The sequence below is a fragment of the Melopsittacus undulatus genome, chromosome 7, assembly GCF_012275295.1.
Source record: "Melopsittacus undulatus isolate bMelUnd1 chromosome 7, bMelUnd1.mat.Z, whole genome shotgun sequence".
NCBI classification, from domain to species: domain Eukaryota; kingdom Metazoa; phylum Chordata; class Aves; order Psittaciformes; family Psittaculidae; genus Melopsittacus; species Melopsittacus undulatus.
The window spans coordinates 28,622,883-28,766,549 of NC_047533.1; the positions used below are offsets into that span (position 1 = coordinate 28,622,883).

At 41.4% G+C, this 143,667-nt stretch overlaps 1 protein-coding gene across 1 annotated transcript; it reads left to right on the forward strand.

Moving 5' to 3' along the window:
* Nucleotides 1–64,411: 64,411 nt before the first annotated feature.
* Nucleotides 64,412–119,723, forward strand: KIT (KIT proto-oncogene, receptor tyrosine kinase). The gene is made up of 21 exons (XM_005149080.3): nucleotides 64,412–64,541; nucleotides 82,900–83,139; nucleotides 86,398–86,676; nucleotides 89,938–90,074; nucleotides 92,648–92,807; nucleotides 95,600–95,789; nucleotides 96,466–96,581; nucleotides 101,944–102,058; nucleotides 103,268–103,455; nucleotides 104,543–104,649; nucleotides 104,742–104,868; nucleotides 105,132–105,236; nucleotides 105,323–105,433; nucleotides 107,097–107,247; nucleotides 109,022–109,110; nucleotides 109,393–109,520; nucleotides 112,691–112,813; nucleotides 115,288–115,399; nucleotides 115,497–115,596; nucleotides 116,236–116,341; nucleotides 117,463–119,723. The coding sequence occupies exons 1-21, from the start codon at nucleotides 64,472–64,474 to the stop codon at nucleotides 117,586–117,588; spliced, it is 2,880 nt and encodes a 959-aa protein (XP_005149137.2). The 5' UTR covers nucleotides 64,412–64,471; the 3' UTR covers nucleotides 117,589–119,723.
* The last annotated feature ends 23,944 nt before the right edge of the window (nucleotides 119,724–143,667 follow it).

Here is a 143,667-nt window from a genome sequence, read left to right on the forward strand (position 1 = left end):
CTCCTGTTTGAGATGTTAATTTATAGAATGAAATGATTTGGAATAAACCCCAAATATTGTAATTATGTGACTTTTTTTTTTCTTGAGGTACATAAGCAACTCTTCTGTCCTTAGCTGAGAAAGTGTGTGCTGTCTTCTACCCCTGAATCTTTTAGCTCTAGCTAAAAGGTTTTTCACACTAGTCCACATAAAAGAAAAGCTTTACATCAGTCTGAAGTAAGGTATAAACAACCTCAGGAAGTTTGGAATATGTTATTGAAACTGTTCTCTAGTATCCTTGTTACAGGGTGTTTTGGCATCACATCCTTTAGTGTAAGCTTATTATGCAAGTCTCTTGTTGGCTAGCTTCTGATCTGTCCCATGATCTCTCATCAGAAAATCACATCCTTTTGTAAGTGGGGTATGAAAAGACAGACAGTGTGCTGCTGTTCATTTAATGATTAATTTGTCTTGCTCTCCTCCTCTTCTAACCCTCCTCTGCTTCTGGTTTTCAACCTGCCTCTATCTCAGCTATTTTTCCTGGTTTTCTCCATCCCACGCCTTGGGTATACCCGTGCTCAAATATGTGTAGGCTGGTTTTGGGCAGCTCCCTGAACATAGTGTCAAGCATGTGCTGGCCCTCAGGCCCTCCTGCAGTTGGGGGGGGAGCCCATGGCACCCATTGGGAGCACTGCACACAAAAGCTATAATGAAAAATACCAACATTACCATAGAGGAACCACTTTGCTCCCCTGTTACAGGGCACAAACTGAGCTTCCTGAGCACATGGCCCTGTCGACATGCTGTCCCATTGCAGGCATGCTGCTGTGTTCAGGTTTTGCAGTGAATTGACATAGCAGTGCCTAAACTTCAGCAGAAAACATGGGGTGTTTAAACACCAAAAGGGGAATGGGACACACAGATACTTGTGCTTCCAGCTTCTAGTCCTCACATTTGACATATTAAACTAAAAGATGTCACAGGCAGACCCTCTATGGAAAGGATTCTGTAGATCAACTAAAACGTCAGTCTTGGATAATATTTTGAGGTTCTGTAGCTGTGGATGCAACAAGTACTGTGTTATTGCTAAGGAGGTATAAGTATATGCAGTTACAGGAAAATATGAAACTATGGAAACATGAATATGAAGCATTTACAGTTTTGTATGAGCAGTGGTACTTATTTTCTTTGACAGTGTATCTTGAAACGAGTAGGTCAGTGTGTTCCTAGGATGATATTATGTTTCATTTGCTCTTGAGGGAAGTTTTCAAAAGTCTTCAGACTTGTCACCGGGCTGTAGTAATCTGTCTCTTTAAAAGACCTTTCCCCTTGTCCTTTTATCAGTTGTGCTGAGCAGACTAAAGATTGTAAATCACCCTGAAAGTTAAGTAACAGGGCTGAAAACATCTGGGTGATGGGGATGGCAGAGCACTGCCACTGCCAAAGCAAATCAGCTTGGACTTGTGGTGAGGTTATCTGAAGTGCCCAGAAGCCTCAGAATCAGTATGAGTTCAGCCTCCCTCAGGGCTTCCTGCACTGCCTATCGGTACATCAGGCAGCGCTGGTGGTTGTGCCATGGGTGCTAGGGCATGTGTGGGGCGCCGGGGGTGGCCGCAGGAGTAAGAGGAAGTCAGGGGCCAAACAAAACTTCAGAAATCTTCTTGTGGTTTCTAAGGCATTACTAAAATTTGACAGGCTTGTGCAGGTGTAACAGGAACAAATACCTTGGTGGTAATGAGAATGAGTGGTAATGAGGAATCCCTGCAAGTGTTTGCAGACACTTATTCCAAAATTGCTTTGGAGGTGGAACCAATCCCAAATATTTCTTTGATCTTTACCCAGAGGTATGTTTAACACACCATTTTGGAAGGGTTGTTAAGTGGATGAAAGATGCTGTATCAGGGTCTTTATTAACAAAGCTGTGAAGTGAGCGATGAAAAGCAGGAGCAGAGAAGCCTGAATTCTGCAGCGGGGTGGATGGTATGGCTGGGGAGGAGCATGGGTGGCTGTGGTGGCCAGGAGGGAGATCAGCAGCATGCATCTCTGTAGGAAGCAGAGAAAGCCTACTTGAGGAATGTGCTGGCAGAGGGAGAGATGGCACAGCACTCAGATATCTAGTCTGTCCTCCTGGCAAGTTGAAGCCCGTTGGTAAAAGCTGCTATGGTTATGTGCTATAGCCTTGAGTCATCTATCGTCCCTCAGAAATTAAGCATGTGTTAATGATATTAATAAGTACTTTCCTTTATGTAAACCAGATCTTCTTTCTGCTTTCTCTCTCTGAAAAAGGCAGTGCTGGATCTACTTATTTGCTTATCTGAATTGCGTTTGCTGCTTTTGCTACCACTACTATAAATTTCCTAGGAAACTACCCTGCAAAGCCTCAGTAGGAATTCAAACCCTTTTGGCTGATGGCACCATAAATAACAGATTTCTTCAAGGCCAGTCACATCAGAGGTGTTGTTCAAGGCTTTTGAAATAGCTAGCCTAGTGCTGAGTCAAACATATTTTTCTTGACTTGGTTTGTATTAAAGGTCTGAGCTACAAACCTTACTTAGGTAAAATTCCTGTTTATTTTAACCAGGCACTTGATTCCTGCTGTGTCCTGGTTTTGCTTCCTTTGGTGGAAATCAGCTTGCATAACGTCCTGACCTGCACATATAGTGTGACACTAACCTTCTTTAACCAAGTTATCCTCACTCACCCAGCACCTGAAGCCCCAACAAATATCACAACAGATATGGAAATAGCAGTGAGGGAAGGCTCAGGAAAACCACATGGCCACAGCCAGCTCCTGAACATTGGGCACAACTGGGTAAGGGCATTTTGAGGATCTGCCCATTTTCCTGGGACAGCAGCATGGCTTCTAAGCATACAGAGGTGGCCATAGTTTCATGTAGTGATAAACTTTTCCTTGGGAATATGTAAGATTGTCCTAACTGAAGAGAGTGCTTTACAGGTTCCTTATTATCCTGTTTGGTGCCAGGGGGTTCAGAGCATAATTACTGCCATATGGTACCAGTAGGTTTCCACAGGTAATTAGCTCCATGATCTCTGCTGCTTGTCAAAAGCAGTCAGATTTTTGCATCCCACCCTATTCCCCCAATGGAGTTTGCAACTACAGTACCATTGCCCAGCTAACACATTTTCCAAGGCCTTTTCCAAGGCCCCAAAATTTTCTCACTGGACCAGAAGTAGACTTATTAACTTTAAATGTTATTTCAGAGAGCAGGAGGGTGAAGTGAGGCAGCAGTAAGTGAGGCAGAAAATGAAGGTAGCCCGTTCGTGCAGCACAGATGCTCCCAGAAGGTCCTGCAGTCATTGGAGCTGCCCTGGGCATGGGGCTGGGCTATGAGGCTGCGTTGAAAGAATGGAGGATCTGGCTTGACTCTCAGATTGGTGTTTACAGGGCAGGCAGAGGAAAAGTGGATGTTTTACTTGAAGTGTTATGGAAATTGCTGAGAAATAATGCCTCTAGAAGGCAGTTCTCAGGGTCTATTTCTGTTCAAGAGGGACAAAAAGGAACACAACAGCACCAAAATTTCTACAGATATATTTCTTTTTGTTTTATCACTCAAAGGTTCATGAACTGAAAGAGAAGTCTGAGCAATTTGACTCGGTTTCCAAGTGGAATTACTAGGTTTAACTTTCCTTATGCTAAAACTTACTATTTTTTTTAAGATAAGCTGGGATTTTTTCCTTCTATACAACCATAGTTAAACCTGATACTCAATTGCTTGGCTGAAGGACTGATAGGATTAAAATCTAAAAATATAAAAGATAGAAACCAGATTGTGTTATCTAAAATATACATCCTCTCCTGTTGTGCTGGTAACTTAAGTTCACACAGTGTAAACAGAGAACTAACAAGCTCTGGTACTGTCATTTGGGCTAGGGTTTTTTTTTTTCTAACATAAACTATCTCCAAGCAGCTCACAGAGCTCTCTTCGAGTGATTTCAACGCGTCTCCAGTCCATGAGTGTTTGATTGATATAGTACAGTACTCCTGTTCATATAAATATTTGAAGTTGGAAAAACCTTCTGGTTTTAATTTTGTTAAAAAAAGCCAGTTGAAGCTAACTTCCCCTAGCAGAACAGTTCTTTCACACACACAGACATACCTGTGTACAACCCTGCTTCTTGAATGTGGACCCCACCATGAAAAATAGGTTTCGGGTCTTCATCCTTCTTGTTTCTCACACACCAGTGGGAAGATAACAGGGACTCGATCCAAAGACAGCTGATTTTTCAGAGCCCCCACCGACTTTGGAGGACACTGGATAAACAGAGTTGTAGGACCACTCACTTTCTAGGTTTCATGTGATTCTAGAGAATTCAGTCCTTCTCTTCACCCCTCCAACAATCTGCAGTTCCAAGGCAGCAGTTACAGAGGTAACTGCCATCACACTGAAAGGATTGGAGACCTCGTGTGGTCTACCAGCCTGTATGTTCCATTCATGTGGAAGCTTTTTTACTGTGTTTCCTGCTTTCTGAAAACATTCTACTACATTTTTATCTTGTTCTTATGAGAAAAATGTTGTTTCCAATCAAAAAGGTCCCTCATAAATGAAAATCTGAGAGATAGGAAACAGGGACACTGCAGATTCTTGTCATTCTGAGGCATGGGCAAAAACAGTGAGTAAGGAAACTGAGAAGAGAATTGCCAGCAAAGTAAGAACTGCAACTGACAGTAAAAAAGATGTCCAAGATGCTTGGCTCAACGAATTCGGATCTGGAAACCATGTATAAGAAGCTGCAAATAAAGGAAACAAGATCCAAGTGTCAGAAAAATCAAGAGGCTGATTCCATAATCAGCGAAGGCAGAAGATGCAACAAAGTTGAAGGCATGAGGCAAAACCAAACTCCTGTGTTCTAGGATATGTTTGTTCTCAGGGTTTTATTTTTTCTGTCAGCCTCCCAGATTCTCTAATAGGGCTTCTCCTTGCCTACACTCCAGCACTGAAAATGCCACCTTTCTATTTACCAGCAGCACCTCTCACAATGCTGATGAGCTCAGATATCACAGACAGGGAGGAGATGTCTGAGGTGCTCCAGTCCCAGCCTTTTAAGCACCTTCAGTTCAAGACTAACAAATCCCAGCACCAGCAGAAGTCAGAAGTGATTTTCCAGATGCAGTTCATGTGCCAGCAGTAACTGGATGTCTGCAGGAGCTGGTGACAAGTGTGACTCACTGGCCATGACACTGCTCCCAGCACAGCAGGGAAAGGCTTGGAGGTGCCACCTACACCTAATGCATGGCATCTGGCTTCTGTTGAGTGTGTCAGGAGTCACAGCCTGGCTCCCAGCAAGGAGGCAGCTTCCAGGGCCTTGCCACTGTACCAGACTAGCTCTACCATGGGTTGATGGGTCTTTGTCCATAGCTTTTCCATGGAATTAGAGGTTGCCTTCCAGTGGCAGTATTTTCTTCTATTTTTATTTCAGGCAGGATTGCTCAGTTTATTTTTTGCACTGAGTATCTACCCAGCTGAGAGATGGTAGCCTCCCAGCACAGCTAGAATGGTGAGAGCCATCTCCAATGTTTCATTGTCAGAGTGGCCTTTTGTCCTTCATCCTACATAGAATCTTAGAAAATAGATGGATTGAGTTGGAAGGGACCTTCCAACATCATCTAGTCTAACTAGAGACACCTTCCACTAGACCAGGTATCTCAAAGCCTCATCCAACCAGATCATGAACACTTCCAGTAATGAGGCATCCAGAGCCTCTCTGGGCAGCCTGTTCCAGTGCCTCACCACCCTCATCGTAATAATGTTCTTTCTTGCGTCCAATCTAAAATCACCCTCTTCTAGTTTAAAACTGTTGCTCCCTTGTCCTGTCACTGAAAAGTCCTTCTCTGCCTTTCTTATCTGCTCGTGCTCAGGCTAAGCTGGTGATGCAGGAACGAGGTAAAAAACATGTGGCAGCAGTGGAAGAGGCAAAGCCACCTCGCTGTGAAAGCTGAGACAAATCAAGGGAACTAGTAGTATTTATTCAAAACCGGCCAGACCAGGTTGGTCCTATATCCGTGTGTGCTGCTTCCCTGGAGCAGCTGATTGGTATCCTGAGATTTATGGCTTCCCTTGGCCTTATGCACTTGTGCCAGACACCACTTTTCCAGGAGAAATTATTTCACAGCCAGGAAGCCTGTGGAAGAAATAAAAGGCTACTTCTAGCAAGAAGTAAGCACGAAAGCCTACACAGAGTATGATCTTGTGCTTTGGGATGCTTGTAAGTGAATATAATGTCAAAGTTTAGGAAGGGAGCTGTCTGCTTTGACTTCACCTTTGTGAATTTTTATGTGCTTGCAGTTGTTGCTGTTTCTTTTTTTTTCAAGTTCTGTCTTACACAGGTGGAGCCAGTCTATGCATTAGCTTGTTCCTGTCTGCCTGTGCCTTAGCTAATATATTTTAAGACTGTTTTCCTTTACAGGAAATGGGAAGCTGTGGAATGCAAAATATCATTTTAGTAAAAATAATACTGCCTAACAAACCCCAAATGATTTACTGTATGCAAAAAAGCAGAGACACCAGAGACACTCACTTGGAAACAGTACTTGGTGAATAACTATTTTTTTGTTCCACACTACATTATTTAAAGTTAGGTGGATACATTCAGAGAGGCTGACTTAAGTAGGTGGTTTGTTACTCATTACTTATTTCTGAGCCATTGCTCCAGGCACACACAAAATACAAACAAATTCATTATGCACCAGTGTCCCCAGTAATGCACTCTACCTCCAATGAATCCATTATCCTACATGATACAGATTGCCTTGGACAGCATGAAGTTCAAGGAAAGTAGGCAGCTACTTATCCTTTGGGACAGGTTGCAGGTGGTCAAAAAGCAACTCTGAATGTATTGGACATTCCTTATTCACTGCTGAGAAATCTTCCTCCTTAAAATGGTAGGAAGTTACTTCTGTTAGTATTATATCAAAGACTGAGAACTTCACAGAGAAAGCCATACAGAGTGTTTCTAATTACCTGGAAGGCAGGGGTAATCCTGCAGTACCTGACCATAGTCTACCCATGGCAGCACAAAGCTTAGCAGAGACTAAACTGTTTTCATTAATTTCACCTCCCCAGTGATCTGCCTGCCGTCCTTTCCCTCCCTGATTCCCAACGCAAGCATAAGAGGAGCAGCTCTTCAAATCTATCAATCTAATAAAATAGAAGATGAGCCAATTTGCGATTAGTTTCCATGGACAGAAGTTAAAGCTGCTGCAATACAATGTACAGAGGGCAGTGCCTTCAGTTTGGGCTTGGTTATCACCCCTGAAAGCTTTGCATTTGCAAATGCTGAAGGTTCCTGATGATGAGAGTGTTGTGCTGACTGCAGGCCTCACTTTGACTTGCCTCCTCCATCCCACCAGGCCCCAGAAGAAGCAGTGCTGATGACTTGGGAAAGCTGGTGGGTGGTGGAAGGGGTCTGTGGCTGAGCTGCCTGCCAGCCCAGCAGCTGTGCAGGCAAATCCTCACATATCAGGGTGTCTTCAGGAAAAGCAGGGAATCCGTTTGCAAGCTATTCATTCATTTAAGCTGGAATTAGTTGCTCACAGCAAAATTATTTGCAGTGAATAATTCCATCCTCACCAGTGAATGGTTAGTTTTGTTTGTGTATAGACTGCAGGAATGAATCAAGATTTTTCAGCATCTGTAACTGGAATTTGACTATGCAGAGTAATTAGAGAACGTATATTAAATGAAGTATGCTTTAGCCTGCATGTTGCAGAGCCTTCCCTTGGCAAATACAATTACTTTCAAATGCAGTGATAGGTTGACATGGTTCTGACAGGATCTCTCCACAGTAACGTTATCAGAATGACTTCAAGCCAGCACACAGGAACAGGAAAGTCAGCCAGGTTCCATAGGACTGGGACCATCCGTAAGAACCCTAAGGCCCCAATTAGCTTGCCAGAGAAATGAGAGAGGATGTGCGTGGTGCTACAGCAGAAAAGGAACTAAAAAGAAGCTGTGAATCCACTGACAAGCAAGGTAACCTTACTGAGTGTATTTCTGTGATGCACCTGCATTAATTTGGTTAAAATATTTATGTTCAAACCATGTCAAAAAAATAAAGCATACTGCGCTTTCCTAAGACAAACTGTGTCTTTCTTAGAAAAAGAGAATAATGTTAATAGTGTAAGTAAGTAAACACTTCTTTTTTTCCTCTTCTACATGACTGCTTATAACAAAACACTGGGGGGAAAAAACATAAGTCATTACTGTAGCAGATCATCCTTGGTGCTGACCACAGCATCAGACAAGTATGGCTTCCTGAGAGAGCATTTGGCACCATGGTTTTGTTTCTCCTGGACATCATCTTTATGTTTTGATAAAAGAGGAAAAAATACATTTGCCTGCTGTTGTCTCATAGATGTCTCATGCCTATTCATTTCATTTTGTTGTGTTTTGTATTCCAAAGTAAACACATTCTTCCTGGCAGTGCTTGGTTCTTGTGATGCACTGGGAAAAGATTACTGCTGGCTGGTACCTTCTTTTCTGTTGAAAAGGAGCCCAAACCAGCAAAGCCTTGCACCTGCAAGTAATACTTACTCAAATAAATGGGACGCTTCACAGAAATGACTAATGAGTAAAGATTGCAAAGCCGGTTTTGCCCTTATGAAAACACTCCTGAGCCTGAACCGAAAAAGGCAAAAATGCAAGTTGAGAGGAGAAAAAACTAGGACAAAGCCCAAATGCCGGATGTTTAAGTCCCAAGACCCACATCCTGTACAGAATTTGCAGTTAAACAAATTGCAGGCATAAATGTTATGTTCACAGTTAAGCATTGAAGAGTTAATTCCATTTAGCCTCTTGAGTGCTTGATATGTGGGTACCACCAGATGATTGATGGTTACCTTATATCAATCACGCGGGGTTATAACCACTGGCTGTGAAAATTACACCTCTCTGCTTAAAATTCCAAAAGCAAGACGGGGTGTCCCCAGTAGCATACTACAGTTCTTTCCAACAGTTACAAGTGAAAAACACTCCATCAGTGCCCGCTTCTTGCTCGCAGTGGACTTGGGTCAAATCATCACCAAGAAGAAGACGCTGCAAATGCAAGCACCGAAATGTGAGATGGGGTTTTAAAGTGTTATCCAATGCCAAAAGCAATGTGTAAAGCCTGCTGCTTCTACTGAGATACAGTTAAAACTAACACCAAGGTCATTAAGGGAAGGATGGGATCAAAAAATCATGGCCAGGGGTAATGATAGAAATTTGAAGGTCGTAAGAGTGAGCTCTTACATCTAGGGATGATTTCCCAAAGTGCTCCTCATTCCCAGCCTAGTATGCTATCCTTGTTTGAACAGGGCTGGCTCTGATCTTACTCAATGATCATCAGGTAAGCTTCTGCTTATCTGCTGGACAGCCTTGGTGTCAGACTGGTTAAAGGCTTTTTGCCAAGTTGCCTTGGGTTCAGTATCTGAAACCCTGCATTAAGATATGTCTCTGAATTGTGCTGTTGGGTCCAGATGTCTCCAGAATGCAGAAAACTGAGAATGTTCTTTTTTTTTAGCTATAAAGGCCTTTAGTTGAAATGTTATTCAGTGTAAATCAGCCTTGCAGCTTTGACACAATAACTTCCAGTGACTTTTTTCCACACAAAATATATTACTTTCATATGAATTTCATACTTGTAATTGGTGTTTCTTATTCCTACTCGTAAGGGGGCATATTTGTTGCTTTATTTGTGCAATTCAATTGCAACAATTCAATACTAAGATTATTGTGCAAAGGAATTGGATTTTTCCTTCTCTGTGTTCAGTTTTGCTTCTTGACATGGAAGTATCTACACATAATATGTGTGTATGAAAAGTGCTGCTATGGAAGAGTCAATTTGTGGAAAAGCATAGCCATTGATTTGTGACTTTTTTCTTCTGCTATAGTCTCACCCATTGTATTAATGCAAATGTCTTTCTTTGTGAAACAATAGCTTTTATACATGTGTATGGCATTTTTATCACAGCTCTATTTCAGAAAAGGTATAGATTTACTTTAGAAATTCAGCTTTCATCCTGTAGTGGGTTGTTTTGGTGGTTTTTTTTTTTTTTTTAGTAATGAAGAGTTTAGCCCCAGACAAATATTTTTCATATTAAGTGTTAGATAGTATGAAATATTTACCTTATGGGCACAGTTTTACCAGTGCTGGCAGCATTTGGTCCAGGTCTCCATCACTGCAAAAATCTGAGGCAACATGTCAGCATATGGGCTTATGTATGTGCTGGGCATTGCTTGAAAGAGATGAGCTTCTATATCTTCATGTAAGTCCCAAACTTCAGAACCTTTGTTTTCGGGAAATATCCTTTCCATTGTTTAATGACTGCCAGCCTCTGAATTGCTTTTGGCCAAATCCAAAGTTTCCATGACACCAGATTACAGTACCATAATAAGTATGCCTTGCAGATTCAATTATAGCCCAAGACAAGAGAGGTGAATAAGACAGAAACCTGCGGCTGCAGCCATGGAGAGAAAAGCTTCAATGTTTAAAGAGAATCCAGAATATTATACTTCGGAAAGGAGGGCTTTACCTTAAACAATGTGAAAAAATGGAACAGCAATTGCCTGAAAATAAAAAGATGCTGCTGTGTATTCTCTTGTGTGTGTCATTTCTATGAAGTGTATCTTTTTCAGAAGATGGTTAGAGCTGAGATGATAATTTGCATGTCAAGCAAACTGTCTTAATTTCCCTGTTCTTGCTTCCCTCCTAGGATGTCACCGCCTGGTATGTGTTCTAACAAACATGTTTGTCAATGAAGAAATCACAGCAAATGCTCAAGTTAATGACAGTGTTAGCTGTTAGTTTGGCATCCTGCTTTTACTTCATTGGCAGATCTGTCTGTAATGATAGCCAACAACACACGTACTCAGAACACATAGACAGGCTCGGGGAATCCATGTGATACACCATAGTCCAATATTCTTCTTTACAGTCTAATTAACTGTGAATTTGAAGTGTTTTAATATTAGCAGTTCTGATGGGGTCTCTGTACCTAAATGCACTCCTGGTTTGAAATGCATACAAAACCCAGTCATACAGCTCTAATTTAAGCTTTGTCCTTTGTAGCATTAACCACAATTCTGTGAAACACTAAATGCATTACAATTATAATAACTCCATTGGGTTTTCTAGCCCATTAAAAATGCAAATGAGAAAAAAGAAGTTCCCACCTTCTCTCCCTTCCCCAGAGGGCAAAGAGGTTTTGAACTGGGAGGCAAATGGATATTTCAGGAGCTTCAGGTGGTAAAGTTAATAATTTTATACCTTCTACTCGAAAGCATCCTGTCATAGCAAGTATAAAAATATGAATGCAGACTGATTTACAATAAGTAATACCACATAAATAAAGAAATACCTTGCCAAGAACAGTTTTAATTACTGACACAATTTTAATTACTGGCAATTTAAACAATGGAATTGTTTAAATGAGGAAAACCTGAAGGGGCAAAAAAAGGAAGAAAAGGAAGTTCAAAAGGAGAGGAAAGAGTTATAAGGGAAAGCCATGCTGTCATCTCAGAAAGAAATTGTAAACTAGGTAATATCTTCTCATTTCAGGGTTCACTGGAGTTAATAATCTTGAATGTTCTGCTCATTCCTGGATCTTCATGGTCAAATAGCAAATATCTAACCAAGGCCCTTTGATGTGAAGTAAGATTAAAATGCATTATACGCACCAATACTACACACATTATACTACTTCTCACTTATGGCTCCAAAGTCTCAGTCGTGTTTTCATGCTGCACAGTGCATAAGAGCCTTTGTCCACCCTCGCTGAACTGCTACACTCTTTCAGCACAAAGCTTATAGCTGTATTGGAAGATCAGCTTTTGGTTTAATTAAAACAGATTAAGTATTTATGAATTTTGACTGTTTTTTTTCCTGACAATGTCAGTCTTCTGATTTGCCTCTCCATCAATATTGCTCATATTTGAAAAAGTAGCAAGGGTGAGAATACACCCTTGAGTACATCTCCATCTCAGTGCGCTTCCAGACTTAAACTTTTGTGGGATTTGGAAGCATGGTGCTTATGGAGCACAATCCTTGCATCAACAAGGGTAGATTTTTCCAAATTGTATTGAATTGAATTGTATAGCTTAGCCCTGTTCCCAATAACACTCCTCTCCAAACTGCACTAAAATAACCAAAGTCCATCTTGGCTACCTGCAGCCCAAATGAGAATATGGCTCTTTGTCTACAAATGAGTCTATCTTGGGCTTATGGAAGTATCAAAGTCTTGAAAAGCCTATCCAGAAATCTGCTCCATGTATGTAACTGTATTTTCTGCACAAAATTCAGATACTTCTTGAACCCCACCTGGAAGTACACGTAACTCTCCTCAAATAGCATATCATCTCAGACACCACTCCAACTTTGATCTTGAGCCAGCATCTGGATCCTTTTGGGGAGAGGCACTTTGTATTAATTTCCACTTGGCTCAGAAGATGGAAGTGCATTGCAACAGGCTTATTTCATCTAAAAAGTTTTTGCTTGCTTGTTTGTTTTTCAGTTCCAGAAACCAGCCACATGATTTATGGCAAATGCTCCTGCTTTTGGGTTGTCTGGGCTGCTTCTCTGCCTTTTCTCTGATTGTGTGAGCTCTTTCCATTAAGAGTCCTGATTGACTTGATGTAGGTAGCAGTGTGAGCAAAGGAGGGCTGGTGGTGCCCACAGCTCTGCAGCAGGGTGTCCCTCTGCTTGTTTGCAACAGCCCTCCTGTGTCCCTGGGTAGGAAAAACACTGTGTCCTTGCAGATCCAGACCCTGCAAAGAAGGGCAGTGAGGGTGGGAGTCCAGGGCTTTGCACTGGTTAGCAGGGCTGGGGAAGCACCATGAGAAAAGATTCAGTAGCTGTGCATCATCTCTTTTCTGAGCTGCACTAGAAGGAACCTCTTTGCAGAAGTTCCTATACTGTAGAGCAGGACATACCATACACCTGTTTACAGTAACAAACCTGATAATTCGTGCAGAAACCCTCTCCTGCAAAGCTTTCCCTTTAGGAGCAGGAGCCTATGGATTTCAGATGTTGTGTCATGGCACAACATGTCAAAAAGGCTCAATGTAACCACTCACCCTGTCACACAAGATCTTAGCCTCAGTAGACATCTACTAGAATACACAAAATATACAACGAACAGTCAATAACATTGAAAAGATAAGTGTACCTTGAGTGGCTTTTGAGGTAGGGCTTGAAAAGACCAAGGTCTTCTAGGACGTACAGGAAAGAAGCAAAAGGCTGACTTTCAAGTACAGACAGCCTACATGTGTAGTTTCAAATCATTCCTGTACTGGTCAGTCTAATCCCTGCTTCCATGAAAATTCTCCAGCTGAACCAAACATCCAGTTCTTCTACAGGTGATAATGCTTCTCAAAACTGAAAGGCACTGGAGGGATTAATTATAGATGAAAAGGATATATCTTATCTATAAAAGGAAGTATTGGATGCTAAGCAAACAGACCACATTTTAATTTATTTAAAATAGCAAGATCCTATGTTCCTGGGGGATGTTAATAAATATTTTACCATAGAGACTTTAGGTAAAATTGAAATACTCTAATTGAAAGTCACTGAGGACATATTTATTGAAAAGTCACCTTCCAAGAGAGAAACAGTGGCTTCTCATGTTGCTGAAACACAGTTCTGTAATTTTCTAATCCCAACTGATATCTACAAATAAAAACCTGTCCTACTGTCAGACACCACTCTTTCTTCAAGCTTCCTTTCAAAACCTTCGTTTTCTACACATTTGTGTTGGTGCAGAGGTATCTTAGTGATTACAGTCACTTACAGATGTGTGTTCTATAGTGTGTTGTAAAGATTTTTTTCCTAAACATCCTTTTGCTTTGCAGCATGTGTCATCCGAACTGAATGAATTTCTCAGTCTTACTGGGCTCAGCCATTGAGAGTAAAGGCTCTTCCTCTGTCTTCACTGATGCTTGTGCATTGAGCATTGCTGCTGCATTTCTGTCTTTCACAGATGGATTGCTAGGAAATGTGTGAAACTGCCTTGGGCACCAAGAAAGCAGGGGCATCAAGCCAGGATGTTAAAAGACTATTTCCAACAACTGCAGCTGCAATGTGTCTTGCTCCACACTGAGCTTCACTTTGCTACTATGGCTGGCTCAGTTCTCCTTTTAAAAGAGAAGGCATGTTTCAAGTACAAGCAAGTTGGGGAATTACTGTAAAAATGCATAATGTAATCCCCTTTAAAGCATATGCAGATTCTTCTCTCAGTGCTGAAAAATCTATGTATTCCCACAAGTGAGATGAGACATGAAAACGCTTAGACCTGAGCATCTTTCGTCAGATCCCTCCCTGTTCATGCAGAAGTGCAGAGAAGTCAGAGCAGTACACAAATACCAAAATTAAGCAGTGACTGGACATCAAATTCTTTTTAAACCTTATCTTCACTTTTATTTCTCATAATTTGAGCAGACTGATGGTCCCCAAAACAATTTGAGAGGAGAAATTGGGAGCAGGAGAGCAGACGAGCCAGCTCAGCATCAAGATGTAAGGAAAAGATAGGAATTACCATGCCATCTCAATGCCCAGCAGACCTGAGGCACCTTACCAGCAGGAGAAAGCAGTTCAAATTTGGCTGTAAATTAGAAGTGTAAGAGGCTGCAAAATCAGCTAGTAACAGGTTCTAAGAGGTGTACCTGTCCCTGGAGAAAAAGAGAATTAAGGGATAAAAGAAATCTTGCAAAATTGTAGCTAAATGACAAATCTTCAGGTACTGCCTGGGATTTTAAGGAATTCTTAGGAAAACAAAACAAAACAAAAAAAAAAGGATATATCTGACACCAATAGAAAGGACATAAACACAATGTATATCAGTGTAAATTATAATGTAGCAAGTTCAGGGCATCATTTGTCTGTTTTACAATATCATCGTCACTGTATTCTCTGAATATTGCAACTCATGTCATCATTCTGCATCTGGAATGCAAAAAGGACAAGGATACCAAACTGGAAACAGATGGTATTCCCTCCACCTAGATTAATATTTACATTTCTAGCCACTTAATCTCAAAGAAACATAGCAGAGTGACAAAAATGAGGAGAGTACAGGGAAAACTGCCCTGGTAGGAAAGCTGGGTTGTAGAGCAATTAAAAAAATATGGAAAATAAACTGATAAATCCTGCTTCATATTACATGGACAAGAGACAGAGCCAATGGAGCTGAAAATCAGTAATCAGAAAACTAATTAAATCACCACACTTTGTCTTTACACAATGCATAATTAATCTATGTCACAGATGTTCTAGAGTCAAGAGCGATTAGACGATTGTATATATAATATGAACATCTGCAGCCATGTGATATAGGATGGAAACCCTCATGTTGTATGATATCACCCAGGTATTCACTGCTGGGATTCTGGATCAAACTTCTCTTTCTAACTAAGAGGTTATTTTCTATCTATCTCCTCTGCACTGAGTTAGTGGTATCTTTAAGGAAGCTGGCAGACAGCTGTTGCATCAAGTTCCTGATGTGGTAAGCTATTTGGACTTTCCTGACCTGTGTCATTTATTCCACTTTAAAGACAAATACATATATATGTATGTATAAACCTCATCATAATAAGACTCTCTCCTGAAAGAAAAGTAAATATGACTTACTTCTTTGCATGGCTTAAAACAAAGATTGCATCTTAAAGACTTTGATTAAAAATATATATTAATTCTGCATATATTATACAGAATTAATCATACGGATGTAGATCTCTTCCCTCAGAAGGCTGGCTGCATCTAAGCAGCTTTTCCTTTTCAAAACCCTGAGCTCTGGATGTAACAAAATCATTATTTTGTATTTTAAAAGAATTACAATGAACACTAAAGAGAACCCCCCACTTCCCACATGCAAACTTTCTAGCAATAAAGAGCCTTTTCAGACTGTATAATCCTATTTACTGTTCTTAACTGGAGAACTGTGTTTGTCAAAAAGTACAGAAGTCTTCAGTTGTTTGGAAGTGAGTCTGGCTCATCAGCTCCCAAGGGAAGAAAAGAACTATTTATTTTAACTGTTAAGCCTAAATGCAAACTGCACAATAAATCTGTCTATCCAAATACTGACCTATTTCATGTAATGTCAGGATGAGGCTAGCCTTGCTGTATAAGGCTATTGTTGCTAATAAAAAAAGCAAACCCTATTAAGGAGCCCTGGAATCAGCTTCTAAGGAGGTGGCAGGGTGAATGACTGCCATCCCCACTGCCTTCCTAAGCTCCTCCACGACCCACACAGCCTACAAGGAGGCTGGAAATGAGCCTCAATTACCCAGCTCCATCTAGTGTTTGGGAAACAAATCACTCCTCAGAATCCACCCTGCCTGTTAAACATCATCAGATTTCTCTTTTTACAAGGAGAGTTTTGAGGAGCGGGTGGCAAATGATGGTGATGGTATGGGCACAGATGCCCACATATGGATGAGCATGGCCAAAATCAGTCTGCCCAAACGAAATGTGCTTCTGTGCTGGGGAACCTACTCTGTGGCAGTGGGTTTTTGCTCTGGTCTGTGAACCCATGGATATTAATAAAGTATTTCCAAGGTGAGCAAAGCTAGATCATATGAGAAATGTAATGATCTGGGCATGCTCGGCTTGTTAAAAGATCTGCATTTCTAATGGGAAATTTACCAGGATCCACAACAGAAAGCCACTGTTCCGCATCCAAAGAAGTGGTCAGGAGGAGATGGTTCCTCAGAAATGCTCTGAGGTGTGGTCTCCAAGAGGAAAATATCTTTGGATGTCTAGACAAAAGACAATCCTGTCCTACCCAGTCTTATCTCTCTTTAATTAATCAAAACAATCCCAGCCTGCAGAAATCAGAACCCAAAGAAATCACAAGAGAAAAAGCTGTCTTTGGGCCCTCCTAAGCCCAAAGATCCCCTTTCTGAAATGGCTGGTAGCCCTCCTCTGCCCACTTTCTCTGGCTCGCAGGTGATTTCTCTTTGACATCCACTAACAGAGCTCCCAGATAATGTGCAGCAGCTCAGCTGCCAGTCACATTTCTCTCATCTGACATGTTTCAACTGTATTTCTTTAAGAAGAGACAACTGAGGAAGAAGAAAACCATGGCACATCCCTGTCAGTCTGAGCATTTCGAACAGTGCTGGGATGGAGCAATTTAGATAAACAACACAGCACTCTTTTCAAGAAAGAACAAACCGCATGCAGTTTCCAGTAAAAGCTTGCAAAATCTCATGAAAATTCTCAGTTTAAAGCCAGCAAGTTTTCTCTCTGGTCAGCTCAGAAATAAAGTTTCTTGCTTTTTTATCTCCTTAATACTTTTAGACAGTTTGATTGGCAATAAAAACTCCTGCCAAATTTCCTGGAAGACTTGTGGTTTGGCCCAGCAGAAGTGGGACTATCCCTGCTCTGGCTCTGCAGATCTCTAAGCATCAAGCTGCTGCTTCTGCATCAGCTGTGGATACTTCCATCAAATCTTGCCTTCATACTGCAATAGGATTACTTCATCAGACGGAGAGATGACTCCTTTCATGAGTCATAACAATAGTTGTAACTCCACAACAGCAGTTGTTTACTCTTTACTTCAGGACATCCGATTGGCATACTAAATAGACACACAGTTATTGGGGGAAAAAAATGGGCTTTATGCAAATCCCCATGCTGTGGGAAGCTGGCAGCCTTGGGAACCAATTGCAAAGGAGAGATCTGAGTAACTGCTGCACATGTATTTTTTTAGGGGTACGCTGCCTGTGAGCTGTTTTAAAGTGGAACAGCTCAGACCACCAACTCTCCAGCTTTCTGCTCCATTCCCAGGCTCTTTTCCCCACCCTAGCCAACATGTTGTTCAGGAAAGCCCAAGGAAGCACAGGTCACTCCCCACACACAACTAGCTCATGCACTAGGTGAGCCTGGAGGTGTCCTTGCTGCGTGGAGAAGCCTCTAAACTCCCATTCCCCAACCCCAAGAAGTGTCAAGTGCCTAAACCCCACCTCCAGGACTTCCATGCAGTATTGCAGGATTATTAATGCACAGGCCTTTTGCCACTGTAATGTGTTGCTCAGATCTGCAGCACCTCCTCCTTTACTCCACACCATCCTCCATTGCCTCCTCTATAGTCTTCTTTAATCAGCACACAGTTAATCCCCTCCATGCCTAAATAAATGTAAGGTAGTATAAGCTGCTCAGGTTTACTTAATGACCCATACCTCCTCCTCCCAGCTTCCTCCAAACTCTCTCAGCTAAAAGATAATTCTCTCCATGGTAATGCATGAAACAAAGCACATTTGTAGTCCATTTTTGCAAATTGCTAGAGTTAACATTTTGCCTCTAAAATGTGAAAATCTAAAGGGAACACACTTTAAAAACCTCATTTTGCACACCCCTGCTTCTCCCTAGGATTAAGGTAGCAGACAATATTTAGTCTGCTGAGACAGTAGCATGGGACATTTCAGAGAGGAATTTTTTTGGCAGAGAACATGGAACGAATTGCAGATATTGGCAGCTAGACTTGCATTTAGCTTTGAACTGACCTGCCATGAGCTTAAGCAATGCACAACTGGGTAACAGTCAGCCTTACTAACCTTTTCTAACTACTATATCTTTCTGCAGAGATAAGCATCAGTATACTGATCTATCGAACAAACTGCTGTAGGTATCATGAGACCTATTGACTCATGATCATTAGTAAAGTCACAAACCCACAGTCACATTTATCTGCAGTAAAACATTTTGCCATCTAGGCTATCAAAATACAGCAGAAGTCAAAAGAAAATATGTACATCTTTATCAGAATCTAAAGTGTTTTGTAGTAATTACATTTCCGTGAAAACCAGACTGGAAATGGCTCACACATCCTCAGGTTGCTGGGAGTTAACTTGCTTACACGGAAGATGTAGGCAAGTTAATTCTAACATGCTAACATATAATATCATTGTTCTTGAGGACAAGGTTTCTTGAGGATAAGTTTCTACAATTTTGTAAATTACAGTGAAAAAAAATAAATGAAGGAATAAATCTGAACCTTTGATGAGAACATACCCAGGAGAATTTCACTGTCCCACACTGCAGTTCTCTCATTTCTACACTTCCCAGTTTTGACTAGCGATGGCAAAGGTATACTGAGAGAACTGGGTTTGCTGGTATTTTGCTCAGAACAGACCAGGATGTATCAGAAATCTAGATAAAAAATAAAGTCTGAATGTAAGAGATTTCCAGACAGATTTCTCGAAGTTTCAGATCAGTGTGGCTAACCTTAAGAGAAGTATTTCAGCTTGTCTTAAAAGATAAGGACTCTAACCTGTAGCATTAAAACTTAATGGAGTATTTTGGATTGGGCTCTAGATTGGAGAATGACCACTGGAAAAAACCCTCTGTTGTATTAATCAGCATGAAGGGTACATTTGTCGCTATTTTAGTAACTTTTCCTAAGATCCCTGTTTTTGCATAACAGTGTTGAGATAATGCATCAAATGAATTTGTTAAACAGAGCATAATATTCTCCTGTTAATGAGAAAGGTGAGATATTACAGTTTGAGCCATTGTAATCACCCAGTCTGCCTGGGGGTTGCTGGCTCCCAAGAAAGAAGCACAGCATTGCTGTGGCAGCAGGGGATACATCCCAACCCTGGGCCACTTATGTGCCCTGAGCACAGATCTCAAAGTACAGCAGCTTTTGCAACCTTTAAAAGAAAATCAAGGTTTTTCTAGACACCCTGAGGGGCCCAGTCACACTCCTAGGATCTTCGAGACAAATCCTTTAAATTCTGGCATATGGTACCATTTCCCAGGATGTTTCTTTAAGTAGAAAGGAGGAGAGTGTTCTGTTCTTCTTCTTTCCTTGGCAGGAAAGCTCATAGAGTTGTGGAAAAGCATATCCAAGGCATGGGAAGTAGTATTCCCATAACATCTGGAGAGTACCTCCAGAAATGAAAGAGCGGTTAAATTCATGCAAGAAATAGGGGCATCCATGGGATGTTTTCTTTTATTCTGACAGCCAAAACCTCTGGCTGTAGGTCTAATGGCTGATTTCCCTGGGTGCGTACTGGAATCAGCTGATGGGGTGAAGTTTTCTGCCATGCCAGTGAGAAGGATCAGTGGCTGATGCCAGAATGCAGGAAGAGACTTTACTGGCTTTTCAGAGTGCTCAGCCCCTGACTTTGCAGCGTTGTACCCTAATTCTCCCAGCCTGCTGTTCTCCCGGCTACTCCAGGAAATTGTTGAAGCAGCATGTGGTTGGGAAGTCACTGGTGAGTGCTGTGCTGGCATCGTGCAGTAGCAAAAGCACTGGAGCTTCAGCTGCTGCCACTCAGAAGTGTGGTAATGAAATGAATGAAACTCTTCAGTGAAAAGTAGGTAGACTCTGAGTTTTCACACTGCCAGCCAGTCTAGAACTGTATGGGCAAGAAAGAGACACTACTCAATGCAGCCAGACTTTATAACACAAGTCTGAATTACATTAGAAAGGCTGAACTGCACAGGCCATGAAAGAATGTTTGTCTATTAACAATCATGCCAACCTTTGCTGCACTCCTGCAATTTCCCATCTAATGCAGGTGGCAAAGGGTCAAAATAAACTCTCAGGTGCCTGAGGATCAGCAGAAATTGTCCATTGTGGCACCACAGCATGTTCATTTTGTCCTGGTTCCTTGTACCCACACAGAGATGCCAACTCCATGAAATACCTGAGCTTCAGAATGGCAGCAGCAGGATGTGACTTTGGAAGTCTACAAGGAAATTCAAGGTGTCTGCTCAGTGACTAATGTACTGATTATAATATCTGCCTGCTGAATTTTGCATAATACATGGAAAAGAACTACAAAAAAGGAAGTCAATAGACTTAGATTAATTTGTATGCAAACATCTAGGTGATCTGCTGCTGAACTTACACAGATTTGGTCAAGACAAGGGCATTGTGGTACTAAGCTGGGCTTGTTCTCTACATGTATTTTCAGAACAATCATAGAATCATAGGATAGTTAGGGTTGGAAAAGACCTTAAAATCATCTAGTTCCAACCCCCTTGCCATGCTCCAAAACTGGAGATAAAAGAGTGAAATCAATGTTACGTTTGGTTTAAATGTGGAGGGGAAAAAAAGAAAGAGAGAGAGAAGAAGTAATTATATGTTGCTGGCTTGATCTCTGCTTTACAAATTTGCGTTTATGATTTTTTTCTCACGATTAGCAATTTCTATTTGAAATGGTGAGGAAGTGCTTGGAAGAGTGAATTACTGCTTACCACTGCTGCCAAGTCTCATGTTTTAATTTCAAGTCTCAGGATTTTTGATGCATTTCGTAAAACTTGCATTCTTGGAATAAAGACTCTGTAACATTTCCAGCTTTTCTAAAATGTAAAACATGAAGCAATTTCACCTAGAAGATCACATCAAATCTAAAAGGCAAATATGAAGACTCCAAGATGTGTTATTTTAAGCATGCTTCATGTCTTTAGGTCAGTCTGATGGGATCTGGGGGGCATGACTCCTGTGGCTTTAAGGAAATTCTGGGCTTCATTCATATGAAAAATAATGTCACTTATACAGGTACCTTTTCAAAAGCAGTTGTGATAGCCAAATGAAGAGAAACATTTGCAATGACAAATACAACGGAAATGTTGTTTGTTTTACATTTTCATACAGTCTATCTCAGTTGGCTCTCAATTTTCCTCCTCTTTAATATGGTAAACGATTGGAAGGAAGGAACCTGCGCTGGTCAGAGAGCAGCAGTTCAAGCAGCACAGTTCTATACTTGGGCAGGTGATGTAGGACCAGTTCAGCAGAGAATTTTTATTTTCCATTCAATAATGGAATTATGGAATCATGGGACTTTTTCATTCTGGAAGCATTTCTCAGCTGGTTCCCTCTTTGTTGTCTCAAGCTCTGTGTTCTTGCAAAAGTGACTTATTCAGAGAAATGCTTTTGATCTGAGCTCAGTTTCATCTTGTCAATACATAGACAGGAATTAGGCTTTTATTTTCTTTGGATGTGAGATTTCTTTTCTCCTTCTGCTACAGATCCAATTTGCCTACTCTAACCAAGTATATTTGTCAGTGATTACTACAATGCATCAGTCATTACTGTGTAACTGAAGAAATTAATGCAGATTAAAGGCAACATTGCCATAGGATTATTCCATTCAGTCCTAGAAAGACTAAATGAGTGCAACAGAAACAGCATCTTCAGGTCAGTCCCAGTTTCTAGCAGCTCCCTTTCCCCTTTCATTAAAATAGGAAGAGCATTTAGTGTGGAATATGCAAGAATGCTAGAGAGGTTTGCAAAAAATAAGATGAAAGGAATTAATTAAAGGGAAGAAATAGGATGAGGGAGACTTGCCTCTTATCTGGGCTGGTTGTGTGAACACAGCATGGTGTGTTGTAAGAGTCAAATGGCTGTTAGTGTTGCAAATTTCTCCATGGTGTGTCAGACTGAGGTCAAATCTTGTTTGCTAATAGACCGTTTGCTCTACATCAGTGTTGATTCTCCATGAAAACAAGCTCAGACTTCTTATTTTCTTTCTTTTTATTCTTAAAGGTCAAATATAGATACCACAAGCTTTGCTTCACTATATCCTTCATATAAAAACAGGCTCTTCTGCTCTCCTCCCCTTCCATATCTGTTTCAGAAAGCTTTTCCCCTAACTTCCTAACTCATTTTTTCGCAGCAATAGTGCACTAGCCCTCAAGCTGGATGCAGCGTGAGCATATGATCTAATGTGATCCTTGTTCCCAAGAGCTTACAGTGTAGGTAAAGCAGAATTATGATACAAGAAATGCTCTTGGAGAGCAGTTATAAAAAAGCAAAATCCAGGCTCTCCTTCAGTGAGGGATGACTGAAGTAAAAAAGGGGAGAATATAGACAGATTTGGACCCTGAAACATATCTGCTACTTTTTGCTAGCTCACTTCTGAAGGCCCAGAAGAGAGGTCACTTACTGTTCACTGGGCTGTATTTTGTCACGTGGTGAGGCATGTCCTGGAGGCTACAGGTTTCAAACCTTTCTTATGAAAACATAACTGTGAAAATATGAGCCCTGAAAGAAAGGAGGTAAAGGTGCAATAAAAAAAAAAATATGGTGAAATACTCTAAATATTGAGGTTAGGGCACATAAGGTTCATGATCACACAAGGAGAAAGATGGTTCCAGTCAAACTAGGTGCAATGGTTTCTGGCCTGTTTGTAAGAGTCACCAAATCCCAGCACTTATCTTGGAACAAAAATGTCACTGAGCCTACAGTTATTTAAAGACCCGTGTGATGAAAGCAGCAGGGAGATAAAAACAAACAGATTTTAAGCTTGTTGGCTTCTCACCTCCTTTGAAACCCTCTGTTAAATTATGAGGCTCTGTATTTTCCTTTCTTTAAAGTTTCTGTTCAGCTCCCTCTTTTGTTGTGTGAAAGATCTACACAGAGCAGCAGGGGAAAACATGCCAGATAACAGATATACAAATAACACATTCTGATATACAGATATAAAAAACTATCTTTTATATCATTTCTCAGAATAACCTAAGCTTCATGAAGCAAAGCAAGGTTTCTTAGAAGTCACAGGAGGTCCTGTGAGGGCAAGAGGAGCAGAGCTACTTCTGCCTTCCTCTTGCCATCTGGAAGTAGGAAAGAGGCTGATGGGGCTTCACAGTCCTTCCCCTAATTTTTGAGCTCCAGCAGCAATCCAACAATGACAGACAAAGGAAAGGGGCATAACATTATTTGTTATTCTTCATGGAGAGCATACACAGCTAGCTTAAGAACATACTACAGAACAAAGGAATGGGCACCATATTCTGTGACCTTGGGATGCTGCTTTTTTCATCCGTAGAATAACTTTTCAGACTATAACTTACCTTGTTAATTGTATCATTACCATAGCAATCACAAATTAAAATTCTTACTGGAATTAGTTTGGAACTGAGAGGTTTTTTCAGCTTTGGCTCCTACAAGCGCTGGGGTATGAATTGTGCCTTTGAGACAGCAAAGGGGAGATCACAGCTCTTACACAGGATTGTCTGTCGTGTTTACACATTCTTGTCTGCAGTTTGCTTTACATTGGAGTGTAATAGCAACAGCTAACTTAAAGGTCACTCCGCTCAAAGAAATACAACAAAGAATATCAACCCTACCGCGATAATCTCATGGCCTAAATGCACAAGCCAACCAGGACATGGAAGGAAGAAGCATCACTGTTACTCAGAGCATATATGGGTATGTATAAGGAAAACTTTTTTTAAAATCAGTGAAATGTCACTTCATGGTATTTCTTGCTCTAAGATATATTAGACCTATATTTCACAAAGAGGTTGGACATGTGGGGTGTCTTTCCATTGGAGTAGCCACACAGAGACACCTTAAGTAAAACTGATTTTCACAAGAAAGCAGTGGTCAGAGTAGCTTGAATGTATCTCCAGGTAAGTACCTGGAATAGATGAGGCTGTCTCACTATCTTTCGGATGTCTACTAGCAGTGAATACATTTCTCATGCCTGTTGCTACCAATAGTATTAATGCTTTAGTAAACTGAGCAAAGTTCACCTTGTTTGATCTAAGTTGCACTTACAAGCTGTTGCCTGTGTGGATGTCAGTAATGTGAAAACAAATCTTGCATCCTAAATTATGACCAGTGCTGAAAACCCCACTGTGGGTGTTAACCCACATTAAAACAATCCTTTTCCTAGTACAGTTTATTCTGACCGGCAAAATAATACAACCTGGACTGACACAAAACCTCTTTTCTGAACATAAGCTGACCCACAGCAAGGAAAATGTACTGCTTTTATTGAACAATATTAACCATTTTCTAATCTATACAGAGTTTGGAGGCCATACGCAGAGATGACTAGGTACTTAAGCTAAAATTAGGTGGAAAAATTGTTTAGCATATTTTCTATCTGCAACGAAGGTAAAGAAGGCTTGCCAAAGGTTATTTCTCTAACCAGAATAGAGTATGCAGAAGACGTAAATCATAATCAAATTCATTAGACCTTACATCTTCTGAAAACATATGTTTCTTGAGTGTGCAATATTCTTGCAGTAGCCACCCAGGTTTCTTGTTTCTTGTTGTTCTTGTTTCTTGTTTCCTGTTAAAGACAGCATCACTGGCTGGATTTGCCTGATGTGAACAATATCATGGGTACCACTGTAAACCTCATCATAGTCCTGTCATCTCTTCTGCTGGTTCCCCTTCCTGCCCTAAGACTGCAGAAGCATTTTCCCTTCTCTGTCACTGCAAGTCATGAGTTGCCAGGAATGAGTTTCTGGCAGAACACAATTCCCAAACCAGCATAAACCAGAAAACAGGGTGAGAAAAGACAACACTTGCACACTTTAACCCCAGCTACTTGAGGACTAGTGGCTGAGTGGAAATGCCACATCTGCCAGTTTCTGATGCAGACAAGCATTTCCTTGGACTATGTTACTGTAGATGCTTCTGATTTGTCAGCCATTTCACCAATATTGCCTGGAGAACCTGAGAGGCAATAAACTCAAAACTAAGAAGGCATGACTGAAACACAGAAATGAGAGTAACCGTGCACTGTGGCTAGGAAATCCTGGCTGAAGTTATATCTGAGTTTATCTGATGACTCTCTGTTTTCAATGTTCAAATGTAACTTAAATGGGGAAATATAGGTACCTAAACATAATGCCTTTGGAGATGATGGCAGTTGCTGGAGTCATCTAAATGTGTTGGCAGCTTTGACACAGGATTTATGGCAGGATTTGTGCCCTGCTGGAGCAGCAGCTGCAAGCCAGACGGGCTTCTCAGAGCATCTAAAATGACATTAGACAGCTCTTCCTATATTTAGGCACCTGAATCTCTCTAAATGTTCCCTTATCGGAAATAAGTGGTTTAGAATCCATTCAATCCCACTTCTAAGTTGCAGGAGCAGTACCGTTGTGTAATCAAATACAGAACAGAAAATTACTGAAAGAAGGCACCTCAGGCAGTCTTAAATGTGTCTTCTTGCAAGTATGTGTATTGACACAGTCCTCACCTTCCTACAAAACCCATATTGCATTCAGTCTTAGAAAGGTAGGCACTTATGCAAACCTTCCCATCTTTCAATTACTGTGTACCTTTCAGACTTCACAGCAAATATGAAATTATTAATATCCTCATGGAAAATTAGTAATGAATACTAATTAATACAACTTTACAGTGTCTCTCCCTAAAAAAATTACCTCTATTCCCAGTTCACTGTGGTAGCTGTGATGTCAAAAGCGTTGAGGTGAAAACAGGACAGATAATGCGGCTAAAATACCCCTATGCTGCACCTGTGTTGTGTCCATATAGGTCTTGCTGAGAACACAGTGGAGTTCATAGACTAAAAGAGGATTTTCCATTTAATATGCTTCGCAGTTGTATGCTGTATGCTGTTGCAACTCAATAAAGGTTCCAAAAGGTCTGTTATGTCACCTTTCCCTAGAGAGGGGTACTAATAAAAGGGGATGATAACGTTCAAGTCGTTAAGTTTACATTTGCACTGTAAGCAAATTAGGAGCTGGAAGACAAAATTGTGCAATATAAGAGCTAGGATGGAGATAAATGATTCAGGTGAGAGGAGGTGGGCAGGGAGAGGGAAGGACAGGAGATGGATGGCTGTGGGAAGACGCATTTGCCATCTCTGCAGCCTCGACAGGTTGGAGGACTTTGTGGTGACACTCACTGAAATGATACAGAGAATATGTTTAAGTGCAGAACAGTACTGTGATTTAGCTCTGATTTGATCCTGGAGTCTCTGTTTCTAATATTAAAATGATTAGTCCTAAAAGCCTATCCTTAGGTCCAAAGTGTGTCTTATACTTAAAAGGCTGGGTGAGCCTCAGGGAAACTGGAGATGGTGGGGTGCAGTGTCTCAGCAGCAGCAATGAATCAGCAGAGAGGAGGTAGCCTGCTCCTGGCAAACAGGAGATTCTGCCTGGGATGGATGCCCCTGTGTTGCGCCAGTGCCCTGGCATGGGGCACTGAGATGTTCTGCAAGGGCCTGGGTGAACCCCAAGATGCCAGAAACACCAGATTCAGGAAGGATGTGGAGGGAAAAACAAGGCTTAAATCTTCTGTGGACTCAGCTCCCTGTCCTCTAGGTCAACATTGAACTGCCTCAACTGTAAATGTGTCCTTTCTGTCTGTAAGCCACTGTCTCCTTCACAATATGTCTTTCCAGTACCTTCAATGAATTAAACTAGTCCCGTGGGGTGAGAAGGAAGTGTTGTAGAGACCAAGGTAGAAAGTATGAGTGTAAAGAGAGTCTAATGAAGGCTGTACAGGAGCTCTTAATTTTCCCATTTCTTAATTTCTTCACTGAAGTTTTTTGTAATATGGTATTTGAAAGAAAAAAGGCCATTTCCTGTTTTTGCTCAAAAATGTCCAGATAAACCACAGGGAAAAAAAAATTGATTCCATGATGTGACTCAGTCTTGACTCTTACCAGTGAGGTTGGGACCTTTTTATATCCATAGCAAATCCTCTGTCCTTTTTTTGTTTTTACATGAAGGTGAAGGATCTGCCATCTGCACATATCTGAGGCAGGAAAGATTCAATTCCATGTCCAGGCAATATGATCCTTGTATCTTCCCCTCTTTCCCATCTCCTCTAGCATTCCTGCACATGCACTAAAGGGAACCAAAAGCATGAGAAGGCAATGATGCATGAGAGCAAACTTAATGTATTCTAAGACTTGTGCATCATTGGTCCAAGGTACGTGTATGAACTGCAGCAGAATTAGTTCCTCTAGGAGGTAAGTCTTTGAGAGCTCCTGTGACAGCTGATAGCATGTGCTACAGCACAAGGACCAACAGCCACAAACATTTTACTTGCTTCTGACTGCCAGACATCAACTCTTTATTGCAATTGGTCTCTATCACATTTGCCAGCTAGACATTGCATCTAAGAATACTTAGTCTGCATCATGCCATATTGCTATGTGGGGTAAAATGGCACATAGGCACATTTTAAATGAACAAATTCCTGTTGGTTGTCCAGTAATGGGGTGTGCTGGAGAGGCAGCCTGTTGTGTACAGTGAGGTGTTTGTGTTAGCCTTCAGGATAGATGGATGCAACATATGTATGAGATGCACAACAAACACTAGTAAGATGCCCCTGCTGTGCTCAGAGGCTCCATCCACTACCTTGCAGCACTGGAAACAACAGAGTTTTGATTTCTTCATCAGTGCAGACTCCAAAAGAAAATGATCAGTGTTGCCATGGAGTCATCTTTCTGGCCTCTCTTTGTAGATCCAGACCTCAACTTCCCCTCCTTTTCTGGACAACTCTGAACAACCCTTCTCTCCACATTCCACTCTTCCCTGCCATGCACAAGAGGTTGCAGAAGACAGTTGTGTCACCCATGGCATAACAGGAACATACAAGTTCCTGGAGCACTGCCCTCTTCAGAGTTGGGCTTTCCTCTCCTCCCTATAAGAAATGGGTTTATCCCAGTAATCCTGCAGAAAACTCTGTCCTTGACCACCTGGGGGTGTGCTGGGGGCAGCCACTGCCAAGGGCTGCTTGCAGGACTGATGGGTTTCTGTCTCTCTTCTCTACAATGAAGAGGAGGCTGCAAAAACCTTTCTACCCTTCTGTGTCCAGTCCCCATACTGGAGCGGGCATGAGACAGGTATGAATAAATGCTGGAGGGACCACTGCTGGAGTGAGAGGTGTTTCAGTTGAAGAGACAGGGAGGATAGAGGCTGCAGAAACTCAGGTAGAAGCTTGTTCTGCAGAGCTGGCAGCAGCTCCTGCCTGCTTGGTGACAGACCAGCAAAAGCTTGGAAGGGAGGTGCAAGAGGAAGCTCTTCTCCTGTTTCTCAGTTTATAGCCTACATTGCCCTTCCAAATCCCTTCAGTGACTTTAGGAGCTATGGACTACAGTAGTGCCCAGGAAATGGAGTTTTTCTGTCTGAGCATTTATATTTGTCTGTAGAAGTTCCCCAATTCAGATTTTCAGCCTTTGCTTAAAGCTATGTGTCCTCCTTGCTTGTGTGTCATGGCTGGGGGCTGGCTAGTAGCCTGGGCAGGTGATGGGGCCCATGGGCTGGAGCCACCATGACGTGGGAAAGCCACTCTCACTCTCTGACCATCTTCTGTCTGCATGTGGGATGGGCATGCAGGGTATGAGCCACGCAATTTTGGGAAGCTAGTTCTTGATCCTTGCTTTACTGTTAGAGTTTTTTTCCTTACCTGTTACACTTCACCTCCTGCAGCTGGAGAACCTCTTGCAGTGCCTTTCAACACCCTTTACAGGTCTGGCTCAGCTTGACTTTTGGCAATAATCCTTCTATTGAACAGAGATTTCTTTGCTGATCAAATGCTTTTGCAATACCTCTGAGCTCTCTGCTACTGCTAATGTGACTTCTGAGATGCTGACTCAGTTTTCTTATTCTGGAGCCCTTCTTGAAAGATTTCCTTTTGCTTGGGATAAAAGTTGAAGATACTGTGTCATTTTTGGCTTTAATGCATTTCTTTCTATTCATATCTTCTGTTTTTTTCAGCTGTTAGAATTAATTTCATTGCACAGAAGTACCTTTTAGAAATTGAAAAACTTTCAAGTCTTTCACTGAATTTAAGCTGAATCAGATTGTAATCGCAAACCATTTTGTGACCAGAGAATACACAGGATACTCTGCATTTACTGATACCTCTGTTATCTATGCATGTTTAAGAGCAAAACATGATGATCTCCCTGGAGTGCCTTCCCCCCTTTCCTTGCCTGCTCTGAGTGGTCCAGGCTTCACCATATTTCAGGGGTGTCCCGTGATTCCTCTTTGTTTTTCCCAGAAAATCCTACAAATACACCTAACCATGACACCTGATGAAAAACCTGCTGTCCCTCCCTCTGGCTGTAAACTGGGAGCATTTAATTTCTCCTGTGCATAGGAAATCATGTCTCTCTGTAACACATTTCCCACTTGCACAGGTCAGCTGCAACCCATACTTGCACGCTGACCTGAGTCCACTGGTCTTGGAGTAGTGTGCCACAGAAGCCACCCTGCTCCTCCTCACATGTCTCTTACCCAGGCATACCCTTATCCAGAATTTTCTTGCTTATTTCCTGCAGTCCTGCATGGCAAGGCATGGCAAGGCATGGACCTTCCCACCTGAGGTATGGCTGGAACACCAGGATGAGCAATCCAGCTGTAAGACAATGCTGATGGGGGCAGGACATTTTTATCTTATTTCCTGATGCATCTACTGAGTCCCAAAGATTGTGATTCCGAGGATGATGTCTCATCATTAGCAAATTAGATGCTGTAATCTGCTTCTAAATGAATCTTCTTAGGGGGCATTACTCAGGGTCAGATTAAAATTAGGTGAGGGAAAGGCTGATTAACATGTAAGGTGAGCTTCCGTTCTCTGCTTCTGGCGGGTGCTACACAAAACCCTGGAAAGGGAAGAGGTATTTTTAAACCATATTTTTGTGACCTGCACTCGCAGATCCCACAGTGACGTGCATGTCCTCCTCTCCTTTGGGTGCCAGTCCCCAAGTCTGTAGGAGACCAGGTCTGCCCGAGACCATGCCTGGAGAGGAAAACACCTTCGCTGCTGAAAGGAGACTTTAATGGCTGTTGTAGATTTTTCCTGGGGCTGCAGTCAGCAAAGTCCTTCCCACACCTTTCTAGCCATCCCAGTGTTATTATGCAGGATCTTGGGAACCTGGGCTAACAAAGGATTTCAGTTACACTAGTGTTTACCTTAAAATGCAGGATCCCAAGTTAGATGATGCATTGCAGAGGGAGAAAAACAAAACCTAACTGAAGGTCTTCTTGGCCTTGTTCATTTGTTTGGTTTTGCTGTGATTTGAGAGGGAAATAACCAAACCCATCAAGCAAGAGCCTGTGAGAGGCCAGCTGCTCTTTACCAGGGACCCAGCTTATTGGGGATATCTCATCACCGCTTTTGTGCTCCCTGACCTTGATCAACCTTTATTTACCTTTTGTTATCTCAAATTAATTTTGACTAGGTCCAAATGACTTGGGTGCCTCGCTGATGCCATTAGGGTAATACAGAGCTCTGCAATTGGGCCAGTAAAAAAATACTTGCTTTTATTTTTGACTGAAATAAATGACTTAGTGAGCCACTGCATTTCAAAGCTTTGCTACAGCAGATCAAAACTGTCCTGTTAATTAACTGCCATGTTAATGAATTAGACGTGCGTGAGCTGATGTTTAGCTGCAGTCAAATAGCAGCATATTTGTTTTTCTTATGCTTTACAAATGGCATTAACATTTTTAGTTCCTTGTCTCATATCTGTTGCCTCATTTAATGACTGAATATGAAGGGTGTTTATGACAAATAGTGCTTTAAATGCTTCTGACATGCTCTCTTCTCCCTCCCTGTCCAGTGGCACCAGTGTTGCAGGCTTCTTCTGCTCAATGCCCACCACCTGCCCCACATATCCCCAGTGCTATCAGCACAGTCCCACTGTAGGTACAGAAGGAGAGCATCCCCAAATGCAGGAACACAGTCTTCTTGACCCAAGTTGATTACTTCAAGACACCGACTCCCACCTTGGTACTAAACTCTGCACTTTGTTTTTCACTTCTGTTCCAGCCATTCCAGCTAAAGCTCCTTGTAGTCTTGGTAACTGTAAGGGATGTAGCCTTTCTTCACCACCAGCTAGCCTGCACAGGGCTCTCCCCAATGATTACCACTGCTTTATTTAAAGCCCTCCTAATCTAATTAATTGTCTTTCATGAGCATACTAACAACAAAGGCCACACATCCAGATTATTATTTGATTCACAGAACAAAGCCTGTTTGGTGTTTTTTTCCGTTCAGGGCTTGTAATAGCAGAGCTCCACATTTGCTGGGTAATACATTAGGTTTTCATGCCAGTAAGGCATGATCCAGTTCTTACTGAAGTCCATAAAAAGGCCCCTGCTGACATTTGTCTGGGGCTCAAGACCCTCATCTTTATCAGAAAGCTTTGTTGCCTGACAGCTTTTTGAGCCCAATGCACAGATTCAGGCAAATGCAGGGACAACCATGAGAAGCATGCTAATGCAGCCAGGGAGGTATATCCATAATCCATCTTTTTACCTGAATATTTAACACAACAGATTTTAACCTTTTCCCTGAAATCTCTGAAAACCAGGTTAATTTTCTAGACATTATGATAGTGCTACTATTTATTTCCAGGCTACGGGATAATGTTGTTGCATTTAAGAAAAGGCAAATACTTGAAAAATTCCTGTGTTGCCACTTGGTCTGAAATAAGGTGTAGAAAACAACAGCAAGAATCTTACCAAGAAATGGTGATAGTTATTCAAGATGCAGCGTTTTCTTCTCAGTCTGTTGGAAGTATTTATCTCTATTGGGAAGTGCCCAACAGCTTCTGACATTTCTGTTGTCTTTTTTTTCAGTATGGCTTTGAATTCTAAGTTCACTGTATCATAATCATGTACATAAAGTACATGTAAGATGGGATTAAATATATAGCTAGTAGATATACATGTGTGTTTGTCGTAAGCCTCTCTATAGTTCAATTTGAAGTGTGAAAAAAACCCAGAAATGTCAGCTGTCAGGATAGAATGTGGACAGGTTCAGATAAACCTGGGCTCATGCAAGTGGTGAATAGATGGAGAGGATCAAAACAGGATGAACTCAAAGAACAGAAAAGTAATTCTCATTAACAATTTGAATGCACAAATAACACTAAAAGCCTATCCATCAGAGGTGAGATTATAAGGGTCCCAGCTATTGTTAAAGCATAAATAAAGAGAAAAACTACTTTGTAGGAATGCACATATAGGCAGACACATTCAAAATCTTAACAGATAGTTAGTAGGAAAAATAGATTGTTGAAGGACTCGCTTTAGGAGGGCTGCAAGAGATGTCCAGGATAGGCAGTTATGTCCTGCCAGCTCTATGCAAAATGGCCATGGCTTTGAAAATAGCCCATTTTGGATACTTTTTGTAAATACATGGAAAAAGACAATTGGAGAAAACATGCAAAAGCTTTTATGATCAGGTAATAACTGGCCCAAGATGAATTAATTAATTCTGGTAAATGACTGGAAAAAGTTAAAGGTTGGTTTGCCTCTAATTTTCATGAGTATGAAGTAGGAAGGAATAACTGCACAAATGTCAGTGGCCTAAATTAGTGAGAGATAAAGAATTAATGCCTCAAGAATGCTTTTCAGTTTCAACATCCTACTATATTTCAGCAGTGCTTTGGGATCCAGTGAGATAAAATGTGCTGTACAAATGTAAATGTGTCTTATTATTAAGTGTTTGCTAATTTTATTCAGGGAAATAACTCTTGCTGCTTTGAGTTCAGCAGTGATTTGCATAATCTCAGGTAAGTGAATCAGAAATGTCTTTGAAGAAGGAGGCTAAACACTAAGGAATTTAAAACTAGAAGGGACACTAGACTATTCAAACTCATCTGAACTGCCAGGTGCATTTCTTTATATTTCATCCGTCCAGGGGCATCTTTTTGATGAGGGGAGGAAGGTAAAAAATAGCCATAAATAAAACACAAGCAGAATATTTGGCATAAATGAAGATTGAAGAACTACAAAGTAAAAAATATCACATCTGAGAACAAGCATTGCTCACTGAACATTTTAGTATGCCACACACAAATTGCATTTACAGTGTCATGGACAGATAGACCATAGTTTTTAAGGCAAAAAAAAAATAATCCTTGCAGTCCATTCTAATGTTATCATTTTTGTTCTGACATGTTTTCCGGTTCTTAGGGCATAAATATCCCTCTACCATCCTACCAGGTTCTCCTTTCTCTGAGACATGGTGACTAACAGCAAGCATGAATGCTTGAGTGTCAGAACACTGAAAAAAAAAAGCCCGAAATAAAGGACAGTACTCACCTTGACTTTACTGAACCCAGGATTTTATCCAGACAGTAAGATTACTGAACACAGCACAAGCATTCTTATAACCTGGGTGCTCCTGCCCTAAACTAAATGCTTTAGATTGGCTCCTGCAAATTTTAGAAATGGCAAAGAGGATCTATGAGAAGCTAGAAAGGAGCTGTTTGGCTTTGAACTGTTCTTCAGTGGTCTTTGAGACAAAAAAAATAAAGTGTTTGGGGTCTACATGAAGAAGGGTATCCCTGTCTTGAGATCCTAAATATACATGGCTGTTCTTTTGGGTTAGATTTTCCATCACTGACAAAGACCTTCTTGTTTGCAAAATGCTGACCTTTCCTTTTTGCCTGTATTCTTTAAAAACACAAATGCAGGGTACATGGGGAAGCTGTCTACTGTCAGTCACGACACACTCATCTTAAAAACCTTACACATCCTGCTTCCTTATCGCAAATGGAGGTTTGTCTTGGGCATCTGAGGATGAGAACTTCATTTTTAATTCCCATTCCAAATTATTTATTTCCACTTTCCTCTTACTTATGCCTGTGCCAGTGTCACCATCTTACTTAAATAATTCTTTAATGACTGCCTGGTGATTAGCCATCCAAGAGATATATACAGAGCAATTATAACTCCATATTCTAATCTAAGCCACCCACATTCTTTTATTCTATTCTTGTGGAATGAGTGCTCCACCTCTCTCTTCCTTTTAATGACCCTTCTTTGCCCTTCTCCCCCCTGGAATTTACATTTTTCAATATGGGCTTGCACAGAGTGGTGTAGATCAGATCCTAACAGTCACTTGTGCAACAGCATAAGCACCAAGTACAAGAAATATTGGCTGCATCACACTGACTCATCATTTGAATATCCAGGACTTTATTTTCCTTGTCCTCTTTACCCTTAAAGTTTTGTTTTTCTGTGCCCAGCCATTTTGTCAGGGATGACAGGAGGTGTAAGCATACAGAGTGCAATGACTGAGTTAGCATGTCACCTGTCAGTAGCCTGTCTTTAGAGATGAATCCAGCCTAAGGAGAAGATAACCATGGAATATGGCATTTCCTTGTTGTGGCTATACCTCTCATGAAGATAACACAGAGTTCCCATTTCCTGGAGCTATACATTGAAGAACTATGCACCAGAAGAAAGTTTCTGTGCTGACTGCTACAATCCTCCTTACAGCCAGTGCAGAGGTCTCTCCCAGTTCTTCTGGAGTTGCACAGCAGGTGCTATCCATGGGGCTTATTTGCAAGTCTTCCTTGATAATTTTTGCTCCTGATGTGCTAGACATGTACCTCCATCAGAATAACATCCACCTCCTGCATCTGCATGAATCCTCCCCCAGTTAAAACCTCCTGCCCACCTACCTCTGAGTAGTCTTGTCCTGTGTTTGTGGATTTGAGTCTTAATGAAACTTAAAGAGGGGTTTGTTATTATGACTGAAAAAATTCTGTTATGGGAAACCATAAACATCAGCCAGGTATCCCTTAACTCTGACAAGAGCAGAACTGCAAACATGGAGAAAGAATCACATTCCCTTTACTCAAAATGCTACTACCAAGCCACATGTACCTGAAACAGGACCCAACGTAAAATCATGAAGAACATAACACATTGTGTTAGCAGGATCTACCGGTAATTTTAGAAGTTGTGCTGGCACTTCATCTGCCATTGTGGAAGTCTGGGACTTCAGGACTGAAAGTTGCCACTAAAATCAGAAATAGTAGGAGGTTCTTGACTGTAAGACACTAGCAATAAGGAGATTGCTTGTACAGCTATCTCTAAATCCTGCTGCCTGATATTATGCTCACAAACATCAACCTCATTCACTTTGACAGTGTTCACATTGTTTAAAAACCCTGTGCATGCAGAGGCTGCTATCTCTGTTGAAATCCCAAGGCAGTTTCCCTGGAACTGCAAGTGATAGATACTTGGGAGTGCAAATATGTTTGAGAAGATTTTCTGTTATCATCCTTTCTTGCTTCTGCTGTTTTGCTACCATGTTCTTAAAACACCAGATGTTTGGATTCTTAAAAAATAAGGAAACCGTTACTACCCTGGACAATGTCCATCAATGCTTCTAGGAATGTTATTCAGAGTGAGCTTCAGGAGTCTAGTCCAATCCTAGTGAAAGTCAAGGGGAAGTCAGATCTAGCTGACTGCACCAGTTGATAACTTGTTAACAGCAAATCTGGTGAAGGTTGCAAAATATCAATGAAGATAAGCTTCAGTTTCTTCATCATAAATCACAGTAAATGATAACCTATGCAGGCCATGGCTGCAGCCAAAAGTGCAAATCACAAGGAAATAGCTGCTTTCTGGTTTTTATATCTTATTTGCCAGCCATTATAAAGACAGTAATTATAAAATGGAAATGACAATGCCTTCCACCTGAAGCAAAACCAAGCATGAGTTTTAAGACAATGAACTTAATATAATATCCCTTTTGAAAGGAGCTTATGAGTGGACAGGCCTATTTGTAGGGACTAAAGATCTGATCTTGCAGATCAGAAATGGGTCCACCGGTGTGAACTTTGTGTAATCAATTGTAGATGGCTACAGTGAAGAGATCTGCATCTGAGCTGGTTGTTAAGCATATTCATTGAAACAAAAGAAGCACCTGGGGCTTTTAAATACAATTTGTTTAATGCTCAAGCAGATGTATACAATTCTTCTCATTAGCTATACCCTAAAGATGCCTGGTTTTCCCTATTGACTCTTAGGGATTTCTAAACTAGTAGCCAAGAGGAACACAACACACATGATATAAAGATACATGAGATGAGCTTACCCTGGTGCCTGCAGCTCATTGACAGTTCAGGAAACCTAGAAGAGTTATTGCTGTTCAACAGATTATATCCTGCACTGTTTACCTTATGAACAATAAGACAGTAGGACTTTTGTGGGATTTTTTCATTGTTTCCGCTGCTGCTGCAAAGGGACGGATGTGCTCCAAGTCATTAGGTACCATGGCCTAATTTATTAGTACATTGTACCCAACGAAATTTCCTACCCTTCATCCAGGCAGTAATGTAAATTTACATTGGAGCAAAGAAACAGATAACATGGGAAAAGCAAAAAGGAGTTTATGCTGCTTATAATAAAAACACACCAACAGATTTTGCTGTAAGATGTCATGTGCATTCTTTCAAAGGATCTCATGCTTTTTTAAACCAGCAAATTAAGTGTAATTCCAGATAGGGAAATGGAATTGATTTCTGTAGTATGTCAGATTGAGTACTGTGTGGAGAAGTATTGCACTGCAGTCACAGGAGTATATTCCTCAGTTGTGGTGGCAGTGTAAATATACCAGAAGACTTGCAGCAAAAGGCCAAATTACTTTTCTGCAGCAGAAATCACAGAAATAGTGGTGCTCTTCAGCAGACCTAACAGTCTAACAGTCAACTGTTTTACTGCAGTCCAAAAATGCAGGTATCAAAAGCATTGCAACTGCTTGGGATTTGCAATGTCCTTCTGTACAGAACGTAGCAAAGGGAAAAAAATACACATCTCCTGTCAAAAACCAACATCAGTGAGGCATATTGGGAAAGATAATTCATCACAAGAGAATTCCATATTGAAAAATATATCTATAGCTGAATAAGGGTCCAAATGCTACATACACATATATGCTTTTGTCACAGGGAAAGGAAAGCTTGAGAGAAAACTAAATGGCATTTTTTCCTCTCTTTCACTTCTTACAGATGCTGCAGCTAATGAAAAATATTTGTCTTTGAGCAAAATGTTGTTTCCTTTCCTTCCTCCCTTGTTTCCCTTTCCCCCTTGTTTTCCTTTCCCCCTGGATTTCCACCCCATTTCAGGGTATTTTTCTTCAAAACACAGTGCTACTGGAGGACTGCCTCTTGAATTTCAGAGTGTAGAAAGGGAGGTGGGTTTATTTTCTACAGGTAGGATGGCACCACCTGAAAACAAAGTCATCTTAGCACGGAGATGCTGGACAAGAGCAAAATTGCAAGGGAGTCTTGACATAACAGCTTTGCTTCAGAGAAGTGAACAAACAGCTCTATCACAACTGAACACAACTCAGCTGAACACAACTCAGTTGTCAGGGCTGCACCAGCAGCAGCAGTAGGTGCTTGCAGACAGTTTGTATGGTGCCAAATCTTACCACAAAGAAAATGTCCATGCAAAGAGAGAAAAATAATTACTAAAAGGAAAAAGAAGAGGTGTTGAGAGGATGTTATCTCTGAGTTCCCTGCACCACCAAAGTGGTGACATATGTTTTTTACTAATGGTGCTCTAGATTACACAGGACAAACATTGCCTTTTCACAAGTGCTGTGGAGACATGAGGAACCAAACTGACTCCAGCAGCCTAAGCCCCCATACTCCAAAGGCAGGTTTGAAATCCCACCATGGGGTTTTCTCCATCTACTCCATCAGCCCCAGAAGGTGAGAATGGTCTTGTTTTCTGTGATATAGGTACTGAGGAAGCAACCCTGAAACTGAGGGTTCACAAATAATCAGCTAAAAAAGGACAAGCAAACACTGATCTACCCATAGCTATGAAATCACAGTGTTCCTGTTATTTGTTATCCTGTTTTTTTCTGCTCTTTGAGGCTCACAGTATATGCATGGCTCATATCTCAGCTTTTATCTACAGCTATTAGGACTGGAAGTTTTTTTTTTTTTAATGAATGCTGAGATTCTCACATAATGACAAGAGCTGGGGAAAACATGAAATATCATGAGACATGTGAAAACATCTTACGCTGGCAGTACTGCACATAAAAAGAGACAGCTCTTGCCTTGAAGAGCTACAGTCCAAACACGAGACAGTTTTACAGATAAAGCAAGATTAAGGAAAAACTTGTCAAAGGTGAAACAGCACAAATCTGCTGTGGCTGTTTAGAGCCCTAGTTATAGGGATACATTTCTTCTTCATTCTACAGCCTTAATGTCATAGTGGAAATAAAATATTTTGCATGTTGCCAGAGGATTATGTTTTCCTTCCTAAACCAGGCAAATTAGGCTATTGTGACAAATCATACTAACATATTGCTTTCAGCAGGCCATAAGCTTCACAAATAGAATTTGTTGTGTTATGACATATTTGTATTTTTCAGTGAAACCAATGAAAACAATATTATAGCACCCAGTAAAAGTAATTTTAAAATGGATTATTTCAAACTTATTTGTGTGAGTGTGTGTACGTGTGTGAAAGCAAACAAAACCACATGCCCTGCAATTCCTTAAAGCATCAGGAAGGTGACAGACTGTGACCCTTCCTTCTCCTTTCATTGCTCTGCAGAATATTAACTAAGCACTGGCCAGAGAACTGGACATAATAAACCACTTTTACCCACTGAAGTGAGTACATCATTTTCACTATGGAGTTAATTTGCTTCAGTTTCTCAGATTATTTTTATAAGAAACCTAGCCAGTTGTCAGCTGTAGCTTATTTTGACAGTCAATGACAACAGAGTGTTCCTTCAAGTTGTGGGAACATTGATTATGATGGTTATAGAGATGAGATAAAGCTATATGTACTTGCTCTCTATTATTTAATGAGTCATTGAAATTAATAACTGTCGTGTTCTTATCTTGCATTACAGCTGAGAAATACACTGGTTGTAGCCAACAGTAAGTTGAAAAGCTGGTTGTTTTGATAATGGATCTGTTGCACTTGTGAGCTTGTACAGTCATCACCTAGTCCCCAGAATTTTACTGTCTTTGTATTCTTTAAAAATCTCCCAATATCCAGAGGCTGTTTTTAATTACTTGATTATACCCTGTTTCAAGTTAATGGAAGTGCATGTATCTGTGTTAGTATTAACATAATTCAATCACATTTATTTTTTTGCGTGGAATAATAAATTGATTAACATGGCAGCATATGCCATTTTATCAATGGTTCACTTAAAAAATAAAACCAGTACTGAACAGAGACTTTGAAGCTTTAATTAATGTAAAATGTCTGAACATTTTATTGATCAGTGATCTTACAATAAAACAATTGAATCAAGTACAACCTAGCACTAATTTTACTGTAGCTCTTCATGACACTTATCACTCTGGCTTTTGATTCAGCCTGACTCCCTTCCATTTAAGCTTTTATTTTAAGAATCAGACGATGAATGTGAACTAAAACTACATAATAATTGCTTCATGCTGATTTTCTTTGGTCCTGTTGAAAAATTGCCTCTGAGAGTGTCTGTGTCAGAGCCTGTGCTGGCAGGATGTATTGTATGAGATGCAGAGGACCTCCACTCCACCAGCAGCTTGGCCTGGGTGACACTGAGTCTGCTTTGCTAGCTTCATTCAGGGGAATTTGATATTTCAAAACAGGCCATTGCCATATCTTTGCTTCACACATTGTCCTGCATGAGAAGGACTCCTGGCTCCAGGCTAGAGTTCCTGATAAAAGCATGTGGGGAGAGACTTGAATATGGTGGAGCACTTTTAAGTTCTTTCTGAGGTTGTGTTTGTCTTTCTTTTCAGACTTCATGGCTAAGGGTCTCTGAAAATTGTTTCTTCAGTTGCCACAAAGAAAAGTACCATAAAAAAAATCTCTTCCAGGTAAATAGATATTTTCACACCAATGTTCACTTGCCCTCCCAATCTGCGCAGCCCAGGGCCATTCCCACTTCCCTGTTCCCTGCACACAGAGCAATACTCTGGCCAGTCAGGAAATCTCATTGCTACAAAGTAGGCCAAAGAATTTGCTTCCCTCAAGAAGTCAATCTGATTGATTTTTCTTTCTGTGCCTATTGATTGCAAACCTTAGAGAACATTGCTATTGTCATGGTTGCCTCAATAAGGGAAAATGGAAAGGAGACATAATCACAGTCTTCAGATATGCAAGAAGTAACTGGAAGGAGGACAGAGCAAACTCTTCCTCTCATCCCCAGTGGACAGGGCAAGAGGTTTAGGGGCTTAAACAGCAAGAGTGATTTACGTTAGGCAATAGCAAAGTGTTCTCAGTGACAAAATGTTGGAAGACATCGCTAAAGGACACAAGTGATCCCTGGAAATGTGCCTGGATAAAGTTCTCTGACAAATTGGTCAGAGAAAGCTAAAAGTGACGTAGGACAGTGGGGTGGTGTAAATGACCTCTCAGGTGTTTTTCCACAGCTGGGGAGACCTCAGCTCCTACATGTTCGATGGCATCAGTGCAGCTTTGTGGACAACATCAGCCAGCAGCCAGGTGTCTGCTCCTCTCCTGACCAAATGCGGTGCTTTCCCACACCTGCAGCATCTGCGCTAATATTTTTCTGTGTTAAACCATGGTTTGGATGCTTCCATATTCAAGGTGTCCAGGTTCTGGCACTTAAAGTAGCTCTGGCTGGGATGGTGTAGTGGCTGTTGTCAGACGTCTCAACACCGTGTGCTGAAATGACATCTCGTCATCACATGCAGACAGGAAGCAGCAAGAAGGCGAGACAGAAAATATAACAAAAAGGATTTCTCTGTCTGCCAAGGGAACAGTCCATGTGCAAAATCCTGGCTGCTAAAAAGGTAGACAGCAGTGTCAGAAACGACAGCTGTGGATTTTTATTGCTGTCTTCTTATCTAAATTTTCATTACTTATCTATTAACTAATAACATGCAGGTGAATGCAAACATCACTTGGTTATCTTCATAGATTTCTAATAATTAGATTTTTCTAAATCGCATGGTATTTCTACATCTGCTTCTGCATTTATGCATCTAGGTTTTAGTTACCTCTGTCACACTGGAAGCACATAATATTTTGTCTCACATTTTCAATGGATATGTTTTTTAAAAGCTAGGTGTGTTAAAAATGTGAATTAAAAATCACCCCTTTTATACTTTACCAAGAAGAATAAAAATTGCCAGCATCCTCCTCCATTTCTGTTTCACCTCTGGATCTAAATTCACACATTTCTCTTTTGCTCTTAAAAAATCTCCATAAATTTACTTTGTGGCAGTTGTAGTAAACTGTAGCACTTTAGAGAAGACCTTCTGTGTTTTCTTTTAACATGGATCCTGTTCCCAGACAGATTCATGCATAAGCAAAGATGAAAATCACGCTAGGTTTTTTCGTTAAAATTTCACCTAGATTTTAAGCACTAAACTGCTCAGAGCCTGAAAACTTCTGAAGAATGAAAATCTCACGAGTTTTATCCAACTTACAGCATTCCAAAAATGTTGGAAGCCAGCCACTTTTGTGAAAAATTTCTATGTAAAACTCCGTTTTCCTGACGGAAAAGATTTCGATGTTATGCTTGTCACCTGCTTACTCAGCTCCTCAGGCACATTAGAAAATTATTGTCTTTAATCAGAGATACTGAGGGTTTTGGAGAAGAATAAGCAAGCACATTGCAGAAAATTCTCCATGGGCTGGGATTCAAGATTTCTCTCTGGGGAATGCTTTGTGGTGTACTGTTGCTTTCTTCTGTACCTCCAGATCACCCTCATTTTATTACAAGACTTATTTGAAGGGTTTTTGTGGTTTTTTTCTCCAACAGAAGAATAGTTCATGTGGGTATGCAGCTCTTTCAGTTACAGCTAGAAGGCAGAAAATGCCATTTTGTTTTACAGAGAGACGTTTAGACACGATGAACACACCAGGCTGGTGTGGGGCCCTGGTCAATATCTTCAGCAGCAACACAGCATACTAACAGTGAACTGCAAAGCAAACAAATTCTGGTGCAGAGGATCTGATGTTCCAGATATACAAGTTTATGGGGGTTTTACTTCAGACTAGCTCTAGTCTGGTCCATTCCCCCTTTTGTGGATGCAACCCCATGGACGTACTCCTGATCTGCACAATCTGATTTAGCTTGATTCCAGAAGAACCCTTGTTCTTCTGCTTTCTAATGCTGCTTCACAAAGCATGCTAAACTGGGACCTGCAGTTCAATAACACTCTCCTGATTTGCATGGGAACACAAGCACAGCTACACCTTGAGCTTTCTTGGGATACTCCTCAACACAGGAGTAATGGAACCACCAGTAGAATCTCTTGGCAGATACAGGCCATATTATTAATTTAAGCTATTGTGGCAAAAGTTCTCTTTCTTCCAAAATAAGCTGTGACTTTCTTATTGTCCTGGTTGTATAGCTATGTTACTGACCCCTTTCTTATGCAGGGAAGGAGCATTTCTCAGTGAACAGTGCTTGGCTACATCTCCAGCAGCACCCATGGGAAGCTGATATGAGCTGGGTGCCCAAGTACCTTTACAGATCTCAGACATGCATGCTATGGCTGATGTTAGGTGGTGGCATACAGTGGATAGAGAACTGGAGATGTGACAACTGTAAACCTGGGCTTTCCAGACCTATGAAAAGCAAAATAAACTCCACATCTCCCACCTTCATGGTGGCAACTCTCAGCCAAGGAACAGCAACATTTTACATTGTGATTATTTGATGTTTTGTGTTCATCGGACTTCGACTGCATTTCATGGGATCATCCACAAAGGGAAACACAGGTATCAGCTAGTGAAAACTCTGAGCTGAGACTGAAAGGTGATTGTTTCACCCACCAGTGAATAATGCAGTAAGACAAATTTCATTCCACATGGCAATGTCTACATAGGATTTTAGCAAGGATACATTAACTTTTCCCAGTTTACAGGTCTGGTGAGTTCAGATCAATGTAAGCCAAACATCTACAAATGTACGCACACAGGCTTGTTCCCATCCTCTTCAGTAAGAATGTGACCATACTAATTTCCTTCACTCACTCTGGCAGTGAGGAAATGCAGCCATTCTGCCACAAATTAAATGATTCCTTCATAGATAAGACAGTCATTGCAGCTTCCTGCATGGAACTCCATATTTTCATCCTATATAATAATAAGACACTGGAAAATGGCATTTTAAAAGTATTCACATCTTTCAAACATCTGGTGCATACTGCTGATGCGCAGCAGATTACTAACGTGCATTTATTTTAGAGGATAATGCCACAGCCTCACTATTTAAGAGAGAATATATGCGAAAGAACATCCCAAACAAAGGCTTATCGGTGAACTTACCTGCCACTGCCCTTTACTCATTTGTTGAAACAGTATTTGGATATTTGCATGACTAAGCTACTCAGCAGCAATCAAAGCCATCACTATCCTGCTATCATTAGTTTTTGCCTCATTTATGCAAAAAAAACATTTACATGGGTGAGCAATATGGGTCTTGCATTTTCCTATGTTTCAAAATTGATGGCAAAGGAGAGAAGCTTTTGTCAGAAGTGTTTAGTTGTTTTGGAACCTAAGAGTTATTTCTATAACTTTTGGCTAAGCAACTTAAATATTTCTCTACCTTTCTCTGTCACATTCTAAATATGAAGTTGCTGATGCTTAAGAGTTTCTGCAAAAATAGTAGTACTGCATCTTCTCCCTTTACTTTAATACCTTCTCCCTTTAATAATTTCTCTCCAGCAACGGTTAGTCTTATTACAAACTCATACTATTTTAGTATGGTGAGATTTCTTTTCCACAGACCAATTTTGATTTGAAACATTTTTGTTTCTATCCTTAAAATCAAGTCCTACCCTCACAATTCAACATTTTGGTTTGCTTCCAAATAGCTCTGATACACTTGTAATATCCAAGCTTCCTGCCACAGGTTTTTAAAATACTGACATGCCATTGACTTCCTTACAGTCTTCTGGGAACTGCTAGAAGCTTTCCAGTATGCTGAATATCACTATTTCTGCTCCTCAGTTCACTTCACTTAGCTGCCCTAAAAATCACAGGTGCAGGTTATCTAGACCTGTTGATTCTAAATGCTTAATCTTTGTAGCTGCTGTTTAACATCTTCTAGCTCCATGCTTGGAATGACAGTCCACAGAGGGAGCTGTAATATCATCAGATTTAAAGTAGCACAAATTGCACACACACTGGACCAAAAGGTTTTGTCAGAAGTAGCCTGGTTTAGAGATAAAAGGCTTAGCACTATTTCTGAGAGCTTAGACTGGGCTGGTACACTGATCTACAGCATATATGTACACATCTCAAAATCTAGCTTGTTTTTTAGTTTTGTAAATAAATAATGATTTTTCTGTGAGAGCTGAAAGAAAATCCTGTGAACATGAAATAGATGTGTGCCTGAAGCTGCAGGGAGCCCTGGACAACATGGATATGCCAGAGGTAGTTTGGTCCATCTCGGTAAGATGTGAACTGTGATGTAACTGTAAGATAGTAAGGAATACTAATTCTTATCTCAGCATGGATAATAAACTTGCCCTTGAAGAAAGGAGCCCACTTGACTTCTATTAGAGTGTTAATACAACTATCCTGATAGTACTTTCCATGAGGATGAGCCATTAAGAGCTATGTCCCCAGTGTACCCAACACAAAGGTCTGTCTCCCTTGTCACAGTCTCCAGCCACTTAACAGCAAAACTGTGACTTTGAGCAGACATAGCTGAACAATTTCAGATGTCTTGATATGGAGAGGGTACCTCACTGTCATATACCCTTTTTGATGGTGCTATGCTTCCACTTGCCTTTGCGGGTGTATTTTCCTCCAAGACATGGTGAGGACATGAGTAACGTGGCACATGGCTTCCTTTGCCTCTCCAGTCAGAGTGGCCAGGTCCCTGTCCCACACAGTGTGGGAGTCAGCATGTGTCCAGAATAAGAGCCATATCCAGATTTCTAGACAGAGCTAAACATCTTTTGTACTGCCTCTACTCAGACAAACACACAAAAAGTCTAGTATTGCAACAGCTAACACCCCCCATCCCTAAAACACACACACACGCACACACACTGTTTTATTTGTAAGCGAATAAGGGTTGTTCAGTGAGTACACAGGTTTAAGCCATATACCCTAGACATTCAACACTGGTGACACAACAGTTTATGATGAGAAAAAGAAAGACAGTTCTGGATCACAGTTCAGGCAGCGCTCAATGTTACATACCATCGATGCTCTTTTGGTTTAATGTGGTTTACCTCAAATACTTAATGCTGGGCATTATGTGTTATGTATAAAACTCCCCAGAATGGCTCCTTTTAACATCTGAGGCAAGACATGTGACTTAAAAATTTCCCATCATGCAGGTCTTGCCAGAGCTTTTGTCTTTGAAGTGAAACAAAACTGCAGCTGATAGGGGATGTTTTGATGAAACAGTTTCTCATGAGAAATGTTGATTCATAAACATGGAAAAATTTCATGGAAACACGTGGGGCAAGAAGATCGTTCAGGGACAGGGTAGAAATTCTGGGTAAGAGGTAGACTGCCACAGTGGTTGAAGTGTTGGCTGGGATAGCAGGGGTGAATGTCTTTCAGGTAGTTTCCTCAAGCATATCTTAGGTAATGAAATACACTCAGGCATAGCCAGCACAGTCGAGTGTTCATTCAGTGTTTGAAAGTGGCAGTTGAAGTGTTGGATGGAAAGTTTTTCAGTGCAGAACTGGCTTTAGGTGTTGCTGATTAGCAGTGTGTAAATCTGTGGGCCCGAGAACTGAATTCTGGTGAGAGTGACTGTTTCCCATGGATAAGTTGTTTGCCCAGTGCTGGCTAGGGAAACTTTGTACGTCAAGTAAGGTTTGTGACCTGCAACAAAACAGCAATGCATTCCTTGTCCACTTTTGCAAGTCATTCAGCTACACATCATATCAAAGAGGCTGTATATTATGGAACTGAAGAATATCAACTGTATATTATGGAACTGAAGAATATCAACTGTAATCAGTAGAGTGTGACTCAAAGCATTCACAGAGAAACCTAAAAATGAGCACCGCCAAAGATGATGTGAGAAGCAGCATGTTATAATTTTGCCTTTCCATGTCGCACTGAAGCAAGCATCTCGTCTAGCAAGGCTCCTGTCACTCATGCAGCCCATGAGCTGCTCACCTGTAGCCATTGAGGTAGCTGAGTCCCAGAGGCATAGACAGGACTGCCCCAGAGCAAATTAGTCCATTTGAGAGTCTAGCAGATGGCTGAATGACCTCTGTAGCTCAGCTTGGTTCTGTCCTGACAGCTCTGGGTGCAGACACAGCTAACATGTGACTGCTCTCACCAAGCTGGCAAGACCAGAGATTTTCCTCAAAGGGCATCTGTGTAATCAGTACATTCTGATAAATGCTAGAGTCGTGGAAATATCCATCTTTAGAGCTTTCCTCCAAGCCTTGTATCTAAGGTAATTGGAATAGGAGGCACCAAAAGCTGCACATTTGTGGGATCTTGATTTGAGCAAGTCTCAGACTCCATAAAAATGGGGATAAAATCATACTGGCAATTTTCCTCACTGTTGGCTCTTTTCTACATGGGTTCTCATTGATGAGCAAACTTCAAATAGAGATTCTAATAAATGTCTGCCCACATTCAGCAATCCCTTAGTCACAGCAAACTCCTGTTTTCCAAGACTTCTCTAATCCCTGAGATGTTTCTTAGCATCATCACTAAACTGAGCAACCTGAGCTTGGCTCATAGCAAAGTCTCCAGGTGGGAAGAGGAGCATATGTAGTTCCATGTCCAGCCTCACCAAACTTGTCCTCTATCTTAACAATGGGCCCTCGGATGAGCTTAAAAGACTGAACTGCTTCTGGAGGTCAAAAAGTCAGTCCCCAGTTTCAGAAAGAATTCACCCCTTTGGTCACTGGGCCTTACAATGAAAGGAAAAACTATTGTCTTCTTGACAGTTTCCCTTACTCTCTATTTTCTGGAAGGGTACTTAAGAATACAGTGTTTGTTTTCTCATCCCTGTAGACAAAGCAGTTAGTTAGCCTTTTCCTCTAGGTAAAGCCTCTTTAATTAAAAGCAGTTAACATCAATCATTGAACTCTGTTAAAAGAAGCCTGCTCTTTGGCATTGGGAAGATCTGTCCTGTTGTACTCTGTACCAGTTTGGAGTGTTGACTATCCAAACAGCCTCCTGCCTTGTTTACATTACAAAAGGGAGTGAGTATTATTACAAACATTTCAAAGGTGAGTAGTATATCTTTTATTTGCCTAAGTCATTATTACTGCACTGCCATGTGTCACTGCTCAAAACAACTACACCTGAAAATACATGTCCAATTTTATATGTATTCATAATAAAGTATATTTAACTGCAAAGGTATATATGTCTTAAGGTATACTTGCTACTGACTCTTATTGCCACAGGCTTTGGAGATGCAGAAAAATCTCAGCAGTTAAGTGATAAAATAGTGATTAATAATGCTGCATTTCTAAAGTATCTTTACATACTTCAAAGGGGGTTGCTGCAAAGGCTCTTCCTTTGAAAATTAGGGGTCTTCCTCAGGCATACAGACAAGAAAAGAGGAGAACATGTCCAAAAACTTGGCACTCTGTGCATAAAATGTGTTTATTTATTTATGCTAATTATAAATTATATCAACAATAATTCTATTAAAGTCACGAAGGATCAAGTAGAGGAATCTGACATAGAGGATTTTGAAACAGCAAGAAAAATGAATGAGAAAAAGCTGTGTATCTGTCAGACACCTGAAGGGACTGCAAAAACCAGAATCCTGGTCAAATCTAGGACTCCTTTGGGGGTTGAGCAATATTGATTTAGCTGAATTCACGAGTATAGGAAACCATACTATGACTGTGTGTCTGGAATGGTCACAGAGTCTATAAACTTTTCCAAAGAGTCTTGAGTTCTCGTGTCCAGACCACAGCACTACAAAGAATTACTGTGTTTTGGAAAGTTTTCCCATGGAGAAGAAAAGGCTTTTTGGTTGTGAAAATATTATACATGTCCAGTTTAGTTATGCTTAAGCCTTGCAGTTTTCAATTTGCATAGCAATTTTTATGCACAAGCTATTATGAATTAATTTTTAGAGTAAGACTTTGTAAGGCACAGTATCAAACACTGCTGCTGTTTTTAATTCAAAGTATCACTACTGTGTTTTCTTCAGTTGCTAATTTACCGAACGAATCAAAAGCCAGTTGAGAAAACTACCAAGTTTCCCAAGCAAGATTTAATCTTTATGAGAAAATGCATGCATAACTTTCATTCTTATTAAATGCTGCTGAGCTCCCAAAGATAATGAAAATTAGGCTATGTCTTCCTGATATCAAATGTGTAACTCCAAGGCGAAGGGCGCTTTGAGGACATTTCACACAGACACTGGATCTGTGAGCTTGACATTAATCGTATTTTTTATGCCATGCTTCACGCTTGCTGTATTGCTACATTATTTGCATTATGCAGTAAGCCTCAGTCATAAACAAATATATCTGAAAATCTGTATTGTGAAAGCTCAAGAACTGCTTGAAGATGTAATTTATACTGCAACACTTAGATGCATTGGAAAACTGTGAGTGATTGCTGGAAACATTCTGAACTTTGCAGCAATTTCACTCTTCTTCCACCTTTTCTTTTGTTATCACTTCTCTTTGATTGAAACTCTTATTATTTTAGAGATGGCTGCAAAAAGCATTCTGCAAACTCATAGTATAAAGTTTTCCTCCCAAAGTAGGTCTGCTAGAGACACACAACATATGCAGAAGGAAAGTTAATAAATTACAGTATATCTGAATCCGAATATGACAGACAGTGCCTGAAGAAGCTGTGAATGCCTGGGGTATCTTTCCCAGCACGTTATGATGCTGGACATGTTTGAATCAGAAGTTCAGTGCCTGAGAAAGGTAACTTCAAGTTTCTTTGCAAGAATTTCTGCAGAAAATAGATGCTACAGAATCAAGCTGCTCCAGGTGTATGACAGCTTCATCAGCAGGAAAATGTAGGAATTTGGAAGCTAAAAAAGGTTTTCTCAGATCCTGTGTTGGAACAAATGCTGGACTTGTGGCTTGCTGCCTTATTGTCAAGATTCAGAGGGCCAGAGTCCAGCCTTGTGCAGCATCACATAGCATGGATCTACCTGTGCTAAAGTTTTGAGAAGGGCTTTTGGAAAGAGTGTCTCCTCACTAGTTTCTATCTAGGAATTATGAAAAGCCTTTCAAAACATGGTCTTTCTTGTGCAGGAGTTGAGAGAAAAATTAAGAAAGACCCTGTGTGGTTCACACATAGAAACTAATTACTGCCCCCTTTCTATGTGCACATCTATGTTTCTGGCAGCAGCCAATCAGTCCTACTCATTAAAAAGACCCCATAAAATTCAAATCAATTTGAGCAAATGAGATTCAAGCAATACGCCTGCCCAGAGGCTCCACCATCACATCTGGAGGAAAAGATGTAATTATTAGCTTCCTTTATTCCAACTTTGCACCAGAGGTGCGAAAGGCCAGGACAAATGATCAGCAAGTAATTTACAGGACAGCACTGCTTTCCAAGCTTGAGTGAGCATGCAGCAGCTCTTTGCAGACCACCAAACCTGGCAGTTACTCAGTTGTTTATGCTAATAATTGAGGTTGCAGCAGAATTCCCATGGGGAAGCTACCACAACTCTATCCTATGATATTAACAATGAAACAATGCTGCCAAAGTGCATCAGCAAGAATAATAGCTGCTAGAATAGTTATTTCTGTAATCTGACATCAGTTTTAGTAAACTTTGTCTGTCTAATGTGCCCAGGGGGATTTTGCAGAGGTTAAATCCTTCTCACACACAACTGTGGCCTTGGGTTTTGCTTGCAATTTAGAAGGATTGGACTAATGTCATAGCTTCTTAATCAATAGCCTCCTAAAAAAATGAGGAGGAATTGCACCAGATACAGATCCACATTAATATGATCATAATTTGTATTATGGTGCTAAATTGTTTTCTGTTCTTTTAATCTGATTTGTGTGTTATCACTTTAAAATGTGTGCTGTGTGTTATTAGTATGCAATTTAATGTTTAGCACATTATCCGTAAGATTTAAACACAATTCATGCTCACTTAATTTTGGTTATAGCTTCTGTGACATTTATACTTACTTTCCCTTTTTGCTATGCTGATGAGTTAAAAACGCCCCCAGGCATTTTCCAGTTTATGTCTGTGTGTTTGTTTCCATGGAATTACACATCTCATGTTGCAAGAAAATATATTTATCTGGAGACTTAATAGCTGTTTGGTTGGGGTTTTTTATCTTGCAGATATCAATAAACCCAAACCTCTCTGCTTCCCTTTCACGTTAAAAAAAACCCAAACCCAAAAGCAATTCTCTTGCTGTTAATTAACATTATTAGTGGTGTTTTCAGACCCTCAATTTAATAGTCACCTCCTGTGTTTACAACTCTATTCAGAGAACAAGGGCACAACGCAACTCATATAGGGAGAGCCTATGACAGATTGCCCCTTCACTAATGGGGCTCCAGATACATGACTGAAACATTAACATCAGAAATTGATTGCCTAGACCTAAATTTTCCCACTTCAAAGCCTGAGGGTGACCAGATCAATTCACAAATACATCTTCCTTCTTTCATTTCCTTACTGTGTCACCATCATGTGAAACTTTTAAAGGGTTAGATCAGTAATTAGGAAACTCTTATAAATCTTATTTATAATGGAGCATAGAAGCCAAAAAAAGTAAAAGATGAAAGAGACCAAAAAGAAACAGCGGAAGTCCCCTCTGCTTAATAGATAGGAAACAGGCCAAACAAAGAAGGCAATTCATGTGTTTCTGGGAGAGATTTCCTAGGGTTAGCAGAGATGTGGGATTTACTTTCTCCTACTTGGATGTAAACTCCAAGTCAGTATGGGGAGCAGTCCCTCACATTCAGCTCACAGCAGCTTCCCACCCTGAATGCCAGCAGAGGTGCTCAAACTGGATGACATGGTTTAGTGTGAGGTGTCCCTGCCCATGGCAGGGGGGTTGGAACTAGATGACCTTAAGGTCCTTTCCAACCTGAACCATTCTATGATTTTATGATTCATTAGGAGCTAAAATACCCTGGGAAAAGTTGTCATCACTTTTACCTTTTGAAAGTTAGTGAGGCAGTGTGACAGACAAAGGGGCTGTAGAGGTGGATGGGAAGCTGGGAATGAGAAAGGAGAGGTTTGAAACAGGAAAAATGTCAGTAAAGTGAGGCAGCAGGTGGAGGAGAGGCACAGGTAGGCCATCAGTAGCCATCAGTAATGCACAAGACTGAGCTCAGGTCTTGCCCCACCACAGAGGATGGCTCTCCAAGACAGACGCGGAAAGGGACATCTTCCTGCAGCAGGAGCTGCAGAGACTCTGAGTAACAGAAGAGATTGCTAAGTGACCTTCTGAGCTTCCCTGTGAGTCATGGGTAGTATTAAAGGTAGAGATCTAAGACTGTAACTTTAGGCTTTGAATATTTGCCTTTTTTTTACAGCTAAGAAAGCACAGTCATGTGCCTTCTCAACTTGCTCATATCCAGTCTTTAATCAACACTGACTAGTGCCAGAGACATCAAAGTCCCAGACACTAGAGCCATCCTGTATCACAGGCAATGCTCAAGTTCTTTAATACCATCTGGGGGAGGAATTCAGCACTTGTTTAACTTTTTTTTGGGAGGCCCTGAGGACTAAGCATCATGCTGAGGACAGTACTTCCACAGGTGCTGAATTTTTGATCTGGATTATGAATGGCTGAGAAATTCACACAACACTGGGAGGATTTTAGCTAAATGCAGTTTCACCTCTCTGTGCTGGCTGAGTGTGGAAACTGCAGCACTGGTTACAGCAAGAGGTACCAGTCATACTCCATTTCTTTGTCCAGCAATCTCAAAAAGCACGTTTTTTTCCAAACTTCATATTTTGCCATTGGCTTCATTCTCAGAGAATGATTATGTTTGAAAGCACAGCAAAGCTGTACGTAACATACACATCTATATGCAATGTGTGGCCCTTTAAAGGCATACTGTGAAGGAATTTAGGCCCAGCATGTAGTTTGGTAAAAATAACTGGTGCATTGGTGTATCAACAAACTGAGTATTTTACAAGGAAAAAAAATGATTGTTGCATATTTTCTGGATACTATTTCCATGTGGAAAAGTGAATATCGCTTCTACAGTAATTGTATTGGTTTAAGCTCCTATGCACAGCATCAGCTGGGTCCAAAAGTTTTGCTGGAATAATGGTGTCAAGGAAGAGTCAATAATATCCAGATCTTAGCAACACAGTCATACTTGAAAATGCTGCTGGGCTGGCAAAATACTTCTTGGTATTGCAGCTTCTGTGCAGAAAACTGGAACAAGCTCAAGTGGGAAATCACTTTTATTTTGGTGCAAGCAAAGAGAGTTTAATAGCATCTCTCTACCAAAAAAAATCCCACTTCTAGTATAGACAAAGACTTTGTAGTCAATTCATTAATTTTTTTTAAAGATGTCTTACAATTCCGCATTGTACTTGCATGTCTTGACTCCAATGACATTCCAGTTAAAAGTAAAAACATTCCCTGCTGCCTGGTTTGATTTAATACAGAAATTAGATACAGTTTGTTTAAAAAGGAACTTTTAATTGTAACTCAAAATAGAGTGAAATAGCATAAAAAATGATGTCACGGTCCAAAAATACGATTCTATTTTGAACATCTAAACGATGTCTTACAAATGCTCAGATTATCATAAAAGTAAAAGAGAACCAGAAGAACAGTGAAACTGCTCTTTTATAGATTGGGCAATATCTATAATCATTTGCCTAACAAAAAGATGCCCTCTAAAGATATGCTTGCTGTTAAAAATGAGATACTGTTGCAGACTTGGCTAAAAAGGAGTTAGCAAACATTTTCCTTTTTATCCAGCTGATAAAATAAATCAAATACTGCAAGAAGGCTGTGAATGAATATGAGTTACAGTTGTCTTTGAAAAACATAACAAGTGGGGCCTTTTCTGAAACACCGTACCTGAGAATGTATTAAAGTCTACTAGCAATTTGTACACAAATGGTTCTTTTCCTTCCAACACAGGTTTACTTCTGATTATGCTATTTAATGTGATAACACCAGCACAAACAGGTCATACAACCTAGGGTACCAGCTTTCTGGAAATGCTCCCTGCAAAAGGGATGATGAGGACAAGGAACAATCAGCACCAAGGCTCTGCTCCCAGCCTGCAAGTGAGCTGACAGAGATGTGACAGCTTTGGGTGTACACTGGAGCACACTCAAGAGCTAGTGCCAGGAGGAAATCCCTTTCTGAAACACGTAATGCTGCCTCTGTGTTATGTGGAGCTTCCTGAGTCCAGACCCTTGCTGCAGCTGTAGGAAAGGTAATCCTGTAGTATTTTTATTGCTTAAGGAGCCATCTCCACCTCCTTCCCCAGAGTGCATTCTGCTTGTGGATGCTCTGCATCTGCTGACAAAAGATTCAGTACAGGTGAACTGAGAAGAGAATTTCCTGAGTCCCCTTTAGCACATCTGTGAAAAGGTGCTACAATTTATCTCAAACATCTTTGGTAGAGGGAAATTAAAAATCTATGTGGAAGCAGAGTCCATCTGAAGGAACGGAAAACTTCATCAGAGGAGTGAACAGAAGTTGTCAGCTCTAAGAGACAACAAAGACCTAGAAAATAACTGCATGGGCTGCAGTACACAATGCACTTTGTGAACAGTGGTGTTAATTTAAGCAACCCTGTTTTCCACTTCCCTTTTTGTACTATACCAGTGCTTCAGCTAGGCTAGTTCCTTGCCTGGGTTCACATCTTGGCCACACACACACATTTGCCTAGCACAACGGAGAGAGCCAAGCGTGAGTAAATCACAGACAGGGCAGCGCAGCCACTTTGAGAATATGAGGAGCTGGGGCATCACAGTAATGCAGGGATGCAGAAAGCTCTGGTACCTACTGCTGCTGCTAGTCCAGCTTACCCATAGTCAGCTACATCCTGTCTTATTGGGCTACAATTACTCCTAGGGAAATAAGTGTGGCAGTTTGCACCAGTAGAGGAATTCACCTACAAACACAGTTGCTGAGCTTGAAGACTTCATCAGGAAATACTCTTCACTCCACATCACTGTTAATGGAAGGGTGATCATTCAGGCAAGGTATTAGTGGGAAACTGAGTGAGAGGGCATCTGCAACCTACAGCTTTTGTGCTGTGTTGGTTTTGATGCAAAGAAAGGAGAGGATCTTCATGAAGTAGCATGTACCAGCCAGCTAACCAGGCCCACAGGCATACTGGAAATGAAAGTCACAAACACTTGAGATGCTCAGTAACTGCTCTGGGATGCTAACACCTAGCTCTTACCTTGCCCTTATTAGCCATAGAGCACAATGCATTATGCAAAGGAAGTCAGCACACTTTATAGGTGGAGACACTGGGGCACAGAGAAACTTCACTGAAGTTCTCCAGTGGGACAGTGCAAGGGGGCTCTCAAATCCCAGTACCATATGGCAGCTGCAGGGTCCTTTTCTTTTCCACACTGGCAAGACCTGCAGACCTATTGAGAGTTGTGCCATTTCCATCATTGGAAACAGTGAAGTGATATAAAATGTAACTGGTAGTGATGCAAGATCTGGACACATCTGTGCTTGTGACAGAGTCTCCTTGTCTGTAAATTTTGTTAGTTCTCCTTTTGGATTTCTTATTTATAGAGGAAACTTATTGATTGTATTTGTCCATCTTACTCATTTTTAGGCACCTAAAGGAAATGCCTGTTAACCTTTGAGACTAAGCAGCATATGCAAATTTCCTACGCAACATATGCAAATATCAGCCACATAAAAGTGAGATATCTGTGAGATATCTGTCTAAACCAGTTGTCTAGATTCCCTCTGAGGAGGAGAAACACATTTCCAGAAGATAATTTATCCCACCTGCATCAAACTGGGTAACACCAGAGGTGCCTGCATTTCTGCACTGGATATAGACAGCACCTAGTCATCTAGCTTAGAACCAGGCAAATATTAGCATCAGCTGGCTCATTTCCATAGGGATCCTGTCTTCACTAAAGAGCTGAGAAAAGCAAACCTCAATGAGTTGTCAATTAATAACAGTTTATTCAATGTAGCTGACCACACAGCAATATGACATGAATACGAAATGAGTGGACATTTGATCCAGGACCATGTTATTGCATTGAACACAGGTTGCAGTTCTCTATTTTATCAGTGGCTAATAGTATCAGACAAATTGTGATGTGTTGCTGCTTCTGGATATCTCCAGTGTTTGTTTGCAGAAGGATTTCTGAAATGTTTGGAAAGGAACTTGAGATGCTAATGTTCTTCCAGGCTTTCAAGGGTCAAAATGACACATGCTTCATCATATGATTGTGCTAGAGAAACTGAGAAATCATCTGTGAAAGAAGATGAAAGAAGAATTCTAAATATTATTTACAACATTTTCTGCATATTTCTGCTTATCAGCTGCACAGTGCTTGTGCAGTGAGAACTGTTAACATGGCATCAGGGTTCTACAGATAATAATACCCCAAGATTCAACCCCAGGTTAAGACTCTGACTCAGATTCAGCAAAGAGCACCTGTTAAATTTGCCTTTGAAAAGAACTACCCTACCGTGTTATTTTGACTTCTTGTCACTGCCATAAATCCAGTGCACGTTGACATAGACTAATGAGTGGACATTTGCCACAGCCACATCCTAATTGCTATACTAATTTCATCTCCAAAGCCTCAAACAAATGATCTGCTACGGACACATGAACTCGAGCAAAAGCTGGGGGGTGGGGGAAGCTGCCCGCTCTCTGAGGTGTAGCAAGATAAGCAAGCTGTTTCTGGGCTGACATTATGTTAACAATGGGCCATATGTGGGCTCTACAGAGAGGGATGGTAACACATCTGAGATCATGTATTTAACAGATTGTACCTATAACCAGCATCTTGTATAACATTTAATATAAGGATAAATAAAGGCAGCAGCAGCCTGGACTGGGCACAGAACAATTGGCCAGCTGACATGAGGCAGGGGAAATAGCTCCAAGATAACAAAGATATCCACTCCTAGGAGGAGCCAGATGCATTGTTTAAACTGCCCTGGCTATTTAGGTGTCCATTTACAATGGGGAAATCACCTGTAAGTACCTTCAAACCTGGCTTCAGATAGAGGCATCATGGCATTTACTTTGGCTTTAAAGGCCAGATCCTGTAGAATGCAAGGGTTCACTTTTGTGAGGTGCTGGTTTGGCAGCAAGCCAGCCTAAGTTCCTTCTCACTGCTCATTCTCATTGCTTTTCCTCCCTCAGTTTGGCAGTAGACCCGTTGCAAAGCCACACAGTAAACCAGATCACAGACTAGATTAGGGATGAAAAATAACCTTTTCTGTGGTTCCTCAAAATAGCTGTAACAGCAAAACAAAGGGCTACCAAGTTAAAGAGCCACAGCAGGGGACAGAAACAGGGAGGGAAGGGTCAGGACTTTACTAAGCCTATTTCATGGCCAGTGTCTGGGAAACCAATGTGACAAACACACAGAAGTAGTTCAGGATGGAGGCAGACGCAGAAACCACACTATCAGCTGTGAAAGCTGAGTCCCAGTGGCAGCACATCCCCTCGGCAGGAAAGGCTGTATGCCTAGAGGGGTAACAGCTCGTAAGCTGACATTTACATTTGCATTATTTCCAACAAGGAGCAGATGGCAAAGGGATGCTCCATAATTTCTTATGTGAACCCCAAAGAATCCCAAATCTCAGTTTTAGTTAGACACTTTTCCAGTTCCAAACTGGTTCTGGGTGCTGCCAGGTGACAGCACGACTCCATAGGAAGTTAATTAAGGAACCTGGGGCAGGGAAGAGAGACTGTGAGATCTAAACGTCTGTAAGGTTTAAAATAGGCAGAAGTGAAGGCAGGTCTTGTCCACTGAAGGCACAAAGAGGTGGTGAACTCTGAGAACACACTTTGGTGCAACAGCAGAGTTCTCTGAGCATGGGAACCTGGCCACAAGCTGGAGACTGGCTTTGTACATGGTTGGCAACTGGGATTAGGGGTTTGCCAGCAATGGTCTTGAATTTGGAAGCAGAAACAACACACAAGAGGGAACCAGGTGAACATACCAGGACAAAACCAGATACGGTGTTTAAAATATATAGTTTTTTACACTAATGCAGTTGTTTATGTTGCATAGCAGATGGATGCATACAGAAAAATGTGCAAAAACATCTAGATAAACATTGCACACGCATCATTTCAATATCAACTCCATAAAAGAACTTAGATAAAATAGGAAAAAGGTCCCAGAAAATATATTCTGGAACTCATTTGGCTGAATTTGAGTACACTGAACTAATATGGTTCTATTAAATCTGCTTAAACTCAGAACAGGAGGAGAAAAAAGGAGAAGCAGATATCCTATTTAGTAGAATATTGCCTTTTAAGGTCCAGATCCACAAGCCTTCTAAAGCTTGATGGTTTCATTAAAATCAGCAGGCTTTACAATACCTGTCTTGCAGAGACAAAATACCATATTTACTCCTGGGCATCTTCGCAAACTGATATTTCTTTTCTGGCTACCCAGCAGGGACAAACTTTCAAAATTTCCATTTTGATGACTTATGAAAAAAAATATTTTAATTAATTGAAATTAATAAGTGTATTATTAAAAACTTTTTGTTTTCAAGGCCAGGTTGGACAGGGCCTTGACCAACCTGGTCTGGTGTGAGGTGTCCCTGCCCATGGCAGGGGGCTGGAACTAGATGATCTTAAGGTCCTTTGCAACCCAAACAATTCTATGATTCTATGAAATGAATCAAGGGGCAGTCCCAGACCTTCCCAGGATCTCAGACAGCCAGCATGCATTGGGAAGGTGGTTGAAAGTGTCTTCAAAAGCTCACTTACACTACATAACAGGCTATGTACAGAAATTTCCAAAGGTGTCTGCACTATCCCAGTTTAAAAACTCTTATCAAAAAGACTGGAAAAACTTCTACAGGTGAAAAAAATAGAGGATTGTATGACAAATGTGATGGCCATGACCTTCCTAATGGGGAGGCATCTTTGACTACCTTTTACTCTCCTGATGGTGTTTATGTTTTTCTAGCTGTCTATCAGCACTGTGGGTTTGGGGATTACAATATACACTGCATTTGCAAATGCACATAGCTGAAAAAAAAAGCCCCAAAAGCCTCTGGCAGTACAAGATAGACATATGAAATTGGAATAAGACTGATAGGAAAATAATCTCTTAGAGACTTTTGGTTAGCAAGAACTGTGAAGACAGATTGTAATGAAAATGTAAATATGTATATACCTGCTGTACGGTACCCTAAGACATTGCAGCACTGCTTGGTAAGGTTTACCTACCCTATAGAGAAGGGCAATATCATCTACAGCATTTTAGTTTAGTACAGAGACAGAAGTGAGAGGCAATGGAGAAGCTGTTAGCTCTGTGGGTACTTCACCCACCTGCAGCAAACTGCAGGTCTTGCTTTATCAAAGCTGGGAGTTACCCACTGAAAGCCACAGATGCCAACTAAAAAATGCCTTGCTCACTGAGAAGTTCAGTTGCCTATGGCCACTCTGGGAATTGGACAAAACTGAGCAGAAACTGAGACAAGCTTTGCAGGGAAGCAGCTAGGGAGACCAGGCTCTTGATCTTTCTATGAAAAATAGTAAATGGATCACATGCACAGCCCGTTTACTATTTTAAGAACCATCTTCTCCGACATGCTCTGAGTCTAATAAATAACAGTCACTTTTAAGGCCAGACACTGATATCCTTGTTCCAGAAAAGGTGGCAGGGTTGTGACAAATCCGCCTGGCTCTGTACAAGGAGATGGCCAAAGCAGGCACTGAGGATGGAACCAGGAGGGAGCAGGAGGCTCATATGATGCTCCCCTGACAAAGGCTGAGTGCTCCAGGCCAGACATGTGAGAGAAGCACTGGCAGACAGAGTCATGAGAGGCCACTCACCACAAAGTACAACCAAGTTAGTAACAAGTTTTAAAGCTGAATAAAGTAGAATCAAAACATTTCTACAAACTACACAAAGATGTAAACGAAATGGGACCTAAAGAGCTTTAAATATGTATTGCAAAGCTAAAAAGGATCCAAGCAGCTTTTGACACACCTAAATGGTGATAAGTTAAGATAGGTTAAAGAAATATAGTTTGAGAGATGATGAGACAAACAGGACATGATAAAACAAACAAGCTTTTCAGTTTATCTACTCAGGCAACACAGCCAAGATAAGCATCCTGTTCTCCACATCACACTTTTGATATATATGCAATCTCAACTAAGGGGATTCTTTTGCTTTTGGTTCAGTTTTCTTATTTTCTCTCCAAATTAATACACAACTTAGTGCAGTTTAACAATAATGCCAACAGAGTCAAGTGGATCTCATGTGGCTTTAATCACCTCAGAAAAATGCCTAACAAAACCCCTCTCTACCCATTTATTTAGATTTCAGATATGGAAAAGCACTGTGAGAAAACACAGAAGGACTCTTTATGAACTGCAAAGCCAAGTTAGTTCTTGTCACGAGATGCAGAGCCTGGATATATTTTCAGCAACCAAGGCACTAATATCCTGTTGGGAGCAGGAAGAGAGAGCAAGGATGAGGCTCTTCAGCTCTGCAGCCCAAAGCTGCCATGTGTGGGAAGACCAAGGAAGGATGGGAAGGCCAGCAAGCTGGGAAAGGAGAACATTTTGGAGGAAGCCACATCAGTTGTTTCTCAACAGTTATTTTGATATTAAAACTCTTTAAAAAAAGAAAAAGGAAAAAAAAAAAAGGCAGCAAAATGAAATAAGACAAACCAAGACTTGAAAAGACCTAAGTTGACGCATGGAGTCAGTTCTCAACAGTGGCCTGTGCAAATAAAGCAGCAACTGATAAAAGGCAAGAATCATACTTGTCAGTTCATAGACAAATCTCTTTTCTTAGTAAGATTGCAGGCTATAACCTAACAAAAAATGCTATCAAGATTAGAGCCTTTATTTTCCACTTAAGCTTATACTGATAAAGCAGTTTTTACAATAGCGTGCTATGCATGTGATAATACAAGATGTCTTTAAAAGCAGCACACATTTCAAGCTTCAATGATGATTATATCTAGGCTCTTGACATTTGATGCTGGAAAAATCTTTAATTAACTAGGACAGCAATGCTGATTTACGATCATGGGCACAATGGGATTTGAGTGTTTTACAAAACTGGATTAAAAGGGAATAAGCGATACCTCCCACTTTAGTAAGATTGAATAGATTCAGTTTGAAGTCTCATTCCAGAGGGAATGAGATAAAGGTGTCCACTTTATCTGCATTTCTTTTAGTGTCATCCCTGCTAAAACCAGCAGAAGTTTCTTCAGTTAAACTGCATGAAAGACATTATAATTCTACCATCTACAGATGGTAGTCTTAAAGACGTATGCCTATCAAATACTACCAGTTCTCCTCACTTACCCACCCTCATGGGTGGATAATCACAAGTGGTTATGGGTGTGAACTTATACCCTACGTATAGGTGTGACCTCACACATGTCAGTGTGAGAATGTAGAAGACTGGAAATGAATAAGAGTAAAGGCAATGGGATGTCCCAAATTCTCAAGGCTTCTAGAAAACAGGTCCAGCTGGGTTTTACCTTGCTGTACCAACCGTTTAGACCAGCAGATTTCACTACTTTTTTTTTATTAATAAACAAAAGGCTCAGAAAATTCACAGCCATGGTTTTGTCAATTAAAATTAAAATACAGCAGAGTGCTGAGTGTATATTTTTCACGGTGGTCATATGACATGACTGACAGCCACTCTTCAGAAATGCTGGTTTAGATGAATGCACAAGGCAGAAATGTAACTGCTTTTCACTTTCAAAAAGCTTAACAAACTTTTATGCCAATGATTAGAAAACTATTTCAACAACACTGGTAGATCAGTACACATTTCAAACTCTCATAATTTCTCAGAGCCTTCAGGAATCACAGAGGAGTTAATTCTGGAGCTGTCTGGCTTGCTGGGGCTGCCAGTTTATATGGAACAGCAATGCCCCAGACTAAGATCTATCAATCTGCAATTTAGAAAAAGGAAAGTGCAACCTTATAGAAGAAGTTGTTATCATAGGGCTATCAGGAAAGATTCCAGCTGGCATCAATTGGCTGTATCAGAAGGGGTATTTTCCCCTCTTCTCATTAGACATGTCATGCCATAGATAATGGTTTCCATAGATTATTTATGCCATAAAGGTTTAGAATAAAAAGTTTTCATAGTTCTGACAAACTGTTTGAAACCATCAAACTGGCTAATTTCAAAATGTATTTTTATTCAGATACAGAAATAATGTAAGCTGTTCATTAGGGCACCAGTTGTTCAATGATGCAGCTTACTCTCACCAATATTATCGATCTCTTCATGTTTACTCTAGTAAGCAGTCCTATGGATGTGTAACAGCAATCTTTTGAACTGACTATTCAAAGGAGCTGGTCCATAAATGTTATATCACTTCAAGGATTTCAAGCTGAACTGAACTTTCCAAATACAGGGTTTCACATAATTCTCCAAACTTATCATTCTTATCTCCAAATCTGTATCCATTGTCTCCAAAGTCTGTAGATCTCCCTCTTTTCTTGTTTTCCCCACAAAATGTCAACCTACTGCAAATTGGTTCCACCAGATGATGAGGAGAGATGGCATTCCCTGTCCTAACATACTGCCATAGTACCAGAGTGACAAATAAAGAGAGGAGCATGCAAGGCTGGCTGCAAAGACAAAGATGACCCTATCTGGCTTAAGCTCGCATATTTCTGACAAAGATAGAAAAAAGACCTAAGAGAATCCTCCACAGCTTAAGAAACTTTCTTTTTCTTCTATAATGCAAATGGATTGTGTATGAGAGAACTTACAACATTCAGTGCAATGCATTGGACAGTGGTGGAAAGAGCAAATGTGTTTATCATTATGATTATTAAAAATAAATGAAGTGGCAAGGTTAAAACCAATTCACCTTTGTTTCCTACTTACTGTAGCTATTTATAACCAGGCAAAGTACACGGAGAATATTGTTGCCACTCCAATTTTGAGATGCCTAACATTCAGTTAATGCTCATGAAAATAAGGCACATGATGCAAGGCCATGCGGACTTTGGCTTCATGTGATCAGAGATGTGCAGGACATAAAGGCAGGTCACTAACTGAAAGAGTGCTAATCAAAAACAACAGGGAGAAGAAACCTGTCGCAATAACAACATCACATGTTCCTTGATAATGTTCCAGTGGAAACCTCTCATATGCTTATTGTGGGCTGCCTTTACATCTTTAAGGAATTAAATTGTAAATGTTCCATACATTTACAGAAAAAAATTCCAACTGCCTTTTTTTTTTCTCCTATAAAAACAAAACCCAAAGATACCTGGAAAATCTGGAGTACAATAAATGTTTAAGTATTCAGCTGGTTTTTCCTCTATCTAGAATTAATTTGATGAGGCTAGCACCTACTGAGAAATACGATTTTAAAATGATGTTTGATTTTGAAATTGTTGGTGTGCTAACAAGAATGTACTCCGTTTTGCAGCAGAGGAAGGATTCACCCATCAAAAGAGACTGGCTGTCAGAGATGAAAGAGAGTAAAGAAATGGAGAGAGAACCATTTTAAACATATAAGACAAGACTTTCATCTCATGCTGGACCATACGGGACAGTGTTATTAACCTTGGAAAAAATCTGACAGGAGTGTAAAAGAAAAGAAGATGAAGAAAGTATATATATAAAAAAGGAGTAATTTGCCTTCAATAACTTTTCTGATCTGTACTGACACGTTTCAAGAAGTCTACATTTATGCTTTTCCACGGGTGAAGGTTTTGCTGTACGTGTACAGCAGAAGTGTACATGCAGAAGTGTTGGTATGGGTTTTATGGCAGCCAGTGTGTCCGTGCTGCATCTGCCTGCTAAGGTGCTGCCTGTGGATACCTAGGCAGAGGGCAGCTGGTGAATGCATGGATGACTCGTTTGCCTGGGTCACCCATACACCTTTCCTGTGCCTCTGCAGTATGTGACACTGACTGACAAAACAGTGTTTAAGGCATTTCTGTAGTTGGTATTATTTCTGCCTGAAGAGCAGCTCTGCAGCTACAGAAGCAAGTGCTCCCAGATCCTCCTTGTCAATCGTCTCATCGGTGCTTAAAAAACTCCCTCTGTGGGATTCCACAACCTCGTCTCCACAATGCATTTGTAGACTAAATTCTCCTTACTCTTTGCAAGTGCTTTCTAACATTTAAGCTTTTTTTTTTTCCTGAGAACTAAATGGATTACTTTTTATCTTGCCCTTGAGGGACATGAGAAACAATTGCTCACAATCCTCTTTGCAAGAACCTTTTCCGTGTTCAATCTCCCTGTCAGTTTTCTCTTTTCCACACCAAACCAGTCAGTTCTTTCAATCCTTCCTTTTGTGTCACAGCACTAAGTCTTACTTCTGGTGCTCTCTGACTGACCCTTAATAGATGAGAGCCCGGTGCGGACACAGTTTGAGATCCCGGTGCAGACACAGTTTGAGATCCCAGCGCTAGGAACCAGGGCATAAACGTTACCTTTGGCGCACACAGAATCTGCTGTGACACCTCAAAGAGCTATTAGAGAGGATTTTGCCTCCCCACACACCCAGGCTTCCCCACCCCCACAGCCCCGACCCCTCCTCGCAGCACTCGCCGGTGCCCAGCACGGCAGAAGCGCTGCTCCGAGAGGAGGGCGATCTTTCCCTCACTACACCACTGTGTGCATATTCAGCCACTGGGGTTTTTATTTGTTAGACAGTTTTATTTTAGGGGGGTGGTGTTAGAGGTCTGTATGGTAAGCACTACAAACCAGGACGCTCCCCTGGGGGCGGGGATGGTGGTGGGGTTGGCTTCTCACCTGCGCCCATCCCCGTGGTGGCAGGGAGGGGGCGCGGAGGGCGCCGCGGGGGGCCGCGCGGCGCGGGGCGGGAGGTGGAGGCGGAGCCGGCTGTACTCCGCAGCCCTCCCGCGGGGGCTCGGGCATCTCTGCGCGCCGGGCGGTGCAAGCGGGAGCCGCGCCGGGCTCGGGGGGTGGCGGCGGCGGGATGGAGGGCGCGTACCTCGCCTGGGAGCTGGCGCACGCCGTGCTGCTGCTGCTGAGCCTCTTCCCCGCAGGTGGGAGCCGCGGGCGCGGGAGGGCGCGGAGCTCCGCGGGGCAGGGGCGGGCGCGGGCGGCTGAGGGGAAAAACTTCAGGGGCAGCGCCGTGCCGGGGGTGGCGGCGGCGGCTCCGCGCAGCGCCCTGGCATCGCCCTGCGCTGCCTGCGCGGGACGCCCCGCCGGGGTGGTGGTGGGCAGTAAGTCCTTTGTTTGCAGTGCGCGGTTATCCGGGGCTGGCAGAGGGGCCGGCAGGGAGCCCTCCCACACCTCCCCGGGCCGGGCTGTTCTGACAATAAAGTATCTGGTGATCAGTACAAAATGTCCCCGAGGTTAAGTGCTTGTTGAACAATAGGCAGGGAAGCAGCCGCCGCCGTCAGGTGTCCAGCGCTCCCCAGCAGCCGTGAAGCCTCCCCGGGGAGGGGCTGGCGTTCCGGGGCCGGTGCGCCCCGGGAGTGGGTCGATGTCTCGGTGCGGCCCGGGAGTGGGTCGGTGCCCAGCGGTCTGGAGGGCCTGAGCAGACGGGTCACCGCGGGACTAGGCACCAGAGCCGTTGTGCTCCGGCACTGCCGATGCTCTGCGTTGAGTAGAAGGGCGAGTGGTGTCGCTCTGGCCTTAGGAAGGTCTGTCAGTGCTGAAACTTTAGCGTGTCGGGCATAAATTCAAAGGTTCCGTTCCACATCTTTGACAAAAGGGGCTTTCCTTGCCCAACCTTGCAGCACTAGCGCGCAGGGATGGTGATTTTAAACACAGCATCTGCCTGCAGGGCTGGGCAACTTTGCACATGGCTTTCGCAGTCGCCGTGCAGCTCGCAGCACAGTTTGTAGGCTTAGGAGGCATTTTTGAGGTCTACAGAGGAAGGTGCTGTAAGGAGGTCGCAGCTAGTGTTCGAGGAGCTGCACCCGGGGAGGAATCGGGGCCTGGGCACCGAAGTCTGAAAGCGCGTAACACGAAAGGTTATTTTGCTACTTAACTGAACACGCTGAGGATCCCCGGAAGCAATGCACAGTGCGAGGTGTTTAACACGCGCTGCCGCGAACGGAGGGAGCAGCCAGGGACGGCTCCATAAGCCACTGCCCATGCTGCTGGGAGCGAAGAAAACTAGCGTACCAGGAGCGAACAGTAGTGACAGTTCACGCTTCTTTGCGTGAATTTTACTCTGGGAGGTGAGAAGAGGCAGTAGTTGATTTATAAGTGTTTTTGTTAATGGTTTTGTTTGGGTAATTTTCTGGATTTGGTCTCTTTTGTTTATTGACAATCTGAATTTAAGTGTGATGTCTGCCAGTTTGGGTAATTTCCTATTTAGAAATACCCACAAAATGCTAGTGCAGTGGCCACAGGGGTGGGAAAGTCTTCTACCAACAGGTTAGTCCTCAAAATATATAACCCCCTTGCCCCATATTGAAATTATCAATACCCACTAACTTTATTTAGTTCATGCGTTTCTTGCCTGCACTTGAAAGTTATCTTTCATCATAGGATTAGACTGTCCTTTAGGGAAGACTGAGAAACAGGTCAGACTGGTGGCATCTCCTGGAAGACATGAGATGCAGGCTCCAGAGTACTGGAGAGGCAAGGAGAGAGCCTTCCTCTGGTTCTTGGTTCAGACACCTGTGGGAGACTTCAGCTCAGGGGCACATCCAGACAAACGTGTAGACAAAAGTACACTGTGTAGTAGGTATAAATGACTTGCTGTTCGAAAGACAACTGTCTTTGGGTACATGTGCAGATCATCTGTGTATCACACAGGTGTAGGAATATTCCGGTATGGTTTTGTGTTGGAGGAGGTATCAGAGTGAGGGCTCATGTACTGGCAGTGGCACAGGGGACAACAGAAGTGACAGGCAGGACAGAGCTGATCTGCTGTGGTGGATTGCTCTGGTGCTAACATGACCCTGGGCTACTTTTGGGTTTGCCTCAGTGGAGGTCTGTGGGAGATCATCCACTTGGACTGGATGATCTCCCACAGTCCCTATTGAGACCAATCCTGTTGTCTGTCATTATACAAATTTATATTGTGTCCTTCTTTGGCCTTTAGTCAAGAGTTTCTTCCTTTGTTTGCAAACAGGGAAGGAAGATGTGGAAAAAAGAGCTTAATGTAGTTTCTTGGACAGTAAACCATGCATTTCTTCTGCCCACAGCACCTTCCTGCTTTTTGTTTTTCTCGCATCCTAACATACACTTCTACTTTTCCTTCCATTTGGGTATTGCCTTAGTCTTCATTTAATGTGATATTCTGGAACAATCTTTACTCCATACCTCTGCTGTCCTTCCCAAAGGCTTGCCCTGCCTCTCATCCCCAGTACTCTGCCAGGGTGTCTGTGGCATTTCCATCCCATGGTCATGGAAGACTGGACATGGTTCCTTTCAGCGTCCATCAGTACAGCCTTTTTTATTTTTTTTCCCAGTCAGCTGAAGAGTAATAGGAGTCTCTCCCTGTGCCCAGAGGGAAGAATGTCTGTTTTCATGATGCTTCCTTCTACCTGTCGGCCACAAGGGAGGAAGCTTGAAGGAGGAAGATTGAACGATAGGGATTCTGATTGCTGTCACTCAGTTGATGCCTTGACCCCCTCAAACCATCTGAGTATCATGCCCTCCCTACTCCCCTGATTCCATCTCTGCTCTCTCCTCCTTTCCTCCCTCCCTCATGTCAAGGCAGATTCTCCTGTACAGAAACATGGCCCAAGACCACTGCTAGGAGTAGAATGGAAGTGTCAAAGATTGCTCAATGCTTGACTCTTTTTCCTTCCTTTACAACTGGGAACCCTCTCCCTGCAAGTGCGTGTTTTTTCTTCAGGCTTTATAATAAGGAATGTGATACATTTGGCAAGAAGTGAGACTCCCATTTGCATCCTGTTTAAGTACCATTCACAGAGACTGGAGGCATTTCCATGTGCTCATTTTGCAAGAGAGAGCCTCTCGTCAACAGATGACTGCAGCTGTAGTATTGTTTGGTTATACTGGCTCCCTGTGGGCTTTCCACCTCGCTTCAGCCCTCCCTGAAACCTATCGTTGATTGTCCAAACAGTAATGCTTCTTTGGAACTGCCTGGATTCATTAAAGGATCCTGAGTCACCTCCAGAAGGGACATGTTGCACCAGGGCACAGGTGGAATCAGAAGGGATATGTCTTTACCATATGTAAGCATGAGCTAGGACAGGTCTTAGGAGGAAATTCTGAATCATGTTCCAGTTGGTAGGAGTTCCTTTTGAAACTTGTTCTTCTTTCTCTCTGGTCTGCTGTACGAGACTCTAGTGATAACCTCTTCTGTGGATAGTCTAAACTATAATTTGTTGTTAGTGCAAGCTATTGGAAAGATTTTTAAGGCATATATAGAGCTGTCAAATTAAATACCGTGTTTATAGTTTTAAGGAAAGCTGCTTTCTAGCCTGAACTTCCAGTAAACACTCTGGTGTAATCTGAAGGTAAGGAATAGCAAATTCTGGATGAAGCAAGAAACACACAGCATCAGGGTTTCAACAACATAAATGTTTATCTACAGTACATGACAACCAATCTAATCTCATACCAGTCTTGTAGAAGAGAGGCAGTAATTGCTCAAGGTTAAGCCACTTTTCAGCTTTTTCTCTCTGCCCATGAAGATGGATGTCGTTGCAGAGATCAAGCTTTGCACATTGTCTTGCTCTATGCATGTGACACATGATTTTACAGATGTTGTTTTCTTTTTCATCTAGTACAAACATCTTCCAGGATTTTGACTCATTTCCTTAAGTCTCTTTCAGCTGTTCAGAGAATGGCTAGAGGAAATGAGGTCTAATATCCTAATGCATTGCATTTACTGTAAGTGCCCTCTCACTTTAAATGTAAAACTTTGTCTTTTTTAGATTTCTGAATGTCTTCTGAATATTCTCCTGCACAAGAAAGAGCTTGCAATTGTTTCTGTCCTTTGGAATCTCATCTGCCATGGTTGAGGCTCTTAAGCCTTAACAGAGCTTAAGGTGTTCATTGTAACCTTAGGTGAAAGATGAGTGCTGATGCTAAAGTCATCTAATGAAAGTGGTGATCCAGAATTCAGTGTGTTACATTGGTTTTGGATATTTATTAAAAAAAAACAACCTTGAAGAGAATGCATGTACAGGTTGCTAGGACTTGGCATAAACGGAATTTTAAAATCATTATTACTCTTCTGTATTATTTTACTGCAGAAGTACCGTGCGTGGCTTTTCCAGTGACTTTTAGGAACCTAAAAGGCTTTTTTTTCCCGAAATTGTCTTTGACAATTAACCCTGCAAACAGTCATAAATGAACGTAGTTTTAGGCATCTGAGCAGCCTCCTTGGCTGGTTGCCAAACCTAATGACAACCGAAGAGTATTGTTTGTCCACCGGCCAAGATTGCTGCCGTTAGTGATAAAAGCATAACGCGAGTGTAAACATCTGTGTTTGAAGGGAGAATGTGACTCCTGTTTTCTAGGGTATACCAATTAGAAAGAACAGTAAATGTTAATCTCTCAATGGATTTACTCTTGGGAATTATACTGATTTACTCTGGAAACATAGGTTTTCAGATGTATCTTTAAATGGATTTTTAATGATCTTTTTCATGTGGCAGCAGATTTTTTTTTTGCACAGCACGTAAGGCTCTTTATTATCTATAACAGTAATCAGGCGTGTAAATAACAGAAGTTTCTAATGTTGCTAGCATGCTATGCAACTCCCAGGCTGCTCCATATGGATCCTTCCTGGAAATTGTAACTAAAATGAAGCATCATTTAATAACAGCTACAGGGGAGTTTGTTACTGGAGGCTGACAGCATTAAATGTCTATGATTTTAAATGTCATCTTGACAGCTAGTCCATAATCATGTGACATAGTCATTAAATACCTGATATGGAGAAGAATTCTCTGGTCAGATAGGCACTGATGGTTGTAAATCTAAGCGCTAAAGAGGATGCATGGGCTGATTTAAGTTAAGAAGAGATGAAAACTGCGGCAGGGAAATTTGGAAATCGGAGAGATACATCTCTTTAACAGGTTCTTTGGAAATGTGGCAAATGCTAGATTAGTCCTGCATCTCCTTTCTTTTCCCATCAGGAATTGTCATTTAAGCTGAGCAGTGTTCCTCTGCTCATGCTGGGTGAACATGCTCCTCATATCATGGAGTGGATGTCTTAAAGAAAGGCTTTGTGCAAAAGCCACACAGGAAAAAGAAATCAAACTTGCTGGTTATAACCTGTCACTCAGAGCCTGCATTTTTTGGAGGGTAGAAAATTCCCAGTGAGCTGTTTAATAGAAGTGTTTTGGGTATTCACGTACCTCGGCTGTTCAAAAGTAACTAGGTTCTTGCTGGATAGTATCAGGAGATTTAAAACTTGCACTTGGCTCTCTTAGTTAATGGCTGCACTGACATCACGTGTTGAAGGTTTTGTCCTCAACTCTCAGGACTGGAAACTTCATTCTTTGTTGAATGGAATCTGACTTTCTTACACATTCAGCTGCCTCCCACAGCTGGGTTTCCGAGAGACACAGCAAGTCTTGGGAAGACCCTGCAGAACTGTAAGAGTAAGGCTGGAGTAGACTTGCAGAGCTCATCTGTTCTGTCCCTTCCAAAACTCCTGGGTCAGACTAACTGCTCTAAGGCAGACTTCTAGTGCAGGGTCTACCACCCATTTTTTAAGGACAAAACTAGTTGTTAAAGGTCAAAAGCTTCTGCTCATACTTACCCTAATCTCCTTTGCTGGTTGCTTAATTCCATCCTTTTATTTTTTCCCCCGTTCTGGTGTATATAGTGAACTGCTGATTGTCATCTTCTTTATAATGCCATTTTACACATTCACAATTAATATAGCATCTTTGAATTTTCTGTGATTAACCTTTATCAGCCTTTTCTTTGGTGTAACTTTTGTAACTCATCCTTCTCTTTTCTTCTCAGTCCTCTCCAACTCGTTTATATTTTTTTCAGATAGGAGGTGTAAAACTGATGGCTGAATCCAGATAAGAAATGTCTTCCAGGTTTAACAAAGTAGTTACCTCCACATGTACTATGTGCTTCAATTTGATTCAAGGCATTGTAAATCTGATTTTAATCATGATTTAAATCAGCCAACAGTAAGCCTCATTCTAACTGTTTTGCATTTGTACTTAATCATTTTGTAAAGAAAGGTTTAACCTCCTTTATTACCATTGAGATAGAGTTTTAATTAAATATAACCTTTGCATTTAGTGTTACACTGACTAATGTGTAACACTATTTGATTAATCACTGTGCTTGTATTTAAGCAGTTATATAGGTTGTTGTATATACACTTATTCCGATTCTTCATGTTTATATTTAGTATGAAAATAGAAAGTGTTGACATTTCTTGTATTAGATAATTGATTTTTTTACTGATGATTTGCATTGATTACAGTGAAGGAAATGAGAATTCTGAAATGTTCTTCCATTAAATAAATAGCACCACATAGAAGCCAGCCAATTCAGAAGAAAAAAACTCATTGAGAAATGTTTTGAAATAAAGAATTAATGACTGAAAGGCCTATCTGTAGTCAAAACTGGTGGTTTCTATTGCTGTGCTCTGAAAATTTTAGAACTAGTTCATCTCATCCTCTTTTTATTCTTAGAATGGCAACGGAACGAAAACATTCATGGGTTTTTTTTCAACTCATGATCAGTAGCTCCTCTTTGAATGGACTGGTTGCTTAATTGAGTTGTACTGAATGAACTGAGATAAAGCAATACTTTTCTCTGCACCTGCTAGGAAATGCCAGATACAGAAGGCTGGTTTGTTGTTGCAGCACAACCTGCCTAGAGGTGCTCAGTGACTGACTTCCATGAATTCAGTAGTTTGATTATCTTTAAAATGTTGGCAGCAAATGTATGGCTTGAATAACTTTTTCTGCCTTTAATTTTTTTAATGATTAGAGGAGTTGTAAGCTTAAATTTACATAATTGTATTTTCACTATCACTGTTGAATATTTTTACTTTTTAAAAATAAAATGTGCATTATAAAAATGCTGCATTAGTACTTTTAATGTAATATTAAATATGCGGTTTTATAGGGTATTTTTACCTGAAATGGTTCTGTTCATATGCCTTAGATGCTCTTCTGCACAAGGACCTGGTACTGAGGCATTCATTTTCTGTGGCTTAGTGACTGCCTGATTCTTTTCTTTACTTTTGCTGCTTCTTTGTTTGCTATTTTATGTCATGGAAGTGCTTTCTATGTGTGAATGAGCATAACTTTTTATCTTTGGAAAAAAATTTTGTGATCTTCAACAAAATAAAAGCTTCCTCCCAGTAGTGTTCATTGTAACACAAGCTGTTGAAGTTTCCTATTTCATAGCATGTCTGACTTCCAGGTATTATACATAAAATTGCTGACTCTGCAGTAATGCTAATTATCATCATACCTAGGATTTGAGGTATGCAGACAATAAAAGAGGTCAGATAAAACGAGCAGAAGAGAACCCTCTGTGTCTGGTCTCCATACATAAACTAGATACTATCAGAAGGGATGCTGAAATGGCAATCCCTGCTTAGGCAGGTACGCAAGCTGTGCTCACAGCACCATGCCCTCTTGTGTATCTCTTCAGGGGTAGGAACAAGCACCACTTTTTCAATAAGCAGCTACCTATATGTATGCCATGTATATACAATTTGTGACAGGATTTATTAATAAAAAATAAACTACAATTTTCAAGCAAAATATACAAGTGTGATTTCTGCTAATGCTGGAGATTAAGTACAATGGAAGAATTATGTATCTCCTTGTGAGAAGACTGAGGAAATGAAACTGCATTCTTAAAAATAGATCAAAATCTCTGTATTTAAGGCACTTACAAGACAACATCAGTGACAGATCTTACTGGGTGTTAGTGTGACTACCTAAGGTGAGATTTGTTCACCCAGGGAGGTTCTGAAGAACATGCCAATGAATTCTCCAGTTGTCTGAGTTGTCCTAGTCACAGTTTTCAGAGGGTGTGTGCAAAGATAAGTATATACTGCTCCCCACCCCCATTAAAAATATGTTTATTAGATTTGGTATTGCCTGTAAAGCCAGGTTTTTACAATATTTTTTTTACCAACATCTTTATAGCAAAGTTTGTGAGCCAGTTAGACAAGGGAAATCTAACTTACTGTAGGTTTATTGAAAATCACTGAATAGATGGGTTAATTCTATGGACAAATATGGAAATACTCCAAAAGGTGCTTCTTAAATGGATCCGTGTGCCATGTGGATGCATGACTTGATGCAGTGAGTTGTATTTCAGTAACAGAGCTATAGAAATGCTTTAGCTATCTTTTTACTAAGCCCAGCATTTTCATCAGGAACCTGTCAGTTCTTCCAGTGGAGGAAAAGAGAATACAAAGTGATATGGACATAAAAGGTAGCTATGCCTTTTCTGCAAAAATTGGTGAACGTGTTTATTAATCTGAAAATCTTGTTTATTGCTGTAATCTTCTAGGAAAAAATACTGAACCAAATATCTGGAGAAAGTGGAAAACAGCGCTTCTCTTTGTGGTATTTAATGTGGTCCATCATAAGAGCAATGATAACATAATTATGCAATTATCAGTATATTTTCCCCTCTGGAGACCTTATGTAGATGATTACCAGTGCACCTTTTAATGAAATTGCTACTATTTGATAAAATTACTGCCAAGACTTGAAATAATTAGAATTCGCATTGCCAAAAGTCTTACATCTCCTTTCTCAGTTGAGCCTTTTCCAAACAGGCATTAATTGAGATTGCAAAACGATTCACTGTTCTCCGGTTTTCTCATTTCTCTTCATTAAAACTACCTTTTCACTGCCTTTCAGAAAACACACTTTCAAGCCCATGTTGCTCATTACAAGGAAAATTCGTTCAAAATGGAAGTTGAAAGATACTGCACCTTTAATGTAAATGTCAGCAGAGAGAAGTGAGAAGAAAAAGCCATTAAAGTAATAGACTGGATGCATGACAGCTGAATTTGAATACACTATGCATTAATGTGCTTTTTCATTCCTGCTAATCATTCTCCATACTTACTTTATAATTTGTTTATTTATGTGCCTAAGAGCTGATAAAACTAACTGTGGGAACAGCTGGTTAATAAGTAATTTTGGAAATTAGAGGGAAGAAGGCAATAATTCAGTAGGAGTAAGGATCAGTGTAAGTGTAGAAATTTCAGTGCTGACAAGTGTTGTGGCAAACCATTTCAATCTTTATGCAAATCCTATTTGTGTGTGTGTGTGTGTGTACATACGTATTCATCTGTCCTCTCTGTATTTTCTTCTTTTTAATAAAAGTTATTAGCAGGTAGTTATTTTAAGCTTAGACAGTTCTAAGTTTAAAAAAACCCTGATAGGTCAGTCATGCTTTGGGTTTGGTTTTGTTTGTTAGCACATTGCTTGTAGATTCCTTCTGTGGTGGGAAGTTTGGGTGTAAGAGACCATAGTATGCCAACATGCTGTAGTAAAACAATCACCTAGAACAGGTTGTATCTCATACTGTTTCAAGGTGACTTGAAGGCTATAGTCCACATAATGCTCCTTCAAAAAAGAAATTCCAAAGCAAGATAAAAAGCCCCAAAGCTGTGATTTTCCAGAAAAAGAGGACTCAGAAAGGTACCATACGCAGCCATGGAAAGAAGCATGGTGTTTGATCATACTGTGGCTGTTTAGCATGTGTGCTAAACTAGAATTATATTATTACATGTCAGCCTTTGACAAATGCCTCTATTAGCTGCAGAGCGAGCCATGCCAGTCAGAAAGGCAAGCTGCTTGGCTTTGCATGGCTGGAGTTTCCTTGCCCCAGCAACTGAAAACAGAGTGGCTGGGGGAAGAGGAAGGAGCATCGTTGTCTCTGGAAGGTGCAGTTACTTCCCCGAGTCCCCTGCCTTGAGGGAGGGTTGCACTGGCATGTGTAGGGCAGCTCTCACATGTTTGTTTTGGAAGTCAGGAGCAGAATCTGCTCTGCTAAGCAGGTTTCTGAAATAAGGAAGTCTGATTAGCTACATTGCTAATTGCTGTGATCAGACCCTCTGCAGGAGGATCTGCTGGCTTCCACCCACAGGCAGGGGATCAGCCCAGGTGCTCATGCTTGTCCTGCCTGAAGATCCTGTGAATGTCTCTCTTGGAGAGTGGGATGTGCGGGGGCTGGAAGCTGGCTGGATTTGTCTTCTTACCACCTGCCTCTGATGCTGGCTGTTTCTGATTAACCACATCTCGTTCAGATGAGTGCATAACCATTCTTTAGGTGTAGTTGACTGTCTCCTCAGACACCTGATCTGTTGTCTCTGCAAGGGGTAAAAAACAAGTGCCTTTTACTTGTCCTGTGGAGTGCCCTTGCAGGGCATGAGTGTTTAGTGATGCAGGTCCATGTGGAGTAATCCCAAACCATGGAGCTGAAAGCTTCACAAGGGGTGTCACTGCAAAGGGGGGTGTCTCAACCACGGCCACGGTCCAGCTGCCTCTGTGGTTCCTCATGTTCAATGCCTCCACAGATGATAAAGACAACCTTTGTTTCAGCCTCCTGCCACTTCCTCTCTTGAGTTTGCCATGGATGGGGATTGGCTGGCTGACTCCACACTTGCTCTTTGTGTTATGGGATGCTGGTTTCTTCTTCGCGCTGCCTGCAGATGGGGTAGGCTTTGCTGTTCCTTTGAGTGCTGGGCTGGTGAGCTCCTGCCTCTTGCCCTTCACAGTGCCCTTCCACTGCCCCCTTCCCATTCAGGGTGAAGGGTGTGCAGAAGTTGGGGGAAGGCTGGGTGTAAAGACAGTGGTTGCCCTCGTGCAGCTGGGTAAATGTCAAAGTCCCCACGAATCCTCTTCCCTTCTAGTAACATACAACCTCTGAGGATCCGAAACTTCAGATCAAGCACAAGCACAGGAGCTCTGCATTTCTGCTTGGGAAGCACAAGACTTGGAAAGAGTTTGTTGGTCAGCAGATAGCACTGACTCTGTTAGATGGATTAGAAACAAACCACTTAGTTCTGCAGGGATGCCTAATCAGTCTAGACCCTGTAATACATGCCCAATGACAGTTAAGTTACTTTTCAGTCTCCAAGATGAAGTTAGGGCACAGGAGCCCTCTCAGCAAGGATTTGTAGCATTTATGTATGGCAAAGTTTGTGGTGCTCCATGGCCACATCTATGGTCTTTTTTGGTCTGTTTCCTTGAGGAAGACACTAGCATGGGTGTTGGAATGGATAGATTCTTTTGTGAAGTAAGAGTCTGTACTGCAAGCCTTCTTTTCCTCTGCAGCCTAGCTGAAATGGGATCTGATATAGCTTTTGCATTGAATCATTTAAAATTGACATTTGCTATTGCAAAACTTTTCATCTAATGTGAGGGAGAGTGTCTGTTTAGTGATGGAACAAAACAAGTAAGCATGTGATAGCATCTTTCCTGTGAAAAATCCGGGAGATTTTATCCATGAGAGTAAATGAAAGTAATTTCAGTGTGATTAGCATGAAAGTTTGACACTTTATATATTTCCTTGGGGCATGAAATGTCAGGACAAAGGAAATATAATTGAAAAGGTCTTAAATGTATCTCCATCATAGCGTATGTCAAGTGTCATAGCGGATTTAACAAGTAAGTGACAGAGTTGGAAGGGCAATGCCCTTCAATTAGACCAGCTAATACTGTAAAGAAGACCTTTCAGGCTTCTGGCTAGGACTTCAGCACTTGTGTAAAAGAGACGGTTTTGCTTCTGCTTTACTTTCAGACCTGAGGGAGATTTGTGTGTCTGAAAACATGTTCATTTTTCCAGCAGCAGCACTGGGTATGCTGAAAGAGGATATTACCTCCCTGCAAGCAATGTCTTGCTGATATCCCCAGACCATTGCATCTGCAGCAGTGCCACTACTTTAACTGATAAAGCATATCTCCTGTTTCTGCTCTCACGTTGTTGTACAGATGAGAAACTGAAAAATGCGGTGAGTGAGGTCTGCATGATAGCCCTTGAAATGATGCCAGTGCCCAGAATGAATAGGCTCTGAAAAGAAAGCAGTCTAATTGTATCCAATCACCACAATCATATATGAAAGTCGTGGACATTTTGTCCAGTGTAGTTTAGCTTCTTGATACATTTGTCACAGAAAAACATTAACTGGTTTAGAAATAATGGTCAGGATCAGGTCACAGTCAGGTCGCTGTTTTCATTGTGCAGTTTGTACAGCTTACACAGGGACTACTGATGACTATGAAGGTTATGGACAACCACAGTGGGATGAGGCAGAAGATAAGAAGAGCCTGTCATGCCCTTACAGTGTGTTCCAGCCCTGGGAGAGCCAGGGAGAGTGATTGCTCTTGCTGGGTAGCAATGAACCTGCTGTTAGGTGGCTGACAGTTTCTTGGGCTTGGCAGAAAGGCTGGTGCTGGATGTGAGCGGGTTGTGGCTGTACTGTGAAGCTGTGCAGTGCCTCTGTCCTGGGCCATGTTTGAGATAAGTTTAATGTAGAAGGGCGTGGGATAAGACACAGAGGTTTTATGTTTTGTTTTGTTTTTCTCAGAAAACAATCTGTTGTGTTTCAGAGCTGCCACAAACTCCTTGTTCCTTTTAATGTTTAGATAAGAGTTGAAAGAGGAAGCGACCACAGAGGGACTAACCTGTTGGCCTAAGGTTGTGCAGGAAATCTGTGGCAGAGCTGGGAATAAAATCCACAGAGCTTGACTCTTCATCTTATTCCATAGCAGTCCCACATCCTTTGTTTGCTTGGCAGCTGGAGATGGTTTCCAGTTGCTTGTGAGCATGATGTGGACTCGCACCTGATGTGCTTTTCCGTGCTACAGTAGTGTTGTGGCTGAGGCTGAAAAGGTCCAGCATAAACTATTTTTTCTCATGACACTGCACTCCTTAGCCAAAGCTTTTTTTGTTTGCACATCCCTTAATTGTTACAGGAACATTCTGCTGTCCTTAATCATATCCCTGCAATTTGACCTGCATTTCCTATCGGTATTATCTAGAGCTATTTCATTTTCTAATTCCTCCAGCCTGGTTTTCCAGATGTTCCTGCTGCATGCAGAAGTCACAACTGCTGTACTCCCCCTCTTTCCTCCATCTCCCTTCATTTTTAGGGCTTAGGGAGCTGCTTGTAATATAGTCATACATTCTGCTTCTATTTTTTTTTCCCAGTTACCCAGCCTTGTTCACAAGCGATCCCGGCATTGCAGTTTTTAACTCAGATTTGTTATCTTACGGGGAGAAGCTATGGTAGTGGTAGTGACTCTTTTCAGCTGTGGGACACAAATTTTGAACATCCAAAATGCATCTTTGGCAGTCCAACTCTGAACTTTGTAAATGTTTGGGGGTTTTTTTTGTTGTTGTTAATTTGCTTGTTTGAGGTTTTTAAAAAATATTTTTAATTGTAAAATATTTGGCATTATCAACATAACTTTGTTAGCATATAACTACCTGCTAGTTGCCCTAGAGGTCAACTCTAGAGGATCATCAGAATCCCAGTGTGATACTCTGGCTATGTAGTGTATGGGGGGTGTTGACTGCTCGGCAGTGGGATCCACAGTGTGTGACCAACAGTGGGATCATCTGTCCCCACTAGTCTGCAGGAGCCACAGTGGCAGAGAGGTTTCCTCTCTTCCCCTTGTCCTGTGTGATACTTGTAGTGGGGTGGGCTGCACTGACGTCCGCCTCCTTTTCCAAGCATAAGGAGAGCATGGGAACATGCCTAGGTATGGGTCAAATAACAGAGTAAGGATCCATACCCACACCTGGAAACCTTCAGAGTAGGTGTAATGATGGGTTCCTCCATGCTGCAGCTCAGAGAGTTCACGATCCCACTCATGACTGGTAAAGTCATGGTCCTGCCTGGGGTGACCATGGAGCCCTGGGAAGAGACAACAGATGTCATCTGCTGTGGGGCTTGGCACTTGAGGGTCTCTTATGATCCCTGGCATATATTCTGCCAACACAACTGATTCCTGTATTATTAGTGTTAGTGTCATGGTTATGGTTATGTGCTGGTGATTGATGTTCCTAGAGTGTGCAGGAGCAACAGTGGGCCTGGGAGAGCCCCGTCATGCCTCAGACTTGGAGCAGCCTCGGATGTGAGGCATTAGCTGTCTGAGGAAAGATCAAGAGATAGCAGATAGACATCTGCTATGGGGATTAGTGCACTGGATTACAAATTGTTGGTTAAACTCTAAGATTTCTGTTACTTAATTATTCCTTCAAAAGTGAAATAAAAAGTCATTCCCATCTTTCTAGGCACCATTTTAATTGTTCTTTTTTAAAGGCAGGTGATATTCAGGTGCATAATACCAAGCACATCTGATAGACTTTGCTTTTACAACCTGTTGTCCTTACAGTGCCATACTTACTTCAAGGTACATTATTTTCAGAGTGCAACAAAAACCCCACCCAACGAACCCTTTTGCATGGTGGAATACTTTGCACAAGGCCTCAATTCAGTCTGTAAATTGTTTTGCTAAGAATATGTAGCCTGCATAAAAGGAACCATAGCAAGATTGTCTTGAAATCTGAGTATGGTTTCAAGTGGAGTATTGTGACTTCAGTTGTGGAGTGCCAGTGTGCTTGTTCCCTTTGCCTTTCTTTTCCTCAGTACATAATGTATTCTGTGTGCCTCTGGATGGAGTTATGCTCTGCTGTGTTGTTTACCACCTTTAAAGACTTTCTAACAACTTGCTAGATAGTGTGGATAGTAAGTGGTGCAAAATTCTGTACTCCTACCCGAATGTGCAGGATGAGGGCTAGTGGAAAAAGCAGGTGAAAGTCACAGACATCGCAAAAATGTGAAATTGTGTTTTTCTTAATCTCTCCAGCTATTATTACTTCTGGGATGCTTGTTTATATGTTCAGTCACATGAGTTTGTGTAGAGGATTAGTGGTCCTCATGTGGAAAATATCCATTGACGCTGGAAGAAACAGGTGCTGGTGGACTGCCTGTTTGGTTTAGCACTGATAAATAAATCTTCTTCCCAGGGACATGGGGAGAGAACAAGGGCTTCTTCCAAAACCCAGAACACAAACCAAGTAACTGGACTCTGCAGGTGGTCTGGCTGTCCATTGCTTCCTGCTGTGTGGTGGATTTGTCAGGAAGAGGAGCAGTTACCTGACCTGGTCTTAATCCAGTATAAGTCTTAAGAACAACTAAAGCTGTGAGATGAATTAAGTCTGGAGTACATAACCTCATCCCAACTAATTATCTGATTGTTTTGCTTGAACGTCTCTTGTTGTCTGTGTGGGTAGGGAAAATTCATTCTCTGAACGGAGACAACAGTGTTTTTGAACATAAGTGGTATTGTCTTTTGAGAAATATCCCCTTCCCTGCCTCAGGTGTCATTATTGTACATCCAGTCCAGCTGTGCAATACTATGCTCTGAATAAGAGGGGAATGGGTGATGGTTACTTGTAGGACTAAAGAGACAGCCTTCAGAAGGGGAAGAGTTTGTTGCTGCAGCACCTGTCAGTATCTGCACAAGTGATGTGCGAAGTGCACAGCACATCATTGAAGGGCTGTGGGTGGTTTGATAGTTCCACACTCATTTAGTGGGTCAGGTAAGACCTTAATCTATGCTCTGCACCTCCATTGTGCCGCTTTTCTCTGCAAACCTGGTGCTGATGCCCTACCTCTGACCTTCACACACCCTTGTGCCCTAGGGTTGGCTGGTTAAGTGGGTTGGGAGGAGAAGCCCAGTGCCTGGCTGTGTAGGGCGTTACAGGCTGGTTTTGTCTGGGCAGTTTGGAGCCTGGGGTTACCCCATGTGTCATTAATCCACTGTATAAATACCCAGGAGAGAAGTGGAGGGAGCGGTTCAGCAAGCCGGGCTGGCTCGGCATTTCCTCAGAGGCAAATAAATGAGGTTGTCTCCACGTAGCTCTGAGGCTTTTGCGTGAAGTAAGCCCTGGATGCAGCTGAGAGCGTGTCCCTGCTAAGGCGTGTGCGTGAGACAAAGGCTGCAGTGAGGTCTGGGGAGGGAGCATTCCCTGTCCGTGCACACACGTAGGTTGTGCACCGGGAGTTTCTGCTGGCTGCAAGGGCACTTTTGTTCATGCAGCCGAGGTTCTGTTGCTGAAAGCAGAGGGGCAGGGGCAGGGGCTGTGTTGGTGGCTTTGTGCTTCCAGAGGCATCCAGGCATCAGCGATGCCCTGTGCTGAGGCCAGGCCACCACCAGCATCACCTTATGCTGGTGAAAGAGGGGATGCCCTGTTGTGTGATGAAACACTCACCGGTGTTTGCTCCATGGTGGGGGCTGTGTGACCTACCCCGTGCCATGCTCCTTGGTGGTGGCACAAGGTGGGCTTCATGGTCTGTCCCAGTCTGCCTTCACATGCACCTTCACTGGCAGGGCACAGGCTGAGACCTTGCTGCCAGAGAAGGATGTCCTTCTCATTGTGCAGCCTTCCATGACTCATCCGAGGACCGACAGCCAGGGTGGGTACACCACATTGCACTCATGCTATATTATGCCACTCATGTAATGTGTCACTGAAGTACCCTATGGTCTGTGGGAAGCAGCAGAGAAGTCTGGCAAAGACATTCCCAAGAGACCACCTCAGACATCTTTGTCTTCTCATGTGCCAAAAGTGGCTGGCTCTGATCTGGGTTTGTAAATCAGAGGTCTCCTTGCCTCTAACCTGGCATCAGGCACTTCTGTGTTCAGGGCAAAGGGTTTTTCCAGGTCTTCTGCCTGCTGAGCCTCTGCTGGCTGGGACCTGTGCTCCTGAGACTTAGGACTTTAATTTTCCTTGTTTGAGCTGTTGTATCACAGCTCAGGTTCACACTTGCTCTTTGAGGTAACAGATTTGAAATCAAAAGCGAGGATTTTCCGGCCCTTTTCTGGCAATTATTATTTCTAGGATGGCTGTTTAGGCGTTCAGTCATGGAATAGTATATGCAGGGTTAGTGGACCTCATGTGAAAAATTTCTGGTAATGCTAGAAAAATGATTGCCTGTTTGGTTTAGCACTGATAAATAAATCTTCTTCCCAGGGACATGGGGAGAGAACAAGGGTTCCCTCCAAAACCCAGAACACAAACCAAGTAACTGGACTCTGCAGGCGGTCTGGCTGTCCATTGCTTCCTGCTGTGTGGTGGATTTGTCAGGAAGAGGAGCAGTTACCTGACCTGGTTTTAATCCAGTATATATCTTAAGAACAGCTAAAGCTGTGAGATGAATGAATTAAGTCTGGAGTACATAACCTCATCCCAACTAATTATCTGATTGTTTTGCTTGAACGTCTGTTATCTGTGTGGGTGGGGAAATTCAGTCTCTGAACGGAGACAACAGTGTAGTTTTGAATGCAAGTAGTATTTTCAGTGGCATGACTCTACTACTGCATATGGCTGTTGTACAGCCTTGTACAACTATGCTTCACATGAGAGGCACATTAGCTAACAGCACTGTTACTGTAAGCTAAGGATTACTTGTAGGACTAAAGAGCTACTCTGAAAAGGGAAGGGTTTGTTCCTGCTAGACAACCTCAGTATTTGTGTATGTTCTTCTGATGTTCAAGTAGTTCCATAGTAGTAAGAATTTAATCTGCATTTTCAGCTGTGAACCATTTTGTAGGTTCACTAAGAATGTTAACTCAGCAACCGCTTGTTTGAGTTACCTTAACTGTGGAGCCAGAGAAGCCTGAATATGCTTCTTTCTCTAAGTATGGAGTATAAGTTGGGAATTGTGAATTGAAGCTGCTAATTTTACACAGCTTTATTCTCTGAGAATTCTTTAGAAGTTGTGTTATGGCATGTTCAGTGGAAAAGAAGCTAAGAGGTCATTTAGAGCAGCGTTGGTGACTGGGAGATTGGGGAGTTGGTGAAACTAATTTGGTAGAGTTGGATGGAAGCTTGAAGAATATTTTGCATTAAATGTTTGGGAGGGAAGAAATTATGAACTAGCACTTCAACTAAAAAACTAAGGAAGTATGGAAAGAATGTATGGATGCCTTCATTAAACTGGACACTTCTAATCTAAGAGTCTGAATGAAGTTTCTGAATACATGAGAGAGCAGTTAAAAAAAGGTAACCGTTAAGCAAAAAAACTTTAGTTCTTGGCAACATATTGAGTAAATGACAAAGAATGATTAAAAGTGCTGCCATGTAGAATCAGGCTCATATGTTCTTGAATTTAATTTTTAAATAGCTTGGGTCTGTTCCCATTCAAAAGCCAAACCGTTGCAGAAACGGGTGCATCTGAAACAAGTTTCAAATGGGTTTTTAAAGGCCAGTTTCTGTCTGCAGTGGTTACTTGCTCTGTGTGCCGAAAGTCTTACAAGCCAAAAGGTGTCAATAGAATTGCACAGTGCCACTGCAGCTTAGTATTTTAAAGAAATAACTCCCAAAATATTAACTGCACATATACAACTATAAATAACAGTTTTGCTGCAGAAAAAAAGGGGAGTGTTGTATTGACAGGCATTGTATTTTGTGCTTTTTTTTTGCCCCCAGGTGGTTCACTGCCCCATGAAGAAGCTTCACTGGTTGTTAATAAAGGGGAGGAATTAAGGTTGAGGTGCAACGAGAATGGACCTGTGACTTGGAATTTCCAGAACTCGGACCCATCGGCAAAAGCAAGGAGTTCCAATGAGAAAGAGTGGTACACCAAAAATGCAACAGTCAGAGACACGGGGAGATACACATGCAAAAGCAAAGGGAGTATCATCAACTCTTTTTATGTTTTTGTTAAAGGTAAATATCAATTAAGGCATTATTTTTGCTTTCCCCCTCTTTCCCATTCTTAAAATAATAGGACAGTAAATGCTGGAGGAGGGAATGTATTTGATGAACAAAGGGAGAACAGCATCTGATGCAAGAAATCATCTTCCTTGTCAGTAGAAAGAAAACTCACTCCCAGCTTTGCTTGTAATGGCTTTGTCATGAGAGCAATGTTCTGGATGAGTTTTTCTTTACATCCCTGTTGCCTGTGGTGAAATATACCTGAGCTGTCTTTCTAGAAGCTAGCCAAATGACTTGAATCAGTTGTATGAGTCAATTGTACTGTGAGGAAGCAAGCAATACATAGTCATGTAAGGTTTGGCCCCCAACACTTGATTTATTGAGACATGTAGCTAAAGGATTTGGCTTTTTGAGGCTGCACTTTCAGGGCTTAAGCCAGCAATGATTCTTCCACCTCCAGCTTCTGATCTACCTTGTGACTGATCAGATGTGTCCAACCTGGGAAGAGTGCCTCTGCTCTGACACATTTTTGCAATCCTTTATTATCTTGTTTTTTCTTCTCATCTTTTGTTGGCTCCTGATCTGTGGCTTCATCAGCTGCCCGCAAGCTGAGTGTACCAATCCTGGCATTCTCTTTTCTTCTCCAAGGAAGACAGTAATTTTCCTGCTTCTTCACATAGCTCTGGTGATCTTTCTTCCCTGTTGATGGAAAAAAGTCCTACAACATGCCACCTTTTTGCAGAAATCATTTCGTGTCCAACAGGGGTTGTCTCAAAGACCCTCCTCTGAGCCCTGCCAATCCTTTGAGACTTAACTGCAAGATTGTTCTCCAAGACGGGGAAATACCAGCACAGCACAGTGAAGAGTATTTTCCCAAGGGAAGATACCTGACTTAGTAACCTCGTGGTTTAAAGACTTCTCTTTTAACTGCTCCTGAGTTTTCCAAATAGCCAGGCAGCTACTATGGCTGAGTTTTCTTGACCTTCTGTATTTCTCTGAGACTATGGCTAAATAAAATCTAGCATGTATTTTACCTACATGTGACAAACATTGTTGGCTTTATCTACTATGACTGTTTTCCTGAAGGTCATGGTAATTATCCCAGACAGCTGTGATCATAGGTTTGTTTGTGCCTTCCACCACATGACTCCTTCACCTCAGGATAACAGACAACCCTCCCACTGAGCATGATTACCAAAGCATCAGAGAAGTTGTGTGGCCCTCATGGAACATGTTGTTAATTTCTTTGTCTTAATTGTGTGAAAAATGTGCAACCTTCACTTTGCCAGGTTCCTGGAAGTAAATGAAGTATGTTTGTGAGGTTGGCCATTATTCTGCAATTGGCTTTGTCTTAATGATGCCTTACATCTTCTTGAAGATGCTACCATGAGCTCCGTTGCTTGTGATGTTGCCGCAAGCACCCCATGTGCTTTCTGCTTGTAAAGCTGGGCATGGAGAACAGGACCAAGAATCTTGATCCTGTTAGTCCCTAGTGGCACATGAAATGGTGCCAGCTGTTTATCTTTTACATCCATAGAATCTACTAGGAACATACTTTCCATGCTTCTGTGAACAAGGATGACACTATTGACAGACTATAGGTATATCTCTTTGGCACAAAGTGTCAGTGTTGTATCTATAGAAGCCGTTTGTGTCCCTATCTGAGCAAGTTTAGTGAACATCAAGCTAGTTCAGACATCTAAATATACAAGAAAAATCTCTTTATTTTGAGAGAATATCCCCTGGGGAGCCATACTTTCTTCATAGTGAAGATATCTTGTCTCTGTCCGTATTGGAGAAAAAGTGGACTGAGAGGAAACCAATTAGCTTAGTCTCTATCAGCAGGGGTAGAGATTTAGGAACTTCTCCAGTACATTCTCTCTCTGCCCAAGAATGACAGCTATTCATGGTATTTCTCTAACTATCTCTGTGTGCAAAATGTCACACTTTGGTTCTGTTCAAACACGCTTTACTTTTTCATTTCTTATTTCTATTTTTTTCCTATTTCATTTATTTCATCTACTTATTTCATTTATTAGTAGTCTCCATCTTCTAGTTCTAGACTGTTGCTTTAAAGCTTTTTGTTTGTGGGGGGATCTTGGGTGCCAGTATCAAATGAAGTTAAAACTACACCCTCACTCTGAGCTAGAAACCAGGCAATAACTTCTCTATTTAGTGATGAGCACCCTTTAAGTTAGTATTTCCTAATTACTTGTGCAAATGTCCTGTGCTTTATTTTCAGACTAGTACTTGTCTTAAACCAAATGCTCATTGTTCATCTTCTTTACCAAATTCTTTCAGGCTTCCTTGTTAAGGCATGGTTTGTTGACCTCTAATCATTCAAGTTGTATTAAGCAAGTTTTCAAAAAAAGAAACAAAACTTTTCCCCCTGTTTCTACATTTCCAATTCATGCTGCTCCTTAGGGAGGGCAGATGGGAGCTGAAATAAGCTTTTACAGAGCGTTTGCCACCACACCATCCTTTATTTTTGGCCAGGTTCTTAGCATTTCAAGGTCATCACCTCTATTGGGGTTTAACTTTAGTTGTGAAAGTATTTAAAGTACTCTCTATTTGTGTGCTGGGGTTAGCTGACATGAAGTGCTTTAGGAAAGTTACCCTGTGAAGATTACATGATGATTTTTCAATCAGATATGCTGTTTATATACCTTTTTTTTAAATATGTTGTTATTAAGGAGGCTAAAAATAACCCCTACTTTCAGGGAGAGGAGAAAGAGAGAGAAGTTCTTTGGTGCTTCCTCTGGTAGCAATGTGTGTTCATTTAGATTATGTATTTTACAGAAGTGAAAACCATAATTTAGGTGTTTTTCAACTTCCATTTGCTCGTAAATTTCTTCAAGATCCTCCTGTGGGCATGAAACCTTACAGCCCAGCCGCTAGCTAAAAGCAAATTGCTTTTAATGGTCTGTGAAAATCTGTTTACTGTTATTGGAGATGAAGGGTGGAGGTTTTGGAGCTAAACAAGGCAAAAAAAGATATCTCCCATCTCAGAATAAAAAAGCAGTAACATTATTTTTAGTGCACATGAGTTCTTCGTGTGTCTGATATTGAATGCTACTGCACATTTCCTGTTGTGCTGCTCTTCTAGGACAAAATTTAATGTCTCTTGGTAAACATGAATTGGGTAATAGTTGTTTTTACTGGCTGCACATAAAACTTTCTTTGATGTAGGTGCCGAACTGCAGAGTTAGGGTCATCAGAAGTTCCCTATGCAATGTCAGCTGTTCTGACAGGTCTTGTGTTTGTTCACAGATCCAAATGTGCTCTTCCTTGTTGATTCTCTCATCTATGGGAAAGAAGACAGTGACATCCTGCTAGTGTGCCCACTAACAGATCCAGATGTCTCAAATTTCACGCTGAGAAAATGCGATGGCAGACGTCTCCCCAAAAATATGACATTCATTCCCAATCCCCAGGAAGGCATCATTATAAAGAACGTGCAGAGGTCGTTTAAGGGCTGCTACCAGTGCTTGGCCAAGCACAACGGAGTGGAGAAAATATCTGAGCACATTTTTCTGAATGTGAGGCCAGGTAACACCAAAATGTTGCCTTCTTGTAGAGCACCTGATTATACCCTTCACTTTCCAGGAGCTGACGGGAAGTGCTGTGAAGCCTCACCTTTGTCCTAACCTTTTCATGGGGAGGATGGAGGTGGTGGTCTCCTTTAGGGGCTTTTGGAGTCTTCTCCTACTCAAAACCAGAGATGCGTGCACACCAGGGGGATTACTCTGGTACCTGTGGCTGCTGCAGGCTGTCCAAAGGAAGATGGGGGCTTAGAAAGCTTGTTCTGGGCAAGTTGTGTTGGGGTATAGATTGATCATAGAACACTTGACTTGTAGCTGTGCTAAGCAGCTCTGGCTATGATCATGTTTATTTTCTGTTACTGGTGATTTCCAGGTGTTTGGTTTTTTTTCCACCGTTTTAACTAATTTGGATTATGCTATTGTTTTGAGCACAAACTTTCAGGTTTGGACAGGTTTCTGCATGCGAAGTGGAGACTTGGGTCTGAATCACCGGCATGACTCACATGTCTGTTGCCCACAAGTGACAGCAAAAGGAACTGATGGCACTGCAGAAGATGGATTCAGTAAAGAGGCAGAGCCTGGGGGAGCAGAGGGCCCTTGTTTGTCTCCATCTTTGTGAGGATGGTTACAACAGCGACCATGTGCCCAGATCATGATGAGGAGTGTGTTGTGGCTGAACTGTGATACGCAACACTTGCAATATGCTCTGCAAACCTGGTGCTGATGCCCTGGTTTTGTCTGGGCAGTTTGGAGCCTGGGGTTACCCCATGTGTCATTAATCCACTGTATAAATACCCAGGAGAGAAGTGGAGGGAGCGGTTCAGCAAGCCGGGCTGGCTCGGCATTTCCTCAGAGGCAAATAAATGAGGTTGTCTCCACGTAGCTCTGAGGCTTTTGCGTGAAGTAAGCCCTGGATGCAGCTGAGAGCGTGTCCCTGCTAAGGCGTGTGCGTGAGACAAAGGCTGCAGTGAGGTCTGGGGAGGGAGCATTCCCTGTCCGTGCACACACGTAGGTTGTGCACCGGGAGTTTCTGCTGGCTGCAAGGGCACTTTTGTTCATGCAGCCGAGGTTCTGTTGCTGAAAGCAGAGGGGCAGGGGCAGGGGCTGTGTTGGTGGCTTTGTGCTTCCAGAGGCATCCAGGCATCAGCGATGCCCTGTGCTGAGGCCAGGCCACCACCAGCATCACCTTATGCTGGTGAAAGAGGGGATGCCCTGTTGTGTGATGAAACACTCACCGGTGTTTGCTCAGTGGCGGGGGCTGTGTGACCAGCTCAGGTCTTTGTGGCCAGCTTGATGCTGCCATGCTCTTCAGTGTTGGGGCAGGGGATGGGCAGTGGGGGTCATCTCAAATGTGGAGTTTGCTGTGGCAAATTGAAGTCTTTTTCCTCGTGATTTGGGAACTCTGATGGAGTGAATTTTAATGAATACTAAATTTCAATTAATGAGAAAATAACAAAAGTTGGATCAGTACAGCGTTCTCCTTTGGCGACAGAAATCAAGTCTGTTCTTGCTGTCTCTCTTGTTTGTTCTGTAACAAGGTTTTCTTTCAACTGTTTTTTTTTTATTCCAGTGATGTCCAAAGAAAGAAATCAGTTGATGTTTCTATGAAATAGGAAAGTGCAAGTTGTACTATTGGAATATTTCACTTTTTTATGGGATAAAATGTGTACCTACTCGATACAGCAGTGACTTCAGATGGGAAGTGCTGACCTAGTGTTCACTGCTAGCCAGTCACTGGTGGTGGCTTTTTGGTGGCCAGTGGGACCTGGGCAATATGCCTGTGTTCTCTGTTTGGGGGGAAGCATGAAGTACGTGGAAGCATCTGCTGAAGCCCATCAAAAACAGAGCAGCATTGCCATCCCCAGTGTCGTAATTACTGTGCTGTAGTGTTCAGTCCTCATTGATTTCACCAGGTAAAACTCCCACTTTCTCCTTGGGAGAGGATTTAAATGCATTGGAGACCCTTTGGTGAGCGATGTTTTTGTAATCATATAACTGGCACTCAGACCCCTAGGCTTCTGGCACAGAAAGGCAGAAGGAGCATCCATGAAACAGGGAGCTGTGCATGCATACTCACATGCACCAGCCCTGCTACAATAGCACAGGGAGTGTTTATGTCCAGTCTTTCTCAAAACAATGAGGAGCTTTATGGACTTAATGGCTTTTTTGTTGTTGTTCATAGATGTTTCTGGTGGGTGAGAACACAGCACGTCTTCTGCACCGGCTTCCTCCTGTCTCTTGGGTACCTCTGAATGCCGGGGAGATTTTCATGTCAGCCTTTATATCTGAAGAGAGCAAACATGTTTCTTTGTTCTCTTCTGTAGCTGCTTACAGCAACATGAGGAAAACATTATTGTTAAAGTATCAATGGCTGAAAAGTGTGGCGTTTTCCTAAGTTTTGTGTCATTTACCTAAGACAACTACAAAGCCTGTGTCAGAGGCAGGAAAGAGTCTGTAAGACCTTATCTAAGTTCCATTAACAGTTTGAGAGTGAGTCTTCCTGCATAAAAGCCCTAGTGGGAACTTCACTGGAGTCTCACAAATGAGAAAAAGTTGAATAAAAGGTTGAAGGAAACAGAAAAAACAAATTGCAGAGGAAACAGAGGAAAAGCTGAAGAGCTTTGTGGAGATAGGAGATATATAGTCCTCAGATATACTTAACTGTTGACAAAAGACACCTCGTAGCAGAACAGGGGTACAGCTAGCCCATGTCACCTACTGTTGGTCCACAGTCCACAGTCTTGGCTCCAGCCACCTTGAACCATCACCATGAGCAGAGGTTGTGGTGCTTTCAGAGGTGGGTGTGCTGTAATCTTTGAGCTGTACTGTCCTTCCTAGGCTGTCCATCAGGGGCTTTCAGGGACCTGTCAGACAGTACTTTGTGTCGGTGGTATTTTCTAATTCAAAGTTGCAGTTTGTGCTAGCCTGTGGTTCTTCAGTGGCTAATCCTCACCATGTTTTCATTTCCAGAGTGCAGCGTTTTAATCACTGTCATGGAATGTATCATCTTATTGATGGTTCAACATCATTTGAGTTTCTTCCTGCAAGTTGCTGTGCTCTTGCATATTATCTAACTTGAAATGTAATTTGAAGGGGGACTGAAGCAGAAATGTGCTTGTTGTAAGGGAACAACTGTGTAATGTGTTAGATAAATTTGGATGCTTCTTGGAGGCCTGAAATGTTATTGGAAAGTTAATGACTGTTTTTTCTTGTCCCCCTTTGGAAGTTCTGAAGCTAATGAGAAGTACACTTCTAAACTGTTTTCCAGTTCACAAAACTCTTCCTGCCATTACCTTATCCAAAAGCCACGAGCTTCTCAAAGAAGGAGAAGAATTTGAAGTTACATGCATAATCACGGATGTGGACAGCAGCGTACAAGCTAGCTGGATTTCTCACAGAAGTGCGGTGAGCTCCTTTAATTGTATCATATATGCCTCAGCACAGTATGCAAACTCTCTGTAGATAGTCACATACTTGTCTGGAATATCTGATGCTGTATCAGTTTGTATCTGTTTCAATTCCAAAGGTCCCACATCCCACAGACATGAAGGGCCAGCAATAACTGTCTTATGCCCATGCAGATGGCTGGGAGGAAAAGCATCTGCATGGGCTTTTCCCCCCAAGCAGAAATTGAAGTTAGGCTCTTCAGTGTAAAGTTTAGGTGACCTCTATTGGGCTGCCTAAATACGGAAGCATGGAGTGCCTACACATCACACTGCAATCAATGGGAGCTGCAAATATCAACACATGGACTGCAAATTACATATTCTAGTCGTTATCATTAAGAGTAAAATACCTGCTAATTAGCATGGGACTGTGTGACAGGAATAGTAGTAAGCATTTGCAGGAATGATTAATTCATTTAAATTACATGGTGTGCCTCACTAACTGGGGAAGTTCTGAAAAATGAACCAGTGAACTGGCTTCTGTCTGTAGTGACAGATGAAGTTATTGCCTGGCATCATCAATTGAATTATTGGCAGGCTAAGTGTTCCAGCAGAGTTGATTACTGGCAGCATAGCTATTCTGCAGATGAGGGACAGAGAGATCCCCTCCCCTGGTCAGCCAGCCTGCTGCCAGCTCTGCCTTTGAAATGAGCAGCAGACACTGGGTTCTTTCTAAGGATGCTTCTTGGTCTTCTGGGTATACCCTGAAATTTCTGTTAATGAAAGAAGTGAAGACCTATTAGTAGCTTCTGCCATATATGATCCCATGCTGATTGGCTGGTCTTTTACTGCTAATGGCGGTGACTAGAACATGTAGTTTACAGTCCGCACGTCTACGTGTGTATGGAAGAAAAGACTTCTGTGGTGTTGTGATGTTTGAATAAATCACATCTCCTCAGGCAGATAGTGAACAGGAGGCCTGTTCCCTGGGGCTGGGTATGCCATGCTTAGCTAATCCACTGCCTCTGGCAGAGTTGTTGTCGCTAAGTGCTCACTGCTTCAGAAATCCCACCTCGCAGCTCCGAAGGTTGGGGAGGTCTAAATGAAGGTGGCATGGGACATGCAGATGGGGATTTTGGTTCTTTGCCAAGGTCAACTGCAAACTCTTTCATCTGAGAACTTAATTTGTTCCCTTACTTCCCTCCCTTTTCTTCATTATGGTATGATGAAACTGGAGCCTTCCCTTAAGTTTTTATGCTTTCTTACTTTTCACTTTTTAAGAATCATGAGGAAAATATTTTTGCCCAAATAAGTTTGTCCTTTCTGTCCTTTCTGGTAAATAGTAGGCGATACTATCTTTTAAATATTGACTTTCAAATTAAATTTTGTACTAAACCAGAATACATTAAATTCATGTTTAAATAGATGCAGAACTACATTTTCTTCTGAATAAGTGGGTGGAAAAATACAAACCACTTCTTCCTCATATGACAAGTTATCACCACTTCTCAAAATTAGGAGACTTGTTATAAGCAAACACATCCATACAAAGCAAACTTCATTTGTGATTATAATAGCTCAGTAGGAATCAAAATTGTGTTGAGAAGATTGAATTTATCTAGAAGCTCTTGGAACCTCAAGAATTGAGATAATCTTATTAGAAAATCGTAACAAGTCCAAGTCTGCATTTGGATTCATCAATGTAAATGTATCAGTCTTACCAACCACACTAAGCATTCTCAAAAACGGAAGTTACGACATCAAGGCATTTATTTCTTTCTGTGCATACGTAGTCATAGAGTCATGATGCACTTAATGCTTTGAAAAGAGAATGAAGTTTCCACTTGCCTTTAAGGTTAAGAAATCTAGATTGCTATGGACCAAGAGTCAGAGCAATACAAGAGGAAAACCTGCTGCTTTCAGGTCTCTCTGCAGTATGTCTGTGATCAGGAGATGCTCGGCCTCATGCCGTAGAGCAGCACAGTTTATAATGAAGCTCTAGCACCTGAAGTTCTCACTTCTCATTCACTGGAGAGCAGCCATTGGAGACTTCAGTGACTTTCAGTCACGACTTGAGTGGTGAACCTCACTTGAGAGTTGCAATGACATTTTACAATGCCTGCAGCTTTTGAGCATTAGGAAAGTCAAGAGCCAGTGGCCATTTTGCATCAAGCCCCACAGCTGGAGTCATTGTTAGTACAAATAGAACATGTCAGTTCCTCACCATCATCAGCATTGGAAATGTAGACAGAGTGAGCTGGGTCTGATTTTGGGCACAACACCCTTTTCTATGCACACACACATGCACACATGCACACACATTCTTGCTTTACACACTGGAGCTTGAGGAGGAAAAAAATAATAAGAGGAAGGAACAAGACTTAGGAGAGGACATTATCTCCCAAAGACAGCTGATCACACACTTGTTTTGCATGGAGAGATTCTAGTGACAGGTTTGCCGTGCTGGCTTATTATTCCAGTTTAAAGTTATGAATATTAATATAGCAAAGTTATAATTACTTCTATTTTTAATTTATCTAGGAAAGATGCTGCATACACAGTGTTTTAGATGTTAATTGTTTTTACCGACAGATTGTTACAAGCAAAAGCAGAAATTTGGGTGATTATGGATACGAAAGGAAATTAACATTGAACATCCGTTCAGTGGGAGTTAATGATTCTGGAGAATTCACATGCCAAGCAGAAAACCCGTTCGGAAAAACCAATGCCACAGTAACCTTGAAAGCACTAGGTAAATAGTTCTTGTGGAAATCTTAACATTTCTGAGAGCAGGAGGTGGAAAGTGAAAACACTGGGGAGCCACCCCTTCCATCTCTCTTCTTTCCCCCAAATCGCAGTGAGTAAAGTTGCTTTAATGAAAGTTTATTGCCAACTGGTACCATATGGGATGGCTTAGGAATGGTTGTGGTATGGATGACTGCTTTAATTTCCATAACCCTTTGTATGTTATTAGAATGTGATATTAGAACAACCACCCAGCAGTGTTTCCATCACTGGTTTGTCTCATCCTTCCTGGTTTAATTTTAGATTGAATCCAGTCTTAACGAAACAAGTCATTTACCTTTGCCTGGTGCTGTCCCTACACTTAAGTAATTTGACAGCACAAGCATGAAGCGTATCTTTAATACCTGCCCTCCAAGCACAGGAAATTTTGCTGACATCAGCATGTCACTGTTTATGTAGAAGCTTTATACATACTTCTGTTTAAAATAATGCTGTGAGGCGCGTTGTAGTGTGCATAGACAGTATGAAATTGTTTTGGTGCTCACACCTCTCATATACCCACTATCCATCATTTCCACAGGTTTTGGATTGTGTCACTTAACACTGAGCAAACTCCCTCTCTCCTCTTGTTCAGTAACAGGCTTGGTTAGAGTCTGCTATATATTAACTTGGGTGACACACAGTGCCTTTTGGATTTTAAAGCTCCTAAAACATGCTGATTTGATAAATTAAGGACAATTAAGAACGTGTTGGTGTAGTTAATAAGATCATTCTGAAGAAGTCTGCAGAGTTGGCTACAACTGTTTCAGTTCCTTACCATTCAAGGGTGTAGTAACTGAGAGAAGTCTTGGATCCTTTTTCCTTTTCAGATCTGTTTTTTGGTCACACAGATACTCGTTGCTTGGTTTGCTTTCTCTGTTAAATTAAAGAAAACAGAAGTGTTTGACCTGTGGGTGTCAGAGCAGCAGCGGTTTGAGTGTCCTTAACCTTGATCTGCCATTCAGGGGGGTAGGGCTCAATGTTGAAGATGTTCCCTTGTGTTTTCACAGGAGAGACAAAATTCGTACGTAACAGAGGAAAACAGCATGAAGTATGAAACAAAATCTTTTCCCTAAACGGAACAATATGAAAGCTTTTATTATAAGAGGAGGGAAGTTTTTAACTACAGAAATTATTAGGACTATGACTGCATGTGCAAATGTGGCTTCAAAAAGGGTTGACTTAAGGTCTGGGGACAAAAATAAAGCACAGCCTTATAAAAAGTAGAAAATAAAGTAACAAGCTTGTGTTTAGTAAAATGCAAAGTTTATGTTTAATAAAAAATGCCAGAGAAAAGCTGAAATCTTTCCTTTTCAAGGTACTTTTCTCTCCCACCCTCTCAAATTTGACTTAAAATAAAATAAACTCTACCTTCTGGATGCTTTTCACCATTCATTGTCAAACTCACTATATTTATCTGAACTGTGCCAGTGCTCAGGGTATTGGGAAGTGTATGGCATGTACTGGAGAGATCCTGGGATTATATCAGATCCTAAATCACTGTGGCTTTAACATTTGCCAAAAAGTTTACAGGAAATAATGGGTATTTTTGGTAAATTTCCTAATTACTTCTTTTAATAGTTAATTTAACTGTAAACAGTTTCCAGAACCTTGTTTCAGGGACTGATAGCACAATCATAAAACTTTATTAGCAGACTCTTGGGTCCAATTTAGAATCTAGGTTTATACAGAAAATAGAAGAAAACTGAATGAATTAAAACTCTTCAGTTTCCAGATACAAATCTTTTTCCTAATGATGGGGAGCATTTTAGAGCATACCTGCCTGCTATGAATTTATTTCATTCTTTCTTCTTCAAAGCATCTGTCAAGCGCTCTGGCAGCTCCATATGCTTTCACCAAGCCCCACTGGCTCTGGTTTTCCTGCGCTCAGGTGCCCAGCTGGCCACAGCAGTTTGATTACTAGAAAGTGGGAAGAAGCAGCTATCTGAGATTAACTTTTGATCTAAATTCAAGCTCTCTCAGTAAATGTGTTTTCTTATAATTGCAATCTGCCTGTCAAACTGGTAATTCCTGTATGAATTTGTGTAATGGGACTGAAAAATGTGTCTTTTCAAAGTGCATAATCCTGAAGCTGATGAGTTTATTAATGGAATTAAAAACACTGCAGTAAGGATGCTGCTCCACATGATATTATGGAACAGAACTGCATAATGATAAACAATATTTGCCAAATAAAAGATTAAGACCCAGCAGTAGGTGGGCAGAAATGCTTTAGTTTAAGACAATTCTTATCCAGGCCTGTGGTCTTAGCACATCTTTGTCTAATTGCAGTTTTTAATAGATTCATTCATGATGTCCTTCTTAATTACAATTGACAAAGAAACCTCAAATACTCTAGTATATTGTCATAAATGATCAATTTATCTTGTTTTCTTAGTGTTTCTTTCATATCAGAGTTAGCAACTCTTGAGTTTTTGAAAAATATAAATTCTTGAGTAGTCAAACATGTGCTTGCCTTTTTCCAAAAGCAAAAAGAGGGTATTTGTCACCATAAGATGGAATTATTTCTGTTAAGGCACTCAAGACTGCTTTAAGTCCTGTGTCTCATTGCTATATAAAGCTGGTGGCCTTGGTTTTGACAGGTGAGGGTTCAAGTTCTGCTTTGTAGATAAGGTTTCCTCTTTCACAGTTATCTGTATGCTTGATCTCTGATCTTGAAGTAGTCTAAGTGTGGTTAGTGTACTGACAATCCTTTAAATGGCCCTAAAAATGTTTTTCTTCTCTTCTTACGGCCATCAGTTAAAGGATTTGTCCGTTTGTTTGCAACAATGAATACCACAATAGATATAAATGCAGGACAAAATGGAAATTTAACAGTTGAATACGAGGCATATCCAAAACCGAAGGAAGAACTCTGGATGTACATGAATGAAACATTACAGAATTCATCGGACCATTATGTCAAGTTCAAGACTGTGGGCAGTAACAGGTAATCTGGGTGACTGTAAGTGCGATAGATTTCACTTTGGAACAGCAACCTAGAGTCTGCTCTGGAAAGAAGAAAGTGGAGATGGTGAGAAAATTGTGATTATAAAAGATGTTGTAGTATGCAGGGCTTACCACAGTAACTGGTGCAAATTCTGCTAACCTAGACTTGGAATAGCACTGAGCTAACCACACCATCTGCGGGCCGGTGTGCCCATGAGATGCCGTCCTGCCCAATAAGAAAAACCAAGAATTTAAAGTTGTTTGCCCACTACCACAGCAGAACCCAGTGCTCTAGACAAAAGCAAATGCTTTTAATTCTGCTGGGCACTATAGTCTTCTGAGCCATGGTCCTCCAAAAATTCAGTGAAACACCTAGCACCTATGGCCTGGGTTGTGTACCTGGGTTCCCCCATCAGCAAGAAAAGGAGGAGGCCGTGGTGGGTGCATAGGTCTGAGTCTGATGCTGAGCTGTCACCCGGGTACAAATTTGGTTGTTAGAAGTGGCAGAACTTCTGGACACTGTAGCACAAGAGCCATTGTAATGCAAGGTGAGTGTCTGCATGCAAAGTGTCTGCAGAAGACAGTGTGCTAGTGATTCACTTCTCAGCTTCCATATAGCAATTGCCTGTTCACTGCAAGTTGTGAGCATCAGTAATGCTTAGTTTTTTTCTTTACAGTTATACAAGTGAACTTCACCTTACCCGATTAAAAGGAACAGAAGGAGGCATTTACACATTTTTTGTGTCCAATTCTGATGCCAGCTCCTCTGTAACATTTAATGTCTATGTGAAAAGTAAGTAAAGTGAACAGTCTGAAATATTTCATTATCTAGTCATTGTATTTTACACAACATAATGTATGCACAAGATGTCACAGTGTGGTTCAGCATATGAAAGGCTTTCTGAAATAAAGCACATGCTGGAAAACTATTTAAATGTCAAGATATAAAAGTGCAGAGTACTTACACAAATCCACCTACTATACAGCATGACCTTACAGTCTAGCGAGCGTATTCCAGAGGTTACCAGAGAACAGCTAGATACAGGAAAAAACTTCAGCACCTGAAAACAAGATCTCAAATATAAACACGTATCATAAATCTTTGATAACTTAAGGTGGAGCAAGATATACAGGGTTTATAATTTGCATTTTGGCAGCACAGTTAAGCTATTATTCGTCTTTAATTTGCTTGAGTTGGATGCAGCATTTGAATGCTTGTCAAGAGAATAATTCGCTTGTGCCTTTTGGCACCTAAATAGTTTTGTATAATAATATAGATCACCATTGTTTTAGAAAAATCCACATAACTTTACAAATGCATGTGCTGTCATCTTTGGGACATGCTTGTTAAAAAAGAGCATCAGTCTCAGTTCCAAACAGCATTCTTCAAGACAGAAGCTAAACATCAAAATTAATTCAATCAAACCTTCAGGAAGTCCTGCCCTTCTTAGCAGAGCCATCGTGTTAGAGAGTTTCATGCTCTCAGCAGACAAATATTGGCAGCTGCTAAAGGCCAGGCTTAAGGAAAATTAAACTAGGAGAGGACTGCATGCAAACTGGAGAAACTAGGGTGAGGTAGACAATGATGCCTTCAAACCCAGCAGGAGGAACTGTGTAGAAAGTGGGTGAATGTGCTGCAAATAGAGTTCTGTGTTGCGGCCATGCTTTAGCAGCCACATGTCCTTCTGCAGGCGTAGGTTTATGCAGAGGACTGTTGAGGCTTCCACAAACACACAAAATCCTAGATACTATTTTCTGAATTCTCATTTATCACTGAAGGTCATCACTTGTAGCTTCACTGTTAGCAATGCCATAGTTTGGGTCTAGAAGTGTCGACTGGGCTTCTTTCAGAACATGGCATTTCTTTCTTAATCTGTGAATGTTGTCATTTGTACCCTTGTGCCTTTTCTATTTCCCAGCTGTGATTTTTGAGGTGAGGGCTCTGGTGACTTCAGATATCCTTTGTCTCAATGGATGAGTTTGGGTTACAGTCACAGGGGATAATTTTACTATTTTACAGATTAGTGAAGCAAATTGTTGAGCCAGAATTCAGTTTCTGGGAAGGAATGCGAGGAATTGCAGGTTGCCTGTGGTACTGCCAATTCACATGAGGCTGGATGGTGTTTTTTGACTTGCAGCATCATGTGAGTGCTTGGAGTAAGGTGCTGTTCATGGTCCTTCCAGTGCTTCCAGGCTCTGCAGGCTGCTTGGGAGCAATCTGGTCACAAGAACTGAAAAAACGCAACCCGCAGTTTTGTCATCATCAGGTGTCAGTTCTTGGTGCAGTGCTCCATGTTGCCACTTTTCAGGAATATGCTACTGAATAAAAGCTGAAAACCCTTATAGATGTTGGTTAATAAACCCAACTAGGAAGAGCATGGTGAAGCCTGAAGATGGTCAAGGCAAGAGGGAGGAAAGACAGTTTAGTTCTTCTGATTGGCTTGTCCATGCAAACATCAGTATTCAAGGCTTCTTCCCTCTTGCTTCACCTACTGGCCTTGTAAGTAGTAAAATGAATCTTGGGATGCAATGAGCACATTTAAGCAGTCTCACAGAGTTCTCGTCACCACGCACTGTGGCTTTGGGTGGACTGCAGCCATTGCTGAAGCAGGTGGATTTGACACACTTGACTCAAAAAAAGGGTTTTTTTTTGGTGTTTTGACTAAGCTCCTGCAAATATTTTTTCATCTTGAAAAGAAGAAATGAAATAGATTGATCCTTCTAGGGGGTTGTTTTTAAGAAAAATAACCTGGTTTTAGTGGTTCATAAAATCTCATCATTTAGGTTTGAAATAAAAACTGTATGACAGCATACCATATTATCTGACACAGCAGAGTAACTGCCAAAGTTCAGCCATGTGTGGTGGGTCAGATCCTGATCTACTGGTGCATCCTGACCTGGCACTGTTGTCAGTGGGGATTTCACATAAATTGCTCGGATATAGCTTGTGATGTTTACATGTCTTGGGCAAGTAATCAGCAGAAAGTAATCAAACAGGTAAAACAGGGGTGGTAATCAGGAGAATGTCTTCACATAAACAAAAGCAATGCTGAAGCATTTGCTGAAAGAACCCAGTGCAGAAATTCTTGCCTTGGATTTAAACACATTTAGCAATTGCATATGCTAATCTCAAACAATACAAAATTGCTTTTTAAAAAAAAAGTAGTAATTTGTAGTAAATGTAACATAAAGTAAGGATGGAAGGAGCTCTGAAATTAGGAGCCAAATGGAAGATTACAGCTTGCCAAATAGCATGCTGAATGGAGTTACAATTAAGAATTTGTAGAAATCTCCAGAGTGGCAAAGTACAGTGCATCTACCAACTGGTAGAAGAATCTTGTAACTAGTATTTGAGTTTAGTGCAAAAGAATATCTGGGCTTAATTATAGTCAGCAAAATATTATCTATGCAGTTGCTCATGCTGCAAAAAGAAAACTGGTATTACAGATCGCGTGAAACCAAGCTCAGCGTTTTTTTCTGTCACCGGACTATGCAGTGAACAGATGAGGAGTCACTGTGATACTATAGAAAGATTTGTTCCCATCCAGAAAACGTAGCTGCAGGAGGAAAGCCCTGTCTCTTTGTCTGTGATGACAGGTAATACTCATTCAGTGTTACTTTTTATCCATTCACTTTGTTAACAATGAAGAAAAGGAAATCGGTAATAGAAAGCAATTAGATGCACAATGTTATCATACAGAGCACTGAATTAAAGTAGGAGTGGCCTTTGATACATTCAGGATCATTAATAAAAACTGAAAAGCAATTAATAAATTTTGTAAAATTAGAAGTTTTAAGACATTTAATGGCTGATTACAGATGGCAGTATGCATATATACCGAGCAATGTAATGAAATGTTAAAGGGTTAAAGCCAAAACAGTAAGCAAAGCCTAGTCATTAAGAGACTGTCTGATATCAGGGGATATGAGGCAATGAAAGTCATAAAATCTAGCACAGTAAAATCTCTTTTAAAAAGGAGGTGCTTGGTGACATCTTGGCATCTGTTTGCCAGAGCCAGTCCACATTTGCTCCAGCATCCCTTGGAGCACCTATGCTGATGGGTGAGAAAGATGCTCTGGCTGCAAGGAAGCGGTGCAGGTGCAGTGACGTGTGTGGCCTGAGGTGGCAAATGGCACAGCCTGGGGGGGATGGCAGTAGCAGCTGCCTTAGTCCCTGTGGGTACTGGCTGCAGGAGTTCTTTGTTGCCAAGAGTGCAATGCATCCCTTAATTTCTCTGTGCCAGGGAAGCTTGGGAGCCCTCTGTGCTGGTGGGCTGATCACGCTAATCACCACATCACAGCGTTTCACCAGGCACATCACATGTAGTGGTGTTCTTCAGTCCGCTGTTCTCACCAGGCTGCTACAGCTCAGCTTCCCATGGCACCAGGGCTGGACAACTCTTCCTGGGCTGCCATAGGCATTATCCCTGCATGGCCTCACATCTACCTCTGCTGCTTCAGGATAAGTCCACATGGATTTATGGCCACATAGGCTGGCTTCTATTGCACTAGGGTTTTACACCAGAGGAAGCCTGACTAATGTGGGTATTTTTGTTTAACACAAAGCCAGAAGGTGGTAGATCTCTGGTAGAAGATGGGAGCCCATCTCTGGCATGATATTTTTTCTGTGGCTTAATATTCTTATTCCTCTTATGCTTGACTTTTAATTTCTCTCGTTTCTTGAGTTACATTGTGTTACAGCATTGCCTAAAATATAGCATATACCTAAACAAATTGAATGTGGGCAGTGATGATCTAATTACAACTTCGCAATCTAGCCAGTTTCAGAAATGTGAATTATGTGTATTCCAAGAGCACTGAGACTGGGTGAAATGCGGTGTGCTCTCAGAAAGCTCCTCACCAAATGGGTAATGCTGAAAATCCGTCTCAACATTTTGCAACAATGTTTGGTTCTTGGTAGTTTGCATAAAACACAACATGCAGATTTAGAAATGAAAGAACATTTGGTTCCTGTAACATGAGTCATGAGGATATGCTATGTGATTGAGAATATATGTGTGCTTTATTACCTCTAATTTAATCAGCAAGTAGAATACTCATTAAAACCTAACACTGCAGTTTTGTACGTGGATTTTATCAGAAATAAACTCGTGTTTCCCCACTGTAGTCTGTGAAGCTTTACTATTTTCTAGAATGTTAGAAGTTTATTTTACATTCCTGTAAAGTTGTATTAACTGATAATGGACTTGTAATCTCATACCTGTCAAGTGAGCAGTGTCATTGCAATATAGTTGATTTCTTCATTAACTTTTTTTTGGGTGATTTTGCAAGGAAGCTAAGGTAATATTGTGGGAAATAAGGCTTTCATTCAAGTTTTGCCGAGAAAAACAGCTTGCTGTGTTGGCAGTGCCCTTTGCTGAAGCCTATGACCATGGACTCTGAAGTTCATTTGATCATTCTAGTTTCCTGCCATACTTGAAACAGCAGCTCTTGACCCAAATGCAGGACTAGCTCTGATGCAGGATGTGGCAGGAAACATTGGCTGGCTGGATTGCTTTCTAAACTACCAAAGTAATAATGAACTATCATTTGTAAAGCTAATATGTTCAGCTAAATACTAGCTTCGTCTGCGTGCAATGTGTCAGAGAGTCAGGCAGTCGGGCACTTTGGTAGCAGTACCTTAGAGGGACGTATGTCCTCTGTGGGGACTGGGAAGTCTGTGCTGCTTGCACTGTATTTCCTTTTCTGGTTGCGGTGTAATATTTAATACACAGGGCAGATGTAAGAGAGATGTGGTTTGACAGATTTAGTATACTTGTAACTGTGAAGAAACTGTTCTTTTTACAGGCGGGTAAAGTCATGCTGTGCAGGAACGGGAACTGCACTGTTGTTCTTTGGTTGTTTAAGCTCTGGGCTTTGCTGGTTTAGGATCTTTCATCAAACCAAATACTCAGTGGAGTTAGGTATTCTTCCAAAATCCAGCCCAAGCATTCAGTGTAAGATCTGGTATTTTCACAGACGGTCAGTGCTTGCAGGACACCGATTCAGACTTGGATACACCTGAGCATGCAAAGTTCTGTTCACCTAAGTAATTCCACAGATAACGATGCACCCAAGTTGCTGGGGTGAAATGTAAATATCAGTGCAGATTCTGTGTACACCTAATATGTGATCTCCATTTTTGTTTATTGCAGCAAAACCTGAGATTCTCACTTTGGATATGCTTAGCAATGGTATTCTCCAGTGCGTAGCAGCTGGATTCCCAGCCCCAACCATATACTGGTATTTTTGCCCAGGAACTGAGCAGAGGTGAGTTAAGTAAACCAGGTTATTCTCCAAAGGTTATTCTAGATGCAACACACCCATTTATAATTAAAAATTAAGAACAGAAAATGACTTGATAACACGTTCAAATGTTACATCACTTTTTTCATCATTTTGGCATTGCATTATTTGCAGTGGTTTGAGAGAAGGCAAGGGTATATGTTTCATTATTCTCCTTTGCATGGTGTCCTTGAAAGGGGAATAATCAGCACTTTCTGCCACAGACAAGTAAAAGCCAAACTCTCTCTCTGCTGCAAGCTATCTGAGATTTGCATCAGTTTGGCCCCGGATGACACATTCTGTTTGCAGTTTCACAGAATGACAGTCACAGAATCACTTGCAAATATGGCTGTTATCTTCTGTTTATTGTGTAATGATGTAATTTTTCAAGACATAGAGTAATTAGATTTCTATTCACACGAAGTATATGACAAGTAAACAAGAGTGAAGTTGTTATGAATATAACCTGATGTGTAGATACCGCACTTCTAAAAAGACTGTAGAGTTTCATTGTGAAGCGAGCATATCTGAAGCATGTTTTAAGGTTTTGGTTGAATTCCACTGTGGATGTAGAAGTTGTACTAGCAAGTCAAGTACGCAGTCTCACCTTTGTAATTAGATTTGTGCCTAAAATAATTGTTATTTCCTTGATTTTTTTTTAATAGTACTTTTTTCTCTTGTCTTAACTGTGTCCTCATGTAGTACGTAGCATACGAAAGAGAGGCAGAATCTTGAGAGCAGTACTGGTTAATTTCTGGCTGAATATAAGCCTGATGGTATTTTGCATACACTAAGGAATATTTTTTGTGTGCTGTAATAAAATTATGTTTGGGGAAAGTTTTCAAGAGTAGGTAATAGACCACAACTGCTTGGAGGTGAAGTTGGGGATGCAGTTTGAGTGGTACATAACCCTTAGTGGACTTACAGACCTGTAGATATCTAGCCAAAAGCAAACACAAAGACTTCATGGTGTCCTGTTGTGTCAGGCTAGATATACATATCCATTTCATCAGCTATATAGAAGACAGTGAGACACCATGAGTAGGCTAAGTTTAGAAGATAAGATGGTCAGCTGGACCCCTGTGTAGAGCAGTGTTGTTCAGTTATCTGATGCTCTGGCAGTGACTGTCTGCCTCAACAGCAGGATCTGTCATCCATTGCATGGCAGGTAACTGTCAGTATTGTTTCTCTTAGGTGTTTTGATTCACCAGCAATATCTCCCATGAATGTCAGTTACACAAATTCGTCAGTGCCATCATTTGAACGAATCCTGGTTGAAAGCACCATTAACGCCAGCATGTTCAGGAGCACTGGCACTGTGTGCTGCGAGGCCTCTAGCAATGGGGATAAGAGCTCTGCTTTTTTCAACTTTGCTATTAAAGGTAATGGCTGAAGTGAATGAGACCATAAAATGTGGGTGCCATTCAACTCTTCCTGTAAGAGGATTTTAAGTTCTTTACCTTTGCCATAAAGAAGTTTGCAGTACTGTGGCTGATCATACGATGACATGTTACACTCCCTGCTCTGCCTGTCAAAGTGTTTCTTTTTTCAGTCTAAGTTTTTCAATGAATATTATGGTATCATCTTTTTATGGCTCCAAATAAGCAGCACGGTAGGTAGCTGGTTGTCTTTTGTCTGTGCAGCACAGGAGCAAACCACCTACAGCATTACACTGTCTTTCCCTCTCTCCCTCCCTCTTCCTGCTGTCTGTTTTGACTGTATAGTCCATCACTTCTTTTCCAAGGGTTCTGAATGTTTTTACAATGTCTCGGGATTTCTAAATGTTTTTACAATGTCTCAGGAAAAACGCAGTCCTGAACTTCCATGGAGCCTAAGGGCCCTGCTGCTGTAAAAGAAGTAACAACATACTGCAAAAGGACTTACGAATTTTGTAGAAGCATTTGTGGGTTTGTGCAGGAAGAAAAAGCACTAGAACATAGATGACTTGAAATGTGCTTGTAAATCTGTGCTCTTTGCAGAATCAAATGTTCTTCTGCTTCTTTTTTCTCTGTTACACCCAGATATAACATATAAACAAATAAGCCAGATTTGGGGCAGATGGGTTTTACTGGAATGATAATCCTTTGCTACTTGTCACAAACTCTATGCATAAAGACTGTACTGTAGAGATCATACTTCGGAGAAAAAAAAAGAGAAGAAATTAGGACTTCAAAAAAAAGCTTTCTTTAACCTAACTTGACTTGAGATCATGCAAGTCTGTTGCATTAATCAATCATGCCTCCTGATTGTTGAAGCTGAGACTCCTTACGCAACTAACTGGATAGTTTCTGTGCCAGCTCTGTCCCCCACAGCTCATTCAGGAAAGCTATTCTGGTGTATCTGGAGCACATCCAGGAGAGTCAAAAACCCAAGTCATGTTTCACAAGGAAGAACCAAGGAAAGGTTTTCACCTGCATCATTTTAATACAGTTTTTTAGTACTGAAGCTGAATTTTCTGTTTCTTTCCAGAACAAATCCGTACACATACTCTTTTTACCCCTTTACTAATTGCATTTGGAGTTGCTGCAGGACTGATGTGCATCATAGTTGTGATTCTGGTGTACATATATTTGCAGGTAAGACCAGAAGCCCCTCTGCCTGAGTTAGGAAAGTGTGTGAGCTGCCTGTGAAGGCTTCAGGAGTGACAGCTCTTCTCCTTCTTTTCCAGAAACCCAAATATGAAGTTCAGTGGAAAGTTGTTGAAGAAATAAATGGAAACAACTATGTTTACATAGACCCAACGCAACTTCCTTATGATCACAAATGGGAATTTCCTAGAAACCGATTGAGTTTTGGTTAGTTTAGATTTAATTTAACTTCATCTGCAAGGTGAAAACTTCATGTCTCATATGAGACTTTGGTCAAACACCAGGAGGGTTTTGTCAAAAAGACCTGCAATAACGCAGATAGTGATAATTGCTCATGCTTACCTTGGGACAGAAAGCAAGCATGCATATCTACAATAGCTTCCCTGATATCAAGATGAAATATTGAACCCTTCAAGAAGAAGTGCTCCAACTTGTTACAGAGGTTTGTTTGTTTTTTTTTTCTTTATTAGGTAAAACCCTTGGTGCTGGAGCTTTTGGAAAAGTTGTTGAAGCCACTGCTTATGGCCTGTTTAAATCTGATGCTGCTATGACAGTAGCAGTAAAGATGTTGAAAAGTAAGTTGCTTTAATATACTGTACAATTTTTCTTACTTCGTTGTGATCAGTGTGTTACGTACTGAACGTTGTGCTTTGCCTTGCAGCAAGTGCCCATTTAACAGAAAGAGAAGCCTTGATGTCAGAGCTTAAAGTGCTGAGTTACCTTGGAAACCACATTAATATTGTGAATCTACTTGGAGCTTGCACTATTGGAGGTGGGATTATCGTCAGATTATTGATTATTCCCATTCCTTCTTTTATTGCCAGAAGGAGGAACCCTGTGAAGAAGAATCCAGTGCTGTCAAGTCTAGGAATCTTAAATACATTTCTTGTTTAGGCAGGTCAGATCATCATGACTATCACCTGTGAATTACTGAACCTACATTTTAGGCTCATCCTAAAACCAGTACTGAGACCACTGTAGCTGCAGCTAAATGGGAAGGTTGCTGTTACTGCCTTTCGTGTGAGCCACTGTGTGCTTTCTTCTTGAGAGAAGAAAATGCAAAAATGTATGGCATAAGTTTTTTCCTTAAGCACACTGTTTCTCACAAATGAGAAGAGATATGTGAGCTGGTGCCTTGTTGGTATCCAGGGTGAAGTCAACATGCCTGTCTTGTATAATCTTCTAGCCTTCTGTTAGAACTGTAAATGTGTCTATTAAGGCACCACTGAAATTACAGATTCTGAGCAGCAGAAAGTTGAGAAAAAGACTTTTCTAAATAAACTATTGCACAGCACAGAAGTGTCACATGTAAAAGTTTGTTTTCATACATAGTAAAAGCTACAAAACAGCTGAAATGTCAATACAGAATGATACAGTCCTGTATTTTTAATTTATGTGCATTTTAATATGAATGATGGTGTTGTTTCTTACACAAATATTTGCTTTTTAAGTTTTTGCTTCATTTTTCGAAGAAGAAGAGCTTGTAAAAATTCACAGAGTTAGACAGAAGCAAAACATTTCTCACTTTCACATTTAATGATTTAAAAGTAGGATGAAACAATTTGGTTTAAGCAGGCAACGAAATAGACTCGCTGGCCTGAGTGTGTGTCTGTCTCAGATGAAAATACACGGCATCTGTAAGAGAATCACACCACAAACACTGCATTTGCTACTATGAAAGCTGTAATTTTTAACTGCAGAAAAATGGAAATAAACTAGTGAGGTTAGTAAACAGTGGTAGAGAATAACCTTACAGATGAAATAACACGCAGTGCAATTACACATTCAAGGGCTATAGCTGGAGTCATTCACTCAGAAAACATATATTTGATCTATAAACATCCGTGCTGGAGATGACTTGATTCTCCTTTCTGATTTCATTTTAATATTCTAAGACCTTGCACAATGTAGCTTTCTGTCGCAGCAGGCTGTTCTGTTTGAATGATTTTTCCTATTATACTGCAGAATATGACACTCTACATCATTTCCAAAACATTACTGAAGGAGTGTGAAGCTCTACTGTAAACAGAAGTGAATCAAAAGGATTAATGTTTGAAGCTTGAATTACTCTAACATTTGGAACAAATAACTTCCTTCAGGAAGTGAGCAAAATCAAACAGATGTGTCTGGCCAGAAACATTATCACATGAAGAAAAAGACCTTATTTGTTTAATCTTTGTACAATGCAATGCTATTGAGAGGGGTGGAGGCAAATTAACTGGGAGCAACACAGCTTTAGCTGGACCATAGTTGCCAGTCTGTGAAAGAGGAAGATGCTGCATTACTTTTCTATAACTTCTCAAGTCTGGACAGTGGTAGGCAGTGTGATTTTTAATAGCCCAGCTTGTGCACTTGGCTGAATGCTATCTTTATGTAAGGCTTTCTGCTTTAAAAACAACACTTACCTGCTTTCTAAACCTCGTGTGCATCTGCAGGTCCCACTCTAGTCATCACAGAATATTGCTGCTATGGTGATCTTTTAAATTTTCTGAGAAGGAAACGAGATTCATTTATTTGTCCAAAACATGAAGAACACGCAGAAACAGCAGTTTACGAGAACCTTTTGCATCAGGCAGAGCCTGCAGTGTAAGTATGATCTGCTGAAATGTCCTTGTGTTTTTAGAAGATTGAGGAGGAGATAACAAAGTTTATTAGGGGTAAGAGATGTGGAGAAACCTTCCATGCAGCTGGCTTTGAAGAATCTTTGCTGGGCAAGGAAACAATTTAATTAAAGAGATGATTTGTACAGTGGGTGGTTTATTCTAACAGAGCGCGATTGATTGTACACACTCTGTTTCACTTTATCAAATTTCCTGTAGTTATTTCATGCAACTCCTTGGCTCCAGTCTTTGTACGTATTTGTGTTTATCGTTCCTGTTAAAACATTGGCAGTGCTCATTTCGCAGCTTGAATGACAATTCCCTCAGTGTTGGGGTGTTAATACTCTGAGTTCTCCTAAGTCCCTGCCTTCAGAAATGACTTCTTACAAAATCAAGCCAGTGCATTACAGTATTAGAGGCAAGCTGCCACCGATACAGCTCACTAGATTTTGCATTGACACGGCCTGTGTCACGATTCTGAGATTGCTCTTGTACTTTGTTTTTTTTTTTTTTCCATTTACTTCCTCTGTGTATTTTTAACACTCTGTTTTACATACCAGCCCAGAGCTCTTTCCAAGTACGTTTCCAAGCAGGTTTCTTGCTCACTCCTTCCCTTTGCAAAGTGAGGGGAGACATAATTTGCCAAAACCCAGGGGCTTTTGCAGTACCTGTCCATTTTTATTTTTAGCCTCTTTATTGCCTCAGTAGGACCATTACTTTGTTGTGGCAGACACAAAAGAACCAGGCAGACCCTTAGGAGGTGGTAAAGTCCTTTGTCCCATCAAGCTGTAGTACTGGTGGAGCTGTTTGTGCCCTGGATGGCTGGTAATGACCCAGAGAGGTTGTGACTGTTGAGGTGATGAATATAAAGCTGGGAGTTGCCATTGGAGGTGTGTCTTCTTTTCAGTGAAGGAACCTCACTGAGCACAATTTGCAAGTTGAGGTATAAACAGCAGAGTATTTACCAAATTCTCATATTAGTATTTACTGTAAAGTTGCAGCTGCTAAATGGATCAGATGTGTTTCTGATGGTGACTAAAACTATTGGTAATCTCATTATTCCTTTCCATGTTAGCTCTGTGGCCTCATTCATTGTTCATAAACTAAACAGATATTTCAGGCTAAGGAAGGGCTATTTGTATGAGTTCTAATGGCAATGAAGTGAAAAATGCCAGAGTACATCCATAATTTCTAAAGTTGCCCAACTGTGTATTTATAAACCATATAGGATGAAAATCTGTACGTTTGAATTATATATAGCAGTAAGAAAACTTAAAAAATGTGGCAGATGGCTGTCCCAAGCCTCGACTTCTTCAAAATACATGTGAATCCTCTATGGTACTTGGGAATCTCTGAATTTAACATTTTTTACCATTTGTCTTCTGCATTTCAATTGCCACTTGAGTTGTTGAAATATTCTGGCAGAAGCTGGCCTAAGCAGAAGAAGGAAGCACTACCAAATCCTGTGAAACATCTGGATATTAATTTATAGAGAGTGAAGTCTGTATAAACAGTGTATGTATGAAAGGTTTTGTTTGCTCACCTAAGCCAAACTCCAAACTTCAAGATGTATCATCAGCTGTACTGAGAAACTGTACAGGCCTTTCCACATTTTTTTTACACACTCATGAGTTTCCAATCTACCGATCATTTGTAAAGCATTATATTCAGAAGGTTGGAGTAACCTTGGCTTTTTGTTTGGATGCCTTTTGAGACCTTTTTCACTAAACTATGTTTCATTTCATCTGCTGTCTCTACAGTGATGTTACCAATGAGTACATGGACATGAAACCAGGAGTGTCATATGCAGTCCCACCAAAACCTGATAAAAAAAGACCACTGAAGTCTGGTAAGTACACTCATAAGGAATTCTCTTTGCCTGTGGAATTTTTCAGTTTTATCAGACTTTTCTCTCACAGACAAGGACAATTAAAACTCATTAATTGATATATTGTGTTTCTCCACATTTAAATGGAGTATCAGAGTTATTTTCTGCTTTTTGGTGATGGGCTATTTATGTGACTCTAGTCTGGTACTTATTTAGATCACTGTTTTATTTAACATTAAGACAACTCTTGTTTCTAAATTATTACACTTGCTCCACTCAAAAGCTGTTGTTTATATTGTGTAGGATCCTACACCGATCAGGATGTTACTCTTTCTGTGTCAGAAGATGATGAACTTGCTCTAGATGTTGAAGACTTACTAAGCTTTTCTTACCAGGTGGCAAAGGGCATGAGCTTCCTTGCCTCCAAAAATGTAAGTTAAGAATTTTTCAGAGCTGGACTGTATCAGTAGATTTCTGATGTCCTCTAGCATCACTTTCAGTGTTTTAATGTGATCTGTGTGTTTAAATGCTGAATATTTCTGTGTTCTTTTCAACAAGCACTGCAAACTGACATGCTCTTTCTTGTACTTGCAGCTTTGGCTAATGTTGGAGTTCTGTACTGTCCTCATTGGCCAAAAGTGGAGGTTTATATCCCATTAAACAGAATACAGGGTGCACAGTAGTCGACGTCAAGCAGTGCTATTGCACATCCACGGTTCGGGCTAGTACCATCAGTGGCCTTGCTCATGAACAGAACCTAGTCTTAGAAATGTCAGGAGACAGAAGGGAGGAATTGCAGTGTAGTATGTTTGCTGCACCCCAAGACTCCACTGATTAATAATGTCATGTCCTGGGAGATGGCAGGTACAGCTGAACCCTGCTGAGCTTGGTTGGTGCCTCTTACGGGTTTCATCTCCAGCCATTCCTTGTTTCCTGGAGCACTCAAAACTCCTGATGGCTTTGGAGGCAGTGAATGGAAACCTCAAGGAGTTATTTCTTCAGTCTGCTCTGTTGTATGGGAATTAAAGGAAATTCAGGAAAAAAACGGAAACCCAACATGTGGACTCATTCAGAAAAGCAATTAAATCTTGAGAGTGTAAGATTCATTCTCTGCTGGAGAATTTGCACAATAAACAACACTATGGAGACAGTTTTGCAACTGTCTGTTTGCATTAGTTCTAAACACCGTACTTGCTACTCCTCTAATGTAGAATACTTCTTCAAACAGGAGAGGTATCACACTGTGTGCTTTTTTTTTTTTTTTTTTTTTTTAGCAGTATGGTGAAATGTACAGGATATATCTTGGTTTTTACTTTCTGGAAAGATAAAACCAGCCTAGAGACCCACAAAGAATCTTCACAGGGTACACTGAACATAATGGGCATTTCTTTGGGTTTCATACGGGAGGTATTGCAGAACAAAAAGGGGTTTATAATAGAATAGAAGTCTTAAGCACAGCATAATTGTTTTCTTCCTATTGGTTGTTCTTACATTATATTGGAAAAATGCCATTCAACATGTAAGCACTGTAACTAAGAGAGACACAGGGTAGTACAGTTGCACCATGTATAAAGAGCAAAACCAAACATGCAGTTTGACAAAAATAATTCTAGGATCCTGTGTTAACAGTGGAAAATGTGGGTCTAATTCTGCTCCAGAGGAAGTCCACATTAAAATTTGCTTTTGGACTTGTTTTTTCCCCCACTGTTCCTCCTTCCAAACCCTTTGATTTAATTTTCATCTATTAACAGCTTCTAAACAGGCCTACGGGCAAACACATACTATAGATTTTAGTGGTTTTCATCAGGCTTCTCTATCCTTCAATATGCAGGACATCCACTGCTTAGCACACATATTCTTTATTTCTTCTTATCTTCCTATAGGATAGCCCCAGAATTCACTATGCATTATTCCTGAGGAGTCTTTCCTCTATAGTTTTTCCATTGATACAGACACTGTGGCATTGAGTAGCAAAGGCAATAATGAGCGTAGCACCACCTGAATGTGAGGTTGGGAAGTAATGAGCAATATTGCTTTGGCAGTGCAAAATAAACAACTTTATCACAGAATTAAGTTCCACTGTGCTAACACATTGTGCTTGGATCTCTTCAGTCATAGTGTACATATGTGCTCTGAGCTCCAGCTAGTAAATGTTGAGTAGTGTGGGCTGATGGGTAAGATGCCTCAGATTGCCTCACACCCTCAGGGAAGGAGGGCCCATGCAGATCAGCAGCCCAGAGTACCCAGCTGCTCTTTTGCAACTTGCTTGTGTATCAAGGCTCAGATGCATAAAAGTGCCTCTGTGCAGGAGCTGGGATAGGAGTCTGTCAGGGGGAAATAATTCCCTTATTAAGCATGTGGTGACTTAATCACAAGACAGGGCTTCCTCCAATGGACAAAGTCTTTATTCAGTGCAAACTGAACAAGGCAGAGACATGCTGGATGCTTGACCATTCCTTCACTTTACTGCTGCAGTGCAGTTATGCTCTCACCTTTATGTATGCAAAGTGCAGAATATGTTGGACTGGGAGGTGAATGAGAGTCCTCTGAGACAGTAATTGTCATTAAAAATAGTTCCTCATGTAAACCTGCAGAAGGGACAGAGATGAAGGGATTTATGCAACCTACAGTTATTTTCTGCATTTGATTTGCATAACTCTTGATATTTTAAGTAATTTTTTGTAGGGAATTCCTGAAGTTTTGTATTTCAAGGAAAAACGAAGAATTGAACTGTCTTCAGATATTCTTTAGACAGCTTTGGCCTGTGTACTATATACCATCAGTAAAACAGGAGCTTAACACTCTCCAGATGGAAAAAGAGATAATTTTGTTAGGGACCTGCCTCTGTTCTCTTAACAAATGTACAAGGCTTCCACAGCTGCATACAAAGGAACACAACTCATGGAAAACTCAAGCACCCATCTGGAGCTTGGGAAATGTATTCCAGATAATTGAAATATAAGCTAGCTAGGTCCCTGAACACATGACTGTACACTGAAAGATACTGGCATGTGAAAATTTATGGTATTTTCAAATACTTAGGTCTGCTTATAAGGATCTCACAGGTACTTAATAATTCAGGTCTTCCAGAGGAGTATTTCTGAAATGAGATTCAGTTTCCAGGCTGTTGGCTTTGAGTCACTACCATAATTTTCCCTATTTTCATATTTTCAGCCCTTTGCCCTCAACCACAATAGTTATTAATGGAAGATTGGAATTATTTTAGAAACAAATCACATTTTCCCCTTATTTGTCCTATGTTAGGAAACAAGGCAATGATTATTTTTGATAAAATGTCAAAGAAGTATATGAAACTTTAACTGCAAATGTGGAACAGTAGAAAACTGAAAGTGACTGCAAATGCTCTTTTCTAAAATAAATGCATAGACAACCTTAGCTGTGTGGATCAATGTCATGATAGTAAAGATACTACACCGGAATGTTAAATCATCTGAGTAAGCTTATTGTCACATGGCTTCATTATGACTTTCAGCTTACCATAAAATGCATAATGCAGTAAGTTGAATAGCTGAGTATACATGTAACCAAGCAACAGCCTGTTGAGATGATTATAAAATAGCTTTGTTTGTTTGTTATTTAGTGCATTCACAGGGATCTGGCTGCAAGAAATATTCTTCTAACTCATGGTCGAATAACAAAAATCTGTGACTTTGGCCTGGCAAGAGACATACGGAATGACTCCAATTATGTGGTCAAGGGAAACGTAAGTACTTAAGCCACCTATTTTTAAGTTTGGAGAGTTCTTGTTGTCTTGACATGCAAATAAAGTCTTTCTTACACAGAAATCTAGATTTCCCAGTTCTGATATATATCCATGCTGGTCAGAAATGTTAGAAGGGGCAATTCCTGATGTAGATGTGTGTGCTGACAAAACCCTTGGTATGTGTGTGTTGTTATACTGGAAAAAACCATGCTGGTGTGTAAATGCATATTGTAGTGGAAGAGAGAATTTTGCTGCGCCAGTATAATGCCAGATCTTTCTGCTACATCTGAATGTATTAAAAGTGATAGCTCTGTGAATAATCATAAGTTTTGCCATTGGAATATGCTGCTAGCCCAATCTTAAATATAATTATTTTGAAACTTGTTTTCTCTTGGCATTACTATATTTGTGCATTACTAAATGGTTCATTTTTAAAATACTTATATAATCTGGGGCTTGCATCCTCTTCTGTGCTGTAACACATCACTCAGACAATGGAAACTGGATTCTGAAGTATGAATTTATTGATTAGGCCATAGTGGGAGGCAAAAAGCCATGGTTTTCTTTGATTCTGTAGCCTGAAAGGGTCAGAGGAGGATAGGCTGCAGCTGCCTGGGGAGGGAGAGAGGAAGCAGTGGCTGCAGGAGGCATCCAATTGCATCTGGCCTGATCTTAAAGCAGATGAGGAGTGCTGGGGCATTGCCGGTTGTGGATACTGCTGGGAGACAGTGCTGATGACAGCAGCTGGGGGCTTGCCCAGGAAGAGTGTTTGCTGTCTGTGTTGTTCAGGAAATAAACAACTGGTTGACTGGTGAGCCAGCCCATGGCAAATGCATCTCAATAGTATGGCTGAAATGTAACTTTTGATATATTGCTGCAAGACTACTTAACAGGTTTCTCCCACAGTAAGACAGAAGCCTGACCAGTTCCTCCAGAAAGGGCCTTCTGTGCCCTTTCCTCTGCTTTAGTTGGCATTCCCAAGGGATGTCTGTCCCCACACAAATTTATGAAGAATCACAGAATCATAGAATTTTTTTAGGTTAGAAAAGATCTTTAAAATTACTGAGTCAAATCATAAACCCAGCACTGTCAAGGTCACCAGTAAACCATGTCCCTAAGTGTCACATTTAAACATCTTTTAAACACCCCCAGGGATGGTGGCTCCATCACTTCCCAGGGAAGCCTGTTCCAGTGTTTATCAATCCTTTCATCAATGAAGAGTTTTCCTAATACCCAGTCCAAGCCTCTCCTTTCACAGCCTCTCCTTTCACAGCTTGAGGCCATTTCCTCTTGTCCTGTCCCTTGTTACTTGGGAGAAAAGGCTGACCCCCGCCTGACTACAACCTCCTGCAGGTAGCTGTAGAGATTGATAAGGTTCCCCCAAGCCTCCTCCAGACTAAACACCCCCAGTTCCCTCAGTTGTTCCTCATCACACTTGTGCTCCAGACCCTTCACCAGCTCCATTGCCCTTCTCTGGGCCTACTCCAGCACCTCAATGCCTCTCTTGTAGAGAGGAGCCCAGAACTGAACACAGGACTCAAGGTGCAGCCTCACCAGTGCCCAGTACAGGGGGATGATAACTGCCCTGGCCCTGCTGACTGCACTATTGGTGATACAGGCCAGGATGCTGCTGGCCTTCTTGACTGCCTGGGCACAAGCTGGATCATGTTCAGCAGTCATCAGTCAGCACCCCCCGGTCCTTTTCTGCTGAGCAGGTTTCTGGCCACTTCTCCCCAGGCCTGTAGTGTTGTGTGGGGTTGTTGTGGCCCCAGTGCAGGACCCGGCCCTTTGCCTTGTTGAATCTCGTGTAGTTGGCCTCAGTCTGTCAATTCAGCCTGTCCAGATCCCTCTGCAGAGCCTTCCTATCCTTCAGCAGATCAATGCTTCCACCCAAAATATGTGTCAATATATATTTATTTCTTGTGATTTTCTGATACACTGAGGATCTAAAGCGGGTGTCTTAACAGTTGATTAAAGTCTTGAAGCATCTTGACTGGGTTAATCTACCTGTGTGCCTGTGGTAATCAGTCTATGGAAGCAGACTTCCATGTTTGCATAAGGAGCTATGCTATGGTCATATATATTATTTTGCTCTGGCTTCCTACCATCTTTTATAAACAAGACAGGAGGAATATATAGTATTAGTATATATTATATAGTATTAGTATATATAATATATAGTATGTACTATATGTTATAGTATATAGGAATATATAGTATACAGAAAATCAGACTGCAAGGAACTGCAGGAGTTTGGAAAGATGGATCAAGTAAGATGGATCAATAACCATGCAGTGCTTAGAGACTCTAAAATGACGAGATTTCAATTTTTGGTAGGATACTTGAGATTGGTTGGATTTCTTGATTTAATGAGCATTTAAAGCATATAAGAAGTAGAAAAGCTTAATTTTATTTTGTAAATTTTATATTCCTTATGTCTATTGTCTTAATTTATTCCCTTTTCCCTGGAAAAGGCCCGTCTTCCTGTGAAGTGGATGGCACCTGAAAGTATTTTCAATTGTGTCTACACCTTTGAGAGTGATGTCTGGTCTTATGGGATATTGCTTTGGGAGCTTTTTTCTTTAGGTAAGCTGCCTCAAGATCTGTACTTCAGGGGATTTCTATTTCATCTTAGGTTTATTGCAGATGCAGAAATCATGTTGCTCATGTGCTCCCTCAACAGGAAGCAGCCCTTATCCAGGGATGCCTGTGGACTCCAAGTTCTATAAAATGATCAAGGAGGGATACAGGATGTTCAGCCCTGAGTGTGCACCACCTGAAATGTAAGTGAGAAACCAGCACCTCTGATGACCAAACATTAGCAGCGGCACAAAGGAAGTTACGCTTCCATTCTTGCCTTAAGGCTCATTGCACTGCCTCATTGTCTTTTTTGTTCAAGTTCTTTTCATGTTTTAAATAATTCATGTGCTCTAACTAGCAGCATACACGCCTATGTTGTTACAAGCAATGAAATACACTCATGTGTTGTGTCATCTGATCACTTTGTCATGGCATCTGCTCCATGTCAATGAATTATTGACAGATCACAGAACATAATTAAGCATTTTTAGTTCAGATACAGTATATGTAGAAATGTATTACCAGACTGTACAGCATCTGCATTTGCACTGTACTTCCTGACAGTGAGAGGACTGACTACTTATCTTTGTGAGCCATCCTTAATCCTCTGTTTTGTAAATGGTTGGCACTTAAGAAGCTGTCAAAGTTCTCTCCAGAGGCTCCAATGAGGATCGAGTCTTTTGTTGTCACAAGCTCAGGTGTTATCAGCACTGTTTCTATTCTTAAATGTCGTTTAAAGAAGGTGGGACCGGGTCACACTTTTCCTTGAAATAATGATGGAAACAAGATAAGTGCTTTGAGGACTTCCTCATGAGAGGTACTTAATTTCACTATCTTTGCAGGTATGACATAATGAAGAGTTGCTGGGATGCTGATCCTTTACAGAGACCCACATTCAAACAAATCGTACAGCTGATAGAGCAGCAGCTTTCAGATAATGCGCCCCGGGTGAGTTATGGATCATTGGATTTCTGGAGTCAAAGCAGTTTCAAGCAAGACTTTACACCAGAGCTGTAACGAGCAAAAAAGACCGGATGCTTCATTAATTTTCCAGCATTACTTAAGTAGCTTTGCACTGTTAGTTTGGGTGGTAGGAATGATATGTGGGCTACTCACTGCTGCTTAATTGTGCCACTAGACAGTAGCTGTCTAAGCCCATACCTAAAATGTACCAGCTGGTGTAGACTGTTAGCATTTTTCTCACTCAAAATAGACCTGGCACAACAATTTTGATTTACTTTGTAAATTCATTTTAAACTACGAAAAATGTTATTGATCTGGGAAACATCTCAGACATAAAGTATACTTAGCATTTGTTTGTTTTAGAAATCTTTGTAGACTAAGAGGTTGAGCTTTCCATGCTCTTCTGCCTTTTCTCTCTTGCTTCCCCTAGCTCTGTTTTTATAACCTTGGAGGTATGTCATGTCAAACCATATTCGCTGCTTCTTCGACCATTCTCTAGTAAAAGGTTTTTGTGGGAGGGTAACTGGACAAAACAGTCCAAAGAAAAATTAGAGACACAACAGACACTTGGCTTTTTTTCTCACAATTAACACTGTGTGCTACTGGGGTTTAAAGAAGTAGGTTTAAAACCTGGTTTAAAAATAAAGCTCCTTTTTACCTTCTGGATGCCTTGTTTGGGCACAGAATACATGGCTTCCTGACAATTTGAGAAAAGAGGAAACTGAAAGCTGCTGGTGTTCAATTGCATCCTGTAGCATATTTTTGGCAGGTGCAGGCATTACTAAAACAAAAACAAGAATATGAAGGAAGTGTTAGTGAGGTTTCTGAGGGAGTTTAGTAATAGCCTGAGCAGCGTTTCTCAAGCTCAGTTGAAATTTGACATGCAGTTAGAAGCTGTGGTGTTGTTAATAACTGAGATTGAGGTTCTTGATTCTCTAAAAGAGCAGTTAAGTGCAAGACTTTTTGAAAATCTCTAGATTTACAAAGAAACACCTGAGCTGGAACCTTTCCACAGAGGTGTGTAGTATACGGTGAGAAAAGGCTAGCAAAGGAATGCTCCTCAAGTATGCGTGAAGAGTATTGACACTGGTCTTCGGTGTCTGCAGGTTTATGCGAACTTCTCAACTCCACCTTCCAGTCAAGAAAATGCTCCAGATCACTCAGTGAGGATTAACTCGGTGGGTAGTAGTGCTTCATCTACTCAGCCTCTCCTGGTACGCGAAGATGTTTGAGTGGCATCTGGAAGAAGAGGAGCCCAGATGTAGTAGCTGTATTGTGCAGGGGGTGAGAGATGGACAACTTCAATATTTCTCTTGCTTTTACTCACTACTACCACTGTGTAGCTGAAACGTTGCTGTAATACTGTCCTTTACCACACACTGTTACACATAAACTTAATCTTCCGAGCACGGTTACACGCATCATTGCAATATTAACTGAAGCTGTATATATTTTGCTATATTGTGTGTATTTGCAGTAGAGAGCCAGATCTGAAGAAAAAAAAAAGCAACCAACAAAAGAAATCCTGAGCCAGGGTGTGGCATAAGATGATGGCAGATCAAATCAAATCTGCAGTGATCCTTTTCTGGATCCGCACCTGGAAGGCCCTGCAGTCATTTTCTAGTTAATCTTGTTTTGCAAATGTAAGAAATAAACTAATATTAAGCTAATGGCTTTGCAGACCCCTTTCCACATCCATCCATGATTGAGAAGCTTTCCCAGGCAAGTATCGTAGAAGCCAGCAAGGGTGTTGTATGTGTCAGGGCAAGAGAGGAGAAGGGCCCGAGACCCTTCCAAAGTTGGTCTGCACAGCAGCAAACCCTCCTGGGAGCTCTGGGGTTTGAACTAGAGGAGGGGAGAAGAGCGTGGATCTTTATTTCCCACCCACTCTGTCAGCGTTGTAGACCAGTCACAAGGTTTCTGTGGATGTAGGCACTACTTCCCACTGGCCCATTCCCCACCAGCAGCAGATGGAGCTGCCCATACAGGGTGTCACTGCACCACAGACCCTGCACCACTCCCACACCTCCCTGCCTTGAGAGCCCAAGGGTTTGGATGCTTGTTTTGCTTATATTTATGTCCAAAAGTGTTCGCCAAAGATAGGTGAGCCCTGCCATGTTGATCAAAATAGAGGAGGAGGGCTGCTCCCAGTAAACGGTGTGTCTGGAGGAGAGGCCTTTTAACGAGTCATCTTACCTAAGCAAAAGCATAGGCACAAATGTCTCTCCTGGGGCCCTTTCTTTATCTTGTCCTACCCAGGTGAATCTTTCACACAGGCAGGCTTGGATAGTGCTAACTGGAAAGGGCTATTTCCTCCCACCCCACGTTCTTTCATCTTTCTGGTGTAGTCCAGAGATCATAAAGAAGAGCCTAGCTGTGAAGGGATAAAAGAAAGCATCCCTTCATTCTTGTTCGACAGACGTGAGGCTTTGGATCTGTACCTGTTCAGCCTAGGATTGGCTAGTTATTTTGTTCTTTTGTTTCTGTGCCCTAGAAATTCGTAAAGGTATTGAAAGAAGCATTTGTCAGAGACAGAGTCCTAGTGGAGTACCTGTTTATTTACAATGCGCTTATGCACTCTGTAACTTATACTTTACCAGGATTTTGGTTGAGTTTACATGCAATTTAAATGTGTAACTAACTTCCCAAATGCAAGGTAATTGTAAATACACACACTGGTAGTATATTTTGGGTTATGTTGAATACCACACTGCTTCAATGACTGTGCATTTAATGTTACAGGAAGCTGTCTTTCTGAGTTAAGTCAAAAATTAGCCATTTGCACTGAACATAGTTAGGCTGTTGCACCTTTCCAAAGTTAGCCAGTTGTTTGGAGGCACTCTTATGCATACTTGTTGTTGAGCATTTTCAGTTTAATGCTATAAAAGCTCTTTTGTAATGTGTTGGCTTTGAGAGCTACTGTAGAGAAGCTAGCTGTTATAATGATAGACGTCTCGGTACTATACAGACACTTAGCTGAAAGAGGTTTGGGTTTTTTGTTCTTGAAATGTATATTTTTATAATTTGGGGATTTTTGAATCTTATTTTGCAATGGCTTGGTGTTTTGAATGGGTTTATGCATTGTTTTTGTAAATATGGAAATGTAGCAATAATGTCCTTTTGACTATTCTTGGTCCTTGAGTCTCAAAAATATTTTTTTATATATATATATGCAAAAACTATATGTATAAATATGTAAGTGTTTGAAAGTTTATGAAACACTTATGGATATGTTGCTCAGTTGTAGAATTGAAGTTCAGAAAAGTTCAAATAAATCTGTAAATATGTATTCAAATGCTACCAATGTGTACTATGTTAAGATGGAATATTTTCGTGTAAGTCAATAAATTTTTGGGTTGAAGCAAAATCTTAGTGTCTGGCCACACACAGGTCAAGTTTGGCATTCTGAAACATTTTTGCAACTGTGTGACAGAAAACCTTAATATTAATTAGAATGAAAGTTCTTTACCTGTGAATATATGGGACAAATACTTGCAAACAGGTATGCAGGTTTATTCTGGAAAAATTTCAACTGGAGACTGATCCTGTAAACTGATGATGGAGTCCATCTGTCAGGAAAAAGGGAGGCAGGGTGAAATACTTCATGCTGCTTTGGTTGGGGGTATCAGAAAGAGAAAACATGATGCTTTCCTTGCTGAGCAGGTATCCTGCATTTCACTGGGAGACTCTGTGTTTTAATTACTCCAGATTTGAAATCTGTGACTTACTTGCTCATGCTTACTCCTCTGCTGCGTAAGGGTTAGCATCAGCATAGTTGGCATGTGATTAATAGTAGGTACAGAGCATATAAGCAAAAGTTTCTAGAACTGTACTGTCAAGACCCCCTACTAACTCATATGAAAGACAGACCTCAACTGTTTTGGTCCTTAAACATTTCTGTTCTGTCAGAAAACCTCTTTGAAGAGCTTCCTTCCTTCCGAGTTTTCTTTTTAAAACAGCTTCATGGGTTTTTTTTTTTTTTCTTCCACCCAGGTTTTGGCTCTGTTTGGTAAAACTGATTAAGAAAATAAAAAACTAGTTTTGTCAGGAGCCAGAAGATGCCAGCTTTGTGACAGTTAGCATTGTCAGTGTTTTCTAGTACAGCTTCAGATGATATCGAGACTGTGGCTGACTTTGAACCATTTTTTTCTCCTGTCTCATCCACCCCCTATGTCAGGCAAAGTAGACTTCATACTGATGTATCCCAGTAGCTGAGCTGGTACAAATAATGAGTGAATTCTTACTTAGCATAGCCGAAGGAGTTACTCTGTGCATTTATTCAGTTAGCACGTTATTAATTTTATTTTCCTGAAATGTTTCCCCTTCTGAAGCAACCTAGAATACGACATCTCTGGTTTCTGAAAAAATCTTACTACTGTTTGTTTGCTTCAAGGCTCACAGTGATTACTGCCTCCATCCCTGTTCATGTTCACACAGAACATTTCCCCCTGAATTATTTTTTTGAGCCACTTCTAAGCAATAGCTTACATGGAAAAGCATGTTAGGAAAACATTTAGTGCATATTTTATCTTCCCTTCAAAGCATTATTGTACCCAGATATAAAGAGAAACCACATCATGCTACCAGTATGGACCATCAGAACCACGGACCATCATGGACTGAATATTTGAAGGGAAGTTGCAAAGAAGACTGATTCAGAGCACTCTTTTCAGCAGTGTCCACTGACTGGACCAGAGATAGCACAAACAGAAACATGAGATGTTCCCTCTGAACATCAGGAAACACTTTTTTTCTGTGAGGGTGACTGAACACTGTCAAAGGTTGTCCAGAGAGGTTGCAGAGTCTCCACCCGTGGGAGATACTCAAAGGCCATCTGGATATTGTTCTGTCAGTCAGCTCTAGGTGCCAATCTTGAGCAGGGGCAGTGAACCAGATGACCTCCAGGGGTGCTTGCCAATCTCAACTCTTCTATAATTCTGCAATCAGCAAGGGCACTGCAGAGAACCTCATTCATTTAGCAAGAATCAGAAAAGAAAATCCCACCTGTATCCTGAACACTAGAGAGTGATTCTTCCTCCATTCTCTTTACTAGCTAGAAAAGAAAATACTTGTAAGCTCTATAGGAAAGAAGAAAAAAGACTGTTGAAACATTACAGGATACATGGAGGTAGTGACCAGCATTGTATACATCACCACGAGCAGAATTTTTTGTTTCTGTTTCTTGTCTGTATGCCATAAAGATGCAATGGAGACATAATGCTCCTGGCCAGGTCACTAGGGAATGACCAGTCACACCCTAGACCAAAATGTTCACAGTGATCACTGGAGAGGTTGGATAACAGCATCTCTATTTCTACTGTGTTGTAGGCTGAAACCAAGAGAGTGAAACATTTCCCCCTTCCTGTATGTGGATTAGGAAACTTCCTACTCATCTGAGTCTCAACAGAGGACAAGGAGCAGTTGCATAGACTTTTTAGACCCTGGTTTTGAACTGAAGTTGTAACAAAAATATGCACACCTACTCTACAGTTCTGTTGTGGTTTCCAGAAACTTTTGTAACTCTCAATAATGGTTACAGATAACCTTAAATTGCCACGATTCCTGAGCACCAATTTCTTTAAAGATTCTGCTGTAACTAGTAAGTTAATGTCCAAAAATGCGCTGAGACTATGTTTTCTGAAAGATTTTCTATATTTCATAAATTGATTATCAGTCACTCTTTTTTGTGAGAACTGTTATCTCTCAGGTGCCAGCCAGGTAGCAGAGATTATTTACCAGCGGCAATAGCTCCAGTGACTCGATTTTTCTGCCCATGTCCTGGAAATCATTTTAGCTAGCTTGTGACAGGCAGTAGAAAAACAGCTGACCCCGAAGGGCCCGCTGGGCTTTAAGCATGTGCTCCTCACTAAGCTATATGAGAAGCATCAGATAAGGGGTTTTGTGTGTCAAGTTTAACACTATCCAACCATCAGGTCACCACGTCAAGAAGGCACTGTCTGTAGCTTGCCTATAGATCAGTACAGATCAGTGTGTAGCACAAGTCCTTTCTCTAGCTGCAGAAAGTGAAAAATCAGCTTTGGCTTCCCCCAGACATGTATATTTTTGAGAAGTACTAGCACCAGTGGCTCATTGCACTTCCAAAAGTTCTACTGCATGTGCTTTTCACTTGGTCCAAGTATCATTACTGGACAGGGGCCTTTCTCTTAATATATGTTTGTGGGAGAGATTGGTGTGGTCATCAAAAAGAAGCTGGGGTGGTGGTACAGCTGAGCACTCAGTTTTGGCAACTGAAATGAATGTGACATTTGACTTGCCAACTCGGGGTGGGAGGAGGGCTGCTGAACAGGACAGCTGCCTGGTGGGTTGGGGATGAAAGGAGTGAAAGACATTCCTCAGGGCTCTGGTCCATTCAGTGCATTAAAATAAAGTTTTAAAAGGGCAACAGCAGCCTCCCTTATGCTGTTTGTGGCATTTCCTCTTTTGAGTTAAAATGGCAAAACAATTCAAACCCATTTATGAAATGAAAATATATTTGTATGTTCCCCTTCAGTCATTTTTCATCCAAAAGCTATTTGAGTTTTTATTCTTTTGCTGGGACCAAACATTAGCTAGTTATGTTGTTCTAGAAATTAGTGTTATTTGGAAATTTCCAGAGTTCTTGTGCAATACGTTTTTGGTTTCAACTCACCCTGGTAGACAGAATGTCTCTGAAATAAAGCACCAAAAGGAAGACTTCTCCTTGGACTAGAAACAACTGATCAAAATGGCAATTCCTCCACCAAGAGCAGCCCCTGGTCGACCTGAGGATAGCCTTGAGTTCTGGCATTGCAAAGAACAGCAGAAGCTCAATAAGCGTCTCAGGCTGGGTACCAGCATGTGGTCAAGCCCGGCAGCAGCAAAGGAAGAGACGTTGGCTTCATTCCTCCATAACTCAGGCCTGCAGGGGTGTCCTCACTCATTGTGATGCTTGCAAGTGGCTTTGTTTTGAGAGAAGGGAGGGAAATTTCTGATTTAATACATTTTAGTTATTCATTCTGAGAGAACTAAAACACTAATAAGAGGGGGGAGATTATGTTTTAGAATACCTTCTCTTTCAATAATGAAAATGAATGGTTGAAGAGAATGCTTGTCAGCATCCTATGAACTACCTTGATGAAACGAAGTAAGTAGCATAAAGTCAAATTGCTTCACTACAATCAGATATCTAATTTTGAAAGTTTTATTCTTTTAGAACTTCTGTCATTTTGGGGCATTTAGAAAATATAAAAATACAAGGAGTACTGGTACCTCCACCTTTCCCTCCCCTCCCCCCCCCCCCCCCCCCCCAAGGAAATTAATAGAATCCCAGAATTATAATTACTTTGCAAAAGCTCATAGTCAAGCCCTTGGAGATTTGAGAGGCCTGGAGCATTACCAGGGTGTGCCTTAGCCTGGCAATTTGGAGCTGCAGCGCCAAAGTAGAGCCCTGGGTTGAGGGGAGATAGCTCAAGCAGCATCCCAGAAGGCACGACTGACCTTCCTGCATGTCCTCTGGCCACCGACTGTCAGCTCATTAGAGACTTCCTAGAGGGTTTCCCAGGCTCCTTTGAATGGCAGTAGTTTGGGTTTCACTTGTGAAGCAAAAAGAGCCACGTTGACTTTGGCCACTGAAGTGGAAAACCAAAACAATATTTATCATAAAAACATTATTGGAAGATCCCTCCAGCAACTGCATGTTGTGCTGCACTGCTTGCACTCTGCTGTCCAGCCTCTGCATGTATAGGAGGACCCAGGGCAGCAGGAGTAATGGGATCTCAGCATGGAGATGAGCATCCCCAGCAATGCCAGCCCTGTACTCATCAGCCAACTTTTCTTTGGGGCCATAGACAACACTTCAAGGGTCAAGGAGAACATCTGCGCTGTATCTCACTGGTCCCTTGCAGAGAAGCCACCAGCATTGGTAGATACAAGTGCTCATTAAAAATGAGGCTGCTAAAGCCATCAGATTGGCCTAGCAAGTGCTGTAAAGCAATTCCCCACATCATTGTTCTAATTGCCTGCAAGCTCATTTCACTTTCACCAATTTCAGTGTATAACTGCAGGTGAGTATGACAGAGTCATCTTCACCCTCCAATAGTTTTCAATAATAAATCCAACAGGGGACAGGAATTTCTCTAGAATTGCTAGGAGCTAACCCAGAGGATTTGCCTCCCAAGTGGCCTCAGTTACTCTGCCAGTTAATCCCAACAAGAACCATATTACCTGCTTCCTTACATCCTCTGTCCCAAAGAGCTGGGAATAAAATAAATATTATATGATCTTCAACGTTTCTTTGGGTTTTACTTTTTTTTATATTGTTACTTACTAAAGTTGCCTCACCAGCCTTGGCTCTTGCAGTGTTTAATACTTCATTTTCTATGAAGGATTCATAGAAAGTGTACCCCAGTACAACACAGAAGATTCAATTTTTAGGCAAACTACTCAAGGTGTCTTTCCAATAACAGGGAGGCTCCGGCTCCCTCCTTGGGTTGTGTATGTGTGTGTGTTAGTGGAGGGTAGCTGCACTGTCCCACAGGCAAACACACTGCTGCATCAGTCAACACAGTTTGACACAAGCTGCTCTGGCTTCCTCTTTTAATGGCTTTAGGAACAAATATCCTCTTCATAGTCTTCCTTAGCTATTGTTGGAATTATGCAGGACCCCTAGGCCCTGTGATGGTCATGTGTGCTGATCACCACCCCAGCACTTTCCTAATCACATGTAAGAGATGGATCTACCTCCCTGGGAGGCTGGTGCTATCAGCTGTGCAAATGACCATGCAGCTGTGTTTTGGATCTGCTCTTGTCATTCATTCAAAGCAAAGAACATTTAAAACATCAGTTCCTGAAGGGAAGGAGAGGGGAAAGCTGAAAAGAACCCTGTTTTGTAATGTTTTTCATGGCAGAAAATTATTTAGGAGTAAATCCATTACACCTGTTTTCACTTTATCCTTAGTTCAGAGTTTGGGAGAGAAAAATGAGGGTTCTGATAGTAGGTCAAAGTGTTTTGCATTGTACAGGGTGGTTAGTAACTTAATTACAAATTATGAAAAAAATACTTTTTAACCAGTTGGAAAGTAAGAATTTCAGCCCACTGATCTACCACCTAGTATCTGGACAGTCCAAGGAGCCACTTACATTACATGTGAAATATCTTGTGTTGCTGATATTACACGAGAAATACCTTCAGAAACAACATCACAGTAACATGAAGGATATTTTCTGGCCTGATGCCTACAAGACCTGTAGAGCAATGCATGACTGGTATCACCAGCCCAGAGAGTGCATGCAGATTCATCATCCTTTCAGGATTTCTTCTTCTGAAACCGAAAGCCTCTCCAGAGCAGGATCAAATTTTCACCCGAGTCCACAGATATCCACAGGTGAGGACTGTGGATGAGTATCAGCGAGCCTTGCTTGCCCACCCAAGCCTTCTTGTTTCAAAGGAAGAACAGAGAGGAGAAAGTTGCAGTTTTATACTTGTGTGTGGCCAATGTAAAATAAAGAAGATGGCACAGAAAACCATGGACCTCACTTGTGCTGCACTGTGAGATTGTTACAGTCCTATGACAAGCTGTCTACATCGTTTGGCACCCAAATTGTAATCTGTGGTTACATACAAGCCTAACCACAGCAATACCTGCAAATATGGTTAAAGCTGATCTACAACATACCTTCTGGAGAAGGAAATGTCTCTGCTCCTTTATATAAGGAACTTGAGCAAAAACTTTCTCCTCTATGACATAAAAAAACAGCCTCTGGGTCTCAGTGGAAATCTTAGAAAACAGGCTGAAAAGAGCCTTCCTACAGTGAAGTGTTATTATTCTCTGGAATGGCTCTTTCTCCAGTTAGAACTACTAAAATGCCTTACCATCAGATAGATGGTTATTTTAAAGTGAAAAGAACAATTTTTTTCTGGTAGCAGATTAAGCTTGAATTACACATTGGCACAAATTTGTCTAGGCTCAAATTAGTATCAAGATGCAAAATCATGCAACACATCAAGAAGTGGGAAGAAGAGGAGGGAGAAAAGCCAAACTTGGCAACACTGGGGCCAACTGGGTGGGCTGGGCTGAGATGCAGATGCCCAGCCAGCCAGACAAGCAGACAGCATTGGGATGGTTGTGCCTCCTGTGAAATCCAGTGTAGCTGAGTAATTCCCACCTAGGTAGGGAGGCAGGGGCAGATTTTTTTGTAACCTCACATGGAAGGGGAATCAAACACAGCAGTGGTTTGCAGGAGTAAAGGAACACTGTAATAAGGCTGAGTTGTAAGAGCCATTCAGAGAGCACCGTCTGTGGTGTCAGATACCCAATAAAGACCAAAACCACAGGGAGGTTCAGCCTCAAAGCTTATCATCTGTATAGACAGATTACAGCTATCATGGAAAGAAGAGCAAACTTGTAGGGAAGGGAAAAGGTTTTCCCAGCACTGGGAAGAAAGTCAGGACTCCTGTGCCCTGGGTGCTGCGGGCTTAGCCCCTACCAACCACAGCTGCTTCATGGCAGTCACTGTGAAGAGTCAAACAAGAGCAAATGAAGCAATACCAGGCAAGAATGTGATCCACATTTGTATGGGCAAACACAGCTGCAGATGGTTACTAGGAGCTTCAGATTTGAAAGCTGCTGAAAGGGCTCACGTTCCTTCCGTGCCACTGCTCTTAGCACAGGGCTTGGCACCACACCAGTCCTGTGCTTCATGCTCATCTTTGCCCTCTGTAACTCATGACAGTGGCAAATGGGAGATTGCACATTTGGCTGCTAACTCCAGCAATCTGCCAAAAATAGGAAAGCATTAGAGATGGGCACCCTCTTGAGTGTTAGATCTTTGGATAATTACCCCTATCTGCATCTCTTAAGAGCCCTCATGGCTGGGAAGGAGGGGTGGTCACATCATATGACACAGGGATGCTTTTCTAGCGACATCTGAGACTCCAGCCAGTTCCCTAGAAAATGAATGCTGGCATTTAGTGTTGCAGTTCTGGACAGCAGCCCCATCAGCTGCTTTGGGGGAGGCTGGAAACAAGTTACCCATCACACGCACCTTGGGAATAGCTGCCTTGTGGCAGGGATGTGTCTTCTTAACTCAAGGCAGTGACTGACGATTGGTGTCCTGCAGCATGAGGATGGATATTCCTTCTAACTTTTCCATCCTGACCAGTGTCACAGTGGGTATTTGTGATGAATATCTTCTGTGAAACCTCCTCTCTGAGAGTCTGAAGGTAGGCAAAGCCTTCTTCACATGAAAACGAGTCAAATATTTTCCTGCTTCCCTGAGCAGTTTTGTGCAGACTTGATGCAGTTGGTAATGAGGTTCCAGGTCATTTCTTATTTTGGGTACCATCTGCTGCAGTGGGAAATAACAACCAAATGTATTTTATAAACAACATATGAATACAGTTCATTTTGTTTAATAATGTCCAAGTCCTCTTTCTCAGCTAAGTATATACTAAACTTGAAAAGACCATTCCTGAACATCAGTACGGCTTCAGAAAGTCTATCACTTCCAAGCAGACACACTCAATATAATTCATTTGCAATAGATTTTAGCATTTTACCTCAAGTGTAGAAGCTGGGCTGTATAGGGCTGCTATGACAGCCAGCTCTAAGTTTATGCGTCATGACTTATGCATATTATGACATGACTATGCATGACAGAGTTACTGTGGAGACTTTACAAGAAGAAGAAATACTTCAGAATTCACATTATTCTTCCATGAAGCCTTTGTGCATCATTTTGCATCTTCCTGCCCAGAGGCCTTTTGCCATGAAAAAAACACGTGATTGTTTGTGGGAAGTCCATCAAGAGAACTATTTTGCCAGCTACTTTGCAGATGCAACTTGCTAAACTAACTGGTTACCTCTGAGGATGTTCACTGTTACTAGGATAGCTCCTGCCAAAGCATCTTTTCCATTATGCTCCTATCAGTGCTTTCCAGCACCTGTACCTCTTGCACATCTGCTCCCGTCTCCTGCATGCCTGTCCCAGAAGTATGTGGGAAGAAGTATATATAGGAAGGATAAAAGTAGGTAAGTTACACGTGCCGAAGGCTCAGAAAGCATGGATTCTGTACTATTTTGTCTGCACAGAATGAACAAGTAAGCTGAAAGAACAGTCACACAGCTCCTGGGACCTCCTGGCATAGGCATTACAATCAGATATACTACCCCCTTGGGAGGCATGCTGCAAGGTCAATGGCACCCAGATCCACCACCTGAAGAAGTTGCTCCGGGAATAAGGAGCCAGAGAAATATGGGGTAATTGCACTGGTAATTTTGGCTGGGAGGAAAAACATCTTCCTGGAGAAGGAAGAGTTGACTTTAACTACTGACAGCAGCAGCATAGTAATACACCCTAGTTTTGTTTTTTCTGCAACTGTAATTAATTGACTACTTTGTAAAATTCTAAATCATGAATAATGAATACATTAAATAAAAAGAGGCCTAATACTGATGCCTGCAGCATTCCATTAAGGGCCTTATTGAAACAGAGGTAGTTCCCATTACATTTTGTTTAAAGGTTTCAATTCCTACTTAGGCACAACACAAACTAGCATTTGGTCCTTTAGCAGGTAGGATTTTGTGTCATGTGGTATGAAGAACCATCTGAAATCAAGAAGTAGCACTTGGTTCCCAGTTTGTATCCTAACCTACAGTTTGCCTGTTGTTCAGCAAACGGTGGCTGTGAGTGGATCATTTGAGGATTTTTTTAACCATATTTCATTATATTCTAAAATTTGAAACCAGGTAGATGATGACTGCGAAGATCACCACTTCTGTCGGGTGGTTAATAACTGCACAGATTGACTCTTTTCTTGTTTTTAAGCTTGTCTCCCAGTGTTTAGCATTTTGATTGAAATCTTTTCCATGGTCTCAGGGGACCTGGCAGAAGCGGCACAAGGACGAGGTACTGCAGTGCAGCCAGGCTGGGAGAGATGCCCACAGGAACCAGGGCACTGTCATTGCCTCTCACCCAAGTACAGGGTCATTTCTGAGCACCAGCCTCTTCCACCTGCTGCATACAGATTCTTTTTGACACTCTTATCTTTTGTCTGCACGCCCTGGTCAACCATACCTTTTGGGATGTTTCCTTCTCCTTTTCCACCCCAAGTTCCTGTTTAGAAACAGATTCTAAGTAGCCTCTCACTAACCAGATTGGCCACTTCTTTCTTGCATTTTCCTCTCCAGTGCAACATTGCCTTGATTTCCTTTCAATATTTTATTTACAAAAAAAGATCCTAGAACAAGGTCACTCTCCCTCTTTTAGTCTCAGACATTACTTCATCTAATTGCAACACCCTGATTGAGGATCTAATAAATGGAGTTGAGTAGAAGGGAGACCATTTACACTTGCAGCTACATCTGGTCACAACTCTCTTCCCAAGCCCTGAATTGCCTCAGACCATGGTGAAAATACATTTGAATAAGGGAGAAGACAACCAGAAAATAATGTACTCCTGTCCATGCAAGAAATAAAGCACTTTGACCTGTTGTTAAAAAACAAACCCCAAAGCCTAGCTGGCAAAACCAAGCAGAATTTGACAAAAAATCAACACTGCATGGTGCAGTTTTATTTCCAAATAGCCTCTTCCCTGGGGCAGCAATACCCATAGAAGGAAGCTCACCTTCGCCAGGTGACATACCGGTTGTGCCAGCTCTCAGCTTGAGGATGGATGTCCCCTTCAGGGCAGCTTTGCCCACCGATACTGTGGTCTCCATGGTGTTTTTGCTGCGCAACATCAAACCAGGGATGGGAAAGCCTCTGCTGCAGAGAGATTCGCCCTTGAATTTGAGCAGTGAAAACACTCCTATGTACTTAAGCTGGTCTGGACAAGGTTGTAAACCGGGGCTTGCACCAAGCTGTGGTCATGTTGGTACCAAAGCAGGTGGAAACAGTAATTTATTTACTTACATTTATAACTTGTATTTATTTGCTTAGATTAATTTACTTATCTTTATTTATCCTTTTATTTGCTTACTTGTATTTATTTAGTGCAATAGGCATGTACTTACAAAACTTGCATAATGTACTGTCATGCCAAGGCAAAGAAGTAGAATTAACATTTAAAAAATAGATGTGAAAGACAGCACATGTTTCTGTGTGTGTGTGAGAATGTGTATTCTCTGGGTGCGTAACTTGTCCATTTTGGCAGGGTGTGATGTTAATTGCAGTGTGATGAGTTCTCTGAACATGGATTTTGTGTGTGGATTTTCCCCTCCTGAGTATAAGACCATTCAGGCTGCATGTATTTTTAAAAGAAAATTAGATGCCTGCGGAACATTTACAGTAATTCACTTTCAATTTAGAGCTGTTTTTTTGAACCAGAACAAATAGATGAGCATCTGTTGCCCTGAAAATGATACAAAATGTAGTCACCAGGCAAAAATGAAACATCTCTGAAAATGATTATTTTGGCTACATAATCAAGCAAGCAATTATTGCATTATCTACAAGTATGATCATACATTATTAATACATTTTCAGAGAAAAAGGTTTTAGTGAATGCAGTTTTTCTGGCTTTTACGATACTTGAGACCCAAATGTAATTCTAACTGATTGAAAATACTTCATGGCTTGTCATTTCCCAGTTCGAGATGCAGTTTGCTTGAGCATGAGGGACAGTAAGGAGGGAACAGGAAGAACAGAGGGATATGGACATTTGTGTAAGTGATTACAGACATCCTTTCTGTGTGTCATGCATATCCCAAGACAGAGAGCCAATTTTCCAGTGGAAAAGGATTTAACAAATGCAAACAGTATAGTACACTGTGCTGTATACAGGACATTGTCTTCACAAGTTCAGATATACAACAGGGCAAGCCTTTTTCACTGAGCACCAGAGTTTCATGTGATGTAGAGAGAACATTTTCAGAACTGGGAAAAGAGCCCAGGTAAGGTGCTCACTGGCTTTTGATGTTCTGGGCTACAGTAACTTCACAAACTTAATTTCCATTTTCAAAGGTATTTTCCAGTTGGATTAATTTAGGTTACTTTTGGCTGTCTGAAAGCCAAGCATCCTGGACAGGCTCCCTCCCAGTTTATTTTTGCAGGCATCAGAGGAACTGCTTCACCTATCTTGGATGCTCATCCTGGGACGGGATGAATCAATCAAGCCTACATAGCTGGCATTTATACTGCTGAAGCTATGGGAGGTAAACCCTTTAATCATTAACAGTTTCAGTTAGTTTGTAAATTACTTCTGGAAATGGAAACTAGGTTTCCAGTCAATTTTGGGAAGTGTTACTTCAGCCCTGACCTGACTGAGCTCTATAGGTGTCTCATTGAGCTGCATACCATAATCTAATGCCACCACCTGGAAGAAAGGTTCACAGTCTGGTTTTGGGGCAGAATATCTCTGGGTCTTACTCTGCTTTCTTACCCCCAAAATGGTTGAAAATGTACCTGAAAATGTCAGCAGGAAATACTTGTGTGTTATGGAGAAGTAGCCCCAACTGCTTGAGGACTCATCAATCAAGACTGCTTTAAAGATAAAGAAAACATGAGGAAAAACCTATCTGGGTAAAGTCTGCTCAGAACTTCTGCTAGTGCCAGAAAGTCTGCTAGGAAGAAGTTAATGTAGAGTATGTGTATATGTGTGTGTGTGTATGTGTGTGAAAACACTGGCAGGCAGATCTCACAATAATTATACAAATTAGCACTAATGGGTGGCAGTACCAAACACCATGCGATAAATTAATCCTTGGCATGAAGAAGGGTGATTAATCCTACGTGTGCCCTTGTGTTATAAGTAAGTAGTATTATTACCCCAGTTTGACAGACACAAAGAGGTGGTGTTTTGCCCTTGGCAATTGAGCAAACATAATTTACAGTGGAGGATTATGCTATGCTCTTTACATGACGTTTCTTGTAACATCCCAATGCTATCTCATAAAGAGATGCATAGGGTAGTTAGAGATTTTGGAAAACTGATCCCCAGCTAGAAAATTTGGCAAGCAGGTTCATGTTGGGAAGCTTTAGAAAACCTTTGTTTGTGCTGGTGCACATGCCTTGGTAAGGAAAAGCTGTTCTTCTGCAACAGGAATTTACTGAGTGTCCTTTTTTCCATTGAAAAATCACACTTTTGGTATGTAAACACCAGCTCTGCTCAGCTTTTGAGGTTTTCTGTGAAACAGTCCCTGCTGGGGCTTCAGGGCTTTCCCTGCAGCACATAAACCATGATAATGCAGGGCTTGAGCCTGTTACCCCTGGAAGTTCATTTGTTGGTAAAGACTCAGTGGCCACAAGCTCAATGTGCCCAGGGAAAGAATGTTGCTGTGCATTGGTAGGTCTCCCAAGCAAAGGAACATTTTAAAGTCATGCCTTCAAAGTTGTGTTGTCCATAGCATGAAGAGACTTAAACCATATGCCATATGTTTAGTATATAAAGATTTCAACACATAGCAAACTACAGCTGGACAGACAGATTGTATGTTGAAGGAATTTCCTCCGTAGTGATCTCTGAAGCCCACAAGCTATCTGCGTTTCCTATATGTTTTCATTCAGTGCAAATAATTTTAGGTTTAATAATAATAATAATCTCCTAAGATGTAGAAACCTAATTCTTGGCTAAGAATGAAGCTTTGGAACAAACAAGATCAAAAAATCTAAAGTGGCTAGAATTTAAGCAATACTTTTGGTATATGTTTCTGATGCTAGGATGCTGTGGGAATAAATAGCACGTTATTACAAGACAAAACCACAAACAGCCTTAATTATGGCTGTACAATCTTTACTTGATTACACAGTGGGCAAGGCAGAATTAAAATACCCCCAACCTTTTCTACACACAGATCAGCTTTTAACAGATCTGAGTAAACAAGTTTATCCCTTAAATTTTGAACTTCCTTAAATTTTAAAATCACTTAAAATGTTAAAAATAGAAACTAATGGTTTCCTTTCTCTAAGAACTGTTGCTTGGGACCATTCTGAAGCCCTCAGAGACAAACAGTCTTTGAATACTTCCTTCATTTTGAAGCTCCAGGTCCGGGATATTAATTTTTTTTAATTTATGTGTATTATTAGAAGAGGTTTTACCAAATACTACTGAAGAGACACACCAAGAGACAGCTTAACGTGACATCCTGATGAGCTTGCTCTTTTCTGCGCAACAGTATGATGGTCTTCATGTACAGTGCAAAACAAGTTTTAAACTGGTCTTCAGGTAAATTTTAGGAGCTGGAAGCATTTAGGTATGTATTAAAACACTTTAAAATAAAATGGTTTTTATATCCTAATATATGTGCATCCTAATAAACTAAACCCTGGCATTATACACTTGGACAAATGCCTATGCTTAAAAACAGTCCTCTGCATACTAGGATCATCTCTCTCCACAGGGAGGGAGCCACAAAGATAGGATCTGAGAGCCACAGATTCAGTCTAGGGCTGATTCTCAGGATGAGCAAGTGCCAAGGGCAATTGGAGGTGCCATCTTCCAGCATGTTTCCTGTGAAACACGTGGTTCCCAGCAGGTGTGCCTGGGCTGGCCACAGTGTCCTACAAGGAACGAGGCAGGCACTGGTGCCCAGGGACCACATCACTTAAGGCTTGACAGGTAAAGCCCATCCTTCAAATTTCTCCTTAAATAAGCTGATAACCAGGCTTTACATATCAGAAGAGGGCACCTGACAGAAAGCAGTGAGGCTTTCCCCATCTCTAGCTGGTGTACCACTGCCAGCTGCTGCTCAAGACAATGTGGAAGACCCTTCTGGTTGAGAGCCTAAGCAGCAAAAGGCAGCCCAGACTCGGCTTCTGTGATCCCCTATCTGAGCTCTCTCAAATCACAGGGAATGGAACTGATCAAGTGCCATTTCTGTCCCTTTGTGAGCTCCAGAGGTCATGCAGGGGACACTTTTCAGTCTGCACTATCAGAGGCTCTAAAAGCCTTGGCTTTCCATCCAAATTTGGAGAAAGCTGGGATACAAATCACTAAAACCTACCTTATGAAGATAGGCTTAGAAAGTCGGGGCTGTTCAGCCTGGAGAAGAGAAGGCTGCGTGGAGACCTCATAGCAGCCTTCCAGTATCTGAACGGGGCCTGTAAGGATGCTGGAGAGGGACTCTTCATTAGGGACTGTAGTGACAGGAAACGGGGAATGGGTTCAAACATAAATGGAGGATTTATGTTAAATATAAGGAAGAAATTCTTTGCTGTCAGGAACATGTTGCCTAAGGAAGTTGTGAATGCTCCATCCCTGGCAGTGTTCAAGGCCAGGTTGGACGGGGCTTTGAGCAACCTGTGGAAAGTGTCCCTGCCCATGGCGGGGGAGATGGAACTAAATGATCTTTAGGTCCTTTCCAAGCCAAACAATTCTATGATCCTATGCTTTTATTAAATGTCTTCAGAAACCATTGGGAGCAAAATAATTCAGCCATTGCTTCTCTTATGGAGACAGTTGCTGATTCTCTAACACTCAACCTGCATTGTACACAGGGGAAAGAATAATGTCTAAATGGTCTTGTAAAGAAACTACAAAAAAATTCAAAATATGTGAAAAATAACATAGTAACTGGATCATCTCTTCTCACAATTATATACAGCCATTGAGAAAAGCACCACCACTACTGTGCAGTTTAGACTGGATATGTGTGCCTACACGCTTGTGTATGTGAGGAGAGATGGAGAAGAGAAACCCTTGACCCAGGCGGTTTCAGTTTAGCCCTGTTGTGTAATGTAAGTGGTTTATGATATTTTGGTCTCAGCATAAAGGAAGCAAAAGGCCTTTACAGGGCAAGCTGTGAGGCCTGCCCGTCCCGTGAGCCACAGATGCTCAGGAAGCCAGGGAACTGGTGTGGCTTGTGCATAGGAAACACTGCCCTCCCCTCATCCCCCCTTGCCCAGACCCCCTGCTCCTGCTGCCCTGTCAACCCCTGCCACTTATCTAAGGTATGGCTGGCTTCCTCGTCCCCTGCCTGGTGTGTGGCAACCTGCTGCTGTTTCATTGCATAACAAAGTGGTTGCACAAGAGGATCTTAAGAAAGGATCAAATAATTAACAGTGAATAACCGCTACTGTATGTTTTGACAATCTGAACCTGGACAATAGTTATGGGGGAAATAAAACAACACGATAGAATCTGTTTCCTGATATGGAACATGGCTGATTTAAATCCCATGTCACTTCTCCCAGCCAAAGACTCGGCCATAATTAGTGCAGACCAGAACAGCTGGGGCTTAATCATTTGACTATTTAAGGACTCACTCTCTAGTCTTCGGGGATGGGCTTTTATCTAATGGTAGGTTATCTTTCACGAGCCGAGGGAAAAACATGGCTCCTTGTTGTTGCAACTTCATGCACATCTTCTGGGCTGTGGCTCAGCACAGCCTGATGTGGCCTTGTGCCATCCCCCACCGCAGGATCAAAGTGATGCTTGGCTGGTCCACTGTGAATAAATTGCACTAAGGGAACCAAGCATGACGTGGTCATGTAGAGCTAGCTACCAAGAAAGAGGCACGGAAACTTACTCAGAGACAGAATAAATGGCAGAAGTCATCAGGAGAGTCTTCTCCCTCTGAAGCACCTGTAGATGTGAGCTACCCATGCACCAGCTGAGGGCACATACGAGCACAGGGGATGTGCTGCAGCAAAGCTGACTTTGTAGTTAAAGTACCATGTTGGGGTGAGGAAGCAAGGATTCCTTTTGCTCTCCCCACCCAGGTAACAGGACTGGGGATGAATTTCTTCTTTGTATCTCCATTTCCTAAACTTTGAAATATCCTAAGATCTCCTATAAGAAAGAATAATGTCCCAGAACTTTGTGAAATTAGGCAGGTGAGTTTGCAGTTAGAAACCCTGAAACAGAAGATATGTTGGAAACTAGAAGATCCCACATACATAGGCATTCATAAAGACTTGTCCACTACCATGCAGCGACTTCCATTTGCAAAGCAAAAAAGTATTTCTCATTGCAGAAAGCAGTCTAGCTCCTCAAACAAAAGGCTTTAGTTCACAATTGTTGGTAATCACTGCAGCCACTTACAGCAAAGAAATGCTCTTTTCTGCTAATGAAGTACAAGTCTTTGGATGGGATGGGCAATGGGTCCAATGGTAAGAATCCGAAAAGGCTCTACCTGGGAACCCAAAACCACTTATCAGTCAAGAACCTTCTGACATTGCAGTCACATCACCCATAACATTTGTCACCTGATGCTCTGGCAGAGGATCAGCATAGACTTGGGAGGCTTCTTCAGCCTTTTGGGAAGAGTAGGGAGAACTCCATAGAAAACTTACACAGGATACTGCCCTTGCCTCAGAGTGAGGTGGCAGCCATGTGCAGAGATCTGCCCAAGGGCGCTGGGCAGGATGAGTACTCCTTCCTGGGTATCCTAAGGTAGCACTCAGACACATAAAGAAAATGTTCTGCTATTATTCATCATCCATATTATAATGGCATTAAGTCAGAACCTGTTATTAACTCTTTGGTGGCTGGACCCAGATTCTTCCAGCATGAGTTACACTCTAATGCAAAATGCATTATGCTTTTATGGAAAAAATCTCACTGACTTCACCAAGAGGTTAATTAAACTGGAGAGAAGAAAATAAAGAGGCTTTTAGAATGAATTATTCAGGAGATCATTAAGAATGAAGCACACATGAGAAGCATGATACTTAGAAATCCTAAATGTAAACACACATTTTTAGCTTAATGTAAGATTAAGAAGATAAATAGAAGTTATCTGTGCATTGCTATTATCTATTGTTAAACAGCAGAGGTAGCCCACATGCCTTTAAGAACCGCGTTTAATTGTGAACAACATTTTTGGTGCAGAAGACTAAGGCGGGTGCGATGGATGCTCTAAAGGGAGCAGTATCAGACCGAAGAAGGCTCCTTCACTCTGTGCTGACTGCATGGGTCTCCCTTGCTCCCCACTCCAGGTACTGCATGTTCTGGGTACAGCAAATGCAAACAGATCATAGCTCTACTGACACCAAATGACCAAGTGCCATGATCCCTAAGGCATTGCCTGGCACAGCACCTGTGGGGTGTGAGCAGTCACCACCTGCCTTTGCCCAGCACTGATCCCTCCTTGGTAGTGTGGACTCAGAGGTTTGTGCAGCCCAAAGGCACTGCCTGCTCCACAGTCGGGAAAGTCAAAACACCTCAAAGCCAAGGCTGTCTGGGGGGAGGCAAAGAAAGCGGCATGACCTGGGTCACATGGCGGGGCTGCAACTATGGGGACATTCCTTTTTCTTCTCACTTGTCTCTCTGCTCTTTTTGAGCTGGTATTGACCAAAGTTAGCCAGCTTGGCTACAAAATCCCCCTTCCCCAGCATGAGTCACCTCCTGAGCTGTCAGATGTATGAGAACTCTCAAACACAGATGCTTTTTCTCTGAGACGGCTTTGCTCGACGGATGTTGGGGAGATCAGCAGATTCATTGAGACTGGCTCTTGTGGTATTTTCTGAACACTGAAGGCTTTATTTGTCCCCTCTTGTGAAGCTTTGGAGTTGCCACTGGGATCTTCAGCTGTACAACTGCCATTTTACACTCTGAAGAAACAACAAATGCCTGAATTAATGTGAACTTTCTGGGCCTGAGTCTCACAGTTAGCAAGTTTCCACTGGGGCAATAAAAAGTGAGGTTATAGCGTGTATAAATTACACTTACGCTCCATTTGCAGTCCCTTTACACAGTCAGAAAGACATCAAAAGCTACATGAACATTAGGCCTCCAGTCTAGATTACATCTATTTGAGTCAGGCAGGAGACGGAACAAATTTGCAGTGATAAAACACGGTGCTTATCTGCAGCTCTGTGAGACCCTTTGTCTTGAGCTGTCTTGAGGTGCAGTCTGCAGATTATTTTTAAGGCTGTAATAGCGGGGTGCAGGGATAATGCTGTATCATTGTCCCAACATGGAGCCACGCTCGGCAACCTTTCGCACTTAATATCTAATAGAAAGACCTAACAACAAACTCCAGCATGGTTAAAATCCTTTTCATTATTAACCAGCTGAAAACAATTGTTTGTTTTCCTTAAAAGTAATTTCCTTCTATTTCCATTGAGAAATTACTACTGTGGAGCTTGATTCTGCTTTTCCCAAGTCAGCTCAGATATTTGAAAACGACTACTGCAAAACGTTTACTTGAATTCTGCTGAATAGACTGGATTTCAGGTTGAAAAGCAATTAGAGAGAAAGGCTTGAGGATCCCAAGCATGTTGTGAGCTCTTGTTCCAGCAAAGCAGTTCCAAATAACAAATACTTTTTATGTTCAGGCATCTATGACAAGTCTGCCATACTGAGGGAGGCATTCTTGTAAGGTCAGTTGCTGTCATAACATGTTTGCTATGACCTTCCATCTTAAATGGATCAATGTGGATGCTTGCTCAGCCTGGATTTGGGCTGTTTCTAGGGAAAGCCTGAACTCAGTGTCTCTAATATGCGGTTTTAGGGTTCAGCCTTCATGACAATATTTGGGTGATGTTTTGCAAAATCCATACTCCACAGAATAAGTACCTGCTATTAGAGAAAACCCTGCTTCTTCATCACGCCAGAGACAAGTTTTGGAGAGTCTTTCTTTCTGATCACCTTTTCTGGTATTACCTGCAAGATGAACTTCTATCGGAAGCCAGCTAACGCACAGTCCCTTCTACAATGACCGATACTGTTATCTGGGATAATCCCCTTGGAAAACATGTTCTTTGCTCCTGAGTTCAGTCTTTGTTAACTGCAGCCACACCAGCTTGCTGCTGCAGGGCTGGCAGGCTACAGCTGCTCTGGGACCAACTGTCCTGGGCATGGTCCAGCCACCATGCAAGCCACCCAGGCCACCTGGGCAGTGCCAAGGGGTGAGCATAGGCATGAAGGGTGCTAGGGAGGATTTACAGGAGGCATTCTGGTTGTGCTGACTGGGCTCCTCCAGGTGAGCTGAGGGAGGGCAAACACAGCACTGCCAAGCACTTTCCACATCTCTAAGTGCAAACAGTGGACAGGGGCAAAAGAGAACTCAGCTCTGGATGAGCAACCCTCCCCACAACCCTCACTTTGCATTAAGAGGTTGTTTTGCCCTACAAGACCTGCACCTGAGTTGGTTCTGAAAAGGAGCCCAGCTCCTCTGCCAACCTCCCTGTGTCCTACCCAGCCTGGCACAGCTCACTCCTTCTTCCACACTTGCTGAACTTACCATGCCTGACACCCTGCACAGCAGCTTCCCCAGTGCATCCCACAAAATCTCTGGCAGGTGTGAACTGCTGATTCACATATACCACCCTTGTCCTAGAAAGCATTTTCTCTAGGCCAGAAACAGCCAGGAAACTCACATAGGCAATTTCAGGAGCATTATTAAATCTCTGTCGTATCAGTTACCACTAGCTTTTATGCATCATAATCCTGAAATCTTTGCCTAGTGTGGCAGATGCCTCTATGAAGTCCTATGTTTATGCAAGGCTTCCGCCTTAACCTGTGTGACTGTGGATCTTTCTACTCCTTCGTCTAGCAAGGATAGGGCACAAAGCACTCATGAAAATATTCCCTGATATTTGTGAGACATCTACATTCCCTGCTATTGTGGCTTTAAATGCAGCTGTCTCACAAATGTGCAGAATTTTTTTGCTCTTCCTCCAAAAGTAAAAAGGCAAGTGACACGACATGTGCTGTGTGCCAGGGTTTGTTTTACAGGAGAGGATAGGGACATGTGCCAGGACAAGGTGTCACCGTTCAGCTAACTTTCCTGAATATTCAGATGAAGCTGGTGGCACATCAGCTCCCTGCTCGCTCTTGGCATCAAGCTGTCCTGCTCAGTAGCTCCACGTCTTCTGTTCGTTGTCTGCCGAGTTGTCTAAGCTCATTTGTCCCCTCAAGATGGTGTGAGACAACTCTCACTCCTTCTTCTGTTGAGACTTAAAATCTGAAATGAGATCTTAAGAGAGTTAAAAAACCTTTTGGCTACCCTTTTTTATTAGTGCCTGCTGTTAGCACAGTGCAGTAGTTAAGCTAAAGCTTTTACACCTTCTTACACCACCAGCTATCTCAGTGGCCATGGGGAGGATGGAGTGTGACTCCCATGCAGGATCTGCAAATCCTAACCTGTTTCTGGGAGGTATTTGCTAACCTGTCCTTACAGCCCTTCAGGGTGGCATTTCCACAGCTTCCTACATTAAGTACTGAATTACTTCATTGTAGAGTAGAAAGAAAGGAATAAATTTTAACCTCAGTTTCCTTTGCTGATACTTCTTGTCCTAATCACAAGGCGTTTGGAAAGCAGTCTTATTTTGGTACCTTTTGTAATGTTATTTAGTTTGGCATGTTTTTGTTATTTAACTACATGAGGCAAAAAGTCCTCAGTGAAGAATACAGTTAAGAATCAGTGTACACATGCAGTAGCAGTAGCACAGTCCACACAGTCTGGAAGTGAGGGACTTGCTGCCTTTCAGACTGTCTCTGAATGAGGCTCCCACCATTCCTGCATAAATGTATCTGCTTTGGGTTTGATATTCAGACAGGAGATCAGTCTGAGACTGCTTTGGGGGGAAAAAAATTGGTATGTGACTGCTGAACACATCCTGTGCTGTAGCAGTCCTTGGTCAGCTGCAGGGCTGGTAATATTGGTGATGTGAGGAATGTTGGGGAAGGGGGAGAAGATCTTGCCACTGGCTATGATGTCTGCTCCTTGTCCAAAGGAGACAGCTGTGGAGAGCACATGAGTCCAAGGAGCCTTGAGGCTGCAGAAATGCCTTGAAGGAGCCTGTAACTGAGGCTCACCTCTCCTCAGACTATCACTGATGTGAATCTAGAATAGCTCTGAAAGAAATGTCACTTACCTTGATACAATCCAGCTCGTAGAATACCAAAGTCCTTCTTGGTGTTAAATAGACACCTGAAATTTCACAACATATGGTTCCTCCCCAGCACTGTGTGGGCTAATAGGAAAGATACAAAGGTGTAATACCATTGGATTTTTGTGATGATAATGAAAAGGGGTGTCCACTCCATTGCATAACAAGAGAAACTTCTCTCTTGTTATGCAGTGGGCAACCTCCTCTATTCCAGTATTTATAACTAAATTAGGTGTGTTTGAGTCACATGAAAGCAACTTGCTAGGCAAGATGTAACATCTACAGACAAATAGCACACAATCCTGTCCATAGGGTCAACATCAGAACACACAAAGAACTCCCCCCCAAAAATATGTTGTTATAATTCTGGCAGTTCTCACCTTTTGCACACATGTGTTTGCCACCTTAATAATGCCATTTAAACATGGCAGGGTTGTGAGCATGAAAGTAAGCCGTTGTTTCAAAGCATGAAGGCAACAAATTTTCTTACGGGACACCATTTTTTTCAGCAACCATGTCCTCTTTTTCTCCACACTCTCTCAGGATTTGTTCAGGGAAGATTGAGTTCCACACTAGAAAATAACATCCCCAAACACACTGAAACTCAACGGTCTTCTAAGCAACTGAAAACAGATACTAAAAACACAATTATTGAACAGCCCCAGTAAAAGCCCATTCTATGTGCTATAGCTGTAATTTAGAGAATAAAATCAAGTCTTCAAATTAGGAAGAGTGAAAAAATCCCCTTAAAACACAAGCATCGTTTTAATTGCTAATTATTGCATGTAGTTAATGCAGGTGGGACTTGGAAACCCAAAAAATCACTAATAAACGAATTCACTGTTAAAGGATGTGAAATCGTAAGAATGGTTTCAAAGCAAGAAAATAAGAAGACAATAACCGTGTCCTTTTTATCAGTCAGAGAAATGTGTTAGTGCTCCCACAAAAATTTCAAGTCCTCATTTGCCAGGAATTGCAGCTCCAAGAAAAAAAAATCAAGAAATTTAATCCATGTATTAGGAGATTTATAACGAAATTTAAGTCTTTTACATTATTTATGATGGTGGATGTCTGCACTGTAGAACACTGGATTAAATTGATTTTTAATAACCAGCTACTGATTACCTCCCATGCCTTATACACCCATGTGATAGGACCATTAAAACAACAATACCTTGCTGCCTTTCAGCCTCTCATTCTGCTGAAGCACAGGTTGCAGTCGTAGATTTTTGAGAAGGGTTGCACAAAATTAAGCCTCTGGGCTGTTTGTTGTACACAAGCCCCCAGAGCTAATATAATAGTTCCAAGTCAGCTTGAGAGAGGGATCCAAGAGAGAGATGCAGTATTTTAATAAATATTTCAGTGCATGTTTTAATTAGTATATAACTTTGCAAATAGCAAATGAAATAGTTTTTAAAACCTTTGAAATAGAAACCTCCAGGTAGTAAGCATTGCTGTTTTCTTCCCGACAACCTCCTTCTTCTCTTTCTCCTACCCTTTGCTGAGATCACAGATGTCAAACACAAGATCTTAACACAATATTTACATTCCTGTCCTTTAGCACACAATTATAGACTTGTCCAGGCACCGAGCTTCTCGTATTCCTGAGTCTCAGGCAACACCACTGTCTGAGGCTCCTGTTCATGTACCTCCCTGGAGGACACCCTTCTTACAGGAGCTGCATGGCAGGATCCTCAAGTGGAGATATTGATGGAGACTTGGGAGTGATGAATGAGCTGTAAGGCAGAGGTGCTTACACTGGGATTTTGCTAGGATGATTTCATCCATCTGGGTGTTTCTGAATTCTTCAAATAAGGAAATAAAGTGGAAGGATGCTGTCTTGGCTCAGCATGTGAAAAGCCATGCTCAGGTTCATGTGTGCCACACCATTCTGTGAGTGTCTATGCATGAAAACATGAGGCAGACACACAGAAAACTCCACTCTTTGCTGCTCATGTGTTAGAAACCTGCAGGAGAGCCATGCAGAAGTGCTAAGCTTTGTCCTACGTATTTCTACAGACTTTTTTTTTGGTGTGTTGATGCTATTAGCTAAAAGAGCAGAAGCAACATTAACAGGATGTTAGAAAGTCTCTGCTCTACTTGGGTCTAGGCCAGTAATCGGGATGGTGAATAAGCTGTGTGCTCCAGGAAAGCCACTGAGTATCTTTGATTCCTGCTTGTCCTCTTTAGAGCATGCTTTACATTTGACTATATTTATAAAACCCTGTTTTAAAAATAGATGGTTTCCTTCCTGACCAGGACACATAAATGACATTTATTGGATGTCCTGCATGTTTTACCTTTGGTTTCTCTACTCACATTCTCATCAACTGAAGGGTAATCATTTCCAGACAGAGCATGCTTGTGCTTCTGAGCACCCATCTGTTCATGTGTCAATACATTCATTTGTGTATAAATAATACTTACCCATAAAGAAAAGACTCTTCACAAATATCCATACAAACAAACAATTGCAGGAGTGCAGGTGTTTTAAAAGGATGCAAGCAAGGCTGACTGAATTGTGAATCTTTAGGAAAACAGTTTTCTATCAATCATGC

Bases quoted from the DNA above. Each gene is read 5' to 3' on its own strand.
- KIT (XM_005149080.3), top strand. From the start codon at position 64,472: ATGGAGGGCGCGTACCTCGCCTGGGAGCTGGCGCACGCCGTGCTGCTG. The intron at 104,650-104,741 runs GTAAGACCAGAA...CTTCTTTTCCAG, and splicing joins TGGTGTACATATATTTGCAG to AAACCCAAATATGAAGTTCA. The intron at 109,521-112,690 runs GTAAGTTAAGAA...TTTGTTATTTAG, and splicing joins GCTTCCTTGCCTCCAAAAAT to TGCATTCACAGGGATCTGGC.